Raw genomic sequence first — 133943 nt, 5'->3', positions numbered from 1 at the left:
GAGCAGAGACATTACAATCAGTTCTAACTGTATCTTAATGCTGTGCTGAATAAGCCTGAGTCAGGATGTAAACCACTTTCTCTTTTTTTCTTCAGATGAAGCCATTAATTTTGTCAGCAAGTCCAAAACGACTCCAGAAATGTCAGTCAGTCCTTCTGAAGACCTGGAGCTGGTGTGTGAGGTGTCAGCTGCAAGCGGAGCTGTCGTATGGAAGACAGATCAAACAGAGGTGAAGCAGGACCAGAGGACAACCATCATCTCCCAGGGGACGCACCGCAAGCTCATGGTCAAAAATGTGACCCTGAAAGACCAAGGGAGCTACAGCTGTGAAACAAAAGATGACAAAGAAACATTCCAAGTGAAAGTCAGAAGTGAGAAAATGCTTGGAATCCCAGAGATAAAAGAACACTTCATTTGGTGTGTCTTGCATTTGGAGGATCAACTTACAGCCTCTCTGGTGCAAAACATTTTGGCTATAGGACTTTCTTTGTCATCTAGTGTCATAGCAACACTTTTCTACACGTGCTTTTCCATCCAGGAATGAATTACTGCAACAAACAATAGGCAAGGAGGGTAACTTGTGCAGCTCTTGTAGACAGCTGGTGTCTGCAGGGTTACAGTGCAAGAGCACACCAGGCATGCAAGGAGTGAGAAAAGGGGAGGTGTTTGAAGAGATCTGGTTACAAAATTTTAATGACACAATTAGGTGGAAAATGCCACTAATCAGACTCATAAATGGCCTGGGTTGCAAAGCCCCACAGTGCTCATCCAGTTCCAACCCCCTTCTTCCTATGTGCAGGGTTGCCAAGCAGCAGCCCAGGCTGCCCAGAACCACATCCAGCCTGGCCTTGAATGCCTGCAGGGATGGAGCATCCACAGTCTCCTTGGGCAACCTGTTCTAGAGGGCCATTCCCTTCTGATTTTCTGGAAATGTAGAGAGACATCAGAAGAAAAAAAGAGAAGGGAGGAGGTTCAGCAGTGCATGCAGGTGTTCTAAATCTCATGTCCAAATCTGCTATCAGACTGAGAAATGTTTAGCTTTGTGATATGATGTGATATGATGTGATATGAAATGATATGCTTATCATTTCCCAAGGCAAAATAGAGGGGAAAGTATTTTCCTGTCTTAATGAGGCATCACGATGCTCTCTGTGAAGGGCAAGTATAGTGAAAACGGGGAACTGGAGTTAGCTCTGCAGCAGACTACAGCAAAACGGTGTGACTGTTGTGGTGTCCCTGCAGAGAAAGAAGACCTGTTTACAAACAAGGACAAGGTACAAAAAGAGGTGAAGGTTGTACTGACTCAAAATACCACGCTGAGCTGCGAGGTGGCCCAGGAGAAGACAGAGGTGAAGTGGTACAAGGAGGGGAAACTGATCACCTCGAGCAAGAAGTTCAGGGTGGAGTCAGAGGGCAAACAGCGTCGGCTGGTGGTGAGCCAGGTGGAGAAGAAAGGTGCAGGGGAGTACAGCTGCGAGGCTGCTGGCCAGAAACTCACCTTCAAGATTCATGTAACTGGTAGGAAACACATTTTGGTTGATATTCTTTGATTATTCCATAGTCTGGCTGTGGAAACGTCTGTGTGAATGTGTCCTCTTGATTCTGCCATGAAACTGTTTTTGGGAGGATGAAAAGAAATGCTTACAAACGTGCAGCTAAAATGATTATTTGTTTTTAACAGTGTTTCATCCAGCTCTTCCCCAACGACTACTTTTATAATGAGCTGTCCATAGATGTCCAACTGTGATTTGTACAATGTGCAACACTGCTCTACCAGTTGATATTTCAACAGTAGTAGTTACAGTTCTCTAATGTGGCTGCACTGAGGTTTGGTTGTTGGTGTCCTAAGAACTTTTAGTCAGAGGCATTGCACTTGCCTTTGGCTTGTTGAATCCCACGTTGACGACCATTCGTTCCATGTTCTGTAAATGTAATGACCAGTCATGAATCCATTGATACCTTTCTAATTGTACATTTCTCATTAGTTTGAGGGTTTAGAACAGAGGCAGATCTCTCACTCCAGCTGCAGTAGAGATTGCTCTGGTGTCAGTATATTTTGCACATGATCCGGTAAATTTTAACTTAGACTCCAGATAGCCATGGGCACATCAGCTGCATTCTGAGTGACCATTAGTGAGCTGGCTGATGACGAGGGTTTGTCTTCTGTTTTATTTGTAGCTGCACTCTGCTGGTTTTTGCTCGTAAGTCAGCTTGTTCTCTGTTAACTTTACAGTTCTTGTCTTGTATTCTGAGCTGATCAGGACAGGGAATCTGTTTTCTCCTCTTCTTTCCTATGGCAGTGAACACATTGGAGCTTAATCCTGGTCAAGGTTTGGCATTTGGTCAGCTATGTGGAGGAGCAACTGTACTGGGAGTCTACTGCCTTTCTGCTCACACAGACCTGGTGTCCTTGCAGGGCATAGCTTGCGTTCTGTTCCCTTCTAAAGGTTGCAGTCTTTGCTCTCTCCATCTTGGGGCATTCTGCTCCTTCAGTCTCTGGTGTGCAATATATCTCTGCTCCTGTAGTAGACAGTTTTGCTGCTGCCTGTGGTGTAGACTCTAAACCATCAGCTCTTACTATTCCCACACCACGTGGATGTGATTCTGGGGCCTTTGGATCTGTTCCGTGAGTTGTGTCGCTCATGCTTTTGGCTCAGGAAACTGGCAGTTTCAGCAAAGAGTGGATTACAGACAGGGTAGATTTGGGAGGTATCTGTCAGAGAAAATGAAATATGAACAATGACAGAAAGACTATGGCAACAGCTGGAATCAACCAAGTTAATCCTCAGCAGCCAAAGCCAGCCCACGTCTTATTGCAGAGGTGTAGGGAGAAAACACAGCAATGTAGTGCTTTTACACTTGAATTTTGCTAGCTGAGGGCTATTATTAGCTGTTTGCCTCAGAAACCAAAGGTTTTCTGTTCTCTTTCAGACCGGATGAGCTCATGGCTGCACAGGGTAATGTAATACCTCCTCCTCTGCCATACGTGGAGAGTGCTTGCCTAGCTAACGTTGCTGTATTTCTCATGTGTACCACTGTAACATGACGTGCAAGTCCAGCCCTCACTGCAAAATGATGTGGTGTGAAAGTCAGGAGGGATTATGAGTACTCTTGGAGTGGTTGGCTCTTTCACTACAGAAATCCTCATCTTACTAGCTTCTCCCAAAGTGCAATGGCTTTCTGAGTCTTAATTTCTCCTCTTACCACTGCACTCAGAAAGATTTTCAGGGTTCCTCTACCCCAGGGTTCCACTGGTAGCACAGAACAATCCCATTTTAAGGACATGTTGAATGTTAGGTGCTGAGTGTTGAGCATTACGGGATGCAGATTAGACCTTCTTGCTTAAAAGAAACAAGTGCTGCACACCTTGGAAACCTATAGAAAACTAGAGTAAAAAGGGCTGATTCTGCCATCTCATTATCTCAGTATTTGTGGTGCATGCTGAAATCCTTATTTGAAGTGGGCCAAAGCTCCATTGCATTTGTGAGAAGTTTTGCATCACCTGGTTGGTCTAGGCCATGTTTGTTGTCTTGCTAATAAGCAAGCCTTCTGATCTTCATCAAATCATTGTGGTTGGAAAAGACCACAAAGATCCCCACATCCAGCCTCACCCCATCCCACCATGCACACTGCCCACGTCCCTCAGTGCCACATCTCCATGGTTATTGAACACTCCCAGGGATGGTGACCCCACCACCTCCCTGCAAAGCTGTGCCACCACATCACCATTCCTCTTCAGAAGAAGTTTTTCTTAACATCCAACTTGAACCTTCTCTGAAAATCATCAGTCAAAACAGGGGCTGTTGAAGATGGGCGGAGAGAATGATGCTTCTACAGTCAGTACAAGCAGGGAGATCAAATGTAGAGTGTATCAACTGCATTCTTGCATTGGCTTGCTGCCCTGCTCCCTCGCCTTCAGTGGACTGCAGTGCTGGTGGTAGAGCTGTGGTGTGAATCCTGGGATTGCACGTACTGCAACGGTCAGCAGCACAGGAACTTGAGCTGAACTTACCCTCCTGGGCAGCTGCTGCCACTCAGAATTCAGACAGCATGCAGAGGAGAAAGTCATGAAGGAAGGGAAAGGGATGGCAGCAGAAGGCTTCACAGAGTGACAGCGGGGAGGAAGGAGATAGGGGACAGGTCCTGGAAGGGTTTGCCATGACTGCTGGGGAGCAGGAGCCTTCCCGGTCACCTGAGCTGGGTATGCCTGAATATGCTTGCATGAATGATCTGAATGAGTGGTCTTCCATGTCTCCACTGCAAATAAAAGGCAATGTCAATCCCCCTCACACCTGCTAGTCCTGCATTCATGCTTGGAGCCTCTGTCTTGGTATCAGCATCAGGACCCTGGGATCTTTCCTGGGACCCAAACAAGCATAGGAAGCTTATTCAAAATTGCTCTGCTGTTAGAAGCTGGTAGCACTAGAGAAGTCCATGATGTAAGTGCGTCAGAAATATTCTGCACTTCTACAGCCTTTTGTAGGGAAAACCATGGAATAGAAATAGAAGCCCATTTATTTAGGGTTTATCTGTTCTCCCACGCCTCAAACAGGAACTAGCATGAACGCTCTCAGCAACCAGTTGTTGGTAAAAGGAGAATCAGATAAAACAGTCATTAAAGTAATCAATAAAAGATTCAATGTATCAATCGATCCCACTTAGCAAAGTGATTAACTGAATCACCTTAACTGAAGTGTGTATGCCTAACTAATTACACTTGCTATCTTTCTGATGCTAACTCCATTTGTTGACACAAAGGGTAAGGTGGGCTTTAAACACTTTCTTCTTTATGTGTTAGGTATTAAGAGGAGATGACCTCAGCCAGTTCTCTGAAGAAACAGGGGTTGCTGTGAGTACAAAACCATGCTTTATGCATAAAACTGAGCTACAAAATCTAATGTAGGCCAAATATTCACCATATTAAGGGCTATATCATTACCAAAGGGTAGAGTCAAAAGATGGTTTTCTGCTCTTAAATTTCTATGGTTTCCTGATTTTGAGGTCTTCATAATTGAGCTGTACTTGGCTGATATCCAGTGCAGAGTGGAGCAATATCAAAAAGACAGACAGATGAAGATCTGTCATGGTCTTCATTAGAAGAAATCTGAAAATTAGGAGTCCAAGCTGATAGTAAAGACTATCCAGAGGGATGGGATGACCATAGGGACTGTGCTGAGGATGCATTATAATGTGTGATAAACACTGTGAAGCAGAGTTGCTCCAGGAAATGGTCCAATACAACATAGAAGCAACTTTTAATGTCTTCCAGTCACAAGTTGCTCATATCTAATGTATATTTTACCCAATGTTTTCCAGTTCAATTCCAGAAGCAGAGGATGCCTTTATCACAAGCAGAAGGTGCAGAAGGAGGTGAAGGCTGCACCAACAGAAAATGCCACGCTGAGCTGCGAGGTGACCCAGGAGAAGACGGAGGTGAAGTGGTACAAGGAGGGGAAACTGATCACCTCGAGCAAGAAGTTCAAGGTGGAGTCAGAGGGCAAACAGCGTCGGCTGGTGGTGAGCCAGGTGGAGAAGAAAGATGCAGGGGAGTACAGCTGCGAGGCTGCTGGCCAGAAACTCACCTTCAAGATTCATGTCACAGATGAGAGAAATTGTTTCGACTGTATTGAACCCCCCAACAAAGAAGGAGGGGAAAGTTAAGTGGTTTGACACATTTAACCCCAGCATTCAGCGATGTAGACGGTGCTTAAATTCTGTTTCATTCATGTGCTTTTCTGTTTGCCTTCCGAAGCTATGAACACTTAGGACTTGGGTAGCCTCAGCTTAAGACAGGCTGGAAATAATTTGGGAATTTCCCTGGGGATCTCAAGTAGATGCAATGATAGCAAAATGAGAAGTCAATAATTTCAGGGGAAATTAAAGAATATTAAAGATATCTTCAGGGCACAAGCACACCCCTGCAAATGCTTCTTCCTAAATAGTCTCAGAGACAGCATTTGGTCACAATGCTAGACGGCGGCATTGGTGGTTTCTATTAAATTAAAGAAACCTGCAACTAAAAAGGTTTTCCAGTATTTTCTTTTGTTTTCTTCTCTATAGCAGGTACAAAAGAAATGCTTAAAAATAGAAAGGCTTCAAGCTGGTGCTTTTCATTCCAAAATGGAGGAAGACAGGCGTTCTATTTATGAAGAGAGTCTGATAAGAAAGTGGAAAAAGGCTTTTTACCAGGGTCTGTAGCAACATAAGAAGGGGCAATGGTTTCAAAAGTGAAGAGGGTAGACTCAGTTTGGACATGAGAAAAGTTCTTTATGATGAGGGTGGTGATACACTGGAACAGATTGTCCAGTGCAGGTTGTGGGTGACTCATCATTGGAGTGTCCAAGGCCAGGCTGGATGGGGACCCTGGGCAGCCTCATTTAGTGAATGATGTCCCTGACCACGGCAAGAGGTTGGACTGGATGATATTTAAAGCTTCCTTCTATACCCAAACCGTTCTATGATTCCATAGGGGAAACCATTTTATTACTGCCTCTGAAAACTCAGGAGATATTAGAATTGTTTTCAGAAATAAGTAGGTGAGAAAAATACATTTCCTCACTATGACTTAATCACAAACAGAATTTAACCTTGACCCCTCACCTGGCTTTTGCTGGCAAAGCAACTTACAGCTGTCAGCTTGTTTGGACAATTTAATGCCTGTCCCCTTGTATGAAACAGACTTTTCAATGACTGCGTATGCTGGTGTGCTGCTGGACAGTGGGGAAAGGGGTGTTTTTTAATTTTTGAAGATTTTGGAACATGATACTGGTGGAAATGAAAACAAGTTTAGGGCTATCTAAGCTGTTTTGGTCTGGCAGGGAGGAAGTTCTTCACTGGCAATTGATATAGTTCAGATGTTGGCATTCAGTTCATAGCACTGTCAGGAAATGTGAGTGGGAAAGCTGTCCTCAACGGTACAGTCCAAAGACTAATTTGGGCATTTGGGGAAGGCTGTGTAGAAAAGATTCATGTCTTAAATGTGCCCATTTGCCTTCAATTCCAGAAGCAGAAGATGCTTTTATCAACAAGGAGAAGGTGCAGAAGGTGGTGAAGGCTGCACCAACAGAAAATGCCACGCTGAGCTGCGAGGTGGCCCAGGTGAAGACGGAGGTGAAGTGGTACAAGGAGGGGAAACTGATCACCTCGAGCAAGAAGTTCAAGGCTGAGTCAGAGGGCAAACAGCGTCGGCTGGTGGTGAGCCAGGTGGAGAAGAAAGATGCAGGGGAGTACAGCTGCGAGGCTGCTGGCCAGAAACTCACCTTCAAGATTCGTGTCACAGGTAAGACAGGTGTTGTCTGAAATACAGCAGAGAACAGTAAAGTAAAATCTAGTTTCTATTATACAGTGATCCAGGTGCAGTAGTCTGTGCTGAGGTTTTTCCCCTATACTTGATTGCCTGGGTTTGTAGCAAGTATTTGGATTTAGTATGGCACAAAGACCTGTTTCAGTCTGTCTGTAGAATAATAATTACTGATATATGTACAGTGGAAGCAATATTCAAGATATTATTCAAATCTCTCCTGTGCCTGAGATCCCAAACTGTAATTCTTGTTCACCGAAACATTTGACTAAGATAAGTATGTGCAGTGAGGCTGGAGTGCATGTTCTACGTGCAGCCTTTCGTGGCAGGAGAAGCAGGAACTTCTCCTAGTAGTACACTGCCTTTTTACTATGCCTTTATGTTGGAGGCTGCATCTGGATAGGTGAGTCTGCTACTCACAGTAAGAGACCTGGTAGAGCTGACTATTGCCAGAGCTCAAAGTAAGATAGATATCTGCAAATCACACACAAAGAACAAAGGACTGCGTTGGTGAGCATATTTCCTTTGTGCCTTTGACAGTCACAGTTGTGGCAATGGTAGAGGCCATGAGGAGTCTGTTCAGGAAGCCAGGAGTACTGTTCTGGGTCATGAAAAGGCAGCCAGTGGTTTGACTATCACATGTTTATGTGTTTTGATGTTTCACAGTGGGTCTTAAGCAAAAGGAACTCAGGTTTTGGTTGCCTGCAGGTCAGATGTTCTTTTGGGTTCAATATGTTTGCATAGTGACTTGCAACCATGGGACTGGTGTTCAAGGACCCTCTTGGTTCCTTCAGTTCCTAGGTTCTTTCTTGCCTAGATTTGACACTTTGTTTCAACAGAAGAGCTGATATTCTCTATGAAGGCTATTAGTTTGGGCACAAGTGGTAACCTAAATCTGTTCCAACCTGTACATACAAACCTGCAAGATGGTCTCATTTCAGTCCTTCTGTTTTTCTTTTCTTCCCTCAGAGCCAAAACCTGTGTTTATAAACCAGGAGCAGGTGCAGAAAGAGGTGAGTGCTGCCCTGGCAGCAAGTGCCTCCCTCAGCTGTGAAGTAGCACAGGATCCAACTGGAGTAAAATGGTTCAAGGATGGAAGACTGCTTGCTTCCTCCAGAAAGTTCAGAATGGAATCTGTGGGCAAAACACGGCGTCTGGTTGTGGAGCAGCTGGAGAAGAAAGATGCTGGAGAATACATCTGCGAGGCTGCTGGCCAGAAGATGACCTTCGAGCTGGAAACAACTGGTGAGCATTCAGAAATTCTCAGCCAGGATTTTGTAGCCTTGTTGTGAACTGGGTTTTAGGGTGAAATCTCAGTTTTCTTTGCACCTGACAGTGTGAGAATTTGCTCTGGCCCTTTGTGTACCTCCCCGGTGCTCAGCTGTTCCTTTCCTTACTTGAGGATAACGTCATTTATTCAAGGTGATGTCCAAACGGGCTTGTTAACAGTCCTCTGCAGTGCTTTAAGCTGTCATATGTCAGCCAGAATTTATGCATGTTCTATAGCCATTCCTACATGTTGAAAACACTGCACTGTGCTTAAGCTTCAGCATATGTTCCAGTAAGTACAGTTCCATTAATTCTAGGGAATTGGGTGAATTAAGCATAGATCTGAAGGCTGCCTTTGCCCAGTGCAGAGATGGAAGGACTAATGTAGATTTGACTTGATATTTTCCCTTCTAGGATGGGAAGGAGCTCTGTCAAAGTAAAAAAGTGGGCATTACTTCCCAGGGAAATAAGAGAAGTCTCATTATTCACAGGCGGTGAACTCTCATTTTCTCTCTCAGTCTGCAACCAGGCTGGGTTGCTGTTTCAGTACTGGCTGTTTTATGCAGGAACTCTGCTCCTGAGGTTAATCCAAGTTGTATCCAGGCCCTTCAGAAGGAAAGGGAAATAGCAGCACAGAAATATGGTCTGATTCTGACATAAATAAGTGCAGACCTAGAGAGTTAAAAGGGATTGTGTGATGTTCAAGGGACTTTGAAGCAAAGATGTCCCCTAGGTAAGATTTGTGGCTGACATTCCCCATACATTGTGGGCACACAAGCTAAGGAGAGACTAGTGATGAGCATGCAGAGAAGCCAATGGTTCAGACAGGTTTGTAGTGACACGACATTGTAGAGTTCTGTCTAGTTCTCCTTGGCATAGTTTGGAAAATAAAGATGAGGAGATTGGTGGTAACCAATATGGCTTCATCAAGGTCAAGCCATGTCTGACAAACTTGGTGGCCTTTCATGATGGAGTAACAGCATCAGTGGATAATGGGAGAGCAACTGACATCATCTACATGGACCTGTGCAGAGCATTTGATCCCATCCTGCATGACATCCTGGTCACCAAACTGGAGAAAAATGGTTTTGATGGATGGACCAGTTGCAGGATAGGGAACTGTCTGGATGGTCACACTCAGAGAGCTGCAGTCAATAGCTCAGTGTCCAGATGGAGGGTGGTGTTGGGACCAGTGTTATTTAACATTTTTGTAGGCAACATGGAGAGTGGAATCAAATGAACCCTCAGCAAGTTTGCAGATGACACCAAGCTGAGCGGTGCTGTTGATGTGCTAGAGGGAAGAGATGCTACCCAGAGGGACCTGGACAGGCTGGAGAGGTGGGCCCTTGGCAGCCTCATGAACTTGAGTGTGGCCAAGTACAAGGCCCTGCACCTGGGTCAGGGCAATCCCAAGCACAGGCACAGGCTTAGAGGAGAATGATTTGAGAGAAGCCTTGACCCTGAGGAGAAGAGTTGGTGTGGAGGGAGGTGTCCCTGCCTATAGCAGGGGAACTGGAACTAAATGACCTTAAAGATTCAGTCAGTTCTATTGTTTTTCTACCCTTAATTTTGCTTGAAAGGTTTTAGAATAAATGAGATTCTGGTTTCCATGAAAACTGTTTGCAGGGAGCTCCATTGTAGCTAGTAAGTCTATCTTTAAGTTCAAGGGCAATAATGCATTGACTGTGTTCAAAAGGGAAATGACTCAGGAATGGATGATGGTTTAGAATAAAACATAATCCTACTTATTTTCTATGCAAATATGTGTAAGGAAAAGATGCTGCACTCAGTTCTGGAAATACCCTGACAAATATATCTCTAGTATTTCACAGCTGGAGATATCAAGATTGTTAAACCACTGGAAGATGTGGAAGTGAATGAATATGGGAGTGCATCTTTTGTCTGTGAGATTTCACACGATGAGGTTCAGACCCAGTGGTACAAAGATGACAACAAGCTGAAGGCTGATGACAACATTAGAATGCAGCAAGATATAGGGTGTAAAGAGGGGGATCTTTCTCCTGAGTGGGGGGTGGGTTGGAGATCAAGCATATAAGACATCTGAAATGAAGAGGGTTCAGAAGCGAGTTCCCCTTTTGTTTTGGGACTGAGGTTTAGGTGGAACAAGTGACATGGTGGGATGCTTAGTGTGGGAAGTGTGATGCTATCCCACCATCCCACACTGCTGGGAGCAGGTAGGAAATGAGTGCAGTTATTTCCAACGTGGGGGTGAACAGGGCAGTCAGTTCACCTCTCCAAAGAGGTTTTGTCTGACAGTGAGTGTGATCCTTCTGTATCAGGTACTTTGAAGGTGACGACAGCCACATTTGGTCAGTCCTTGTAGAAGCCATGTTTAGATTCCACTTTCGTGGGGATGTGGATGTGGGGGAATGGGTGGTTTCATTGACATGAGAGAACAGGCAGTGATGCTGTGAAACCAGATGGATGATGCTCAGCCTGGCCATGTGCCTCAGAGCTCTTTGCTCAAGGAAGCCAAGTGTAGTTGTGGGTTTGCTCTCAAGAGCACAGTTTGGTAGGGATGAGCTGGCGGTTGGACTAGATGACCTTAGTGGTCTTTTCCAGCCTTAGTGACTCTGTGGTTCTCTGCTTCAGGAAAGAGCTACTCGCTGACTTACACACGTGTCCAAGTCAAGGATGCAGCAGAAATAAAATCTGTAGCAGAAAAGGCAGAATCTCGTGAATCTTGTGCCCATCTTACAGTTAAAGGTAATTATGCTTCTGATGACGATTTTGATTAAATTATCTTATGTTATAAATGAGCTAACATCCTTTGCTTTAATGTCAAGGAAGTTAAACACCACCAGGACCTTTCACAGAAATAAAAACTCCTACCTACCTACCTTTCTGCCCACAAAATATCCAGCTTCTCTTTTGGAATTTACTTTTGCAAAGTAAGACTGATTATTTTCTTAGGAGGTTGATTTTCTACGTTTAGACTTCAGATTTGTGTTTGAACGTTGAGGGATAAAAAACATAGCTTGACCTTTTCTTCATTTTCTCTTGCTGTTTGAAAAGAACACAGGCTTTTGTTTTTTTTTTTTAATATATACAATGTTAGGGTATATATATGATGTTAAGTGTGATAAAGAAAAGGGAGGCATTTGAGTTAGCACACTACTCAAGAGTTCAGTCCCCAGCTTTGCCACTGTTAAAATTATAAGGGCAAGAACTTCCTGGAAAATGAATTTCTCCTAAGTAGAGTCATTACATTTGAGCTACAGAGACCTTTACTAGGTGAAAACTTGTTGTTCAGAGCTAAGTTGCTGTATTTAACCAAAGTAATTATCAATGTCCGTGTTTCAATGAACCTCTTTTCCATTTTGTAATGCGAGGAGTTTGATATTGGGATGGGAAGGTCATGGTTTGATTTGGATGTTGGACTGGGAATCAGAAGATCTGGGCTCTTTTCAGATTGTCAGTCTTATTGTCTGACTTCTTAACAACATTCTTTTCTTTCTATTATTTTTTAATGATGTTTCAAGGCATTCTGAGCTGATAGGTGTAGTGTTCATGTGCAGTAATGCTGACGTGAGTAAGTGGGGTGATAATGTAAGGGTTTTTTACATTCCTTCTAAATCTCTGCTTTCTCTAGTTCCATACTTCTTAAAGAGCAATCCATTAATCTAGTAAAGGAGCTGTGTGATGAGGATGTGACTGAGCCTGAAAAAGCCAAATTTGAATGCGAGATATCCATTCCTTCTGTGAAACCTCCCAAGTGGTATTCCTACGTGGGGAAGTCTTACAGGCTGGCAGATACTTGATTATGCAGCATGAAGGCACCATCCACCAGCTGACCATACCGAAAACCACCACTGATATGACAAGCACCATTCAGTTCTCAATTGGCAAATCCAAATCCACAGCCAATCTGCTTGTCAGAGGTAACATATCCAGGCTTTGAAAACACTGCACTGTGCAAAGATCTGTTTGAATAGCTGTGATGTGCTTACTATTCAGATCTACAGAGCTGAGGTTTTGTCCTTGGCTATACCAAAGAAGTCAAATCAGGTGAAATTAATTGTATTTCTGAACTAGACAAGGTTAAGTTTGGTAGCACCTAAATTTGATGCAGTTTGTCATTGATTTCATCTGAAAGAAACTTGCAGGCTTTTTATCTGCTGTTGTCCCCAGCATAAGAGTCTCCATTCACACCCTAAAGTACTTGTTATATTTTCAACTCACTCTTATTTGAATAAAAGCCTCAACAATTGGGAGCAATTTAATAAGCACAGAACAAGAGCTGGACCTTGCATTTGGTAGATAATATACAGTATTACTTTATAGAAATGTAGTCAATGGCATTCCCTTTAGACAATCGTTTGTTTTATCTTTAGAGTCGTTCAAAGAACCATTGTGAACTTGACATTAATTGGAATGGAATACACGCAAGAGACTTTCCTCTTCTTCCAATTGTCCTCATCCTTTCTTCTCTTCCACCCCTGCTTTGCAGATTACCATATACAAATCACCAGGAAGTTGGAGGACAAGACAGCTTTGGAACGTCATTCTGTCATCCTGTCCTGTGACTTCAGGCCTTCTCCAAAGGTTGTGAAATGGTTCAAAGGCCACACACTCATCAAGCCCTCTGAGAAGTACAAGATCAAGAGGGATAAGCATTCAGCAGAGCTCAAGATTCTGAAGCTGAAGCCCGATGATGCTGGTGTGTACAAGTGCAAGGCAGGAACTGCAGAGACTGAGGCCACGCTGACAGCTGAAGGTATGAGCAGGGAGGGTGGCCTCTTCCATGTCCTATTTCACCTCAGATTTCTCTTCTTGAGGTTGATTTCTGCCGTTCTCTCCTGCTAACTTTATAAATGTATAATCTTCACTGAGAAGATTACACAAAGATCATCTAGTCCAACCATTCTACCACATCCCAGTATGATTTATAGTAACAGTGGTAACAGTTCACCTTGTTTCCCCACAGCCCGCAATGTAGAAGTAACGAAGCACCTGCAGGATGTGGAAATTGAAGAAGAGAGCTCTGCTGTCTTCTCCTGCGAGCTGTCCCATGATGACGAGGATGTGGAATGGTTTCTGAATGGCAACCTCCTTTACACCAACAATTACAATGACATCAAGAACGTTGGCAACTGCTGCACACTGACAGTGAAGCAGGTTAAGCCTGAGGATGCTGGCACAGTGACAGTGAAGTCAGACAAGGTGTCAGAAAGCGCACCTGAAGGTGAGAGGTGGGTCTGATCACAGCCCTCCTGGATGTAAGAGATGCTAAGGAGCGACAGTTCATTCCATTGTGCCGCAATCCTGCTTCTAAAGCTCACCTCTCTGGGGTGACAAGTCATCAGGGGCTTTCTTCCAGTGGAAGGTTCCATTGCAGCAGATATCAACGAAGGAGGATGGTTTTGGTGTCCTGCCAAAGCATTCCATTGCTTTTTATCATCATTTTATTTAGCACAAGGAGAGTTACAGGAGCAATTTCTTTTACTGCTTCAGTAACATGCAGTGTCAATGCTGTTGTCTCCAAGGATTTATGACTGCAGGGAGAGATCATTCAGTGTGTGTTTTGCCTCTGGGATGACTAATGACCAGGCTGTGAGCAACCTGATCTAGCTGTGAATGTCCCTTTTTATTGCAGGGGAGCTGGGCTAGATGGCCTTTAAGGGTCTCTTCCAATTCTAAGGGTACTGTGATTCTAATCTGCTCTCCCCAGCAATTAAGCTCTTTTACTCTATGCGCTCAGAGTTTGAAGGATTTCCTCTTTCTCCTTTCTTTTGCATTTGGTGGAAGTTTTTTCCCCAGTATAAACATCTGATGTGTGAAATAGAAGATAGATAAAAGGAGTCAATAAAACAGGAAAATCAAAAGTGTTCAGCAGCTTATCCTCTTAATCCTGAGGCCTGCTGTATGAGCTCTGCTCCATGTGAGGGCAATGCCAGCTCTCCAGCTTTAGAAGAGCTGCATCCCAATTACTTCATATGATATCAGTCCCACCCAAGGCAATGCAGGCTGTCCCTCCTGTTCCCTGTATTCTCCTACTGATTAGTTCAGAATTCCATAAAGTGCATTCAGTCAACACACATGAAACCGCTTTATGTTCTATATTGGTGTCGTCAGTGCTGGTAAAGATTTATTTATCCCTCTTTAAAAATCTGAAAGCAACTGGAAATGTCTCAACTTCTGTATCACATTGTTCTGTTTTGCCCTTTTAATTGCAGAGAAGCCTGCTGTCTTCGTGAAGTCCTTGGATGATGTTTTTGGTGAGGAGCGGGGTGTGATTAAATTGGAATGCGAAGTCTCTAAAGAGAAGGTCAAACCAGTGTGGAAGAAGGACGGTGTTGTGCTCACTTCTGGCAACAAGTATGAGCTGGTACAGTCTGGGAAGACCCTATATCCCCTTATCCATGACTTCGAGAAGTCAGATGCAGGTTTCTATACCTGTGATATTGGCAGTGATGTTGCCAAATCAAAGGTCGGCATTCAGGGTAAGTACTGTGGAAAGTAAAGGAGTGCTGAAAGCACATTCAGTGTGGTCACTATGTCTTACACCTATTCCCCCACGAGCCTTAATAGTTTCTACAATAGAAGTGTATTACTGCAATTTATCACAGTGATGTCTGGAAAATTCCCATTGCTTTTGATGTAAATGTATCTCGTTTTGCCATGAAAATCACCAAACACATCAAGAATGTCCTGGAAATATTTCCTTTCTAAACATCCCTAAAATGGAGAAATGGTTTGTACACCAGTAGGGGTAGGATGGTAAGAAATTAGCTAATAGAAACATTTAATTTCTTGTCTTAGGCAAAACCCTTTTTCTCACGCAGCATCCTAGAGTTGTCCTCTCTGTTAGGTTGTTCCCTCTGTAGCTCATTGAATCTTCATTCTGCTCCATGGACTGAGCTGCTCTAATTGTAGTTCTTCCAGAGCAAAGACAAGAGATTCACGTCTCTTTTTTTTTATAGCTTTCTGGTAATTCTGAGTGGAGAATGTCTTAGAGAATACATCAGTAAGGAATGCAGCCATGTTCTGCAAATCCTGAGTTAAAACACCAGTACTGCTACTCATGTCAGTCACAAATGCCTTTTCTCCATATAAACCTCATACTAACCTATCTCTTACCTTCCAGAGCTGAATAGTGGCATTACCAAACGGCTGAAAAACACTGAAATCCAGGAGGGAGAAGATTGTACTTTTGAATGCATTCCGTCCCATGAAAGCATTGATGAGTTCAACTGGACACTGAATGGAAGCAGAGTGGAAAGTGGTGGGCGATTTAAAGCTTCTAACGTGAGTCGGAAATATACTCTCATTATCAAAAGTGTGACTCCTACTGACGCTGGGGAAGTCGTTTTTTACTGCCCGTGCTCTAACCTCCAAAGCCTCTCTGTCTGTGAAAGGTAATGAGATGGGAGAGATTCTGGGGCCTGATTCCTTCAACTGTCTTCTGATAAGATTGTCGTGAGAGCTAACTCATAATATGGTTAAAGTGAATAGCAACCTTCTACTTGAACCTCGAAGCACTGAGAATTTCTCTTAAAAATAAGGAAAAGGAGGAAACATTTTACACAAATGTGAGAACTACCCAAAGCACTGGGGTAGTGTTGGAAATGGGGATCTCACTACAGCTTGTTCCATTAACAGTAAATCAGGAATGATCTGTTGAGGGAACTGTGGGAGCAAATATCCTCTAAGTATAAGCTGAAGGGATGGCCTTCACACCATCTAGCTGTACAACAAATTCCTATCTAGAACATGTGCATCTGAGAGCATCATCCAAGGCTCCCAGTGTGATGAGTGGAGAGAAGAAAGAGGCAGTTTTCAGACATGGTTCATCATCCTCAATTGGGTAGATTTAAGAGAGAATAAATGCTGCCTGGAATTCTATTGTCTGTACTTTGCAGATTACTGCTGGCTGTAGGATGGCGTCTGTTGCAAGTGCCTCTCTAACTTATCTCCAGCATGTAGATGCATGTATTTTGAGAAAGGCATCCTACCCTAAGTGTATGTTACTCAAAAAGCAATGTTTTCTTCCAGGAAAACCTACTGAGGTAACAAAACAGCTGGAGGATAAGACAGCAGCAGCAGGGCAGGACATCAGCCTGAGCTGTGAGCTGTCAAAACCGGATTTGAACATCAGGTGGTACAAGGATGGCAAAGCAATCAGAAAAAGCCAGAAGTACGACTTGCAGCAGGAGGGAACTGGGGCCATTCTGATCATCCATGACTCTACCGCCAAGGCCAGCGGGGAGTACCCCTGTGAGACAGAGGACTCCATAACAAAAGCCAGGGTCACTGTGCAAGGTGAGTTGAAAAGCACACTGGGGATGGCATGTAGAGAAGTCGAGGTAAATATCTGCAGCCTGTGGGTGATGTTTTTCTCTTCTGTTTCCTTGAGCAGGATCAATTCTTAGTTTTCAGAAAATATGATGGATTAAAATCTTTTCCTTAAAATAATCTGGAAACCGAATGATTCTCCAGTGTGATGTGGATCTGGGCAGCCTGGTCTGGTGGTTGGTGGCCCCTTGACAGGGGGTTTAAAACTAGATACTCTTTGAGGTCCTTTCCTACTCAGGCCACTCTATGATTCTGTGATCATTCTATGGTTCTATGATCTTGGTTGTTAGTGAGCCAAGAAAAGATGGCAATCTGAATTAGTCTATATTGAATATGTGTAATCAAAACTATATGCAGTTTATCAGATGAGATCCTACCAGCGCATGTATAATGGTATTGAACTTTCCAAGCCAACCAGCCAAATAAACAACAACAGACCCCAAAAGCCCAACAACCAGAAAGCAAGAAATGTTCATATCCCAGTGTTTTTGTTAAGTTCAGTGCTCAAGCAAGCAGGAGGGAAGAGCTCCTTCCCCTCTACTCCACACTGGTGAGGCCGTATCTGAAGTAGTCTGCTTATGTCTTCTACTCCCCAGTACAAGAGAGACACAGAGCTGCTGCAGAGTCCACTGCAGGGCCACCAAGAAGATACAGAAGTTAGAGCAACTCTGCTATCAGGAGAGGCTGAGGGAGATAGGGGTGTCCAGCTGGAGAAGGGGAGGAAAGTTCAGATTTTGGAAACCACCACATCAGCTTTAACGGAGTGAACCAGTTCCAAAAGCTGTGTTCCAAAAGCACTGCTAAATAGCCCCTGTGACTCCTCGAGCTTACTACAATAAAAGAACAACACATGGGGTTGTTTAAACGTTGAGGCCAATGCATCCCATTCCTATGGGAGGTAGTGATATGTGGAGGAACTCAGTACAACAGGGTACCTTTGGAAAAGCATGTATAAAACATTAATTGCATCAATCAACAAAATGTATAAGTGAATAACTGTTCAAATCCATTTAGTGCATTTCTTACTTCTATCACGTTTTTAATTCTCATTATAATACCAATAGAAAAGAAGAAAAGCACTTTTTCAGCAGTCAGTTTACTACAAAAAGAAAATACTTCATTTAAAGCTTTTGCAGCTCCATCTTATCTGTTTCTTTCTCAAGGATTTGATCATGAATTATACATTCCAGCACAACATGAAATATTTAACTGATGCTCTTCAATTCCTTTTCAGCTTCCCAAACAAAGAAATGAGTTTGAGCACAGGAAAATTTGGGTATACAGCTGTGAATCCACTAACGTCCACAGTAGCTTTCCCCTGTTTAGTGTCCAGATCAATGGGACAGGAGCCTCAAAAGACTTCAGGTTGTCAGCACTGCTCTGTGTGCTGTAATTACAGGAGAAATGTGGATGGATTTTGCAAGTATGAATTTAGGCTTGATGCTCTGAAAATACTCCTGTAGATTTCTAAAGGCTAGGAGGGAAATATATGAGGAAAAAGGAGTGTAATGACTATTACTAATGCAGTGAAGCTATTCTCTTGTTCCAGAATTTCTTCATGCTGTCAGGAAGGTCACAGCACTGTAGTGGGACACCAAGCAGTCAGGGAGGCTACACTCTCAATGTCCTGGACTCCTTGCCCATACTGTGCTTCTACAATGCTAGTTAATCCCTAGTGCTGTGCTGAAGAGGTCTGACGTGAAGCAGAGATAATTCAGGTCAGGAGTTGTAAGTGATTGCATTCAATTTAATTTTAATAAGTGCGCATAAGATTATAACTGGATAGAAATAGAAGGTTGATACTATGTAGCTATATACAATATCATTAGCTCTGGCTGTCCAAAGTGTGGAACAGTTATTGATCAGCTGGTATTGCCTTTGAGGAAAAGGACAGAGATCTCTCCTAGATTTCATTTAAGGGCTGACCACTAAGGCAGCATCTCTTTCTGGAGATCGCTCCTTTGTGGCAAGACTCAACCTTTTCCATCTTGTCTGAAGGCCTCAGAGTTGATGAGTTTTTCCCATAGATAACATCTGATTATTTATTTACAACTGTTCTTGTGTTATTCCAACTGTACATTACTGTTCTTGTATTATTCTAACCATACATAACTATTCTTGCCTTATTCCAACTGTACATCTGACTGCACAGGGTTCAGTGTAAGTAATGCCCAGAAACCTGAACTTGAGGTACACTTGGGAATTCTCACTGAAATCCCAGCTGATTATTTTTTCCTCTGCAAGATTTCTTGGTATGTTCTTCTTCTTTTCATTCAGAGCCAGGAAGACTGAAGGAGCAAGCTCTTACCTTAGCTTTTGTTGACTTCCACATTTCTCCTCAGGTGGACCAGATTACAGTTAATGAAGAAAGTGACATTAAAACTTCCTCATAGCTTTCTCTGAACTAAATCCAAAGTGTATCTTGTGCAACAGTTGGCTTTACTTGACCTCTTTCTTCCTAACTATAGATATATTAAGAATGTGTCTGTTTGCATCTGCTTTCCAGCACATTTGTTTGTCTGGCTGTCAATACATTGCAGTTTAGATGGCTTGGAAGACATAAATTACATATTTTGCCAGAAATAACAAGAAAGAAAATAGAGTAGATGTTGGATTTCTAGAGTACTAGCAATAACATTTCAGGCAACATCTATCTGACACCTGAAAAATGGGGATGTACTAATAATTTGTGAAAGGCCATTAATCTGCTGTGCTTGCAGGCAGTGGATTTTTGTGGGTGCAGTGCAGCACATCCTCTATGTACCATCTGTTCCTCAGAACAGGTTCACTATAAAGTGAGATGAAGTTGTTCTGGCATGGTGTTTCAAATACAGATGCTCTCAGAGGCAGCTGGGTAGAGGAGGAGGTTCCTATCAGCAATTAATTGGTTACATTAATCTTAGAAGGTATTCTGTCTTTTATGTGTGGAAGGGGGGTGGGGGATCATGGACTACAGTCTATGAATATACTACTGAAGCAGTGCGTTTCTATATGAACTCGGAGGACATCAAGTCAGGCCTTGTTTTGAGTTATACTTGGATGAGGTGATTGGGATAGTGCCTGATGTTATGAGTGTGTCATTCTCTGCAAATCTGTGGGTTCATTTCCAGGGGAAAGCTGAAAATCAAATGTAGCACCTCCTGATTGTGTACAGTGTAATGCTGACTTGTGCTGCATCTGTGTTTTCAGTAAGATAAATGCAATAGTTTTGCTGTTTGCTAGCTAGCATTTTAAAGATAATTCTGGATTTGGATACACCTTTTTTCAGATGTTCCATACAGAAATGCGCTAACAAATTTATTGAGCCATATCCAGTATAATTTGTTCAAATCTACTGACATGAGCGTAGCCATTCTCTTTCACTATTTTACTTACCTTCTACAGCAATTCTTCTTCTGTTAAAGAAAACGTATTCTTGTTGTTCTGGCTGTCTGTATGTATGGCAATTGCACTTCCTTCTGTTTTGGTTTGTTTGTTTGTTTTGCCCGAATGTCGCACATCTGAGAGCCTAATTGCAACAGTAAATCCTCTAACTAATGTGTTGTTTTTGTAATAACTCGTAGGCTTTCTGGTTGTAAATCTTTCCATTCCAAGGCAGTAATATTCCACAATACTCTTGGAAGTCTGTGAAACAGAGACTACCAAAACAGGTTTTAGTTTCTTGGCATAACTAAAGCGATGAGATACTTTTCTAGGTTTCCTCTAGCCTTCTAAATTGATTTCTTCTGCAGGTAAAGGGTGGGGGCAGTAGAGAGTTGGTTTAAATTAAACTGGATGTGATTTCAGTGATTTGACAGTTACCTTTTGAATAACAGAATTACAGCTGGATGGCAAAATGCCTCTTGGTGGCATCGCAGCTGTGATTATCCAGCTAACATAGCTGTCTATCCGAGGGAGTTCACAACAATTTGCCCTTGAGCCGAGCCGGGGCCGCCCGGGCAATGCGCAGCAGTGCCAGCAGATGGCACTCGTGGAGCGCAGCAGCTCCGGAGCTTCTTGCAAAGGAGAAGAAAATTCCGTCGCTCTGTGCCGGGCTCAGGGCTGGGCTCGGTTCACCGCTGGGAGAGAGCCGGGGTTCCCAGACGGTGCCAATGGCGTTAGGCCGTGTATTTTAATATAGATCGTCTGGTTCTGGGCAGATCGTCTGCCTGGGCAATGCCTTATCAGGCCTTTCTGAGAGTTCATAACATAGTGTGAGCAACTGAACAGGCTGGTAGCCCTTCCAACCAGTGGTTTTATGGTTCTCTTTACTACCTTAAGGAAATAAGGAGAGAACTGTTAGACTTTCATAGGCTACAACTACAAATGCTTGGCTTTGTGTACTCTCTGCTTTGATCTCATTTTCTTAAAATTTGCTTAATTAATACAAGATTTGTAGAATTTAAGTTATGAAATATAATAGTATATGAAGTTTAAGAATATGATTTACCTACAATTTATTTTTTATTATGAGAATTTCTGTTCTTTTCTTCCTAGAATAAACTTCAGGAAAAAAAACATTTATATTAAATGTAGATTCATTACTAAGTAGAATGTTTACAAGCATTTAAGGTTCATGGAGGATACTGATGTGATGATCCACAATTTAAAACCTATGCACACAATGACACAGAAGCCAGTTATTCCTATAGATACGAAAATAAGGCATGTTCTCTGTATAATTCAGGCTCTGCTAAAATATGCACAGTGTTCCTGAGAATTTTCTATAAGTAATGCCTATGAGAGACAATTGATAATCCTCCAGAAACAGGCTTTAGCTGAAAATTACAGGACCATTAGGAGTGTAGAATCCTGTGTTGAAAGTAGACACATCGGTCTTGCTCTTTGTAGATTAGCATAGTGCCTTTTAAGTCAACCATTAATACCTTATTAAAATATTTACTACTGTTTTGCACACATACTTGAGAGCATTTGTGTCTTTCCAATAACCAGCATTGTTTCTTTATGGATTTCTGTGCACAACAGCATAGGTCTGTTTTAATCCTGTTTTATGGATACAGGAGTTCAAGCTCAGATAAATGGGGAAAACCACTTGGCAGAAATGGGGACTGTGGGTGGCCCTTCTGAACACCAGCTCAGTACCAGGTGCAGTGTAAGTGACCAAAGGCCAGTGAGCTTTAATCCAACAGTGCTATCATCAACCAAGCCACCTCTTTGCTGTGGGAGAACAACCATAAGGATGCAGTGTGACAGACACTCCCAAGCCTTTTGCAGGGGCTCTGGGAGTTAAAAGGGTCCTTTGAGCCCAGGAGATACTGTGCTATTCCCACTGTGCCCTTTCATAGACTTATAGAATCACAAGGTTGGAAAGGACCTACAAAATGATCTTTCCAGTGGGAAAAGCTGTCAAGTTGAAGGTTTAACTGGAGAGCTCTGTCTGTCTTGTAGTTACTGTCTCCAAGGAATGTTTCTTACACATCTCCAAGACAGCAAGGTGCTGGGGCAGCAAGGCAAGCAGGGAAGAGAATGATGAGCAACACTGTGGTAGTAGAAAGGTCTGAGTATACGGTGTGGGAGAACAGCTTGTCCACTCCAGCATGGTGAAATGCAATGTCCAGTTGTTCCCTGTCTGTGAATACAGAGTTGTAGTTGACTACATAAAGTCATTTAATTTCATGTCCCCGTCCCAGGAATGTAGCTGTTCTGTCTGTACAAAATGTCCTTAGGTATCAAGATGTATTTGTGTCCCCCAGCTTCTGTTTATGTTCAGAGCTCATTCCCTTTTGGTAATTTGATGTTGTCAACTGTGCTTTTATTTGTGAATAGCATGATTTTTGAGAACACCAAAGGTATTAAAGAACAAAGTTCATGTGGTTATTATATTATGCTCATTTTTAGGCTATGGCTATGTTGCAGAAAAAGTCACCCCCTTCCATAGACTTCAAAGCTGAGCACATGTTCTACAGTGAAGATGCAGGTGCCCAAGTAAAAACCATCTTGGAGGGATGGAAGGCTACCCTCAGGTGGGAGCCTGATGGCAGTGTGGATGTCTGCTGCCCAGGTCCTGACCTGCTTGTGCCAGTTGTTGCCCAGGGCAGAGCTGAGGGCACGTGCAGTGCTGGTTGCCTGGGAAATACCACTGTTACTGGCAAATTTGCTGTAAGGTCACTCTTTCAAAGTACCCTTTTTTTCTTCCAAACATAAGCTCATGGATTATCAAGATATTTTGTTTAAGTATTCCTCTCTCTTTCTGTTTCTCCCTCAAAAAAACAAACAACAACAACAACAAAAAAACAGCCTTCCTAGAACCAAATTCAAAACAATCAAATGGAATTGTTGAGTAGAAGTATCTCTTCCTGATGCATTTTGATGATGTATTTGTAAGGGTTCAGATTTGTTAGCAACTTTCAGTGGTATCTTAAAACTCATTTCCTTCAAAATCATTGCTTCTCAGTTAGACATGGTCATTTGTGTTGGTTGATATTTTAATTATTTTTATTTTTTTGTTTGTTTGTTTAATCTTTCTCACAGATGCATGAGGCTAATACTAAATCTTGTAGAACAGAATATAGTAACAGCCATGGTATAGAGCAATGCAGATGGAGTCCTGTCTCATGTTGCTGAAAATTAATCATTTATGGCTACTACTACTTGAGACTTGCATGAGATTGCTGTGAGACAGGCCAAGAACATTGGTTCAGCAGCTTCTCTTGGCCTGTTAACCAGTGATAAGCATGACAGGCACACCAGAGGCAGCAGGTTTGGTTGCAGCCTGGAGCAGCTGGTGATCCGGCTGGTAGGAGCCCAGCTGTGCCAGGCAGGGGCTGGGTGGCATGGCCTGGGGCTGACTCCTCCTGACCTGTGCTGGGGTGGGAACAGGGACGGGAATAGTTCAAGGGAGAATTTTAATCTGCATAAAATAGGGACTATTTTAAGAATAAGAACCTGTGTTCATAATTTCATTCCCATGAGTGCCTCTTTGCTCATAAATATCTCCTATTTGCATGGAATTGTTTATTGTAATAGCTCTGGTGTTTAGAAGGTACAAATAACATTTCCACTGGGAATAAAGAAGTGTCTTCTCTGACATCTCTAATATCTGCCTTGTCTACTTTTGAACTAAGGAGAAGTATTTTGAGAGTAATTTTTAAATAGTTTTCAACAGCTAATGGGAATTCAGGCTTTGATGTATGAGGGATCATCTCAGTGGTCCATTTGCAATATCAGCTTAGAAAAGATGATTCCCAGCACAGCACCCACCTCTGCTGTGGTGCAGCCCAGTCCCTTCCTCACACTTCTGGGGGCTGTGGCCTCTCCACTGGACCACTGGACTGTACGTGCTCTGTGCCCCCAGTGAGGGATAACTGTACTGAAAGGGGGAGGACAGAAGCTCTGAGCCTTTGCTCAGCTGAATGGAGACTGCAGCAGCCTGTGCAGAAAGAAGGCAGTGTGCAGGAGTTGTATTTGTGTGCTGTGAGGTGGACCAGAAGTGTTGCTGGGCACTGTTCAGGGTTGATTTGCATCATGATACCAGCTATTTGGCAGTTAGCTTCAATGAACCATTTCTCTGCTGTTGTCTGTTGGTTTAAACTGCAATACTGAATGAAGAAATTGTCTAGTAAATTTATTTATTAGGCCTTTCAAAGCCTAATAACAAAATATGTCAGGCATTAATTTACCTGGAAAGATAATCAGAGACCTTTCATCTGGAGCAGGCAGTCTGGACAGTGTCTGTAAAGTTAATGGGTTATGAAACGAGAAGCTAAGAGGCTGCACAGCTTCAGTCTCTCTAAGGTCCTCTTTGCTGTGAGCAGCACAAGTATGCTGTGTGCCTCTAGAAACACTGCCCAGCCTTCCCCCCTCCTCCACCCCCCACAGCCAATGACAACTTCGGTGGCAGCAGAACTTTTGCTGGCCTGTACAAAGCGGGGGAATTTCCTGACGTGCCTTTTAATCCACATGGCTCTGACATTTCTTGTCCAGTTTCTGAGCTGTGGGTCCCAGCTGGAGGAACACAGTGCAGTGTGAAGAAGAATTCAGGAGCTGGAGAGATGGGGGCATGGGGTGGCTACTAGGAGGTCAGGGTTCTTACTTCAGACGGGTGGGTGCAGTGTCCATGCAGCCCCAAGCACATAGTGCCCGTTGCACTGCATAGCCATGGGGTTCACTGACAGAGCACCAAGGAGCATAGCTGCTGAGATGCATGAAGGCATGCAGTCTCCTCACAGCAAGGTTAAGTGGCACTATGCTTTAACTTCTTAACTTTGCAGTCAGATTAGTGGCTCAGAGGCCCTTAGTGTTTGCTAGACAGAAGCAGAGATTTTTCAGGGCTGCTGTGTACCACACTGTATCCCTTAATGAGCAAAAGCTGCCTGAATCGTTTTGTATATGGGTCCTATCAGTTTAAATGCCACAAGAGTATCTCTGATGTCAGGATCATTGGAACCAGGACTTCTCCCTACAGCAACCCCAACTGCTCCAGCAGTGATATGCACTGTGTAGCCCCTGTTCTCCTGCCACCCCTATGTGTGGTGTCAGCCCCATCCCTGATAGCACCTCATGAGCCCAGATTGGCCATCACCTCCTGCCTCATCTGGGGCCTGTCCTCAGGGGAAGTGCTCTCACCCAGTGCCTTGCTAGGGATGCTCAGTGGTGCCATGACAATGGCTCTGGGCTTCAGTGCCAGCCTATTTAAGGAATGTATTATCTACTTTGGTAATTGGAAGTGTAATGTATTCACTCCCTGCACAGCACAGCTGATGGCTTCATTTGTCACATTCCTTTCTGTGGTTTACGCGGCTGTCACAGTGCAAATAAACCGATTACATTTCTTCAACATTGCTTTCACAAGGCTAGGCTGTGTGATGTGTAAATCAGTAAACAGAGGATGTCTGACTGCTCTCTTATCTTCTGTGGAGCCTCTTTTGATTAGTCTGGATACAGGAGCTAAAACAGGTGTGGAGGCTGTGAGTTGGGTGTGCTTTCTCTTGGAGGAAAAATAGCTGTGTAATGCTGTGGGTGTGCAGCATATGGGAAGAAGTGAAATATGTTGTGTTAAATGAGCCCTACTTCAGCTAGAGGAGATAGCCCAGTTCCAGCTGCTTCTTATGCCAAATCTAAAGGACACAAACATGACATTTTAAAATATGGAATATCTTAAAGAAACAGGAGCAAGATAATATAAAGTGAGGTAAAATAACATATAGATCAGGAACAACAATCCACAGGCCAGATGCAGCCCATGGAACATAGTATAACTATGGAGTTAGAGAAAAATTTCTGCTTTGTTCTGTGTGCTTATACCTCAGGAATGAGAGAAACACTCTGCCCAAGCGTTTGTTAGAAGCAGTGTATGACTGTGATGGAGCCTTCCATTAAGAGTGTTTCTGAAAATGTATTACCATCAGACCATTCTCTGTATTAAATCAATATTTAAACATTCTTTCTCCCTTCTCCAGAGAGTTTTCTCTATTTAAAAAACAAACAAACAAACAAAAACAAACAAACAAAAAAAAACCAAAAAACACCAATGGGAAATTAGTTGATAGTGATCTTATTTTATATGTTCATTTTTCTGTATCTGCAGCACATCAGAGAGCATGTAATGGGCAGCTTTGCTTTCCATTAGCAGTCTGATGAACCGTGCTTGCCAGATGTGTTAGGTCTGGCCTGCAGGTGAGTCCTGCACCCAGTGGGACCAAGCAGTGAGTAGTGCGTGGGCCAGGAGCTGTGCTTCTGTATGAAGTGTCTGCTCAGCCTTTCGCTTTGGAGTTACACTTTCTTTGTGGACGTTATTTCACCTTCACTGAAAGGTACACTGAAAGTAGTGATAGCTCTGCAGATATCATTGGAGTTAAAGCTTGAGACAGCTCTGCTGAGTTCAGTAAAAGCTGATCTATAATATTGAGAGGGGTATGTCACTTTCCTGCACTGCTCACAGTGCTTTTCTTTGATTACTGCTAAGATTCCTGGCTCCATTGTCCATTAGCTGACATGTTTGTTTCCTCCCATTTGTACTCTCACTTTGCTGAAGTCTGATCACTTTCTGCAAGCAGATGAACTTCTGAATACAGAGGTCTGATGAGATTTGAGCAGAATGATCTCAGAAACTGTTGCAATCAGAAATGTAAAAATTCTTTCTGCTCAATAAAATCTCATGGATATTGCCTAAAATCCTATAAAACCTGTGAGATTAAAAATGGGACTTCTCTGGCCTCTTCCCCTCTCTTGTAACCAGACTGGTCTGGGTGTGCCAGATCTGACTGCTGGTTCTCATGAGGATCTCAGATACCCCAACTCAGTCTCTTTTCACAGAATCACGGAATGACCCGGGTTGGAAGGGACCTCAAGGTTCATGAAGCTCCAACCCCCCTGCCTGGCAGGGCCACCAAACTTCCACATTTACTAGATCAGGTTGCCCAGGACCCCGTCCAAGCTGGCCTTGAACACCTCCAGGGACGGGGCATCAACAACCTCCCTGGGCAGCCTGTTCCAGGACCTCACCACTCTCCTAGTAAAGAACTTCCCCCTAACATCCAACCTGAATCTTCCCTCTTTTTCAACTTAAAACCTTTTTCCCTTGTCCTGCTATTAGGGGTCCTTTCAAAGAGTTTACTCCCCTCCTGGTTACAGGTTCCCTTCAGGTATTGAAAGGCTGCAATGAGGTCACCCCGCAGCCTTCTCTTCTCCAGGCTGAACAAACCCAACTCCCTCAGCCTGTCCTCATAGGGGAGGTGCTCCAGCCCCCTGATCATCTTCGTGGCCCTCCTCTGGACCCTTTCCAAAATCTCCATGTCTTTCTTGTACTGAGGGCTCCACACCTGGACACAGTACTCCAGATGGGGCCTCACATGAGCGGAGTAGAGAGAGATAATCACCTCCCTATCCCTGCTGACCACCCTTCTCCTGATGGAGCCCAGGATCCCATTTGCTTTCCAAGCTGCCAGAGCGCACTGCTGGCTCATGTTGAGTCTCTTGTCCATCAGGACCCCCAGGTCCTTCTCTGCCGAGCTGCTCTCAAGGACCACTCCTCCCAGCCTGTACAGGTGCCTGGGGTTCTTCTGGCCCTAGTGCAAAACGTTGCACTTTGCTGTGTTGAACCTCATTAGGTTCACCTGGGCCCACCTTTCAAGTCTGTCAAGGTCCCTCCAAATGGCATCCCTTCCTTCCTCCATGTCAACCGTACCACTCAGCTTGGTGTCTTTTGTGCTAATCCTGTACAGTCCATCTTTTTCTACTTGACTACCTGCCTCTGCATCCTGCCTGCATAGAGCATTGCTCTTGAGCACACAGTTCACGCTATAGAAGAGAGCTAGGTTCAGCTTGTGGGATTTGATGAATGCAGTCTGGAGAGATGCTGCAGTGCTTTCACGTGGCTCCTTGTGACTCTCCTTCTCTTCTCCAGCTGCCAAGGAAGCAATGAGTGGAGAGAGGAGTCCTAGAGTGCCTTCGCCCCCTGCTGGGTGCGAATTCCAGAAGGTGGGGATTGTTCCTCTTCCTTGTGCTCTTTGGTTACTTGTACCTCAGCATTCAGAACTTGAAGTGCCCCTCCCAGCAGATGAGGGGCGGTGCTACTCTGGCTGTGGGACTGTCTGCAGGGTTAGCAGCCTCCAGTGAAGTGCTGGGGTGTGTGAAGTTCTCTCAGTGAAAAAAATCAGCCTTCTGCACTTTTGTGCTGAATATTAACCACGTTTCTGATCATCATAGTTCTGAATTCTACATCTTGTCTCAAAATAAGAAAGCAACAAGTTATTGTTTAAACCGAAGTAAGTAAATAAAATAGAAGCTCTTGCTATGGAAAGAACACTTTTGTTCATTCTCCATAATGCATCTTTTCCTGCTAAGATTAAAAGGGTTTTATGTATCTTCTTCACTTTTCCTTGTGAATTGCCTTTCTCAGGGTCACAAGCTATTTACATATGTATATATATGGGAGGAGGGAAGCACCACTTGTTCTCCAGACATTCACTCTCTTCTCTCATTCCAGGAAATCTCAGCCATGCTTTGCATTTTAGGAACAACACCAGATTTCCAGGAATATTGCAGTGAGTAAAGAGTTTCTTACCACCATAGACTTTGAGGGCACTGGGTTGCCTATGGTCCTGCTCAGCCAGTATCCCATGCACTGGGTTGTTTTCTGTGACTTGGTTCTCCTTTTTGGAATCATAGAATCCTTAGAGTTGGAAAGGATTTCTGAAGGCCATCTAGTTCAACCCCCCCTGCAGTGAATGAGGAAATCCACAGCTAGATCAGGTTTCCCAGGGCTGTCTCCAGGGATGGGACATTTCCTATCCAGATCCTCTCATTTCCAGCCCCGAGGATTACTGCTCTGAGGCTGCACATCCCACTCATCTACCCATGTGGTATTTCTTCTGGCACATCACTTCGGGTTTTCCCTGAACCTGTGTCCTAAGTATGGTTCTCCTACCCCATGGACTCTGGGCATTGCTCTGTGTGCTCACATCCCAAGTGCTGTGTCTGCACATGCCCCAGAGCCCCCGCTGCTCCTGGGCTCCCCTCCAGTGACAGGACAGTGGGGACTTGACTTTGCCATGGATGTGACTGCATCTCACAGGAAGAAGTCCATTCATGCTCCTGTCATGTACAGTGCTAAATAAATTTGGGAGTTGCTCAATAGCTCAACAGAATGACAGCCTTTTTCCTTAAAGATAGATATTGCCTTTAATCAGGTGCTCACTTGCTTTGCTTGAGTAAGCCAAACTCATTCCAAGAACAAAAGGGCTGCCATTGCAATAGCCTGGCTTTTCAATTTCAAACTATCTGCAGATTACAGAATAAATGAAATATTCAGTATACACAAATACTATACAGAATGATATGATACAGACCATTTCATGTTCTTTCATCCTTTTCTAGCTTACTGGCTTTTATGTAATGGGTAGACCTACATCAAAAGCCACGCTCAAGTAAGAACAAACAAATACTTAAAGCACACATTACACATGGCATTCCTAAGCCTTCTGTAAATGATACAGAGTTATTCTTTGAAGAATAGAGAGGCAGTCTAATAAACTTCTCTATGAGACCAGACCATGACACGGTGACAGAGCGGCATTTTTGAGTGCTTGGCATATGTAAGATACCAGCTGCCCTTGGGGGAGAATGTGTATTTGATAACAGAAATAAGGGCAGTCTTTGCTGCTAGGACCCTAGGACACAGTGCAATGTGCATCTTCCAACTCTTTTTAACCGTATCTGTCACTCCTTCAGTAAGGAGATGTGAGCTCCATCTCAGGCAGCACCGCACTGCCAACTTGTCAAGCAATCTCTCATGGTCCTCTTTTAGTATCCCTTACACCTGGGACATGTATTCAGTCTCTGAGGGACTACTTCATTGACTGTCTGTCTCTGCCTGAACATCTTTTCTGCCTGTCAGGGTGCTGGCAGTCTGGGGTATTTCCTGCTGTGACCATGAGATCCTGCTCATCTCCAGGTGGGGGCATATCACTGCAGTCTGACTGCGATCCACTTGCTCTGTGGGTCAGGAGCCAGACATGTATTTAGAGCAGTGTTTGGGAAGGACAGAAGCTCTGGTCAGAAGTGCTATGGGGGACAATACCAGGCCGACTCTCTGAGTATGGGATATACCCTGCAGCTGGAAAACTGACATTCATCCAGAAGGAAAACATCTGAGCAGTTTGCCCAGCCTGTGACACTGGAGGAATGTACACTGCTCAGTGCCTTTGGGACTCAAATGTGATCCATACTGAGTCTGACCAGTGGCTCATCGTGTTGACGCAGAAGCTCTTCTGTTCATATCTTCTGGCTCATTAAGTCCAGACAGTCACTGACTGCAGCCGTAACCCTTCTCTACTTTCATTCCTGTGGGAATCTCTTAGTCAAACATAAAATTTCAGCATTATACAACCAAACTTCATTGTTAGTAAGGCCTGTACAGTAATGCTTATGTTTTCTTAAAATATATGTATGAGTTCTCCCTTATATACACTCATTCCAGTCATTTATAGTTACTATTAATGATTCAGCATTTTTCTGTGGTTTCAGGCTTTCCATGCCACCCATGCTATTTGCCAAACTAAAGTCACTGCTACTTTTTGCACCAGAGACTATGCTACATATCCTGTGGCCAGCCCGCACTGCCATTTAGACCACCTGTTCTCAGTCTGTTCTAGAAGTTTCCCACAATGTCACAATTGCCAATATGAGAAGGATCTCTCTTACAGCACAGCAAAAACTTCAGAGTTTTTATTACAATATTTCAAATGTGAAACAAATCTCTCCAAGTGGGAAGTGACCTCATCCCCTGATGTGAGTCCCCTCTCCCTTGGCACATGGTGGTTCCCTGGGGCATGTCCTTGCCACCAAAGTTCAGCCGATCTTTCTGTATCTCCAGAGACTGTCCCAAAACTACTCATTGCACATTAGTATCAGCTCTCCTTCCAGCATCAAAGTGCAGATGAATCAGCCGGGCTCTTCCTAGGAACTCCCATCTCTCTTCTCACTTCTTAACCAAGTTGAATTTTAGTTCTGATCATGCTTCAGTGTCCACAAAAACGTGATGAAATATCGTTAAGCTGTCTGAAATTGAGTTTTATTTTGCTTTCAGAGGGTACTTTGGAAAATTTTTCTTTATCTTTGTCAGCCTTTGTAAGTAGTTGAATGACAGCTTTACCTGTCTCCTGTGATGCTTTGCAATGTGACATGCTCCCTGTGAAGTGCTTTTCTCAGAACTATTATCCTGTATGGTACAAATCACACACTTTATGCCCAGCACCTCCTCCTACTCATGCCATTTTCTCTTAATGCTAGCAGGTCAGACTGTGTCCTGGATGTTATACCTTGTCTGTTGTGTTCCTTCCACCCAAGATATCTGTTCTCATCTCTGATTCCAGGACCTCAGGTCCATTCTCCCTTGTTCCTGATCATCTGTCCAAAGCACAGCCATTTCTGTGTTTCTTACAGCCTGCATCCCCTCTTTAAATGTTGGGCAACAATATCCATCATCCATTCAGCTGATGTCCTCAGGAAATAATCATACATCTGTGGCCACTTCACATCATTTACCTTCTAACTTTCTAGATATCATTGCTAAATTCTCACTAATTCATTTCTTCTACCTTTGTGTAAAAGTGAACATACATATTACGGCATCTCCCTGCTCTTTCCCTTCCTTTCCCCACCATTAATTTCATTTCCCTCAAGCCCAGAGGGAAATGCTGGAAGGATGCACCTTCCTGTGAATGTGCCCATGACTCTCCTAAAGCTTGCCTTGTACCAGTCTCAAGTCCTTCATTTCTTTCCTTTTCTCATTGCATCCTTACATTACTCCCTTAAGAGGGTCCTGGTCACCCAAGTCTCCACATTATGTCTTCACATTTCATCAGTCTTCTTTGATCTGTGCTAGCTGGCATCTAGCATTGTCAGTCCTTTCTGGTTTACTTCTTGTAGTCAGTCCTCCTCTTTTTTGGCTATGACATCTAATGGGTCACCCAGTCTGCTCTGATTTATGGTATCTCTCTCCATAAGAGGTTGTGGAAGTGGCACATAACTCCATAAGTAATCCCATTCATCAGAGCAGAGTCAGAATAATCACCTATTTATCTCCTATTCAATAGACTTGCTACAGCACTCATTATGAATTCATTTAAACTGATGCACAGTGTCCCATTATGCACTAATGGTGATGAGAAACATGACAAAACAAATGCCATTTTAAAATTGGGAAATGAATCTGTTCAGCAAGATGTATAACTATGGCTACTCATGAATTCTTACTCTTGCAGTCTTCTGCAGCACACACCTTGTTGTCTCCTCATACCTGAGCTGTACCCTGCTATGATGCTTCTGGCAGAATCAAATCCCCCCCTGCCATGGCTACCAACACATGTTGCGGCTGCATGACTCCTGCATTCCTACAGCCCACCCCTCAGCACAGCCCCTGTGCAGAGCTCCCACTGTTGCAGTGCCTCTCTCATGACTCTGTAGCACCAGCACAGCCTGAGTCCTTGGTGCTGGGGCTGGGAATTGCCCAATGACTGTGGCCATGCTGAGCGCCCTGACTGTGCTGCACTGCACCATGCAGTCCTGGTATGGCTCTGAATGTTCTTCAGGTCTCTCCCCTGTTCTTATCTTCAGGAGGATGGACTTTGTAGGGCTGTTAAATCTTCCTCTGGCACACCTTTGAAGCCATTACTTCTCATCCTATCACTAGTTAGCTGCTTCTGCTGAATAGTTTTCCTAAGGCAGTGGTTCGGCTCTGTAATGTAGTGCTGCAACCTTCTGTAGAAACAGCCCAAAGGATCCCAGCCATGTGTATGACTGCCCAAGAAGCTGATGTCTGGAGCGGTAGGATGAGTCCAGGAGCTTGTGGAAATCCTTGCCTTGCCATGGAGCCATATGTTTGAAGACTTTGATCACAGCTTTGCGGGGAAAAAAAAGCACACTGGGAGATGATGGCGAAAAGATTTCTTCAGAAAAAGAAGCATGTGTAGAACAACCCCTCCTCTCGTTATGTTGCTGATGCTCTGGGTGCCCCTGTTCATGCCGAATTGTTCTGGAGGTCAGCCCTGGATAGGAGTGTGTCAGAGGCCAGCCGACCCAGCACTGCTCAGGGGGTTCAAGCCTCTGCCAACCTGGTACAGATAGTGGGGCTGCTAGAATGTGTGATCCCCCTTTCCCCACCCTTCTCTTCCCCCCCCCCCCAGCCATGTCTAGGCTGTAGGAACAGCAGTGGAGTTGTTGTTGTACCTGTAATGATAGTTCTGACCCTGGATGTCCCACCGCTCACTGGCTGCAGCATCTCCTCTTCAAACTTCTGACTTCTAAGGGCTTTGGTTCATGTGGAAACTTCTCTCAGAGGTCTTGATGAGGAGCAAGTTGGATGCAGTCCCAGAATAGCACCACTAACAAAAGCTCTCACAAACAGCCAACCAAAATGCATCCTGAAGTGAGATCACAGAAATGATGCAAAGCAATCAGATGAGAGACATGGCCATAAAGAGCTGTTAGATTTTTAGAACAGAGCTTCCCTTTGCCTCAGAATAGCAAGAGGATTGCTTTACATGTGCATGTGGCCTTGTAAAATTCCAGTATCTGGGAGTTGTGTGTGTTTAAAACTGCACGAGCAATGCAAGGCGCAGTGCCAGCTTTCAGCTGCATTAAATCAACAGGTGGGTGTGCAGTGCAGGGCCTCCCCAATTGGAACCACCTCCTTAGAGCCTGTCCTGAGCTGCTGTGTCTCCACCTGGAGCCCAGGGCAGGATCCTGTGCTCAGCCCTGCTCAGGAGGACTGTCCCCTTTGTTCATAGTACTTTGTCACAAAGCCCAGTGACCCATCCAAGCCCTCGTCCTCCAGCCCAGCACACTGTCTGTGTGATACAGACGTGCTCCTCGTGGCCATTCACAGAGGTTTGCTCCAAGTCCTCAGCTCCAAATGCAAATAAACAATTATAAGTAATCAATATGTCTGATATCATGGAATTCTTGGCTGGCAACAGCTATCCTGTGTTGTATAATTGAAAGAAATGCAATGGAGTGTTATTTAATAGGTAATCAATCAGTGCTGTACTTGTACACCTGAGCTAATCAATTACTGCAGGAATGCCAGTGCTGGCCACCTGCTGGGAAACCACCTGTGTACATCAGGGCACCAAAATGCTCCCCTGCTTGTTGTGGGTTCATTAACAAAATTTCATGAAGAAATCTTATGTTCATAGATGCCAGTCATCTAATAAATGTTGTAGAGTTGTTTCTCAATCTAAGCTTTTTAATTTTTATTATTCCATAGAAAGTCTGAAAATGTAATAAAAACAGTTTAATAATTCTAAACAAACAAATGAACAAACAAACAAACAAACAAAAAATCTAAAATGGTAATTCAATGTTCCTGACTTGCTTTAAAAAGATCCCAGATTTAAGAAGTAATTAAAAAGTGCAGGAGAAAAAAATACATCCTAGAAAGCCCATCTGTGCTTTGCAAAGTGGCCTCGTTGGTTCTGGGCTGTGTCCTTCAGCCCTGTGCTTTGGGTGCTGGGTGCCTGCCCAGAAGGTGTTCTACAGTCCACTACCTGCATCTCATCATGTGCATCCCACCTGAGCACTGGGATTCTACAGCCCTCTGTATTGCTATTTTATTTATAAAATGTTACCAATAAAGCCAGAAGCTTCAAACAGATTAGATTCATTCATCCAGCCTTCACACAACGTTGAATTACTCACACAAACCAGGCTGTCTGAGGCAACGACAACAATGTTTTCACAAATTGTTTAATTAGACAACTTCTGGGCAATTTCTTCCAATGGTTTCACTTCCCCTGCCCACAGATATTCTGGTGCTCACCACATCTGTCATAACAACCCTTCCTGGATGCTGGAGTTTTGGGGCCAAGCCCAAATTTTTTATTTATTTTTATTTTTATTTTTTGCTTTGAAGGACAAAAAGAAGCATAAACAGCAAAGAACCTTCTTTATTTTTTCCTTTTTTTTCCCCCCTTTTTCTTTTTCTTTTCCTTTTCTTTTTTTTCTTTTCCTTTTTTTTTCTTTTTCTTTTTTCCTTTTTTCTTTTTCTTTTTCTTTTCTTTTTCTTTTTCTTTTTCTTTTTCTTTTTCTTTTTCTTTTTCTTTTTCTTTTTCTTTTTCTTTTTCTTTTTCTTTTTCCTTTTCTTTTTCTTTTTATTTTCCTTTTTTTTTCTTTTCCTTTTTTTTTCTTTTCCTTTTTTTCCTTTTCTTTTTCTTTTCTTCTTCTTTTTTTTAAGGAACAAATTATCATCATTTTGTTTGCTTAGCTGAGAACTCAACCAAGGTCTGGCGGGCAGCTCTGAGGGCACTGCAGGGGACTCCAGGCTCAGCTTCATCACCCCAGGCTCAACCAGAAATCCAAGGTCCCTCCTGCAGCCACAGCCATGAGTCACTGATGTCTTATGCAAGAAAATTCCTCTTCCCATTTTAAACTATGGATGAGAATTTCATCAGAGGGAAGCAGCTTTGGAACAGACGTTCTCACAAACTCATTCTTTGGCTCTATCTGTTTCCAATGAGGCTTTACAATCTGCCCTTCCAATAGTATTCCCATCTTGTTTGGTGGCTTTTATCCAAGTTGGTTAATAATTTCCTTCGAGCCTGAACAATTTTAGCTCCTCCAAATCCCTTGTTGTTCCTTATTAAGACACTAGCTACTACTGGAGAAAGATGACTGATTGCAATAGCTGTAGGCAGAACTCATGCTGATTAACAAATCACTTGAAAATAATATGCTTTTTAGCCATTAGAGTTATTAATAGTATGTTTGCTCCCTTTCTTGGGGCATTTAATGCTCAAGGAATTAGCCAATCTGGAGAGTAAATCTTTTAGTTCATAGTGGACACCAAACTCAATCTGTCTAGCTGGAATGGGACTATACACTCATTTTCTTTTCAAGACTCCACAGAATTTGACATTTTAGTAGAAACTTAATAGCTTGCAGTAATTTTTTTTACTACCTGTAGCAAGATTAGCTGCTAAGATAAGGAGCTGATGGAGCTGGTGAGTGACAGGGCACATTCACCTCATTTAAAATATGCATAGGGGAAGGGAAACACTTTGGTACAGAAGTGCTGCTGCTGCTTCCCAGGCATCCAACGACCCTCAAAAGACACTGCCGTCACACTGAACCTTGCCTATGGGAGCCTAGTCAGAGAGACAGCAGGTGTTTCTAAATGAAATCTCCATGCTGCCTGATTTTAATGGGTCCTTTACTTTGTAAAACCAAGAATTATTAATTAATATTTATACTTTGTTTACGAGTTAATGGGTAACTGGCTTGGGTAAGATCCCTGGATGATCTATCAGTTCACACTGGGAGTAACTGTCATGCAGAACAAGCAATGCTATTAATCAACACAAAGCAGAAGATCACTATCCTCCATATATCACAGAAGATATATGGAGGATATTCTTTCTTGCTCTCTTTTTCAGTTTTTTGTCTCCCTCTTTGTTCTCTCCCTCTGTGCACTGTATCATAGAGTGATGGGTAAGACTGTATTTCAGCCTCTCTTGAGGAATGGTTTTGTGGTAAGGAGCCCAACAGCCTCTGGTGTCAATGCTGCTCAACAACCAAAGTTAGTTAATGTGTAGGAAGAAAACAAGTACCTCTGGCATAGGTGTGGTCTCGCAGTGCAGAGCAATGTTCACAATAAAATGGCTGTCTGGGATAGAATGGGACTGTTCCCATATGATGAAACAAATATAGGTCTAACCTGGCATAAAAGTCTACAGCAATTAAACAAGTGGCTGTTCATTTTGGTCTTTTAAAGAATTTCATCGTATCCTGACGCTGTAAGCCTTACCAGGAAACTCAGTATGTGAAAACGGAGGAGTAATGCTTGATTTGATTTGATTTGACTTGATTTGATTTTTTTTTTATACTGATTACTGTGAATATCACTATGCATTTGAAATACCTATATTTGAATTGCATTAATCTGCAGAGTGTTTCTGAATCTTTTTAAAAATCTAGCAGTAAAATAATGTCTCCTTGGCATTTAATAATGGCAGATATAACAATAAATATTCACTTAGGATGACTGTTTTTTGCACTGTTCTGTCCATCAAAATATGAACAGAAAATGTGTCCCATTAGTGCAGAAAATGTCTGGAAAAGATACTCCCTGATTAAGGCAGATGTGTCTGCTGATGGTTTGATTTGGAACATGGATTGCTACAAATGAGTCACATTCCTGGGAAGGGGATTTAACGCTCAACAGGTTCAGGCTCCAGGCTTTCCTCTGGCTCAGTCTCACTGCTCTCTTTCTGCTTCACACTTCTTTCGTACACAACAATTCAGTTGTCCCTTATTAAGAGTGCTCCCTCTGTCAGTTCTTCCTCAAGTGCATAACCTTGCTACGCCCAATTATATTAAAGAGTGACTGAAATGGCTTTGCTTTCCATCACAAAAACAGCTGCTACATCAGTTGTAAAATCCTGTCATTTATCTTTTCCCACTTCTATCATCTTATTCAATGCATGAGACAGACACAAATGCTCTGTATTATAGATATTAATAAACCTCCAAATTCTGTGCTATTTCCATGCTGGTTAAACATGGAGTAATCCTTAAATGGAAAAATGAAGCAAGATAAATGCAACCAAAACTCAGAAAGCCAAGGTATACAGCTTTTGTCTATGTACAAGCAAATCTTCATCCAAATGGCTTAAAGGAAATAATGGTGATATGCACATTCCATGCAATCATCATAAAAAAGAAACTGTACAACAGAGCATTTGTCAGAAATCACTGTGAGTAAATGACGACTTTCAGGAAAATCAGAAACATTCTTTGCTATAGTCACTGTCTAAAACTGAGGAATAGAATGAGATGAAATGAAGCAAACCAAGAGATCTCCAATGGAAGTTTTAAAACATTACAGCTAAAAGCAGAAGCTGAAATAATAAAATGAAACTGGTCAAACCCTAGAATTAGAGATTATGTGATAGAAACACATTTTGTTAGATTGTGGGTGACATGCAAGCCTGATTTCTTTTAGTTCTATTATAAGAAACATCACTGGATTCAAAATATCTTGGTGTGGTTTTCAATCATACTTCCATTTTACAGATAGATTTTCAGTTCAATACTCATGGTGTCCTTTGAGAAACGAGCAACTACATAGCTGATGTATACATATTTAGTATGCACATGGCAATCAATTCTGGAGGGGCTGGAATTACATGATCTTGAAAGGTCCCTCCAGACAACTGTTCTGTGATTCTATGATATATTCTAAGTATACAAATACACAATAATTAAATGTTTATATAACATGTGTAATATATACGTATATTTAAGAACAGCAAATCACACACAAAAAAAATGTTAGACAAATTTTGGAAGAATGCAATTCCAGTCCTCTGCTCAGATGTGGCCAGCCTGGAGGTTTGCTTCCACTGCAGACCTGGGCCAGTCCAGCTCCGACTCTGACTGGGGATGGAGAACCCACAGCTTCCTTGGTCTCCAGCAGAGTGCCTGGCCATCCTCTCGCCAATAGCGTCATCTTGTGCCTGCTCAAAATGTACCTCACTTCAGCTGTGCCCTCTGTCTCTTCTATGTCTTTCCATGTCCATCTGCCAAGGGCCTGGCATCCCAGAGGGCAACTGGATAGAGGAATAAAATACCCATTCTACACCTCTCACCCAGCTGCCAATACTCATTCACGCAGCATTGCTTCACTCCACCCATTGCCCATCATGCCTTGGTCTCTAAGTGCTACAAATTAGGAGGTTTTTGAAAATGCACAAGGGCATAGATGTTGAAAATATGTACCATCGCTTGGCTAGCAGAGCTCCAGTTAAGCCTTTTGTGTGTTTCTGTAATACACAGATTTTGTAAGGTAAAGGACGATTTGCACTTTCCCTAATAGCTTACTGGTAGTTTGTGTTCATGGCTAACACACACCACAAAGATCTCTCCAGCTGCTTGTCATATCTTTGCAGGCATTGTTTAAAGGATGAACTGTACTGAATAAGTTTCATTCTGCATACATTATTCATCAAAAAAATATTACTTCCATGAACTGCGATTAGTACAGTTGCTGTCCATAGACTTCAGTGTATTTTGCCATGAATTTTTCTATAGCTTTTCAAAGAATACACAGTTCCAGGGTTCTTTTTCTCTGTGCCTTTTTTAAACTTCCTTCAACAATCACTTGTAGCTGGTGATATGTTTCCATTGAAAACCATATTGTGATACAAAGCAGTGTGACAGCTGCAATTTTACACAACATGAAATATCAGCTGAGGAAATTACAAAGAGCATTTCCCTGAAACCACGATTTCAAGAACAAATCAATTACCTCAGTGAAGCTGCTGCTCAGAAATTAAACAACCCTGATTATCCTCAAGTAAAGTTCAGATCTGAGGAACTCACGCTGAGGCCCACTTGGAGTTAGCAGAAAATCGTTATTCTAGGGTAATTGCAAGGAAGGAAGGTTGCGATCCCACACATGTTGATAAGGAAAACCATTATTTATTACAGCTGTTTGTCTTGCTCCAATTCATAGGAAGGAGAGGAGGTTCTTTGATATATGTATACCTGACATGAGATTAAGAAACAAAGAGTTCAAATGGTGGTCCAACCAGCTTATTACAAATCTTAATCAGGGAGATGGGGAAGGGGAGGACTGGCAACTATTATGAATTAGGGTGATGGGGAAGGGAAAGTGGGCAATAGGAAATATAGGAAAGAAGCAAAAATTGCATAAAGCAGGGATAGTCACCACCAAGACCTAGCAGTGTTCTGTTGCATGCCATTGCAATGCCCCAAGGCAAAAGTGCAGGGAAGAGCAGCAGCAGAGTGGCCGGCCTTAGGCAGCAAGCAGGTAGAGACAGAGCAGGCCCAAGAGGAAGGGGCAAGTTTCAGGTAGCAGGCCCAGGAGAGTCTATCAGCATGCAGGAATCATGTTGTGAAGCACCTGATGTCATGTTTATTGGTCCCTTTTTTATCCTTCTTCTGCCAATGTGGTATTCCTGGGTACTTGGGTAAGAGCCATGTGCAGAACCCCCGAGATGGCATCTCCCTTGAGAAAAGACTGCTTCCCAGCCACTAAGCTGTGGCTTATCTCTTTCTCTATCGTTGCCCTTGGATTGCAAATCTTCAGACAAAATATTTCATCAACTCTGACTGTGATTTGCCTGGACTTGTCCATATGTGTCCCTAGGTTGGATATTAGGAAACATTTCTTTACAGAAAGGTTGTTAAATACTGGAATAGGCTCCCCAGGGAGGTGGTTGAATCGCCATCCCTGGATGTGTTTAAGAGCCATTTGGATGTGGTGCTCAGGGATATGATTTAGCAAAGGGTTGTTAGTGTTAGGGTGCTATTGTTAGGCTGCTGTTGGACTTGATCTTCAAGATCTTTTCCAACCTGGGTAATTCTATGATTCTATGATTTAGACAAAGGATTTCTCAACCCTTGACCAGGACTTGTCCATCTGTGTCCTCAGCAAACTTTGAGACAATGGTGTGAAAGAATAATCTCTTACACTGTTTTATAGAGGTCCTCAGATGAAACAATAACAGAAATGTATTAGTAGTCTTTGTGTTTAGTTATCCCTCAAGGCAGCCCTATGACTCCCTCATAGCAGCTCCTCATGTCAGAATGCAGCTCCATGGCAGCCTAAAGCTCCCCATGGCATCCCTACAGCTCCTCATGGCACCCTGCAGCTCCTCACAGAGAGTGGAGGGGTAGCACTGAGCTCTGCTCTCTGACAGCCACAGGGTCTGAGGGAACACATGGAGCTGTGTCAGGGGAGGGCAGGTGGGGGTGAGGGAAAGGCTGTGCCCCAGAGGGTGGTGGGCATGGCACAGCTTCCAGGGCAGCAGGCACAGCCCCGAGCTGCCGGAGCTCAGGGAGTGTTGGGACACCACTCTGACACCAGGTCTGGGTGGTGCTGTGTGATCCCTGTGGGTCCCTTCCAACTTGGAACCTTCTATGTCCTATGGTGACCCCACCACGCAGCTCCCCACGGTCCTGGCACAGTGGCTCTCTGTAGCACCTGCCCCTCAAAAAAGCTTTTCCAAATCTCTGATATTTTCATGGAAAGAAACCCACGCAGTTCTCAAGCACCTCTGTAACACGTTCCTCCTTATGCTGTTCTATCAGCCAGCTGCAGAAATCCCAGCTGCTGCGGATGCCTGTGCCAAACGATGACCATGCCAGTGATTGTAATCTGGAGTTTGGGCTGTGTTCTAGTCTTGCTTATTTTGCACTGAATACATGAAGGTATAGTCTGCTTCTGTCTTAATTAACATCAGAAAATTTACACTGTTCCCTTTTCACAAAAGGAGAAAGAGAATCACTTTTACCTAAGGTAAATTAGCATGACTTCAGTGAAGCTAATTAAGTTATCCCTAAATTATGTGCAGAAATCAAGGGAAGCGCTTTGTTCTCCCTAGAAGGCTGTCTGTAAAAACACACTGCTTTTTCTCTTTTCTTAGGCTTTCTGCAAAATTACTCCTGGGGAGCCCAAATGGCTCCAACTGCCAGGAGACAACCAGCACTGACAGCTCCTGCAGCACTGAAGGCAGCCATGCAGCCATGCAGAAATGCAGCCATGCAGAAATGCAGCACTGCTCCTTGGCCACTTTGTGTGAAGTGCTCAGGCACTGCCCCCGTCAAACACAGCTCTGTCTATGAGCTCAGCAGCCAGTGATGAAACTCTGGGAAGAGAAGCTGCCTAAGATCCCTTTTATATTCTTGGCAATCATATTTTGAATGTATGAATTTTCACTCAGTCAAAAGCACCGATACACGCTGCAGGTGTGTATCACAAACAGGTTGCTGTTTGTCTCCCAAACAGAAGGTTGTGTTGAGTTATGGAAGTAAAAAATACGTATATGGTACTGTATCCGGTTCTTGAGTACTGTATCCAGTTCTGGGCTGCCAGTACAAAACAGACAGGGATCATCTGGAAAGAGTCCAGCTGAGGGCCACAAACATGATAAAGGGCCTGGAACATCTCTCCTATGAGGAAATGGGTGACCTGGGTCTGTGCAGCCTTGAGAAAAGAAGACTCAGAGGGGATCTGATTAATGTTTATAAGCATTTAAGTGTGGGAGATAAAGGCACATGGCCACCATCTTTTCATTTGTCTGTGTGGACAGGACAAGGGGAAATGGCCACAAACTGGAGCATAGGAAGTTCCACACCAATATACAAAGGAACTTCTTCACAGTGAGGGTGATGGAGCACTGGAACAGGCTGCCCAGGGGAGTTGTGGAGTCTCATTCTCTGGAGATATTCAAGACCCATCTGGATGCCAACCTGTGCAGCCTGCTGTAGAGTGCCTGCTTTGCAGGGGAGCTGGATTCGATGAGCTCTGCAGGTCCCTTCCAACCCCTACAATTCTGTCATTCTGTGACATCTGAAAATGGGGAAGGGGCTTACAAAAATGAAATAACGATTGCATCTTAGGGATGTAGTTGCTGGCTGATACAGCTAGAACACTTGTCATGATAATTCTACACACAATTCTACAAGTTAATTTTGCTCGTTGCTGTTCAGCATAAGTCTGGGAAGCTACCCATTTAAAAAAGATTCTGTGCCAAATGAAATAACCCTCCTTGGAATTGCAGCTGCTCTTTGAGAGTGTGACGTGAGTGGCATGGTGAGGGCTGCAGCAGGGCCGGAGCTGCTCTTGCAGGACCTGGGGCTGCCCCTGGGGGGTGTTGGAACCCTGGGTCTATTCACCTTAATTACTCCATCCTAACCACAATACAGTAAGACACAAACCAATGGCAGACACTGTTCCATACCTTGTTTGTTCTGGGTACGTATAATGACAGGACAATACAAAGGGAAAGTCAGTTAAAAAATGAGGGAACAGAGTAAGAAGAAGTGGCACAAGAAACACTGCAATGGGGAGAAATCTTTACAATAAGCAGTTTAAAAGGACATGAAAATAAAAAAAAAAATGTCCCCATCAGCAGAGTATAAATCACAAGTCAACCACTTTAACTCCAGGAACTGCTTAAATTGAAGTATATGTTTGAAAAGAGTTGTGAATCCTTGAAAAAAATGAGTTTACTGAGAGTACGTGCATTAAATAGTTGGCAAGAGACTGCTTAATGTGTTACACTTATAACCATAATTGCACATAATTCTGTAATTAATTTCATTGCGCGTGTGACACTATACATGCCAAACATAAGTGCTTGTGTGCAGATGCACACTGCTTATAACGTGGTCATTAATTCCCCCACTGTTGACAATCAGCTCATGGAAATAAACTGCCAAATCCCAGTAGGACTCCAATGTGTCAGATGTGTTCCTTTCTTACTGCAGATCATATCCTGTGCTGAGTGCTGTGCTTCTGAGCAAGCAGAAAACAAAATTCTCATGAATTGAATGGTGTCACTTACTTCACAGCTAATTACACGTGGTTTTGTTCTGCTCTGGGTTAAGTGATCTGTTTGCAAAATTTATAATACGAAGAAAAAAAGAAAGAAGAACATGGCTATTCCATAGAAGTCTGTAGTCCTGTGAACAGGATCCTGGCTCATCTAAGCCAGGGCTTGGTGACTTGTATTTACAAATGAGGGTGGTACCGCCTGTTGGTTTAGGACCCTTCACCAGTCTCTGGGTGTCTGTTGTTTCCTGCATTTGGCGGAGCCTTGCAGCCGGAGCTCCAGGCTGGTGCCTTCCAGTGCCAAGCAGTGCAACTACAATGGGGGGCAAGTGGGAAGCCAGTCATCATGGTAACACTGGAGCACTTCTGACATCCTCCTCTCCAGATCCTCCTCTCAGGCATGTTAAACTTGACTCTGTGCTTATCTCAGGTCACTGTGCTTAGCGAAGGCCTTTACCAAAACAGTGTTGGAAATGTCAGTGAAGCAGCTCCTCAAACTGTTTGTATCCTGTTCCCCTTCTGCAATCTGGTCAGCCTCCACATGTGAGGCTTTGCTGCTGCTGCTCAGAGAATCACCAATGTGGGTTCCTCTGTGGGCAAACCAGTCAAAGCCCCTTGCATTATGCATCTATCCAGTGCACCCTCAATAATTTTGCACATGACAGCAAGTTGTTAGGAAGTGCTGATCTGCCTTAGGGTAAACAGGCCCCACAGAGAGACCAGGACAGGCTGATCAATAGGCTGGGGCCAATGGGATGAGGTTCAACAAGAGCAAGTGCTGGGGTCACCACCCCTGAGTGAAAAATCTTACATGCTTGGAAGAGGCAGAACACAGCAAAGACCCATTCCATCTTTATTCTTGCAATCTGAGCTGTATTTTTCCTTATTGAAGAATCCACCTTTGCTGGATTAGGACTTTTCCTGAAGTCATTCTCTGAACTGCATAAAGGATGAGCCAATGTCTAAATCCATACTGCTAGCGCAGGAAAAGCAGCAGTGCTAAATAAACACGGGAATATATTTCCACAGGTTGGAAATTCTGGGCAAAATCAGTGGATAGAAAACTAAAAAAGGTGAGACTAAAAAGGAAGGGAAATAAAAACATTCCATCCAAAAATGACATTTCACTGTCACCATTACTAGAGATATATTCTTGGGTGCTCTGCTTTATATATGAATCTTACTTTGATGTTAAAAGAATATCATAAAGGCAAGTATGAGACTCGGCTACCAACTAAGAGATTTCTTTGGCATTCGCCCACCAGGATCCGGCTCTGTCTGCATTCAGAGGCTGCAAGGCAGAGAACATGCAATGGTCCAGCCAGGGAAATCCCCCCGAGCACAGTGCCTCATGGACAGCCTCCCGTTCCACTCCTGCACGCTCCAGGCCCTGCAGGCACCCCCCAGAGTAAATGAATGAGCTCAGGAAGCCAGTGTGATGGTGGCAAGGCTGGGTGGTTGGTTACAAGTGCAGGCAGAAACTGGCAGCACTGCCCACTGACTCTGTCAGTGTCTCTTTGCTAAGTCCTTTGTTGTCAGTTTCTCTCATCCGCTTGTGGATGGACTCCTGTTCTGGGATTAAGAGGTATGAAGCCAAGTGGCATGTTGCATTTCATTCTTAAGGAGCATTTGTTGGGGTGAAAGCAGCAGAAGCAGAGATCCAGGCACCCTCTGTGCAGCCAGAACTGAGCTCCAAACCTGTAGGGCCATCCCCAACCTTGGGACTCTGGAAGCACTCAGCTGGCCACTGTCTTCTCCCCTCCCCATCCACATTAATGACTCCAGCAAGAAGCTGCTCCTCCCTGATCTCGCTAAACATCAAGTCATGACTCGGGGAACAAAAGAACCACAAGGAACACTTCAAAACTTCGAACAAAAGATGAAAGCTCCAACAAGGTCAACCCAACCAGGTGTTGCTGTTTACCATGATGGCCTCATAATCCTCAAGATGAAAGGGGCCCTTTGCCACCCTTCAGGCAGTGAGACAGGGAGAGCAGCCGACATGATAAAAATGCTGTGATACATCCCTTTCATCAGCACTCCAAACAGTAAGTATGCAAAAATTATGGTTTGCATACAGCAATTTCTCTTTGCTTACACCATGCATTTCACTTAACTACAACCTATCCCACCGGGCAAACACATACAGAAATCCAGGAGCGCATTCACTGACTCCCATTTAAAGCTTGATTCAAACCAAAGAATGATCATTTAAAAGAGAGATGAAGGTTTCCAGCAAATGAAACTCACCATAGCAAATAAGGGGCCAAATACTGTCGTGAACACAACACAAAATCATGGGTGCTCTGATCTATTATTTTGGTGTTTCCTTGCTTGAAACCCTATAGGCAATCAGCACTGCATGGCAATGCTCCTATAACACAAAGCCTCTTCCTTTCATCTTTGCGGTGCCACCAGCGATGGAATTAGATGATCATTGTGGTACTGTTCAGCCCCAGCCATCCTATGAGTCTATGATGATGATTCTGTGATTCTCTAACTGCTCCTCAGTGATGCTGCAGCAATGCAGCATCCCAAAGATCAGCATGGAAAGGAGCAGTGAGAGCACAGCAAAAAACCTCCAGGTAACAGCAGGGACAGGAAATGCTGAATGGGACTCTCTCTTCTAAATGGTCCGAGACAATAGCTGTTAGGAGGCTTAGCACCAGGTCAGGTTTGATAGCAGGAACTGCAGCTCACTATCATATGAAATTTCTCCTCGTTCTGGTTGCAAATTGCTGAAAGGCAATTCATCTTATCTACCACCTGCTTTCAGCTATACCTTGGCAAGTCCCTGTCCATGTGGGATTGCTCTGTCCTTGCTACCTGCAGGCAGAACCCAGAGATATGTTCCATCTGCACAGGTAATAATCAGGTGGCAGGAGATGTGCAAGCCTCATCCACCTTTAGCACAAGGATTTACAAATCCTTCAGGAGCCCATGGACACAGAAGGGCAGAAAGTGCCATTTTTAACAGCAAACCTGTGCCAACCTCCCACTGATCACAGAGTTCTGTAGTATGTTGGGGTGCTAAGTTGTCTTTGCGAGGATTTATGAGTGCATACAGTAGTTCTGAGTAGATGGAGTGTTCTAGAATAGCTGAGTTAGGCCTGTAGGTTAAGAGTTAGTGGGCTGCGGGTTTAGGTAGGTGTGTGTATAGGTTCTCTCGCGTGCATCGGGTTTTGCGTAGCGGGTGTACGTGTCTGCGCGGGATTTAGGATGGCATATAAGGTGTGTGACAGAGCAATATATTGAGAGTAGACATGATGGCATCCATGTTTGTGTCTCTCTCCCCGGGACAGTTGAAGTCCTGGGATAAGTCAGGTTAATTGGCGAATACGTCAGTAGTACCTCTCAGATTACTTTCAAGAAGCTGAATTTTTTACCTAATCCTCTCTCTAAAGTGGATTTTTCATCTCTCTTATTTACTGATAAACTTCCAGGGCTAAGCATCTACAGCACAAAACAGACCTGTGTAGTTCATCACCACGCTATATTTTTGGTCCAACATGATGAAAAAATGGAGCAGACATTTAGAAAGATGACAAGAAGATCCAGAGCAGAGCAGTTATAGTCATTGATGATTATATCAAAATATTGTTGAAGGAATATTAAAACCCCTGCTTCAGGGTATAAAATAATATATACATTTTTGTCAAACAGGTGGACAGAGTAATATATGTTTGTCCACTGTGCTGCATTTATATACCCTTCTGAAAGGTCTATCATTTTTATATATGTAAAGGTATATTATTTCTATATAATACTGCTATCGATGGACATGAGATCTGGTCCTAATGAACTATACAGGCCTTTATGCACCATTTGTATTCGTAAAGCATCTACCAGGATACGACCCCAAACAGGACACCCAGGGCAACACCAGCAGTATTTGGTTAAGAGCACATGAAAAGAAGCATATTGCAACAATAATCAGACAGCGATTTATGTCACCCATCATACAATCATGAAATGGCCGGGGTTGCAAAGGTCCACAGTGCTCATCCAGTCCCAACCCCCTGCTGTGTGCAGGGTCACCAACCAGAAGCCCAGGCTGCCCAGAGCCACATCCAGCCTGGCCTTGAATGCCTGCAGGGATGGGGCATCCACAGCCTCCTTGGGCAACCCGTTCCAGTGCGTCACCAGCCTCTGAGTGAAAAACTTCCTCCTAAGATCCAACCTAAACTTTCCCTGTCTGAATTTAAAGCCATTCCCCCTTGTCCTATCACTGCCCACCCTCACAATGTCATGGTTTTGTACATTTTTCTATTGGTATTCCACATCATAACATCATATAGAGCACAGAGAACAACTACATGTCCCAGAGGGTCTCACAGTCAGAGAGGGAAACACATCACGGAAGTGATGCTGTCTCTCTCTCAAACTGCCTGGTAGCGAGTCTGGGTGTGCTTCCAAGCCGTGGCACCTTCAGTTTCAAAGTAGGCTTCTCGGTCTTCGGAAAACCTCTCTCTCTCTTTCCCTTTTATTTTACTTGGCTTATTAGCCTCAATTTCCATTAGATTGTAATTAGTAAAATAATAAGTTTTCCTCCTTAGATCGTTGCCACTTCTCTGTTTGTTTCCTTGAGTCCAGCTCCCATCTCCCTACCCCTTTCTTATTTTCCCTTCCTATGCGCTGGGAGCCAGGGGGAACAGGAGCCTACTGCCCCTCCCCGTCACAGACATAGATTGATCTAGATAACACCGTGACACAGCAATTCCTCCTCTGTATACGCTCCCTTCAAGTACTGCAAGGCCACAACGAGATCTCCCCAGAGCCTTCTCTAAGCTAAACAAGCCCAGTTCCCTCAACCATTTCTCACAGGAGAGCTGCTCCAGCACCCCGACCATCTTAGTGGCCTCTATATTCTTTCAATATACGTACACACGACGGCGAGATTGAGACACAACAGGATATATAGTTTATAAGAGTTTATTAAAAGTTGTTGTTGTTTAGGGAAATGGGGAAGGGAAGTCGGGTGATAGAAAAGAGATAGGAAATAAAAGCAAAGAGTCTTTGTAGAAAGCAAGAGAGAATTAGTCACCACTGGGTTTCCAGCATGACTCGTAGTTCAGATGTTGATCTTCAGTAGAGATGGTCGTCAGAGGGAGCAGGGAAGCATCTGTTTGCATCTTGCCTTCACAAGATACAATGGTTCCATCCCCAGATCTCCCATACCAAGATGGAGTCATTTGGTCACAGGCCGGATCTTCCACTGGTAAGCTCTCTCCAACGTGACACTGACTGCCACAAGGAAACAGCCACCTCTGGCCTCCTAAATAGGTCTCAGAGTCTTATTGCTCACAGGATGTGAGCTTGCAGCCAAAACAAGAGAAGGGTTCGGACAAAGGTCTCTCTCAGCGTCCGAACAGCAGCAGTCTGATGTAGCGATCTCTCAGCTCCCTGAACTCACGCAGCGCTATGGAGTGGGCGTCCGGGTCCTCCTCCAGGTGCTGGAAGAGGTTGAGCGGCTTGGCGGATCGGAAGGACTGCGGCAGGACAATCGTGCTGTGCACCGACTTGCTGCCAAGGAAGAAGTGGTTCAGGCATTTCTCATCCAGGCAGAAGCGCAGGTACCGCAGGAGATTCTCCATCCGATTCAGGAAATACTTCCTGCGCCACTTCTTCAAAGGGATGATGGCCAAAGTGTGGAGGACAAGAGTCTTGATGACATAGGTGGAAAAGCCCATGCCCACTAAGATGCTGGCAAGCAACGTCAGGCAGTGCAGGTGGGAGCTGTCCTGTCCGGTACTCCTGGCCGTGTGCTGGAAGAACTTCTTTTCTGCCACAGCACAGCTCTGTGGCCATGTTGTGCTGGGCGTAAAGCCGGCGTCTGTGTTCTGGCTGGTCAGGTAGATGTCCGAGTATTCTTGCTGCACCCCGAACAGCAGCTCGACGAGGACTTTTTCCCCGCTGTAGGCTTCTGTCAGCTGGAGCTTGCAGGAGCGTCTGGAAGGCAGCACCTTCAGGTTGTAGGCGTGCGCGTGGTGGGTGGTCTTCCAGATTGCTGCCACCTGTGCGGTGAACCAGGTGACAGTTCTCTCCACATCCAGGTAGGAGTCAGTGCAGAGAGTCTGTAGCAGGCTGGGGTCCTGATTTTGGCTCAGCTCTTCCTCATGGTGGTGGAGGAAGCACAGCACATTCCCCAGCTGCTTCTCCCTTTGGCACATGCACTGAAGCTCCACGCGGACGCGGGAGTTCCTTGCCAGCCCGTGCCCTTCATCTCCCAGCTCCAGGAGGAAGGTGTGCCCGGGGGGAGGCTCTATGGGCACGAGCAGGCAGTACACATTGTCCCACTCCCGGGGACTCCAGCCTTCAAAGGCACTGCCCACCCCAATGGCGGGCTGCAGCACCGGGAAGAAGCTGTTGGACCAGATGAATCTGAAGGTCTGCACGAGCTGGTCCATCAGCTCCTCCACTATAGGGCACCTGGTGGCCCTTCCTTCCACCTTTTCCAGGGCACGCCTTGTGAGAAATTTTGTCAGTGCTGAATCTTTGAAGTCTTCTTCCTCGTCATCCTCCTCTTCTTCCTGTTCCTCCTTTTCCACCAATTCCACCTGCTCCTGCTGTTCTACCTGCTCCTGCTGTCCGCCCTGTTCCACCTGCTCCTCCTGCACCTGCTGTTCCTCCTGTTCCACCTGTTCCTCCTGCACCCGTTCCTGTTCCTCCTGCACCTGCTGTTCCTCCTGTTCCACCTGTTCCTCTTCCTCCTGCACCTGCTGTTCCACCTGTTCCTCCTGATGTTCCTCCTGTTCAACCTCTTCCACCTCTTCCTCTTCCTCTTGCTCCGCCCCCGATGCCTCCTCCTCGCCACTGGAGCTGTCATTTTCACTGCTGCTTTCATCATGCTGGCTCATTTGTATGGACTGCACCATGTTCCAAAGGAGCAACAGAATCAGCCCCACATTGAACCAGATCTTCCAGTAATCCAGCAGAGCAAAGAGCAGAGATGACATGTCCACCCAGCTCTGCTGCTCATTCCTCTGCTCAATCTCGTGCTGCGGAGGTATCATGTGCTTTTGCAGATCAACCTCGCGCCGCTGCACGTTCTCGAGCATGAGCACATCAGTATTGACACTGACACTTAGCGCCCTCACCAACAATGCGAGAACAAACACCAAAGCCATGATCTGCAAGAGATGGGAGAGAGGGGCTCAGTGGGGCTGGGAGGGAGCGGGGCCAGGAGCCGCATGGCCCTGTGCTCAGGTAGGAGCAGTGGGTACGAGGGAGCTGGGTGGCAGCAGGGACCGAGGCCAGTGCTGGCAGGGACAGTTCCAAGCACTGCCCGTGGTGCTCCCATAGGGGCCGGTGTTTGCACCACATCCCTCGTCCAGCCCGACCTTCCCCTGCTGCTGCACTCACCATTGGCCCAGGTCAAAAATGCAGCAGCGCTGCCTGCCTGTGGCCCTAAACCCATCCCCTGCGTTGTGATGCAATGCATTCCTGCTGATGTCACAAATGGGCTGCCCGACTCCACCCTTCTCAGCTGCCCAGGGTGGGCACATGGCCACTGAGCCACGGCACTGCCTCAATTTGGAGGCATATCTCTGGACAGAGCTCCTGGGGACGCTCTTTACTAAGCAGGTGGGAGCTGCCCGGGCCTTTCTTTAAAATAAAATGGGGTGGTATTTCCCATGGATGCTGTGCTCCTCATGTGCCACCCCACAGGTTATGTTCCAAACACACTGTCCCTGGAAAATCATTTGGACAGAAAAGGAAAATCAAAACTACTGCTCCTGAGGAAACATAAGAATTTGCAGCATATGCAGAAACTCATTTTAGTGCTGAAATGCCACAGAGGGAACAAAGCTGAAGATCAGTGCCGGTCATGTCAAAGTCTCAGCACCTGACATCACACAGCCCTTTGCTGATTGCTCCCTCAGCCACCAGTGGTCTGAACGTCCTCTGAGCAAAAGGCCAGATGGCTCGATCCAAGCAGCTCAAAGGGGCTCTAACAATGATGATTAGGATGCCCACATGTGCAGCAGCCTCTTCAGCTGCATGGGCTCTGGCTCCTTTGGGTGAGCTTATGCTGTAGAGAAAACAGCAGGAGCAACTGCTGTCTACCCCATGTTGCAAAATCACATGTGCACGAGGCAGGAATATTTCTCAAAGGCCAACAGAGAAAGGCTTGGCTGGGAACCTGTGGGTGTTGAACCAAGGCAGCCCTGCAGGCACAGAGTGGTCTGGTAGGTAAGGAGACAGCCCTGTAGGACAGGAGCGTGATGGCAGCTGTCAGACCAGCTGTGCTTCACCTGCATACCTTGCTGCCTGCAGCACAAGGCTCCCAGCCATGGCTGTATTGACTTCTGGGAGGTAAGGCCAGAGTCACCTCCTGAAGCCAGGGGAGATCCCAGATCAACAGGGTTGGAAGTCATTTGAACCTCACGAGATCCCCTAGACCAAATCCCCTGCTACAGCAGGTTCCCTAGTGTAGGTTTCTCCACAGAAGATAATCGCTCTTCTTCTCTGTTTCCGGTAACAAGGATATCAATAAATATTATTAACCAACAGAAGCTGTGTAACCCAGTGAAACAGGACCTATTCTTTCCTGAATCCGAATTCAGCATTCAGATTTCTGTACTTCACCAGTCTCTGGGTGTCTGTTGTTTCCTGCATTTGGCGGAGCCTTGCAGCCGGAGCTCCAGGCTGGTGCCTTCCAGTGCCAAGCAGTGCAACTACAATGGGGGGCAAGTGGGAAGCCAGTCATCATGGTAACACTGGAGCACTTCTGACATCCTCCTCTCCAGATCCTCCTCTCAGGCATGTTAAACTTGACTCTGTGCTTATCTCAGGTCACTGTGCTTAGCGAAGGCCTTTACCAAAACAGTGTTGGAAATGTCAGTGAAGCAGCTCCTCAAACTGTTTGTATCCTGTTCCCCTTCTGCAATCTGGTCAGCCTCCACATGTGAGGCTTTGCTGCTGCTGCTCAGAGAATCACCAATGTGGGTTCCTCTGTGGGCAAACCAGTCAAAGCCCCTTGCATTATGCATCTATCCAGTGCACCCTCAATAATTTTGCACATGACAGCAAGTTGTTAGGAAGTGCTGATCTGCCTTAGGGTAAACAGGCCCCACAGAGAGACCAGGACAGGCTGATCAATAGGCTGGGGCCAATGGGATGAGGTTCAACAAGAGCAAGTGCTGGGGTCACCACCCCTGAGTGAAAAATCTTACATGCTTGGAAGAGGCAGAACACAGCAAAGACCCATTCCATCTTTATTCTTGCAATCTGAGCTGTATTTTTCCTTATTGAAGAATCCACCTTTGCTGGATTAGGACTTTTCCTGAAGTCATTCTCTGAACTGCATAAAGGATGAGCCAATGTCTAAATCCATACTGCTAGCGCAGGAAAAGCAGCAGTGCTAAATAAACACGGGAATATATTTCCACAGGTTGGAAATTCTGGGCAAAATCAGTGGATAGAAAACTAAAAAAGGTGAGACTAAAAAGGAAGGGAAATAAAAACATTCCATCCAAAAATGACATTTCACTGTCACCATTACTAGAGATATATTCTTGGGTGCTCTGCTTTATATATGAATCTTACTTTGATGTTAAAAGAATATCATAAAGGCAAGTATGAGACTCGGCTACCAACTAAGAGATTTCTTTGGCATTCGCCCACCAGGATCCGGCTCTGTCTGCATTCAGAGGCTGCAAGGCAGAGAACATGCAATGGTCCAGCCAGGGAAATCCCCCCGAGCACAGTGCCTCATGGACAGCCTCCCGTTCCACTCCTGCACGCTCCAGGCCCTGCAGGCACCCCCCAGAGTAAATGAATGAGCTCAGGAAGCCAGTGTGATGGTGGCAAGGCTGGGTGGTTGGTTACAAGTGCAGGCAGAAACTGGCAGCACTGCCCACTGACTCTGTCAGTGTCTCTTTGCTAAGTCCTTTGTTGTCAGTTTCTCTCATCCGCTTGTGGATGGACTCCTGTTCTGGGATTAAGAGGTATGAAGCCAAGTGGCATGTTGCATTTCATTCTTAAGGAGCATTTGTTGGGGTGAAAGCAGCAGAAGCAGAGATCCAGGCACCCTCTGTGCAGCCAGAACTGAGCTCCAAACCTGTAGGGCCATCCCCAACCTTGGGACTCTGGAAGCACTCAGCTGGCCACTGTCTTCTCCCCTCCCCATCCACATTAATGACTCCAGCAAGAAGCTGCTCCTCCCTGATCTCGCTAAACATCAAGTCATGACTCGGGGAACAAAAGAACCACAAGGAACACTTCAAAACTTCGAACAAAAGATGAAAGCTCCAACAAGGTCAACCCAACCAGGTGTTGCTGTTTACCATGATGGCCTCATAATCCTCCAGATGAAAGGGGCCCTTTGCCACCCTTCAGGCAGTGAGACAGGGAGAGCAGCCGACATGATAAAAATGCTGTGATACATCCCTTTCATCAGCACTCCAAACAGTAAGTACGCAAAAATTATGGTTTGCATACAGCAATTTCTCTTTGCTTACACCATGCATTTCACTTAACTACAACCTATCCCACCGGGCAAACACATACAGAAATCCAGGAGCGCATTCACTGACTCCCATTTAAAGCTTGATTCAAACCAAAGAATGATCATTTAAAAGAGAGATGAAGGTTTCCAGCAAATGAAACTCACCATAGCAAATAAGGGGCCAAATACTGTCGTGAACACAACACAAAATCATGGGTGCTCTGATCTATTATTTTGGTGTTTCCTTGCTTGAAACCCTATAGGCAATCAGCACTGCATGGCAATGCTCCTATAACACAAAGCCTCTTCCTTTCATCTTTGCGGTGCCACCAGCGATGGAATTAGATGATCATTGTGGTACTGTTCAGCCCCAGCCATCCTATGAGTCTATGATGATGATTCTGTGATTCTCTAACTGCTCCTCAGTGATGCTGCAGCAATGCAGCATCCCAAAGATCAGCATGGAAAGGAGCAGTGAGAGCACAGCAAAAAACCTCCAGGTAACAGCAGGGACAGGAAATGCTGAATGGGACTCTCTCTTCTAAATGGTCCGAGACAATAGCTGTTAGAAGGCTTAGCACCAGGTCAGGTTTGATAGCAGGAACTGCAGCTCACTATCATATGAAATTTCTCCTCGTTCTGGTTGCAAATTGCTGAAAGGCAATTCATCTTATCTACCACCTGCTTTCAGCTATACCTTGGCAAGTCCCTGTCCATGTGGGATTGCTCTGTCCTTGCTACCTGCAGGCAGAACCCAGAGATATGTTCCATCTGCACAGGTAATAATCAGGTGGCAGGAGATGTGCAAGCCTCATCCACCTTTAGCACAAGGATTTACAAATCCTTCAGGAGCCCATGGACACAGAAGGGCAGAAAGTGCCATTTTTAACAGCAAACCTGTGCCAACCTCCCACTGATCACAGAGTTCTGTAGTATGTTGGGGTGCTAAGTTGTCTTTGCGAGGATTTATGAGTGCATACAGTAGTTCTGAGTAGATGGAGTGTTCTAGAATAGCTGAGTTAGGCCTGTAGGTTAAGAGTTAGTGAGCTGCGGGTTTAGGTAGGTGTGTGTATAGGTTCTCTCGCGTGCATCGGGTTTTGCGTAGCGGGTGTACGTGTCTGCGCGGGATTTAGGATGGCATATAAGGTGTGTGACAGAGCAATATATTGAGAGTAGACATGATGGCATCCATGTTTGTGTCTCTCTCCCCGGGACAGTTGAAGTCCTGGGATAAGTCAGGTTAATTGGCGAATACGTCAGTAGTACCTCTCAGATTACTTTCAAGAAGCTGAATTTTTTACCTAATCCTCTCTCTAAAGTGGATTTTTCATCTCTCTTATTTACTGATAAACTTCCAGGGCTAAGCATCTACAGCACAAAACAGACCTGTGTAGTTCATCACCACGCTATATTTTTGGTCCAACATGATGAAAAAATGGAGCAGACATTTAGAAAGATGACAAGAAGATCCAGAGCAGAGCAGTTATAGTCATTGATGATTATATCAAAATATTGTTGAAGGAATATTAAAACCCCTGCTTCAGGGTATAAAATAATATATACATTTTTGTCAAACAGGTGGACAGAGTAATATATGTTTGTCCACTGTGCTGCATTTATATACCCTTCTGAAAGGTCTATCATTTTTATATATGTAAAGGTATATTATTTCTATATAATACTGCTATCGATGGACATGAGATCTGGTCCTAATGAACTATACAGGCCTTTATGCACCATTTGTATTCGTAAAGCATCTACCAGGATACGACCCCAAACAGGACACCCAGGGCAACACCAGCAGTATTTGGTTAAGAGCACATGAAAAGAAGCATATTGCAACAATAATCAGACAGCGATTTATGTCACCCATCATACAATCATGAAATGGCCGGGGTTGCAAAGGTCCACAGTGCTCATCCAGTCCCAACCCCCTGCTGTGTGCAGGGTCACCAACCAGAAGCCCAGGCTGCCCAGAGCCACATCCAGCCTGGCCTTGAATGCCTGCAGGGATGGGGCATCCACAGCCTCCTTGGGCAACCCGTTCCAGTGCGTCACCAGCCTCTGAGTGAAAAACTTCCTCCTAAGATCCAACCTAAACTTTCCCTGTCTGAATTTAAAGCCATTCCCCCTTGTCCTATCACTGCCCACCCTCACAATGTCATGGTTTTGTACATTTTTCTATTGGTATTCCACATCATAACATCATATAGAGCACAGAGAACAACTACATGTCCCAGAGGGTCTCACAGTCAGAGAGGGAAACACATCACGGAAGTGATGCTGTCTCTCTCTCAAACTGCCTGGTAGCGAGTCTGGGTGTGCTTCCAAGCCGTGGCACCTTCAGTTTCAAAGTAGGCTTCTCGGTCTTCGGAAAACCTCTCTCTCTCTTTCCCTTTTATTTTACTTGGCTTATTAGCCTCAATTTCCATTAGATTGTAATTAGTAAAATAATAAGTTTTCCTCCTTAGATCGTTGCCACTTCTCTGTTTGTTTCCTTGAGTCCAGCTCCCATCTCCCTACCCCTTTCTTATTTTCCCTTCCTATGCGCTGGGAGCCAGGGGGAACAGGAGCCTACTGCCCCTCCCCGTCACAGACATAGATTGATCTAGATAACACCGTGACACAGCAATTCCTCCTCTGTATACGCTCCCTTCAAGTACTGCAAGGCCACAACGAGATCTCCCCAGAGCCTTCTCTAAGCTAAACAAGCCCAGTTCCCTCAACCATTTCTCACAGGAGAGCTGCTCCAGCACCCCGACCATCTTAGTGGCCTCTATATTCTTTCAATATACGTACACACGACGGCGAGATTGAGACACAACAGGATATATAGTTTATAAGAGTTTATTAAAAGTTGTTGTTGTTTAGGGAAATGGGGAAGGGAAGTCGGGTGATAGAAAAGAGATAGGAAATAAAAGCAAAGAGTCTTTGTAGAAAGCAAGAGAGAATTAGTCACCACTGGGTTTCCAGCATGACTCGTAGTTCAGATGTTGATCTTCAGTAGAGATGGTCGTCAGAGGGAGCAGGGAAGCATCTGTTTGCATCTTGCCTTCACAAGATACAATGGTTCCATCCCCAGATCTCCCATACCAAGATGGAGTCATTTGGTCACAGGCCGGATCTTCCACTGGTAAGCTCTCTCCAACGTGACACTGACTGCCACAAGGAAACAGCCACCTCTGGCCTCCTAAATAGGTCTCAGAGTCTTATTGCTCACAGGATGTGAGCTTGCAGCCAAAACAAGAGAAGGGTTCGGACAAAGGTCTCTCTCAGCGTCCGAACAGCAGCAGTCTGATGTAGCGATCTCTCAGCTCCCTGAACTCACGCAGCGCTATGGAGTGGGCGTCCGGGTCCTCCTCCAGGTGCTGGAAGAGGTTGAGCGGCTTGGCGGATCGGAAGGACTGCGGCAGGACAATCGTGCTGTGCACCGACTTGCTGCCAAGGAAGAAGTGGTTCAGGCATTTCTCATCCAGGCAGAAGCGCAGGTACCGCAGGAGATTCTCCATCCGATTCAGGAAATACTTCCTGCGCCACTTCTTCAAAGGGATGATGGCCAAAGTGTGGAGGACAAGAGTCTTGATGACATAGGTGGAAAAGCCCATGCCCACTAAGATGCTGGCAAGCAACGTCAGGCAGTGCAGGTGGGAGCTGTCCTGTCCGGTACTCCTGGCCGTGTGCTGGAAGAACTTCTTTTCTGCCACAGCACAGCTCTGTGGCCATGTTGTGCTGGGCGTAAAGCCGGCGTCTGTGTTCTGGCTGGTCAGGTAGATGTCCGAGTATTCTTGCTGCACCCCGAACAGCAGCTCGACGAGGACTTTTTCCCCGCTGTAGGCTTCTGTCAGCTGGAGCTTGCAGGAGCGTCTGGAAGGCAGCACCTTCAGGTTGTAGGCGTGCGCGTGGTGGGTGGTCTTCCAGATTGCTGCCACCTGTGCGGTGAACCAGGTGACAGTTCTCTCCACATCCAGGTAGGAGTCAGTGCAGAGAGTCTGTAGCAGGCTGGGGTCCTGATTTTGGCTCAGCTCTTCCTCATGGTGGTGGAGGAAGCACAGCACATTCCCCAGCTGCTTCTCCCTTTGGCACATGCACTGAAGCTCCACGCGGACGCGGGAGTTCCTTGCCAGCCCGTGCCCTTCATCTCCCAGCTCCAGGAGGAAGGTGTGCCCGGGGGGAGGCTCTATGGGCACGAGCAGGCAGTACACATTGTCCCACTCCCGGGGACTCCAGCCTTCAAAGGCACTGCCCACCCCAATGGCGGGCTGCAGCACCGGGAAGAAGCTGTTGGACCAGATGAATCTGAAGGTCTGCACGAGCTGGTCCATCAGCTCCTCCACTATAGGGCACCTGGTGGCCCTTCCTTCCACCTTTTCCAGGGCACGCCTTGTGAGAAATTTTGTCAGTGCTGAATCTTTGAAGTCTTCTTCCTCGTCATCCTCCTCTTCTTCCTGTTCCTCCTTTTCCACCAATTCCACCTGCTCCTGCTGTTCTACCTGCTCCTGCTGTCCGCCCTGTTCCACCTGCTCCTCCTGCACCTGCTGTTCCTCCTGTTCCACCTGTTCCTCCTGCACCCGTTCCTGTTCCTCCTGCACCTGCTGTTCCTCCTGTTCCACCTGTTCCTCTTCCTCCTGCACCTGCTGTTCCACCTGTTCCTCCTGATGTTCCTCCTGTTCAACCTCTTCCACCTCTTCCTCTTCCTCTTGCTCCGCCCCCGATGCCTCCTCCTCGCCACTGGAGCTGTCATTTTCACTGCTGCTTTCATCATGCTGGCTCATTTGTATGGACTGCACCATGTTCCAAAGGAGCAACAGAATCAGCCCCACATTGAACCAGATCTTCCAGTAATCCAGCAGAGCAAAGAGCAGAGATGACATGTCCACCCAGCTCTGCTGCTCATTCCTCTGCTCAATCTCGTGCTGCGGAGGTATCATGTGCTTTTGCAGATCAACCTCGCGCCGCTGCACGTTCTCGAGCATGAGCACATCAGTATTGACACTGACACTTAGCGCCCGCACCAACAATGCGAGAACAAACACCAAAGCCATGATCTGCAAGAGATGGGAGAGAGGGGCTCAGTGGGGCTGGGAGGGAGCGGGGCCAGGAGCCGCATGGCCCTGTGCTCAGGTAGGAGCAGTGGGTACGAGGGAGCTGGGTGGCAGCAGGGACCGAGGCCAGTGCTGGCAGGGACAGTTCCAAGCACTGCCCGTGGTGCTCCCATAGGGGCCGGTGTTTGCACCACATCCCTCGTCCAGCCCGACCTTCCCCTGCTGCTGCACTCACCATTGGCCCAGGTCAAAAATGCAGCAGCGCTGCCTGCCTGTGGCCCTAAACCCATCCCCTGCGTTGTGATGCAATGCATTCCTGCTGATGTCACAAATGGGCTGCCCGACTCCACCCTTCTCAGCTGCCCAGGGTGGGCACATGGCCACTGAGCCACGGCACTGCCTCAATTTGGAGGCATATCTCTGGACAGAGCTCCTGGGGACGCTCTTTACTAAGCAGGTGGGAGCTGCCCGGGCCTTTCTTTAAAATAAAATGGGGTGGTATTTCCCATGGATGCTGTGCTCCTCATGTGCCACCCCACAGGTTATGTTCCAAACACACTGTCCCTGGAAAATCATTTGGACAGAAAAGGAAAATCAAAACTACTGCTCCTGAGGAAACATAAGAATTTGCAGCATATGCAGAAACTCATTTTAGTGCTGAAATGCCACAGAGGGAACAAAGCTGAAGATCAGTGCCGGTCATGTCAAAGTCTCAGCACCTGACATCACACAGCCCTTTGCTGATTGCTCCCTCAGCCACCAGTGGTCTGAACGTCCTCTGAGCAAAAGGCCAGATGGCTCGATCCAAGCAGCTCAAAGGGGCTCTAACAATGATGATTAGGATGCCCACATGTGCAGCAGCCTCTTCAGCTGCATGGGCTCTGGCTCCTTTGGGTGAGCTTATGCTGTAGAGAAAACAGCAGGAGCAACTGCTGTCTACCCCATGTTGCAAAATCACATGTGCACGAGGCAGGAATATTTCTCAAAGGCCAACAGAGAAAGGCTTGGCTGGGAACCTGTGGGTGTTGAACCAAGGCAGCCCTGCAGGCACAGAGTGGTCTGGTAGGTAAGGAGACAGCCCTGTAGGACAGGAGCGTGATGGCAGCTGTCAGACCAGCTGTGCTTCACCTGCATACCTTGCTGCCTGCAGCACAAGGCTCCCAGCCATGGCTGTATTGACTTCTGGGAGGTAAGGCCAGAGTCACCTCCTGAAGCCAGGGGAGATCCCAGATCAACAGGGTTGGAAGTCATTTGAACCTCACGAGATCCCCTAGACCAAATCCCCTGCTACAGCAGGTTCCCTAGTGTAGGTTTCTCCACAGAAGATAATCGCTCTTCTTCTCTGTTTCCGGTAACAAGGATATCAATAAATATTATTAACCAACAGAAGCTGTGTAACCCAGTGAAACAGGACCTATTCTTTCCTGAATCCGAATTCAGCATTCAGATTTCTGTACTTCACCAGTCTCTGGGTGTCTGTTGTTTCCTGCATTTGGCGGAGCCTTGCAGCCGGAGCTCCAGGCTGGTGCCTTCCAGTGCCAAGCAGTGCAACTACAATGGGGGGCAAGTGGGAAGCCAGTCATCATGGTAACACTGGAGCACTTCTGACATCCTCCTCTCCAGATCCTCCTCTCAGGCATGTTAAACTTGACTCTGTGCTTATCTCAGGTCACTGTGCTTAGCGAAGGCCTTTACCAAAACAGTGTTGGAAATGTCAGTGAAGCAGCTCCTCAAACTGTTTGTATCCTGTTCCCCTTCTGCAATCTGGTCAGCCTCCACATGTGAGGCTTTGCTGCTGCTGCTCAGAGAATCACCAATGTGGGTTCCTCTGTGGGCAAACCAGTCAAAGCCCCTTGCATTATGCATCTATCCAGTGCACCCTCAATAATTTTGCACATGACAGCAAGTTGTTAGGAAGTGCTGATCTGCCTTAGGGTAAACAGGCCCCACAGAGAGACCAGGACAGGCTGATCAATAGGCTGGGGCCAATGGGATGAGGTTCAACAAGAGCAAGTGCTGGGGTCACCACCCCTGAGTGAAAAATCTTACATGCTTGGAAGAGGCAGAACACAGCAAAGACCCATTCCATCTTTATTCTTGCAATCTGAGCTGTATTTTTCCTTATTGAAGAATCCACCTTTGCTGGATTAGGACTTTTCCTGAAGTCATTCTCTGAACTGCATAAAGGATGAGCCAATGTCTAAATCCATACTGCTAGCGCAGGAAAAGCAGCAGTGCTAAATAAACACGGGAATATATTTCCACAGGTTGGAAATTCTGGGCAAAATCAGTGGATAGAAAACTAAAAAAGGTGAGACTAAAAAGGAAGGGAAATAAAAACATTCCATCCAAAAATGACATTTCACTGTCACCATTACTAGAGATATATTCTTGGGTGCTCTGCTTTATATATGAATCTTACTTTGATGTTAAAAGAATATCATAAAGGCAAGTATGAGACTCGGCTACCAACTAAGAGATTTCTTTGGCATTCGCCCACCAGGATCCGGCTCTGTCTGCATTCAGAGGCTGCAAGGCAGAGAACATGCAATGGTCCAGCCAGGGAAATCCCCCCGAGCACAGTGCCTCATGGACAGCCTCCCGTTCCACTCCTGCACGCTCCAGGCCCTGCAGGCACCCCCCAGAGTAAATGAATGAGCTCAGGAAGCCAGTGTGATGGTGGCAAGGCTGGGTGGTTGGTTACAAGTGCAGGCAGAAACTGGCAGCACTGCCCACTGACTCTGTCAGTGTCTCTTTGCTAAGTCCTTTGTTGTCAGTTTCTCTCATCCGCTTGTGGATGGACTCCTGTTCTGGGATTAAGAGGTATGAAGCCAAGCGGCATGTTGCATTTCATTCTTAAGGAGCATTTGTTGGGGTGAAAGCAGCAGAAGCAGAGATCCAGGCACCCTCTGTGCAGCCAGAACTGAGCTCCAAACCTGTAGGGCCATCCCCAACCTTGGGACTCTGGAAGCACTCAGCTGGCCACTGTCTTCTCCCCTCCCCATCCACATTAATGACTCCAGCAAGAAGCTGCTCCTCCCTGATCTCGCTAAACATCAAGTCATGACTCGGGGAACAAAAGAACCACAAGGAACACTTCAAAACTTCGAACAAAAGATGAAAGCTCCAACAAGGTCAACCCAACCAGGTGTTGCTGTTTACCATGATGGCCTCATAATCCTCCAGATGAAAGGGGCCCTTTGCCACCCTTCAGGCAGTGAGACAGGGAGAGCAGCCGACATGATAAAAATGCTGTGATACATCCCTTTCATCAGCACTCCAAACAGTAAGTACGCAAAAATTATGGTTTGCATACAGCAATTTCTCTTTGCTTACACCATGCATTTCACTTAACTACAACCTATCCCACCGGGCAAACACATACAGAAATCCAGGAGCGCATTCACTGACTCCCATTTAAAGCTTGATTCAAACCAAAGAATGATCATTTAAAAGAGAGATGAAGGTTTCCAGCAAATGAAACTCACCATAGCAAATAAGGGGCCAAATACTGTCGTGAACACAACACAAAATCATGGGTGCTCTGATCTATTATTTTGGTGTTTCCTTGCTTGAAACCCTATAGGCAATCAGCACTGCATGGCAATGCTCCTATAACACAAAGCCTCTTCCTTTCATCTTTGCGGTGCCACCAGCGATGGAATTAGATGATCATTGTGGTACTGTTCAGCCCCAGCCATCCTATGAGTCTATGATGATGATTCTGTGATTCTCTAACTGCTCCTCAGTGATGCTGCAGCAATGCAGCATCCCAAAGATCAGCATGGAAAGGAGCAGTGAGAGCACAGCAAAAAACCTCCAGGTAACAGCAGGGACAGGAAATGCTGAATGGGACTCTCTCTTCTAAATGGTCCGAGACAATAGCTGTTAGAAGGCTTAGCACCAGGTCAGGTTTGATAGCAGGAACTGCAGCTCACTATCATATGAAATTTCTCCTCGTTCTGGTTGCAAATTGCTGGAAGGCAATTCATCTTATCTACCACCTGCTTTCAGCTATACCTTGGCAAGTCCCTGTCCATGTGGGATTGCTCTGTCCTTGCTACCTGCAGGCAGAACCCAGAGATATGTTCCATCTGCACAGGTAATAATCAGGTGGCAGGAGATGTGCAAGCCTCATCCACCTTTAGCACAAGGATTTACAAATCCTTCAGGAGCCCATGGACACAGAAGGGCAGAAAGTGCCATTTTTAACAGCAAACCTGTGCCAACCTCCCACTGATCACAGAGTTCTGTAGTATGTTGGGGTGCTAAGTTGTCTTTGCGAGGATTTATGAGTGCATACAGTAGTTCTGAGTAGATGGAGTGTTCTAGAATAGCTGAGTTAGGCCTGTAGGTTAAGAGTTAGTGGGCTGCGGGTTTAGGTAGGTGTGTGTATAGGTTCTCTTGCGTGCATTGGGTTTTGCGTAGCGGGTGTACGTGTCTGCGCAGGATTTAGGATGGCATATAAGGTGTGTGACAGAGCAATATATTGAGAGAAGACATGATGGCATCCATGTTTGTGTCTCTCTCCCCGGGACAGTTGAAGTCCTGGGATAAGTCAGGTTAATTGGCGAATACGTCAGTAGTACCTCTCAGATTACTTTCAAGAAGCTGAATTTTTTACCTAATCCTCTCTCTAAAGTGGATTTTTCATCTCTCTTATTTACTGATAAACTTCCAGGGCTAAGCATCTACAGCACAAAACAGACCTGTGTAGTTCATCACCACGCTATATTTTTGGTCCAACATGATGAAAAAATGGAGCAGACATTTAGAAAGATGACAAGAAGATCCAGAGCAGAGCAGTTATAGTCACTGATGATTATATCAAAATATTGTTGAAGGAATATTAAAACCCCTGCTTCAGGGTATAAAATAATATATACATTTTTGTCAAACAGGTGGACAGAGTAATATATGTTTGTCCACTGTGCTGCATTTATATACCCTTCTGAAAGGTCTATCATTTTTATATATGTAAAGGTATATTATTTCTATATAATACTGCTATCGATGGACATGAGATCTGGTCCTAATGAACTATACAGGCCTTTATGCACCATTTGTATTCGTAAAGCATCTACCAGGATACGACCCCAAACAGGACACCCAGGGCAACACCAGCAGTATTTGGTTAAGAGCACATGAAAAGAAGCATATTGCAACAATAATCAGACAGCGATTTATGTCACCCATCATACAATCATGAAATGGCCGGGGTTGCAAAGGTCCACAGTGCTCATCCAGTCCCAACCCCCTGCTGTGTGCAGGGTCACCAACCAGAAGCCCAGGCTGCCCAGAGCCACATCCAGCCTGGCCTTGAATGCCTGCAGGGATGGGGCATCCACAGCCTCCTTGGGCAACCCGTTCCAGTGTGTCACCAGCCTCTGAGTGAAAAACTTCCTCCTAAGATCCAACCTAAACTTTCCCTGTCTGAATTTAAAGCCATTCCCCCTTGTCCTATCACTGCCCACCCTCACAATGTCATGGTTTTGTACATTTTTCTATTGGTATTCCACATCATAACATCATATAGAGCACAGAGAACAACTACATGTCCCAGAGGGTCTCACAGTCAGAGAGGGAAACACATCACAGAAGTGATGCTGTCTCTCTCTCAAACTGCCTGGTAGCGAGTCTGGGTGTGCTTCCAAGCCGTGGCACCTTCAGTTTCAAAGTAGGCTTCTCGGTCTTCGGAAAACCTCTCTCTCTCTTTCCCTTTTATTTTACTTGGCTTATTAGCCTCAATTTCCATTAGATTGTAATTAGTAAAATAGTAAGTTTTCCTCCTTAGATCGTTGCCACTTCTCTATTTGTTTCCTTGAGTCCAGCTCCCATCTCCCTACCCCTTTCTTATTTTCCCTTCCTATACGCTGGGAGCCAGGGGGAACAGGAGCCTACTGCCCCTCCCCGTCACAGACATAGATTGATCTAGATAACACCGTGACACAGCAATTCCTCCTCTGTATACGCTCCCTTGAAGTACTGCAAGGCCACAACGAGCTCTCCCCAGAGCCTTCTCTAAGCTAAACAAGCCCAGTTCCCTCAACCATTTCTCACAGGAGAGCTGCTCCAGCACCCTGACCATCTTAGTGGCCTCTATATTCTTTCAATATACGTACACACGACGGCGAGATTGAGACACAACAGGATATATAGTTTATAAGAGTTTATTAAAAGTTGTTGTTGTTTAGGGAAATGGGGAAGGGAAGTCGGGTGATAGAAAAGAGATAGGAAATAAAAGCAAAGAGTCTTTGTAGAAAGCAAGAGAGAATTAGTCACCACTGGGTTTCCAGCATGACTCGTAGTTCAGATGTTGATCTTCAGTAGAGATGGTCGTCAGAGGGAGCAGGGAAGCATCTGTTTGCATCTTGCCTTCACAAGATACAATGGTTCCATCCCCAGATCTCCCATACCAAGATGGAGTCATTTGGTCACAGGCCGGATCTTCCACTGGTAAGCTCTCTCCAACGTGACACTGACTGCCACAAGGAAACAGCCACCTCTGGCCTCCTAAATAGGTCTCAGAGTCTTATTGCTCACAGGATGTGAGCTTGCAGCCAAAACAAGAGAAGGGTTCGGACAAAGGTCTCTCTCAGCGTCCGAACAGCAGCAGTCTGATGTAGCGATCTTTCAGCTCCCTGAACTCACGCAGCGCTATGGAGTGGGCGTCCGGGTCCTCCTCCAGGTGCTGGAAGAGGTTGAGCGGCTTGGCGGATCGGAAGGACTGCGGCAGGACAATCGTGCTGTGCACCGACTTGCTGCCAAGGAAGAAGTGGTTCAGGCATTTCTCATCCAGGCAGAAGCGCAGGTACCGCAGGAGATTCTCCATCCGATTCAGGAAATACTTCCTGCGCCACTTCTTCAAAGGGATGATGGCCAAAGTGTGGAGGACAAGAGTCTTGATGACATAGGTGGAAAAGCCCATGCCCACTAAGATGCTGGCAAGCAACGTCAGGCAGTGCAGGTGGGAGCTGTCCTGTCCGGTACTCCTGGCCGTGTGCTGGAAGAACTTCTTTTCTGCCACAGCACAGCTCTGTGGCCATGTTGTGCTGGGCGTAAAGCCGGCGTCTGTGTTCTGGCTGGTCAGGTAGATGTCCGAGTATTCTTGCTGCACCCCGAACAGCAGCTCGACGAGGACTTTTTCCCCGCTGTAGGCTTCTGTCAGCTGGAGCTTGCAGGAGCGTCTGGAAGGCAGCACCTTCAGGTTGTAGGCGTGCGCGTGGTGGGTGGTCTTCCAGATTGCTGCCACCTGTGCGGTGAACCAGGTGACAGTTCTCTCCACATCCAGGTAGGAGTCAGTGCAGAGAGTCTGTAGCAGGCTGGGGTCCTGATTTTGGCTCAGCTCTTCCTCATGGTGGTGGAGGAAGCACAGCACATTCCCCAGCTGCTTCTCCCTTTGGCACATGCACTGAAGCTCCACGCGGACGCGGGAGTTCCTTGCCAGCCCGTGCCCTTCATCTCCCAGCTCCAGGAGGAAGGTGTGCCCGGGGGGAGGCTCTATGGGCACGAGCAGGCAGTACACATTGTCCCACTCCCGGGGACTCCAGCCTTCAAAGGCACTGCCCACCCCAATGGCGGGCTGCAGCACCGGGAAGAAGCTGTTGGACCAGATGAATCTGAAGGTCTGCACGAGCTGGTCCATCAGCTCCTCCACTATAGGGCACCTGGTGGCCCTTCCTTCCACCTTTTCCAGGGCACGCCTTGTGAGAAATTTTGTCAGTGCTGAATCTTTGAAGTCTTCTTCCTCGTCATCCTCCTCTTCTTCCTGTTCCTCCTTTTCCACCAATTCCACCTGCTCCTGCTGTTCTACCTGCTCCTGCTGTCCGCCCTGTTCCACCTGCTCCTCCTGCACCTGCTGTTCCTCCTGTTCCACCTGTTCCTCCTGCACCCGTTCCTGTTCCTCCTGCACCTGCTGTTCCTCCTGTTCCACCTGTTCCTCTTCCTCCTGCACCTGCTGTTCCACCTGTTCCTCCTGATGTTCCTCCTGTTCAACCTCTTCCACCTCTTCCTCTTCCTCTTGCTCCGCCCCCGATGCCTCCTCCTCGCCACTGGAGCTGTCATTTTCACTGCTGCTTTCATCATGCTGGCTCATTTGTATGGACTGCACCATGTTCCAAAGGAGCAACAGAATCAGCCCCACATTGAACCAGATCTTCCAGTAATCCAGCAGAGCAAAGAGCAGAGATGACATGTCCACCCAGCTCTGCTGCTCATTCCTCTGCTCAATCTCGTGCTGCGGAGGTATCATGTGCTTTTGCAGATCAACCTCGCGCCGCTGCACGTTCTCGAGCATGAGCACATCAGTATTGACACTGACACTTAGCGCCCGCACCAACAATGCGAGAACAAACACCAAAGCCATGATCTGCAAGAGATGGGAGAGAGGGGCTCAGTGGGGCTGGGAGGGAGCGGGGCCAGGAGCCGCATGGCCCTGTGCTCAGGTAGGAGCAGTGGGTACGAGGGAGCTGGGTGGCAGCAGGGACTGAGGCCAGTGCTGGCAGGGACAGTTCCAAGCACTGCCCGTGGTGCTCCCACAGGGGCCGGTGTTTGCACCACATCCCTCGTCCAGCCCGACCTTCCCCTGCTGCTGCACTCACCATTGGCCCAGGTCAAAAATGCAGCAGCGCTGCCTGCCTGTGGCCCTAAACCCATCCCCTGCGTTGTGATGCAATGCATTCCTGCTGATGTCACAAATGGGCTGCCCGACTCCACCCTTCTCAGCTGCCCAGGGTGGGCACATGGCCACTGAGCCACGGCACTGCCTCAATTTGGAGGCATATCTCTGGACAGAGCTCCTGGGGACGCTCTTTACTAAGCAGGTGGGAGCTGCCCGGGCCTTTCTTTAAAATAAAATGGGGTGGTATTTCCCATGGATGCTGTGCTCCTCATGTGCCACCCCACAGGTTATGTTCCAAACACACTGTCCCTGGAAAATCATTTGGACAGAAAAGGAAAATCAAAACTACTGCTCCTGAGGAAACATAAGAATTTGCAGCATATGCAGAAACTCATTTTAGTGCTGAAATGCCACAGAGGGAACAAAGCTGAAGATCAGTGCCGGTCATGTCAAAGTCTCAGCACCTGACATCACACAGCCCTTTGCTGATTGCTCCCTCAGCCACCAGTGGTCTGAACGTCCTCTGAGCAAAAGGCCAGATGGCTCGATCCAAGCAGCTCAAAGGGGCTCTAACAATGATGATTAGGATGCCCACATGTGCAGCAGCCTCTTCAGCTGCATGGGCTCTGGCTCCTTTGGGTGAGCTTATGCTTTAGAGAAAACAGCAGGAGCAACTGCTGTCTACCCCATGTTGCAAAATCACATGTGCACGAGGCAGGAATATTTCTCAAAGGCCAACAGAGAAAGGCTTGGCTGGGAGCCTGTGGGTGTTGAACCAAGGCAGCCCTGCAGGCACAGAGTGGTCTGGTAGGTAAGGAGACAGCCCTGTAGGACAGGAGCGTGATGGCAGCTGTCAGACCAGCTGTGCTTCACCTGCATACCTTGCTGCCTGCAGCACAAGGCTCCCAGCCATGGCTGTATTGACTTCTGGGAGGTAAGGCCAGAGTCACCTCCTGAAGCCAGGGGAGATCCCAGATCAACAGGGTTGGAAGTCATTTGAACCTCACGAGATCCCCTAGACCAAATCCCCTGCTACAGCAGGTTCCCTAGTGTAGGTTTCTCCACAGAAGATAATCGCTCTTCTTCTCTGTTTCCGGTAACAAGGATATCAATAAATATTATTAACCAACAGAAGCTGTGTAACCCAGTGAAACAGGACCTATTCTTTCCTGAATCTGAATTCAGCATTCAGATTTCTGTACTTCACCAGTCTCTGGGTGTCTGTTGTTTCCTGCATTTGGCGGAGCCTTGCAGCCGGAGCTCCAGGCTGGTGCCTTCCAGTGCCAAGCAGTGCAACTACAATGGGGGGCAAGTGGGAAGCCAGTCATCATGGTAACACTGGAGCACTTCTGACATCCTCCTCTCCAGATCCTCCTCTCAGGCATGTTAAACTTGACTCTGTGCTTATCTCAGGTCACTGTGCTTAGCGAAGGCCTTTACCAAAACAGTGTTGGAAATGTCAGTGAAGCAGCTCCTCAAACTGTTTGTATCCTGTTCCCCTTCTGCAATCTGGTCAGCCTCCACATGTGAGGCTTTGCTGCTGCTGCTCAGAGAATCACCAATGTGGGTTCCTCTGTAGGCAAACCAGTCAAAGCCCCTTGCATTATGCATCTATCCAGTGCACCCTCAATAATTTTGCACATGACAATAAACTTCCAATCTCTACTTTTTGCATTTCAGGTAAACAACTAAACTGAATACTCATTAACAACCAAGAAATAAATCCGGACAAGCACTTGAACTGCACACTCACAGGTGAGCACTCACCACAGTGTGAATGCAGACTGTGTGCACAACTGAGACAAATGTAGTTTGCAGCCCTGGAAGGAGGATGCTCTCCACTGGTTCCCATCATTTATTGCTCAATTTCCCTCAAGTGAGACAACGGAGAGAAAATCAGCTCTGTATGCAGAAACCAGGAGCTGTCTATTAATGTGCTTGATTTTCACTAACCTGAAAATCATGCTTATCTTGTTCAAGTTTTTATGCAGGTCTTACTTCATATTTTTGAAATAAATCTTTCTATGAAGTCACAAAAAACCTGTGATTTTTTGTCAGAAGTACTTTTCTAAACAAAACAGTGATGACGTATTTCCAGTTCTTCTCCAGTCAGTTCACACATGGCCTAGTGCATCCCCTCCAGTGGTGCACTCCCCATGTGAGACAGAAATGCGATGAGAAATGTCATTAAGTGTCATTGTGTTGTTATAAACTGTGAGGTCTGGAGGCTGCCACGTGGAAGCACCTCTGATTGGGAGTGAGACACTGAAGGAAGCTCTCATTTTGAAGGGCTTTTATCCAGTTACAGTGGGCTCATAGTTTCTCTGATGATGAAAATATAATTGAGGAAGGTGCTCCTGTCAGCAAGACTGATGCTAAAGTGCTCCCAAGCTTGGAAAGTGTTTTATTGTTTTTCTGTTGTTATTGTAGCTTTAAAAGACAAGAACGGGAGAGATGGCCAGCAATTCTTTTTGTTGAGTTTGAACTTGTTCTTGGTTGTGGCTGAGGCTCCTTCTTAACAGTTCGGGTTTAGTTCTAACAATGAAACTTTTAAATAATAGACATTTTTCAAACCATTCACAGTGCAGGCTGAGTTCAACTCCCTGGGAAGCCATCTGTGCAAAATCATGTGTGAAGGAATACTAAAAGTAAGTTTGCTTTTTCAGGCAGAATGTACTGCATAAAGCAGTCTTTAAAGCAGCCCATGCCTATGAGATCACACAAGTCATCTCAGCCTCATGCAGAAAGCACACAGTGAGGGCACGGGGCAGTCTGACCTCTACGCCTTTGGAAATTGAAAGGATTCACTGAACTTCTCCTCCAGAGAAAAGAGAGCTGTTGTTCCTTTTAAAGACCTATTTTATTTCTGAACCACAACACATCAGACCACGACCCAGCATCTGCCTTAAGATATCAAAAATAGTTTTCTTTTCAATGCTGTGTGAAATTTCAGGTTTTCCTTTTCTCATTCTAAGTGTGTAAATGCAGCACTGGCTGCTGACTGCCCGTGCTATGCTAACTTGTTTCAGAGATAATAGAGGTTTCTTCCATGAACACTGAATCTTATTTGCTGACTATTTCCAGTGGAGCACTCAGGAATATTTCTTTTAGTTTTCTTAAAAAGATAATCAAGAATATACAGATGTGCTCACAGTCTAAGTTGAGTTTGTCTCTATACTGACATCTTAATGCCCTTTTTTCCTGAAATCATGTTTCTTTTGACACCTGTCTGAGAACTGATCAGGGATGAGGGGAAGTCAGAGTTGCACCATGGTGATGCCACAGTTTTCCCTCACATTAACGCTGCACGGGAGAGTTGGTGGAGACAACTGCGGGGTGCTGAGCTGGGAGGAGGAGGAGGGGGAAACGGCACCTGCTGAGCCTTCTGTGCGCCGGCTGTGCTGTGCTGGGGCTGCATGGACTGCAGGCACTGGCTGCTGCCTGCCTGCACGGGCTGCTGGGGGAGCATGGAGCTGAGCCCAGGCAGTGCCCCATCAGAGCAGCCAGCCCATCCCTGTGGGATCGGATGAACCTTTACTGCTTTGCAGTCTCTATGGGCTGAAAACAATCCTGATATAAATAATTTATATGAGAATGTTGTGGAGACAGATTTTCAGTTGTTTTCATTCATTCTCAAAACATGAAATGGTAAATGAGATAGATTTGCTCATCTACACAACACTGCTCTCCTTCACTCTCAAGCCCAGACCAGAGAGGCAGGATGACCTTCTAAGAATCACTGTGGCCCCCCAGGACCAGCAGAGGGAATCCCTCCCAGTGCTGCCTTCTTTTATCACAACCAGAGCAATGTAATCACCGAGGTCTGCTCCTCAATCTGCATGTGGTGCTCATCTCAGTCAAAGAATGTCTGTGGAAGGTTGGCTTTGATTTTTTGTGTGGATTGCATCAATGACAGGTTGGACTCCAGACTCAGTGGGATCATTTTTCATTGCGCTCCTTCCTCTGCAAATCTTCCAAAAATGTTGGTTTCTGCTGAGCTAGAGGAAGGAAGGAGTTCAGGCCTCCTTTACTTTGAACTAATTCTGAATTATTCTTCCATGAAAGTGGGTGATGAAATAAAACCTTCAGTATATGCAAAAACAAAACAAACAAAGCAACAAATGCTTCACAGTCTTTGCATCCTCTAGTTGTATATAGCTGCATCTTGAGAAAGATGAAAGGAACCCAGTGCCTGAATACCACAGTAAACACAGCAAACATTCCCTTCAGTTTGAAAATAAATTCCAAACTCATGGGAGCGGAGCATTTTTCTCAGCACGTTCCTAATTTATCGAGAGCACTAAAATCAATAAAACTATTTCTCTTCAACTTGGAAGCAGACCCAGAGCTCATGAGCATTTGTCTAATTTTAAATAAAAAAGCAAGATCACTTTTCACGTGCTTAGTTTACCCAGAAAATACTGTGTTAGCTCGATTCAATACATCTTTAGGACACTGAAGCAGTCTTCATGTGTCTGTTTTCTAGTGGAGAAGAATGGAAATTCTTTGATCAAGAAAAAAGACCAAAGTTGCAAAAACTGACCAATAAAACCATTCCAACGTAAATCACATCATTGGATGCACTGGTAACATACATGTAAAAATCTGGGAAAGCACCATGTGAGGATCACTTTTAGGTAACATTTGTGTAATTCATAGGATGAGTTTTGCATGTATCAGCATTCTATAAGTATTCAGTTAATTCAGGTATTTATGAGGCTTCCTACTGAAGCACGGAATTTTAAGTTAATATTGCAGGGTATTTTGAGACAGGATATTCAGAACTGAAAATCTCAAATATTTGTATCTGGGAATGGGTCCTGAAAGTCCTATATAGATTGAAACAAAAACAAATTGAAGACTGGTACATGTTTCTTTCATAAAGACACATAGTGAAATCATAGAAATAGGACTCCTCTATTCCAGACAAGACTGATTCTGTAATGGCAGAAGTTATTCAAGCCAGAGAAATATCAAGAAGAAGAATGCTAGCAGCATTTAACCAGCAGTATATAACCAGAAATCCGAGAGCAAGGAATATGGAAGTAAAGATGTGCAATATAAAGGTCTCCATCAGACTAACTCATTTAAAAATCTCACATTATTATACTTGATCTACATTCATAGAAATAGAAGGTGTCTTAGGACACATTGTTCCTGTAAGTTTTTTGTGTATCATCTTTGCATCATTCTGAGAAGTCTGTTCCCAGGCCTGCCTGCTTATTTGCTTTGCTCGTTCTTCACTCTGGAATAGATGTAACCCTAATTGAAGTCTTGGGTCACCCTCTCCTAAACCTGAAGCAAATGAAGAATAGAAATATTTATTTTCTTTCAAGCTGTTGGTTCTTATACAGCATTTTGAACTCAGCGTCACAAAGAAACACAAGTATTTCATCAGGCAGTTGTTTTTTAGAACTGCCCTTGGCCTACACTGTCTGCGGTCAAGTGAGCTTCACATTCATCATTCACAGCACACAGTCATTGGTTTTCCTGGTACTTTGCAAGTGCATGGGGAGACACTGTTCCTGATCTGAGTTTGCAGCCTAATGAAAGACAAAATAACAGAGACACTTGTGGCATTCAGAGTACAGGATTGAATTATGGGAGAATAACACACATCACATTCAAAAGTGTTTTCCTGGCAATGTCTGTTCAGAGGAGAATGTGAAAATTTGCTTTCACTGAATCTGAGAAGAAGAGGAAATACCATAATATATTTTCTGCAGATGAAAATGATTTTACAGTGGTTTGCAGATTTTGTGTAATTAATCTGGAAATGGGTTTAGAGTTACAGTATGTCCAGTCTGGCAAATTATGGGGCTCAGCCCTCACATGAGCCAGAATTCTTGCCTCCCCAGTGTTATAGGCTCTGTTTAGGGTTCCCACTTTGTTGTGAGAAGACCTACTGAAATTTTTGTCTCTGATCTCATTCATAAGAAGCTTCTGACAGTGGGGTAGAACTGCCTGCACAGGCTAACCATGGTGTTGCCTAATTTGGCAAGGCTACAGGCAACAGATGAGTTCAAAAGAATTCAGGCAGGCAAACTCTTTGATCGCAAACCTTTCCCTCACAACAAGGGAACCCCTCATGCCAATGGGAGACCTGCTGTGCCTATCAGAGACATTTCACTGCCTTCATCTTCACATGGAGTCAATAGAAGCCAAAACTGGAGCACAGGACTTCACCACCTCTTGTAAAAGTCTCATTTTGTTATGACCCTCAGTAAATTTCTCATCTACTTTCCTCCCTTCCATCTACTCGGCCACATCTGTATGTACCCTCTATGATCTTGGTTTGCTTTCACTGCTCCTCTGCCATTCCCCCTTTGCTCCTCACATTTGTCTGGTTCATTATTTTGCATCAAAATTACATGCATTAATCCCTCTTATTCTAAATATAATCCTATAACTGATCCTATTTGCCTTTCCTATCATAATTCATACTTCCACCAGCTGGAAAATTACTTTACAAGCAATACAGACTGACTTTCATCTGTTTTATACCAATGACCAAACACTTGAAAACTTTGTCCCAGCTGTTCCCAGTTAGTTTGATTCCCCAAAAACACAGCACAGTGGAGAGCGATGGATTCCTCTCACAAAAGCCCACTGAGTAATCAGCTCATCAGCATAAGGAATGAATGGGCAATTGATTCCCTGCCAGCCCATCTCTTCCATGTATTTCTCAACTAATAATCAAGCTTGGCACTGTTTATGCCATCAGCTATTTACATCTCCCTATTTCCGTACTCACCTCTGCACTCTGTCATTGCCTGAATGTGTTTAGATCCAGCTACTGCCTTGAATTTTCATCTTACAACTGTCTACCTGAGCAAGTTAATTCCCATTTGCCCTATGGTCTCTGCTCAACTTTCACACTTCGATTTTTTATAATGCCTACACTAACCAAGTCCTAAATGTACTGTTAGTAACTCCATTAGCCACAGAAACTGCTCATATGAAAATCTCTGAAAAACTCCCCTTGGAATCCACACTTAATCTCCTATCCATCTTCTGTTATATCGACTGTGAATCTAAAAGCCAAATAAGTAAATTAACTTCTGTTTTTCAAAAATAAAAAACAAAGCAACAACAAAGAATTAACATAGGATCCACTGTCTGAAATATGGCTGGTGCTTTCTATTTCTGATTTCAGCTAGATCTGTTATTCCAAAATGAATCTGATGAAACTGACAGTTATGAGGGAAAAGTTGGGCTCATATGTCTGTTTCCCAAGTCAGAAGGAAAATAATTCTGCTTTAGAAGAAGAATTAACAGGTGCCTCCCATCATTTGCTTATTGAAGCACTTACTAAATCTCAGCAGTATTTGACAGTATAAATGGTTACTCCAGTGTGCTAACAGGAGACCAGGGGCTATTTCCTTTGTCCCTTCCAGTTTCAACATCCATCTGCTCCTCGTGCCTACAAGATCCCCTGGCACTGGGCAAAGCCCATCGCAGTTAAACTGTGCCAGGTGCTTTGGGCAGGACCTGAGGAAACTGGGAATTCCTGTGTTTTGGAAGAAGTACAAGAGAATGACCAGCAAGGTTTTTTGGTGGACTTGACAATAACTGGGCCTGACAGCAAGGGATTCCATCTGTACAAGCTTCAGTCCGTGACAGCCTGGTAGGTCACATTAGATTCACAGAACAAGAAATTCAACACATACATGTCTGACATTTTCAGTAGGATGAAGGGCTAACATCTTTTTTATAACTAAAGATACAAACTGTTTCTGAAACTGTCTACTGCTACTGCTTGTGGACAGTCACTGCAATTTTCACTTTAAAACAGTTGTTGTGAGTAACTTCCTTGCTGAGCCAGATGGCACAATACTTGCATCATTTCATTCAACAATGCGGTGATTTATTCATTCATTTTTTAAGCTATCAAGCCCAGGAAAAAAATACCTCAGTGCTTTAGCTCCTGTGTTTTTGTTTCACTGCTCTATATGCAAACCTATGGAGCAATATGATGTGAGTTGCTCTCAGGCCACTGATTCCTTCCAGCTCCATATGTGTTGTGCCAAGAATGTTAAAACTGCTGAAAGGTGTATGTTATGGTAGTAAGGGGCACTGGATAAATGTTTCTCTTCTCACACTCATTAATTAGGCTAATATTGTATCTAAAGAAATCATATGTAGTATTTAAAGAAACAACAAAAGAAAACTATAAAACTGATTTTGGCATGAAAGGATGCACATCCTGAGACCATTCTTAACAAAGTGCAGTTTGTAGCACACTGCAGGACTGAAGATGCAGCAGACCCTCATAGGCAAAGCTATGTGTAATGGTCACTGCTGGAAGGGCAGCAGGAGAAAAGGAAGATGAAGACATTACTGGACAAGAACAGGCTGTTACTTGGTGAGACACAAGGAAGTTGCATTGAGTGGAAGTGGTAGTGGGTGTGTGTGTCAGTACAAAATCATACAGCCCATCTTGTGCCAGACACCAGCGCTGCTAAGTGCAGCATCTGAGTGCTTTCTACTTCAGTGTTTATAAAACCAAATAATGTGATCTGCCAAGGAATAGCAGAGAACTTACAGCCACAGGCCTTCTGTGGAAGGCTGGAAATTTGCTTTTGACCATCTGCTTCTGGGCTTTAGGGAGGTGCAGACAAGGTAATCAAAGGACAGAAAGACAAAGCTTGGCTTTGGGCACATACCCAAACTTTCACAATATTCCTGGGTAAATTAAAGGGAAAATACACTCCTAAGGTAAGGGCTTGTGAACTGTTCTGCACCCAAAATTACTTTCTCAGAGAGGAGTCCAACCCTGCAAACATAGTGCAGAATTAAAATGCTTAAACAACCATTACAGCAGAGATGTGAATATGCTCCTGTAATTATATAGCTGTTTGTTCATTAAAGGAGAAATTTAATGCAATTAAAATATTTACAATCCTGCACACTAAAATCCAAAACAAAATTAGTTTGTACCAGAGATGCAGGCTGTGTTGCCTCCCCTCCAAACTGGCCTTTAGATACCAGAGCTTACAATGGAGAACTTTCCCCCTTCAGATGATGTAACCCAGAGTTAAGAACTGAGCTGGTGACTGAAGGGTCCCTAATAATCTTTAAGATATCAGATTCATGCCAGGAATGCCATGTAAAGTTCTTGGGATCAGAAACCAAAGGAGAAAGGACCCTGGGACAGCCACACAGAAGGGTCACTGGAGCTGCACTGCTTGCTGTGTCTGTGTTCTTTCAGACTGGCACATGGCTATGTGGGATGGGAAGACATGCTGCTCAAACTCTTGCCCTTTTGCGCGCTCCCTGAGGGCTGGATCTCTGAGATTAAACATTTTCACTTCTCTCTTCAAATGAAAACGTAACAGAACAGCCCAAAGGCCATCCCTACCAAGAGTGCAAAGTGCAGACACAGAGGCACAGAACCACAGCAGACAGATGTGAATGCAAGCTGCGAGCAGCACATTTCAGATCCAGCTGCAAGGAGAATAGAGAAGCACTGCAAGAGCATGCTCCTCTCCCATACAGAAAGCTCACTGCTATATTGGACCTGAATTTACATGCCATTTCACTGCACCTCAGCCTTCTCCTTGCCTGTTGTTACCAGCTTGCCTGTGTCACTCACTACTTGGGAGGGGGGGGGGGGGTGGAAGGGGGAGAGGGAGGAGGCGGGGGGGGGGGGTGGTACACCCTTGTGGACTTTCCTTTTCTTATTGAGGTACCTGTAGAAGACTTTCTTGTTCTTCTCATCAAGTTTAGTTCAAGCTGGGCCTTGGCTTTTCTGACTACATCCCTACACAAGCATCCTCATACTCCTCATACAGGACCTGTCCCCATTTTTACTGCCTGTGCATTTTCTTCTTGTTCTCCAGTTTGACAAGCAGGTCCCAGTACAGCTATGCTGGTCTCTTACCTTCCTTTCCTGACTTGCTATACTTGGGGATGGAGAGGTCTTGTGCTCTGAGGAAAGCATCTGTAAAGCTTTCTCTCATTCTTCAGCCATCAGAAATCATCCAGTGAGTGCAAGTAATGAGGATGACATGGTGCATGTAGAAAATGTAATTGGCAGAGCTGAGGGGACAGAGAAATGTGAATGAACCTTCAGTACTTTCCAGCAAGAGTGGCTTGGTGTAAGATCTGCTCTTAGCCAAAGAATGCAGGGCAAGCTGAGGAAAAGCTGGAACGACAGCTTGGACAGTTATAGTATTTAACTTTATTCTAACACTCATTACTAATGGAAAACTTAAATGAATAGCACACTGAAGGCTGCACTTGACTTAGATGAAGTGGATGTAACTAAAGCATCTCAGCTACATCATTCAGACTGAATGTATGATAACAGGAAATCAATTAATCTCCACCAATATTTGTTCTTTTTAGTGTGAAACTGCTTTAATGAACTCATTGTGAGTGGTCAGTCACCACTCACTCTGGAAGAGCCTCACACATTTGATAAAGCACCGTACTTTTAAAATTCATGTTGGAAAAGTGACAAATGTTGAAGATGAATTGCTTGGCATATGTGATCAGCTAATGAAATATCTTCCTCATCCCTATTATTTAATTCATTTTCTGCTGTTTTTCCCAATTAGGCAGTAGTCTTCTGCCTTTGGCTCTGAGTCCAGAAGCAAGCCTGCCATTATCACTTGTCAACATTTAATTTGTATGCAAAAAACTGCTTTAGTGGAGGTGGCAGTCACCTAATTTTTACCTGGTACTTTCTGTAGTCATTAAAGTGTTTGAAATTAATAAAAGCCACCAGCAGCCCAGGGTAGGTCCTTCACTGCAAACAACATGGGATGAGGGAGCCCACTGCTTGATGGAGCAGCTACAAAGGTGTGTAAGGGAGTCCCTGTCAGCTGCATGAGGCACACCTACACTGCTCCAGGCAGAAGTCAGTGTATAGAAGGGAGAACTGAAATGCATGGAGTCTCTAATAAGATAATAATTAAAAAGAAAAAAACAACCAAGCAACCAAACAAAAGAAAGAAAACCACTGAAAAACTGAAAAACACCACAATCTTGGGCCCACGTCACTGTCTGAAGCTTCATACCAGCTGGAACATTTGCAGCCAGATAGGCAAAGGGAAGCTCCGTGATTGCACTTGTTTTCTTTGGTGTCAATTTTCTCATTTCCTCACACTGCTGAATTTTGTGACTGCACACAGGCAGGTTTTGGTACATAAGGTGAAGGTAAGTGTAGCTTCTGCTTGTTGCAACACAGCCCACGATAGAACAGATGTGAAAGAGATTAGAAGGGGGAAGGGTGGGTGAGCTTGTGCTCCTGCCTTGCAAACAGAAGGTGCCAGCAAAGCCCCACTGCTCTGCTGGGCAGCAGGGCTGCCAGATGTACCCACACCAGTGGTTGTCTGGCTGACACACCCCAGGGTTGGTAGGAGGGTCATCGGTAATGTAGAGAGCAGAGAAGAGGGGATTACTTTGGAGCAGATGTTTACACCTTTCCTCTTCTCATTGCTTTCATTTGCATCACCTGCAGGAGCTGCCTCATCCCCACTGGAGCCAGTTTCACCACTGGGGATGATTATAGGGCTCTTATCAAGTACATGCAAACCACTTCTCCAAAGCAGGCATAGAGAGTGCTGATGACACCCTGATGAGAGACAAGGAGTATGGGTCACGACTATTGTCTGTGGGCAGCTCTGGCTGCACCTTCCTGAAGAAGGAGCAGAGGTTACCCACAAGTACTAACTGGAGGCCAGAGCTACAACAGATAAAACCTGGAATGCCTCACCTGGTAATCAGGTGGCTTTTCTAAGCAGGAGGTCAGGTGTTGCATGATTATGGTGATGGATGTAAGAGTGCTGCACAGCACCCCAGCTCAGGGAGCAGCAGCATGGCAGAAGCTCATTTACGTCCTCTCAGTCATAAAGCTTTGTTGTTGTTGTTATTGTTGTTGTTGGTGGTGGTTTATTTCCCCCTCAGAAAAAATGTAGTAATCCAAGCTTGCCTTGACAAAGTCCTTCAGCCTTATCTTCCACACGTTATCACTGTTTGGAGGTCTGTGCTGGGAGAACAATGTCCTGAACTACTTAGCAGCAGGGAGGCACCCACTGGCTCTCACCTGGCCTGCCCCAGAGGAGGGCTTGTTTCCCGGTGTTTCTCATTTAGAGCCAAGGGAAGAGATCTGAGTCCCTCAGGCAAGAGATGGCTATAAGAGATGGGAGGCGCTGCAGCAAGACAGGACAAAGTGCACTAAGCTTCCCAACAGAGAACTTAGTGGTGGCAGAAGTCACCAGTGTAGGAGTACTTTGAGGAAAAGTCAGTGCCCTGTTTTCCAGCAGTGGTTGTTCTGAGGACATCCCCACGTGTTTTTTCCTCTCTTCATGCAAGTGACAGGAAAGGAAATAGGTAGTCAAACACCTTATGAAGATAGCCTAAGATTGGGAGAAAAAGATGATTAATATATATATACATATATATAATAAATGTTAATTAAAATATTAATAAGGAAAGACTTCAGTCATTCATGTATAAATGAAAAGATAGTACTGTGGGCATGACATGGGAGCAAAGCAGAGCTCTGACCCCCAGCATGTACCTCACACTCATCCTTCTCTGAGCACACAGCAGCAATCTTTGCAATTTGTGTGGCCATAATTATATTCTCAGTATCTCTCCTTAAGCTGTCTTTGACAAGTCATTTATATTTTGCCTGCTTCCATGAGCTTTTATAGAAAAAAATGTTGGCAGGCAGCTCTCTGCTATCCTGCCTGTCTCTTGTCTGTCTGATGACTGATTTTCAGTGGGAGTCAGTTTTGATACTTGAAAGGATCCAGACTGTTATTACTGCACCTGTGAGTGGTGCGATGGAGGTGTCTGACAAACGCAGACGGGTATTTGAGTGAAGGGTTCAAAGGCTGAGGGAAGTTCTGGATCATGTGTAAACCACTGTCCAGTGCCTTGTGTCTCTGCATCAGACAGATAATGGAGCAAAGGCAGCACCAGAGGAGCACAATCAAGTGAAGGGAAAACAGAACAAACTGAATATTTCAAACAAGCCAGCAGAAATAGTAAATTCTCTGAGGACTGAAAAATACAACACACGATGGGACAAAAAGAACTGATCCTGATGTATGTATCTAGGCAAAAACCTCTCCAACGGGGAAAGAGTGTGCCCCTGATCTGCACTAGTATCAAGACTTTGGGCAGACAAAATTGGGTGGATACTACAGAAAAGGGAAAAAAATCACACCTGGTCCAATAAACAGTCTGAAGCCAATGTGAGGGTTGTTGGCAGCTTGATGTGTGCTCAGCCTGGGCTTAAGATGAAGTTTGTAGGTGGGTAAACAGAACCACCTTCAGCTGAGGACCAGGCACTGGTGAGAGTTTAGAGATGAGCTCTGCCAGGACAAACACCATGCATGGAGCCGGGCAGTGTCAGCTGGTTACAGGGCATGCCCACGTTGCACTGCTCAGGGCCCAGTTCCAGCTCAGAGCATCGTGAGCAACATGTGCAGATCTTGCACAGGACAGCTGTTTTTTCTGGAAAACACACAAAGGTTACGCAGTTTGCACCCTCAGCTGTGGCCCCCCCGTATCTCATTGCTTATGTCAAGCACACAGCTGGGCTGATACAGCACTCACATTATTGCTCACAAACTGCTGAGGGGAAGGCACGTCAGATGTGAGGCAGTGCTGTGCCCTCAGCAGCCAACAGCTGTGAGCCATGACGGAACTCACCTCTTGTAGCCAGGTGGGCAAACACATTTCAGGGAGCCGGGGGAAGGAGAACAGCCATGTCTTGAGGCACTGAATGCACAGGGAAATGCCACTCATATGTGCAAGGAGTCATCATCACAGTGAGGCACTGTGCTTCCTCACCACAAAACCAGTCCTGAAGCCTGACTCTGCTGTGACAGTGGTGGTGCATGGTGTGATCCTGGCATTGAGTGGGCAGAGCAGTGAGTGGGGATGGCACTGTGCAGGAGCGACCCAAGGAGCTGTGCCCTACAGCAGAGCTGTGCAGGCAGTGCTCTGCAGGTTGGGGAGAGGTCTGCCTTGGCCTTTTTGTCATCAGTCCCAAGCAGGTACTTCCTTTGCTGGGCTTGTTACAGCAGGTGCATTATTTCTGGGGGTAACTACTCATTGTCATGTTCTAGTACATCTTGTCAATTGACTTAATTGATTTATCAACTAACTTAGTTGATTCAGGTGAGGGTTGGCCTCTTCTCCCACATAACTAGCAATAGGACAAGAGGGGCTGGCCTCAAGTTGCACCAGGGCAGGTTCAGGTTGGATGTCAGGAAAAAAATATTCTCTGAATGAGTGGCACTGGAATTGACTGCCACGGTGATGGAGTTACCTTGCCTGGAGGCAACATGTAGTGCATCACTAAGGGACATAGTTCAGTGGGGAAATATTGGTGGTGGATGGATGTTTGGGCTGGATGATCTTGGAGGTCTTTTCCAGCCTTGGTGGTTCCATGATTCTATGATTTTAACTTTTTAATTTTTTTTTTCTCACAGTTGGATTTGTTTACCAGTTTTATCAGTGCAAGCTGTTTCCAGGGTGCTCATGGATCACACATGCAGCCATCCCACCCAATCCTCCCAAACTGTCCCAAATCCACCCTGCTCCAGAACCATAAAGCAGAACAGGATTCCCTTAAACTGTTCCATGTTTTGATCTGCAGAAGTCTTTCGGGCTGCTCATAACATCTTTCCACTGTTCTTCAAACAAAGAGAAGAAAATTTTCCTAAGATCAGGAAGTCCATAAGAGTTAAACAGCCTTGCAGAAGAGACACATCATCCCATCCTAACACAGAGACAAATGCTGTCAGAGCCTTCATTAGCACTCTGCTTTGTTTTTCACTAATCAAGTCAGTGTGAATGATGCTGCTCATGATTGTGCTTGATTGTATTAGTGTTACAGATTGAACAGTCCATTTTTTAATCTGCAGAAAGCAGCAGCATTATTGCTGAACTATATTTAGAGATTTTATAGATAGCATGCTCTGTTCTCTTACTGCTTCCTTGTAATAGGATATTACATGTAGAGCCCCAGGGAAAAGGAAATGTGCCCTACACAGGTGACTGCGAGGTAATTTTGCATGATGAGCATGTACATTTCTGAGTCATCAGTCATTTCACATCTTCCTGTCTGACCAAAGACCATGATGGTTCCATACAAAAACACTGTCACCTCGGATGTTGGTACAGATCCTGCACAGTGGTGGGGGTTGAGGCAGAGCCTGGCAGATGCTAAAGCCCAGAACCCTCTTCTGGAGATTGGTAAAGCCAGGTCAATAACGCAAAGGAGAAGGGAAATTTTATGATTTCTGGTGTAACTTCTAATAGTTTTATTAAACTGCGGGCAGTTTCAATGTCAGAAGGACGGAAGATTCTATATGCTCTCAACTCCTACATCCCCCACAAAGGTGATGAGAAGATTCTCTTAGTCCCACCTTTGTCAGGTGTCAGCAAGAAATAAGGTCAGTAACTGTGAAGAGAATAACCCTACTCTCATTTTAAAACTACTGTTATTTCTAATGGTACTTTCAGTTTGGTATTTTTGGATTCCTAAAATAAAATTAGGTAAGGTTGATAAGGAATGCACTCATAGGCTGCACAATCGCTGATAGAGGAAAAGATAATGCTCACCTCCATCACACTCTGACTTCAGTGCTGCTAAATAAAACCCAGAGGTGACACTATAGTTTTAAACCTCATAGACAAAATCACATTTTGTAAATCACATCCGCCTTGCCTGCACTTATACTATATCAAAATTAATGGAGACATTTTCTGCTCCAGCAGTAAAAAGTAATTTATACGTCAGGCCTGAAGTTATAATTGCAGGCAAAAAATACGTGAGCACAGGAAGCAGATTTCTATGTAGCTTTAATCACTAGCCACGGTCCTTCGAGGCCACAGAGGCTTGAAGGTGATGGTGCAGCACCATTGCAGCCATAGCAGGATTTATGGGCAGCTCCACATGGTTTCCGAGAGTGGGGAGCAGAGCCCTGGCAGCCCCTTGGGGCACAACTGGAGCATCGGGGCCCCCACCCCATTCTGGCCCAGAGCTCTGGCCAGGGCTGCAGTGTCCCATGGGGAGGGCCTGGAGTGGAGGCACTTCTTTGTGGGAGGGATGGCTCTGACATCTCTCCTCCACTGATGGCCCTTTGGGGGGCTGCCAGGACAAGAACCCCACTGACATGGCTCTGTGGGACCCCCTGCACTGACCACCAAGCACCTGCACCACATCTGTATCACATCCTGCCCTAACACCAACAGTGTGTAGAGGTACAGGTGCCATGGGATGCAGAGCCATACCTAATGCAGCCATGAAGAGAGGGAAATGGAGCGTTTGCCTCACTTTTACAAGGCTCCAGCTGATCCCTTTACACTGAGTAAATTGGTATGTTTGATTCCTCCACAGGAAGGAGCAGATAAGGAGACAAACAAAATCAAAACAAATATGCACAGCCAGAGCAGTAGATTTGTTTGCTTTAAAGAATGGAGACCATGGTTAAGATTCTAGACTATGAAGCTACAGGATGCTTGCAGTGACATTAGTTGAATGGTTCATACATTTGCTCCAGTGAGAGGTGGGTACTGACATGTGTGACTCCGGAAGGATGAAGGAAGATCTGGATCCTGCAGCTCAGCAGTGGAGTGGGGGGGGACAGACCCTCCTCAGCAGAACCTGCACACCCACCCACTGCCACTCTGCTCTGCTCAGGCTGTGGCACTTCTCAGCCAAAAAGGGCCATGCAACCATTCTCTAAACATCTTTGTACTCATTTACTAATCCATTTCTGTCAAATATTCTTGCCTGATGTCAAAAGCACAGTTTCTATTACTCTGCTCCTCACATTCACTTTACCTTAATGCTGTCTGTAAATACAGAAATTGCATAATGAATGGTATTTATGAAAACCAATTGCACTCTGTGCGGGTGACTCTGTGACTTCTTCACCTCTGAACGCAGAGGTCTGCAGTTACACAACAGTGGAAGGGAGTAAGTGCTGCCAGCACACAGATGGGGCTGCGAGGTGGTGGGGAGGGTGTGACAGACACTAACGGGCTGTGGGAGCTGAATGCACAAAGCCAGTGCCGAAACAACACACAGCTGATGGGATGGGAAAGCACAGTCAGAGACCCACTTCTCAGTGACAGGCAGTTTGTTGCATTGCTACAGCAATTGAAAAGCCATTATTAGAGGATGATGCTTACAGACTTGTGTAACATTCAAGTATTAATGATGCCACACAGAGAAAAGTCATCCAATTTTGCCTCTTTTTCAGGAAAAATGAATTTAGTTGCAAACCGCATTCTGGGCCTAAGACTTTATTCATGCATTCTCTAATTATCTCAAAGTTTGTGAAATCAAGCTTTCTCCATTCACACGCTCCTATTTCCTATTACCCACATTTCTTTCTGTCTTTGTCATGCTACAAAAGCCTCAGTCCATCTTTATGAAGTCTCTGAAATAGAAAAAAAAAATGAAAACACCAATGGAGAGTGACTGCACTGGAGTTGGGGATCAGCACTGAACCAGAGGGTCATTTGAGGGGTGGGAAATGGGAGCCAGGACCAGGCCAGGGGCTGAGGTCCCATTGCCTGAAGGCAGTTAATCACAGGGAAATCATCGTATTCTCAGCCCAGGCTCAGTCTTTCAGTGAGAAAGATGTGAGATAAAAATAAATTAAAAACAAAACAAAAAACTAACCAACCAAATAAAAAAACCCACCATAATGGCAGGTTTGGGTTCCTAGTAACTGCTTAGTGGTACCTGCCAAGAGCAACACGCATCTCCTTCATTAAGCTGATCACCTCTGGACTGCACCACAGAACGCTCACAGAGAAGCAGTGGGAGGTGGCAGGAAGGGCAGCCCCCAGCACTGCCCAGACCCAACCCCCTACAAGGTCTAGGAGAAGGAACAAGGCAGCTCAGGGAAGGCAGAGGTCTACCCCCAGTCCCCCCGCTTGTGCCACAGGACCCCAACTCAATCTTCACCCCCTCCCCCCGTTGCCTCTGCAGAAAAGTTCCACAGGAGTCCTTGGGTTGCCCCACCAGGTGTTTCAGTGCTCAGATGAGTTTTGCAAGGCTGGGGGCTGCTGTCCTGGAGTGACATCGGGACATGCTCAGCCAACAGGCCTCTATGCGCTGTGCTGCTGCACAGCGTCCTTTCCATTTTAAATGCAATAAACATCTTGCTCTCCCAGTGAAGCAAGGGGAAGTACAAAGGAAACAGTAAATGTGCACTACTCGTGACACATAAATCACTGAACAATCCTGCAATTATTGTTCTTTCAGATAAGTCATAAATAATATAGCAGAAGGAACGAGGCCTAATGAGAGAAAAGGAATCCGCACTGAGATTGTTTATCAGCCCTGCCCAGAAGAGGAGCAATCTGTATTTCTAACAGTGAATTTCCAGGCAAGCAGCAGAGACTGCTTCAAGAAGTGCTGCTGCTGGTCTGCTTTGTTCATGTGCTGCAAGATGCAGTGCAGAATGTTTCTCAATTGTTTTCCTTCCCTCTTCCCATACCTTATCTTTTGCATAGACACCTCTTCCTTGTGCTGAAGAACTCCATTACATTTGGTTATGTCCTTTGTGAAGTTCACCATCACATTTTCCAGCTTGGCAGGATCATGGCTGCACAGAGCAGGGCAGAGGCCAAACCAGACAGCGCTGCCTCAAACTCTGAGTATTCAATTTGCCTCTTGCTGTCTCCAAGACCTGATTCAGTATCAAATATTTGCAGTGATGACATTTCATTTGCTTCTTGCAGAAATACCAGATACCTAGTTATGCACTGTGTACAGTTCACTATAAACCTCTGCCTTTTGTTTCAGCAGTATAAACTTCATCAGTGATTTTATACCTGATTATTTAAAGCCGACACCAAAGGCATGAAAGAAGGACCTCACACAACTAAGTATCAAGAGAGAAAGTGATGAAGTCCACTAGCAATGGAAGTTTTTCAGCATAGGCTGAATCATCTGCAGGCTTTGTGTTCCCACTATGTACTGAGTTTTCCAGGTTATCTATTGAAGGAGAAACAAGAATGAAGTGTCCTTGCAAAATAAAATTTGGGAAGGATATGGGGTCCCCTCAAAACAAGACATAGAAAAAGCTGAAAAGAAGAATTTCAGCCCCAAGGATCTGGTTAAGCAATCTTATCTTGTAAATATATGGCAGGAGATGCTAGCTTAGCACCTGCAAGTAAATCTTGTTTGCAAAAGCGAGACTTTACAGGATACAAACATGGTTCTAGTTGGGCAAAGCAACAAACTGGTGAATCAAGGAGAACGTGAACCCTGAGTAGCTCAGCCAATGGAGAAAGGGGAAGGGCTCATTAGTGTCGGGGCTCAGGGGACTGTGCTCCCCAGAATCTTGAGGCCCCACAGGGATACAAATACAGAAAGATGAAGGCTCTCTTCAGTCTCTTTCTGGGATTAAAAGACAACTGAGCAAAATGTTTGGAGCTGAAATTTTCCCAACATCTATGAACAATATATACTAAATATATTACGTAGAAACAAAAGACAACAAATGCTCTCTCCACACATCCCACAGCACTGTTACTTTGCAGAGAACATTTGGTGAGAACTTTATAAAAAACTTAAGGAAATCCAAATATGCTGCAGGAATTAGGCATCTCTGGGAACATTTTTTATTATTATTATTTTTTTAATCAGTAAAGGTAAGAGACAGCAGTGCTGCTTCCTGCAGCTCCCAACACACCTCACCCACAGCAAAACACTGACTGTGCTACAGGGCACAGCCTAGGGGAAGGAGTGATGCTAGGACACTGCTAGGACACCACTGGGAGCAAGCAGCACCGTTTGCTACGAACAGACCGCAGGGAAGAACCCAGACCCAAAGCACAGGACAATGAAGAGTGGAGAGCAGAAAGTACACAGATCCCGAAGCACCAGCTAAGCAGAGAGGAGAGTAACAATTAAGGTAACATTATAATATAACATAATTAAGTAACAGCAACAATTAAGGGTTTTATAGCTGCAACTTGCAGGAGCAGGTGTTGTCCATGGGGTCAGGGGATGGCATTAGATTGGGTGGGATCCCAAGTAGCAAGGGTTTCCCTGGGCAGCAGCAGCACAGGGTGGGGGAAGCACCACGTGGAAATGGGCAACATTTCTGTGGGGAACTGCATCACAACGATCAGAACTGTGTAAAGTCCATTAAGTGTTACACTTAAAAACTGAGTTTAATTACCACCTTTCAAAATGAAGAACACTCCCCATGTGAGTACCAACTTTAGAGGAGAAAATCATGGTTTGTGTTACAACAGAAACACAATAGAAAGTGCAGTAATAACAGCACTGTAGGCTGTAACAGAGATATGCTCAAACAGAGCAGCTATGTACACAGAAAAAAAAAAAAAAAGATAAGAATCTGCCTACTCTTTCAAAGCCTCAACTACACAGCGATCTCCAACAAGAAATACTCACCTCCACTGCCAGCCCGTTAATGAGGTCTGGGAAGGGGAGGATCCTAGTTCCACCTCTTTCAGTCAGAGCTCCCCTGGGTTGGCTCTGCCTTCCCACCATGTGCTCCATCATTGCTTCAGGCCACTACAGCATTTCCACTACAGCAACAAGTATTATTGAAGTAATACAACTTGTGTATGAGATAATGTTATTTGTTTGCTGTAGTCTTATGGTTCCCAGCAATGTTTTTGCACATGTAGCTGCAGTGGGCATCCTGCCTTTTCCCATGAGTAGTGGGAATGAGCAGGTGAGCGCCTGCTGCAGCCATGAGATCTGGATTATCATGAATCTGATTCCTAAGATTTCAATAATGCTCGGTAATGCCATGGTTTTGGTTATATATGAGGTGTGCCCATGTAAGTACAGCGCACAGCTGGGCTCCAGTAACTTGTGTGACCCTAAGAGCCCTGGAAAGAGCAGCCTTGCCCCAGGGATGGCTCAGGCTACATACACTTACTGCACTTAGTACTCAGGAAACATCATATCTAAATCCCACAAAACTCAGGGGTGAAAACATCATGCCATCTTTGTGTCTTTCTGTTTCAGCAATGATGAACAGTTTCTCAGTTCAGTTAGTGCCTTAATTCTGACAGGACACAGAACTATAATGCTCTTTTGCTCTTTTACTAATGGAGGACAGCTCACTAGCAATTTCTGTCTGATTAGCTGTCTACCTTTACTGCTTTCATGACAGCTGTAAGAAAGTGCTCTTAAATGACAATCAACAGATGATGATTCCCACCTGACAATGCAGCATAATGAAAGGAAATAATTCTTTTCAGTTTTACTCAGGGCAGTTACACTGTAAAACAGACACCCATGCTATCTTTGGGCCAGACCCTTCTGTCCTAAAAAAGGCAGAAATGGAGAGATGGTGACACTCGGTGAAGCTAGTGTAACTTCTGTGAGGTCAGGGAGAGAGGAAATGGGTTATGGTCCAGGGGATTGGGTGATGATGGGAAGGGGCATCAGCACACAGGGGTTCGTCCAGGTGGACGGCAGTGGCAGAACCAGCTTGAGATAGCCATCATCAGGACATTATGTTGTATAAAAAATAGACGCACAGAATCATTAAGGTTGGAAAAGACCTTTAAGGTCATCAAGTCAACTGTCAACCCATCACACCATGCCCACTACACCACATTCCTATGATAAATACTAAGAAGAGAAGAGAAGAGAAAAAGAGAAGAGAAGAGAAGAGAAGAGAAGAGAAGAGAAGAGAAGAGAAGAGAAGAGAAGAGAAGAGAAGAGAAGAGGAAGAGAAAGTTGGAGGAAGGGATTCCTCAGTGAGTTTCCACTTCTAGTAAAAGAAAGCTTAAATCAATCAATATTTTTGTTCTGTGTTCTGTTCCTTCCATTTTCTTTTCATCCCTTTTCCATTATGGAAAGATGGAAATGAACTGGGAGAAGCAGGCAATGGTGACCTGAAATTGCAGATGAGAAGGGGATTAGAACTGAAACATTTTCCAAAAAAAGAGAAAATTCTTCCCAAACTCTTGATTCTTATTTAAGCAAAATTTGAGGGGAAAAAAAAAAAATATGTTTATGCTTCATTTTGCTGAATTATTTATTTATCCTGCAGGAAAAAAAATAGTGTGTCTTTCTGAGTGGCCGTGGTGGCTTAGGACTTTCAAGGCAATCATGAGACAAATGGGGCCTCCAGACTGCTCAGTGCTGCCAAGCAGAGTTCATGGCATGTGGAGCAGTGATAAATAGTAACTGCTATACAGTGCAGACTGAATAAATGCATACAAATTGGGAAAATAAATAAAGCACAAAGGGGACACCCGAATGGGAAAAACACACAACTTGGAGGCTCATAAAGTGGATTGTGAGCCTTGGGAAAATATGGAGGACAAGTTTTCAGTAATAGTTTATGCGATGTCTGTAATACATCAGATCTTCTTTGATGCATTATTAACTGTACCCACAACCGAAAGCTTGAATTAACACCTGTGCAGCAGTAAGTGTTGGTTCCTGGGCCATGATGCTCCCTGAGCTTCACCCACAGCCACTCTGCCATTCTGTGTGCAATGTGCTGCTGTTTTCATTTGGCACACCCTATGTTAGAGCACAGCAAAGCTCTGCTTATGGAGCTGTTCTGAAAATCACAGGAACATTTTGTATTTTTGGCCTTTTTACTTTTCATTCTGGCTTGCAATTAAAAAGTGTGAAACACGTAATTAGCCAGAGCAATCCCTTACATGTTTAAGGCTTAGATGCATTATCAGCAGCTCAGCTCAGGGTGAAAGGAACTTCTTCCTGGATGCATTGTTTTGCAATTCTAAAGCAAGAGAACACAAATGCTTCTGTCTTACAAAGGATTTTTATTATTATTATATTTTTTAATCAAATTGACACTTGCAGAAGAGTCAGCTTTGTGAGGCAGTTGTAGAAACCACTGACTGGGATTCCCCACTGGCTGTGCCCTTCCTCAGGACAGAAGCACCGCTGCCCATGTGAAGCACAGCACTGGGGCTGTGGTGCTATGAGGACAGAGGCGCTGAATGTTCACAGCAGAGGCAGGATCCTGTGCTTTGCTGCCTAATGCACTGGAAGAACACTGGCAATGTTTCAGAAACAAAAGCTCTTCAGATCTGAAACTTCACCAACCGTATCAGTGGTTCTATTAAGAAATAAAATCTCTCAACACATCCTTTATCATCTTTAGTGTTTAGATGAGGGCTGCCATTGCTTTACTTCTGCAACATGGAAAACTAATCACATTTTATGTGTTGCGAGATGTAGCAGATGATGCAATTGGTTCTAATCAAAAGCCCACTAACATCTATCCACTGTGAGCTGAGTCTGAATCGTAGAATAACAAAGTCACAGAAAGGCCTGGGTTTGAAAGGACCATAATGATCATCTAGTTTCAATCCCCCCACCACATGCAGAGCCGCCAGCCTCTAAACCAGGCTGCCCAGAGCCACATCCAGGGATGGGGCATCCACGACCTCCATGGGCAACCTGTTCCAGTGCATCACCACCCTCTGGGTGAAAAACTTTCTCCTAATCTCTAATCTAAACCTCCCCTGTCTTAGTTTAAAAACATTCCCTCTTGTCCTATCCCTATTCATCCTCATAAACAGGCATTCCCCCTCCTAAGTGCTCCCTTCTAGTACTGGAAGACTGCAATGAGGTCTCCCTGGAGACTTCTCTAATCTAAACAAGCCCAGTTCCCCCAGCCTTTCCTCATAGAAGAGATGCTCCAGCCCTCTGACCATCTTAGTGGCCTCCTCTGGACCTGCTCCAAGAGCTCCATGTCCTTCCTGTATTGAGGGCCCCAGGCCTGGACTCAGCACTCCAGATGGGGCCTCACAAGTGCCAAGCAGAGGGGGGACAATCACCTCCCTCTCCCTGCTGGCCACCCCTTTTATAATGCATCCCAAAATACAGCTGGCCTTCTGGGCTGCAAGTGCACACTGATGGCTCATATCCAGTTTCTCATCCACCTCCTGGTGGGACCCCCAGGTCCCTCTCCGCAGGGCTGCTCTCAAGGAGATCTTACCTCAGTTTGTATGAATACCTGGGGCTGCCCTGACCCAAGTGCAGCACCCTGCACTTGGCCTTATTGAACCTCATTAATTTTACACAGGCCCACTTCTCCAGCCTCTCCAGGTCCTTCTGGATGGCTTCCTTTCCTTTCAATGTATCAATGGCACCACTCAGCTTGGTATCATCTGCAAACTTGCTGAGGTTGCACTTGATGCCACCATCTGTCATTGAGGTGTTGAAGAGCACCAGTCCCAGGACTGACCCCTGAGGGATGCCACTTGTGACTGGCTTTTTCAACCTTGAAGATTTTTCAAACTGTATCTGAGAAAACAACCAGAAAATGACTTCAGGTGTTCTCACCACCTCCCAGAATGTGGGTGCCACACTCAGCAAGCAGTGCCAGCTCTGTCTGGGAATTGGGTGCTGGGGACTGTGGAAAGGGGCACATTCCCCTCATATGAGTCAGATGGAGAGCAGGGAGGATAGGAAACTCCTGAGGCTGCTTGTTTTCTGCAGCATCTCCCCACATCCCTCCCCTACAGAAGGACATCCTATCCTCCTGGCCGTACTCAGGTACCAGAGACTCACACAGCTTCCCCTTTGCCCCCACTCTCACAGCTGCAGCTGGAGCTGCTGTTTCCTGGCCTTTACCTGCTTGGCCCTTGGGCTGGGCAGAGGGACCAACGCTGTCCAAACAACCTGGTTGCTGATGGCAGGCTGGTGTGCAGCCTGTGCTCAGAGAGCAGACATGATCCTTCCAGGAGGAATCCAAGCACTTGAGAGCTATTGCACAAGCCTAAAATTCATTATTAACAATGTAGAATTGCTAATTGTAGAATTGTGATGTAGAATTTGGTAATTGCTTACTATACAAACACTTGAGCAATTTAAAGAACACATCTAATTACTGGCTTTCAACATAATGCAGGCTTGTAATAACACCAGAGCTGCGGAAGAGCACGGCTCAGCATCCCAGCGGACTCTGCAGGTGAAGTCAAGATGAAGTGGATCCGTGCTGAACTAAGAATCCTTCCTCACCCTCCTCTTTCTCAGCCCACTCACGCACAGTCTGTGCTGCACAGCAGGATGGGGCAGCCGCATGTCTCCCAGCAGGGCACCTGTACATGTTTTGTGTGAAATCCATGTTTGGTATGGAACTATATCAGAAATGAGACCAGGTGCTTTGTGTGGGTGCTCTTTTGTGTGTTTTGGTGCCCATCATGTTTGAAGATAAAACCAGGAATGGCAAAACTCTCCTCTGCTTTTCTGCTGGAAATATACACAGGCTTACCAAATTGCAATGGTAAATTTATTTTAAAAAATGATTCTAAAATCGGATAGAGCTAATAAAATCTCTAGGAATGTGTTTAAAGATACTTCTTTCTTCTCTTCTTGTTGTTGTTTGTTTTTGAGAAAGCAAACAGCTGTGTGGATCAGTCCCTGGGCGATATGTGGCTCTGCAGCGGGGAGCAGGAAAGGCTTTGCCTGCAGTGAGTGGGGCCCACATGCACAGAGCCTTGGGGATGGGCTCTGAACCAACTACACAGGACACACATTTTTGGGTGTGCTGACTGAGAACATCTTGTCCATGAGTATCTGCACTTCTCCAGGAGGTGAAAAGCTTTTCTGGCAGCACACCCTTTTGCTATCCAGCCTGAAATCTGAGAGCGGAGTCATAAGAGAATGGACTAAATGGAGACAGTAGTACTTATTTCTTTACTGTACATAAACAGCCCCACTTTGATTTAAAAAAAATACCTTCCTACTAACATGTAGCTGTGTGCAGCGCATTTAGGCTCCTCCACAAAAGGGAAAATTTGAGTGATGGTGCCTCAAATGGATGAATGTTTTAAAGAGGCCATAAGAAATGAGAAAACTTGCAAGAACTGGGGAAAAAAGCTTATTGACCATAGGGAAATGCGTCCAGGATTCAATGAAAATCACAGAGGAAACAAAGGTTTCTAAAAGAAAAGTAAGAAGAGGTTTTGATGGAGCGTGTGAAGTACTATGAGAGAAGTGGAACAGCAAAGCAGGAGTGGAAGAGGGCTAGGGAACATGTTTCAGGTCAGCACCAAAGGGCTGGTGCTGCTACAGCAGAAAAAAGTGAATTTCTGATGTCCACTTTTAACAATAAAAATAATAAAGTCACCTGGGTTTTAGCAAGAGGGTGGGCTGAGGGAGCTTCACACGTCCCTTTCCACCCCTGTGGTTCTGATTTTGTGACATACGTATTCCCCATAGACTGCCCCATGGCACCATGAGTAGAAAATAGTTCCAAATGGGCTTTAAAATGTGCTTGCTGCCTGACTACGTGGGAGTGAATCCTCCATTGGAAACACTGCCACAGCTAAACTCAGTAATTCAAGAGTGTTCGGAAATTGCATAGTATCATCTTTATTAGATTTATCTCACAGCTCTTCCTTCCTCCTCTGTAGGGTCCTTTATTCAGAATTTGCTCAAATATTTTTCTTCAGAAGATTTAATATCTCAAAGTGCAAATATCCAAACCTTGTATCATTTTGTAATTTCATACTCCATGGTTCTTTCATATGCATATCACTCATTTGCTATCCCTTTGAAGAATGCAGCTTGAGTAATGGAAGTGAAAGAAAACCCACTCAGTGTTGATTTTAATTGAACAAGCTTGGAAGCTATGGGGATCCATGCCAGATTCCAGCTCCCTCTCTTTTGAAGAATTATTACAAGACTTCTTTTGCCCATGTGCCTCTGCATTATTTTTTTTTTCCCCATTGGCAAATTCCTGACAATATTAGTTACCCCAGCATCTTTCCATTTCTACTTGTTTGGGATGTTTCTGCCTAAGTCATTCTATCTAACTCCTTTTCCTGCCCAGTGGAATATTCCTTCTCTGGTCAGAAAATCATCAGACAGAATTAGACCCTGCCAGTACCTGTGAGTAAAATTTTGGAGTAACAATTGATTTGCTTTGATGCAACTTTGTCACTGAAGTGTGGTTATGCCAGTGATGAAATTCTGTAATGAAATTCTGCTTTAAGCTGTGACCACAAAGACTGTAAACTGAGTGATTATTATTTATTTTTTTTAAACTTGTGTGCATAAATGGTTCTTCATCCTCCCACTCATCAGCTAATTGAGAGCCTTCAGCTGATTGGGTGGGTATAATAGATAGGACATGCAGAAGGAAGATGGAGCAAGCGGCTCAAATTACTCTTCTCCACTTAAGTCTTGGCCTAAGGTAAATACTTGAATCAGCAGCTGGGAGACAAGCAAACCATTTTCAGTTCATGCTGTAAACCAGCCCTTCACCTGGCTGCTTCAGAAGCAGCAAGAATGCTCAGGCAATTCATGCAGGCTGGTGATGCTGACTTTGCTACTTCCTATAGAGATGTCATCTCCACAAGTAAAATATAAGTCACATAAGGAATAATGTGAATAAGAAAGCATTAAAAAAATAAAAACAACCAAGCAAACAGCAACATGAAAAGAGTGCAAGTGTTAAGGGAGCTCATTAATAACTGCCAAGGGCACACCTAAGTACTGCCAGAAGAAGGGAAAAGGAGAAGGGCAATGGAGCACATCCTTAACCCAGATGCTTGGTTTTATTTCATGAGCACAGGGGTGGCTGCAGTGTGTGGGACAGAGGCACTTCACTACAGCTGGGTGCAGCCCGTCCCATCCCATCCTCACCCAGCAGCTCTGCCTGCCTGAATGCAGTGGGAGTGCACTGACCCTATGGTGAGCAGGCTGGAAAGATGGACAGTGCTGACGGAGGCACTTGGAGTGGTGCTCTGTGTTCCTCCCCATCCTCCCCGTCCCCCATGCAGCCTGGTGCTGGGGCCACGCTGCTGTCCAACAGGCCTTGTGCTGGTACTGATCTGCTGGGTGGCATTTGTTAGATAAAAAGTGCTGAGAGATATAAACCACCATTTTGAAAGTCAGGTGCCAATTGGTAGAAATCATTTTATCGCAGACGAGATTTAGAAATCAACCCAAAAGGTGACAGTGCTTTGTTTTACTTCTTTCTCAGAAAGCAAGGCTGTTAGAGAACAAACAGTATAATACTGTAATCATGAATGTAAATCTAGGCTGAAAAGATTTGTAAAAGATTAAAAAACAAAACAAAACAACAACAAAAAAGCCCAAAACAACCCACAATCAAACAAACCAACAAACCCATAAACTAAGAATCCCAAGGTGCACATCAGCAACCAAGCATCTATTTCACCTGGCTTAGTTTCAGCCAGGGAACCAAGCTGACCTGATGACCAGCCTGCTTCACCATCACCCAGCAGTGAAGCACATCCAGGGGCAATAAATGAGTCCGTGCTGCTGCTCGCGAACACGTGCACTGTGGGCTTCAATGCAACGCCAGTCCACTTTACATAGCGTTAGAGCTATTAAAGTAAGGAAGAGGCTTATCCAGCAATCCCTTCCGTGGGCCAGGCTCCCACGGAGCCATGGCCGGTGATGGATCGGGTGAGCCCGGCCCGGGAGGCTCTCACCGCGTGGAACCGGGAGGAGCAGCCTGCGCGGTTCTTGTGCAATGCAACAGCTCCCCCATCTTACAGACCGCAGAACTGAAACTAAAATAATTTAAACCGTGGGAAACCAACAGCGATGAACCTGACGTACCGCGCTGCTGCCTCCGGACAGAGCGTCCCCTGTGCCCGATAACCGCAGTGCTCCCATTGCCCGGCCCTCAGGGGAGGACACACTGCATGCAGCGCTGCCCCGACATTTCCGTCACTGAGGCATTGAGCTTCTTGTAAAAATGAGTAAAAACCGCAGTTCCCAAACGCTTCTTGATTAGCCACAACAGACTACCATAAAAAGAAGCATTTACTCCCTCTTGCTTCAATGTTCCAACAGGGATGCTAAACCTTGCAGCCACCCATCCATTGCTGTTCTACCTCCCTGCACTGCTGTTGGTCTCCTTTAGGGTGTGTACATAGCACACTGCATTAGCACTCAGAGGTGGTTTTGGTTTGTTTTTAAGCATTTTGCTCAATCCAGACTGTCTCCCTAATCTGTCACTTCCCCAGGTTTGCACACAACACCTTAGGAAAGTATTTCTCCTTCCTTTCCCCAAGAAAAACGCCTGTGTTCCCAGCTGCTGGGCAGCACTTCTAACTGATGGCATCTTCCCCAGCTGCAAGGCCAGCAAGGGGTTATGGTGTGAAGCAGGTGGGGACAAGCAGCCACTGTGCCTAGGGCTGAGTGGGGCACATGGCTCTGGGGTGCAGGAAGCACTTGGGCAGCATGACAGGTACAGCACGTAGCTGCAGCCTTCCATCTTTATTTCAGCCAAAAGAGACCAAAGTGATGTCCGTGAGCCAGTAATGTGCCCTCACAGCCCAGAAAGACAACTGTATCACAGAATCACAGAGCTGTAGGGGTTGGAAGGGACCTCTAGAGATCATTGAGTCCAACTGTACCCTGGGCTGCACAAAAAACAGGGTGGTCAGAGACTGAGGGAGGTGATCCCACCCCTCTGCTCTGCTCTGTGAGACCTCACCTGGAGCACTGCTCCATATGTGGAGTCCTCAGTTCAGGGGAGACACAGACCTGATGGTGTGTTCATCCAGAGGAAAATGGTTAAATGATTTCAAACTGAAAGATGGGATATTTAAATTGGACATAAGGAAGTTTTTACAATAAGGGTGGTGTTGGCACTGCACAATTTGCCCAAAGAGGTGGTGGTGTCCCATCCCTGCAGGCCCTTAAGGTCAGGAAATGGGTTCTGAGCTCCTGACGGAGCTGTGGGCGTCTCTGTGCATTGTAGGGGAGGTGGATGGGATGACTTTCAATGGTTCCTTTCAACTCAAGCCACTCAGTGATTCTATCAAATAATTCTTGAATGATACCTATGAAGGGAGAATATAGGCTAACAAGTGGTCTTCTGCCAGAAAGAAGGCATTTATCCTGTTCCTGAAGGCTGCAGTAAGACAAAGCTCCCTCAAGGGCTCGTGGGGAAGGGTGGAAGTGCAGGTACAGTGGCTGAGCTGTGGCACAGCGGGTGCTCCCCATGGCCACCTGCCTCTCAGCGCTCCCAGACCCTCTGGAAAAGAGCATTTTTCCCTGGGGATGTTACCAAAGCAGCAGGGCCATTTCAGGCCCATGCCCAGCATGAATTTTGAGCTGGCAGTAGCCCCTGCACAGCCCTGAGAGCAGAGGGTGCAGGATGTTCCTGAACCTGCCTGTGAGGAGGCAGCTGCTGGGAGGTGCTGTCACAGTACCTGTTCAGAGTGATTCTGACCCAGTCCTGGTGTTTGTGTTGGATGGCAGCAAAGCAGAGCAGCCTCCACTATGAGCCTGACTTGGAACAAGCTTCTCCTGTCACCAAGAAAGTCATACCCAAACATTTGCTTCCTTTCCTCGCACCAGAACACAGCTGGCACCGCTGCTGTGCCCGCCCTGCTGCTCCTGGGCCAGAACGGAGTGCCAAGGCAGCAAATGCTGGGAATGAGAGGCCTGAGGAGGCTGCTCCATGTGGCAGAGGTCAGCCAAGACTGCAGATGCATTACCACAGAGCGCCTTCCTGTCTGTCTGCTCCCTCCAGGGAGCACACTGCTAATGCTGAGCAGGGCCAAGCATGGGACTGAGGAACACCAAACACACTCCCTCCAGTTCTAAAAGACAGCAGTGATAGAACTGAAAATTAGGGATGCACAAGAAAACCCCGGCAAAGCCAACTTTCTGACGTGGCTTTTCTCTTAGGGGAGCAGAGGAATCAGTCGCTCCCTTCCTTCATCACTTGGGTCTCTCTGCCCTTGTAACAGCCTGATCCTGATCCATGGAGCAGAGGGCTTGAAAATGGATAGAGGAGAGCTGCCCTCAGTGCCAATCCTCAGTTCCCAGCCCCAGGCAGCAGTTGCTGATAGGGCAGAGGTGGCCACTGCTCTGGGAAGGGCAGTTTTGATGGTCCACAGGCACAAGCTGTGGTGCTGATCTCAAAACAATGCTCCTTTTCCCCCTTAGAGGTTGCAAGAACTGTGTCCTCAGGCTGCACAGAGATGGGTCTGGGAGCAAAGCCGCATTCCCTTTCCTTGCTCACACTGACCCCAGGCGCTGGATCCCAGGGCAGGAAGGTTTCCAGGAGGAAGGTGTGAGGTGCAGCACTGCAGCTTTCTTCTTCTGGGGCTGTGCTCCCCCCACGTGCGCACCCAGCACAACGCCCAGCACAAGGTATCCAGAAGCGTTGCATCCACCCCGGCACAACGATGGGCTGTACCCACATGCTCCACAGTAACCCTGGCCCCGCGCTCCTCCAGCTGCAGGCAGCATGAGAGTGGGGACAGCCCCAGCCAAGCGGCACCACTGCTGTCCCCACGGGAGGGTGGCCGAGGGGCCAGGGTTCATGGCCAGTGGTGGGGGCCTCTTTCCAGGCGCAGGGTTGCTGCATGTTGGCAAGGTACGGCGGCTCCTCTCCGGGCAGGCAGTGTTTGTCGCGGTGCTCTGCTCGCCGTGCTGTAACATCGCTGTCATTTTCTGAGAAAACCGGACCAAGGTTTCAAAATGTCAGAGCTGCACACTGCTAGGAGTCCTGGAGACAGGTAACAACCTCTAAAACCCTGACGCCTACAGAATTTATTGACCCCGGAGACAACGTAACCTCTCATTTCCGCGCCGGGCTCATCTCCTCCACCCAGCCGCGTGTCGGGGCCGGGGCCGGGCCGGCAGGAGACGGTTCCGCTCCGCGCAGCTCCGCGCTCGGCTTCCAACGCCGCCTCGAATCCGTGCGTGGCTCCTCCTGGCGCCGCAGCCGTTTCTGCCGGTTCCCTCAGCGGAAAAGCCGCTCGAAAGCCGAAAACGCTCCTGAGCGGTGGCAGCAGCATTCCTCTCCGCTCCTCTCCTTTCCTCTCCTCTCCTCTCCTCTCCTCTCCTCTCCTCTCCTCTCCTCTCCTCTCCTCTCCTCTCCTCTCCTCTCCTCTCCTCTCCTCTCCTCTCCTCTCCTCTCCTCTCCTCTCCTCTCCTCTCCTCTCCTCTCCTTTCCTCTCCTCTCCGCTCCTCACGCACCCGCCTCCCCACGGGGCCCGGGGTCCCGCGTCCCTCCCGCATCCCGACCCGAGCGTTGGTCAGACTCGTGGCTCCGTGCTCCCTGTCGGCGCTGCCCCGCCCGGTGCGCGGCTGCCCGGCCCGCGACACGTCTGCGCGCGGTCGGGCGGCTGCGGCTCAGCCGTGCGTGCGGGGCGGGGAGCGCCCGCATCCCGTGCCCGCCCCGGCGCGGCGGCGCAGCGCGGGGGAGGCGGCGGCCGCCTCCGAGCTGCATCGCGCGGCGCCGCTGGCGGGGGCCGGGGCCGGGCGGCAGCGCTCGGTGCGGAGGATGGGCGCAGCGAAGGGCCGGGCCGAGCACCCCGCCCTGCCCCACCGCACCGCGCGGCGCCGCGGCTGCTCCGCCTGAGCGCGGAGCCGCATGGCCCTGCCGCCCGCCGCGCCGTAGGTGCCCCCGGGGAGGCTCCGCGCCCCCCCCCCCTTCCAAGCTCCGTCGTTCCGCAGCGAAGCGCGGACACGCAGCGCTCGGCGAGGATTCACCCGGCTCGGCTCCACCGCGAGGTCGGCGGGCGCGGAGCGGAGCGGCGCGGGCTGCCCGCGGCGGGGCGATGCGAGCGGGCTCGGAGGGCTGCGCCGCTGCGTGCCCCGCGCCCGCGCCGTCCCCCCGCCTCCCGCCCGCCCGGCGCGGTGTGTGCGTGTGTGCATGTGCGCTGCCGCTGCCCGCGCCGGAGCCGGAGCCGGAGCCGGAGCCGGAGCCGAGCCGCCGCGCTCCATGGGGCCGTCCGTGCGGGCTGCCCTTCCCTCCGCGGCCGCCGGCAGCCGCCACCGCGGAGCCGGTCTAGGATGCGGCTGCTGAGCCATGGCACAGGGCAGAGAGGCGGCCAGCCTGCCTGCTGCGAGAGTCTGAAGCCCCGCCGGAGCCCGGCCGCGGCCGCCGCTGCAGGGGAAGCGCTCCGGACGCCGTCTTTCCCCGAGAGGCACCAGGTAATCGCGGAGCTGGCGGCCGTCGCCCGGCTCCCGCCGCATTGCAGCCGCCGTTACTTATTCATGGGGGAAGGGGCGCGGGAGGGCGCCAGCGGCGGGGTCCCGCCCGGCTCCGTGCAGGGCTCGCCCCGCATCGCACCGGGACGGGACGGGACGGGACGGGGTGTCCGCCGGCGCCTGGGACTCCCCCCCCGGGGGGGCGGTGGCCGCGGGGCCGCGCGGGGCGAGGGTGGGGTGGGCGCCACGAGCCGGGCCGGGCCGGGCCGCGCTCCCATCGCTGCCCGCGGGACGGCGCCGGCGGCCGCCCGCGGCTGGGGGTGCTGCAGGGCCGCGGATACCGCGGCGGCCGCCGCCCCCTCCGCTCCTTGGCGCGGTGCTGCCGCCGCCTGGGGAGCGCCGGCACCGCCGGGCCGGGCCGGGGCTGCGCGGTGCCGCCCGAGCCCTGCGCTGCCGGGGTCGCGGCCGTGCCCGCGGTCCTGCCGGGCGCTCGCTCGGGGGCACGGCTCGGCTCCTCCGGCTGCGGGGGGTTCCTGAGCTCCTCCGCAGGGAACGCACCGGGTGTGCGGAGATGCGGCTCCCGGCTCCCTCCTGCCGCCTGCCCTCACCGCGGGAGGCTCCCGTCAGCCGCGCCGTCCCGCTGCCCTCGCCCGGCACACGCCTCTCATTGCACCTCTGTCCTGGGAGGCTGTCGCTTGTCCCCGGGATCCCAGGATTTGTGTTAAGTGCCGTCCCTTCCCCTCCCCTCCTTTTTGTGTGTAGTGAGCGCTCCTCGTCTGCGGGAAAGCAAATGTAGGACACAATCAACCTTTTTTTTTTTTTTTTTTTTCTGATGGAAGGTTCCCGTTAGGGGAGACAGCACGGCAGTTGTTGAGGAGCCAGCCGAAACCTTGCAGCCATGTTGATGTCAGGAACAAACAAACCTCCCTGCAGGGATCGGCTGCAGCTGAGGAGGGGGCCACGGAGGGCGGCTACACGGAGGGGCAGTTCAGTGCTGCCACACCTGGGGAGCACGGGCAGAGGTGGGCGAGGAGCTGTCACAGCCCTTCGTGGTGTTGCTGCTTGCCAGGCGCTGGCTTGGCATCAGCATGGCATCTGCAGATCACGGCCACTGCCCTCTGTCATTTTCTTCTGTGATACAGGGCAGCAGTATTTCCTCTCCTGTGCTGTTGTCTTCTCTCTCTAGCCTGGTCTGTCATGTCTCCAGGGCAGGCAATTTTCATTGCATTGAGCAACTGGAACAGGAGGGTGTGTTGGCCTTAGCTGCTGGTGTGAACATCATCTGACCAGCCCCCAAACCAAGGAGGGGAAAGCTGGGAGCCTTTAGCTGGGGCTGTCCCTGCACGGTCTCTGACTGTCTCCTACAGAGCTTGACAGCCCAGGATACCTATGCCTTTCTCGTCATGTTGCTGGTTACTGATCTTTCCCATTCACGTTTACATGTCCCCAGAGTAAGGTGGTGTCTTCTCATTCCTTCTGAGAATCCTGGTCTGAATGCTGCATGTCCAGCCCTTTTCAAGTGAAGGTCGACAGACAACAAAGTAGTGGGATGGATGGATCCTCCCTGGGTTGTTGGAGCCTTTTGGTGATAACTGTGTGTCAAAGGGTTTCTACTTCCTTGGGAGGGCTGGGCTGGTTCTGGCAGCACCCATCCTAGCTGCAGCCATCGGCAGGAGCACAGTGCCCAGGGCTGTTGGGGCAGTGTGTGCCTCGTGGTGTGGTGGGGCCTCTGCCTGGTTCCATTAGCTTGGAGTCATCCCCTGGAGCCGTGGGCTGTGTGTGGGTCTCCCCTTGGTGTCAGCCCACTGCTGTGTTTTACTGCTGGAATCTGTCCTGGTGGGGTGGAGCCGCTGTGCTCCAAAACGTGGAGCAGCGATTCCTCTCTGTTGGTCTGAGAGTCAGGTTCAATTCTGCAGGAAGAACCATACCAGAAACTGAATGCTCTCAGTGCCCAAACACCTTTCTGATCTACATTTCTAAATATAAGCTGTTCTCAAGGGATTATGCATTTGTTTAAATGCATAATAAATGCATTTTAATGCATTAAGGCTGTATCAAAATGCACACCCAAGCTTGCCAGCTAGGCCTCCAGTCACAAAGCTTACTAAGAAGCTTCCCATGGTATATTAGCTTGCATTTCTTCTTTCAGAAAAAGCAGTTACCAGTTTTCTCATGGCAATGCAGTCAGTGGAAATAAATCCTGGCTATTTGAAGAGTCTCGCATGAGTTAGAAGCTGAGCTGGTCTACCAGTTTTGTGGCTTACTAAAACCTACACAAGTCCAGGAATGGACTCCTTGCACTCATCAATCTCATCTTTGGTTTATGCTCAAGGAGGTGCAGTGTTATTCAGATGGTTTCTTGGGTGCTGTCTTTGAATTTGTTGTACAAATCTTTTGCCTGAAGAGATTTGTATTTGGCTGCATCATTATGAACATTGGTAGATGTTGACCATGAGGTAGAGGAAGAAGGTAAGGTGTTGTCCAACCTAAGAATGGGACTGATGAGGTATGTGGGGCAAAACAGGTGGGAACCCAAAAACAAATGTGTCAGAACAGCACAGAAAGAGGGAAACGGAGCTTCCCCAGGCCAATCTGTAACTGAGCTCCCCACGCAGCTGCCTTGGTGTACATTTTTTTCCAAAAATTTCAGAAGATGGGGATGGTGTTCCCGCTGGTGTGGTCTGGGCAAGCAAAGGTGCCTGCAAGCAGTGGGGAGATGGAGCGTCCGAAGGTACCTGGAGAGCTTGTCGGTCTGTTGGGGCGCATGGGGATATGTTAAATGCTGAAAGGCTAATGGCTTTCCATTGTTGATCAATATTTCCTATGCTTTCAGATGTGGGAACGGGTTTAGTTTATTAGAACAATCTTTGAATATTCTCTAAGCAAGCAACCCATCCAGAAAATCATGCTAATAGCTTTGTTATTAACAGGCCTGGCAGAATTTGAGCCAAGTAGAAAAGGCTTGTCTAAGTGCTGTTGCAGTGTTTGGGGCCAGGCAAATTCCATGCATTAGGAAAGATTTGTACTCCTTTGACCAGACATCACCGACTGTTGTCTATTTATATGCATCTAAATATATCCTCTGCAGACTCTTAGATAGTAATAAAATTACTTTTCGATATTATGCTATTAAAATGTGCTTGCTGACACTACTTGATGAGTTTTATGCTAAGAGATGTGTGTGTATGTTTAAAATAAAAATTGTTCTTCAAGTTGTTACCTGAAATGCTTTGGAAGTGAAAGCGTGTTATGGTGCAGATGGAGAGCAAAAAGAAATACGGTTGAATTGAAGCAGTACTGGAGACATACTCAAGCCTCTAAGGCCAAATCCAAACAACTACAGGCTTTTGTTGCTTAAAAGTGAGCCATTCCCTCCATAAATATATATAAAATAATTGTTTACTTTGTGATACAATGGGAAGATTTGCTTCTGATTAGTCAGATATACCTTCTGACTACATGGTTCCTGCATGCTGAATACTGTGAAGTTTGAGACATCATTTTGGAAACAAATCCTGGAAGAAGCACCTTCTTGTCTGTTGTAGGTGTGCATGAGGCCCAGGCAGCCAGCCAATGTTCTTCAGTGGTGCTCCTGCTGGGGCCACCCCTCATCCACAACAGCGCTAATGTGGGTACCCACCTGTGCTTGGCAGCAGGGGAGCTGACAGAGAGGAGCATGAGGTTCTCCTGACCAGGTTAACTGATCTGTCAGCTCCTGAGCTCTGGGTGAGTGGGAGCTGTGCTGAATGCTGCCCCAAAGGGACACACCAGGAAGTAATTGCAGCTGGAGGGGCTGATCTCACTGCATGCTGTGGTGCAATAGTAATTGCTGTCCAGGTAGTGTTTTGGAACTGGCAGTACAGATCCAGGGGTAAAAGATGATACTCTAGTTCCAAGCTTTCATAAATGTTCCCAGTTAACCCTGCTGCAAAAGTGGTTGCGTTGGTGATTCTGTGTCTGACTGGCCTTCAGACTATGATGGAATGGTAATAATAGTAATTTTCTGTGGCATCTCTTGCTTATGGTTCTTGAAGTAAGAAAACCTGTAGAGGAATTGAGAGCAATTGGTATCTGTAGGATGTTGAGACGGGCCACAGAGAAGTTAAATGTATGGTTCTCAGAAAAGGTCTCAAGTCTGGTATTTGGTCCCCTGATGCTCAGGGACAGGTACTGTGCCATCTTCAGCTCCTTGAATCATAGGATGGTATGGGTTGGAAAAGCTCTTAGTCATCATCTAGTTCTAATGCTTACATCTTTCTCTAGATGAGGTTACCCAAAGCCCCATCCAGCCTGGCCTTGAACAACTCCAGGGATGGGGCATCCATAGCTTCTCTGGAAACCCTGTGCAGTGCCCTTACTACAATCATAGGTGGACAATCTGAGATCCAGACTGTTAGTCAGAGGAGTCCATTGCCCTGCCATGAACTGGGGTCATGGATTTCAGTGACAGCTGTCCTAGCTGCCAAATAGTCCTGTCATTTAGAAGGGTGTAGTGAAGTCTGTGATGCCTAAAGGGAGTAAGACCTAGGGGAAGGTCTGTGTCTGAGTGCACATTGACGTAGTGCCTGGTGCAGAGGAGGGTGGCAGCGCTGGCCACAGGGCTCCATTCCCCCGTGCCTGCCTTGCTGGCTGCCTGCTGCCTGTGGCTTGGGGCTGGAGCTGTTCTGCTGGCCTAAGCCAGTGTAGCAGTTCTCATGTTCTTGTGGGTTAAATCACTCTACAGATAATGTTTGTCCTGAGCAGGCTGAATAATGCAAAAGGTGATTTGTCAAATGGCTAATTCAGTGGCTAATGGGAAACCTCAGTAAAGGCCTCTTTAATTGCATAGCATGGGACTGGCAAACTGAGTGCTTGTATCTGGTTCCCAGTGCTGCAAAACCATGTCTCATGCTTTATTTTTGAGGTTGCTCTTCCTGCTGAGTTTCTCAACAAGAACTCCTATAAGATCATTTCCATGAGAACACACGATTAGCTGACTTGAAAGTTGAATGCCTGTTTTTTCCCTTGAAGTTTTTTGTTGTTGTTGTTCAAGTTTCTCTGTCAATGTCATGTTGGATTGTTGTTTTTGTTTTGGTTTGGTTTGGTTTATTACAGAGATGAATAAAGCTGTTTTCATTGCCAAAGCATTGTTACGTTGCCAGGTATCTGGTATTCCAGTTTATAATTCCTCATTGTCACGGAGTTCTCTCTAGAGCTCACTCCGGGACAGTGGGCACAACCCGGGGCAGCAGGAACAAAAGCCCCCCCCCCTTTTCTCTAGCGGCAATGCAGCGCGGCCCGGCCACGTGCGTTTAGGGAGACGGGGAAGGGAAGGGAGATTGCGATTAGGTCTAACAAAAAGTAAGGGAGAAAAAAAAGGTGATCTGAGAACGAATGGCAGTTTAATAACCCAATAATGCTAAACAGCAACAAGAGAGTTTCAACAAAGAGAGTACCAAGTCCCAGATCTCACCTATGGAGCTGTGGAAGGCAGGAAGCTCTGACCACGTTGTCTCCTCGCAGGGAGCCGGTCCAGCAACGCCGTCCCCTTCCTCACTTCCCTTCCGGTGCCCCACCCCACATGCTCATTAAGGCAGTTCACAGAAAAAAAAACTTGTCCCCTTTACTCCCATTATGAAGCATGGTGTTCTGATGTGGAATACCAACACCAACCAAATTGCAAAACCATAACATTCCACCCCTTATTACACATCATCACATCATGCCTAACTTTTATCAACATATAAACAGAACAGTAGTTAACATGCATTACATATGTACATACAGATATATATATATATATATACACACATGGAATCACAGGCTGCACTCCCCCAGCATCAGATTTCCCTGTGGCACACACTGAACATCCCCATCCTTCTGCATCACCCACCAGGTGCACCCAGGTCCCTGTGCAAAGACAGTTCCACGGAGGGGCCTCCCCTTTTCCAGAGGCTGGAAGGACCCAAACTGCTTTTCCCAGCATATTCTTTACATGCACCACAGGAACCTTGTCTCCCTCCACGGTACGCAGGGAGTTGGACTGTGTAGGGCTGTCTCAGTTGGCTGATCCTTGGGTGTTTACCAGCCAGGTGGCTTCTACTAGATGTTTCTCCCAGTTCTTAAATGTTCCACCACCCATCGCTTTCAGCGTGGTTTTCAGCAAACCGTTGTGGCGCTCGATCTTACCAGCGGCTGGTGCGTGATAGGGGATGTGATAGATCCACTCGATGCCATGTTCTTTGGCCCAAGTGCTCACCAGTGAATTTTTGAAATGAGTCCCATTGTCTGATTCGATCCTCTCTGGGGTGCCATGTCGCCACAGGATTTGTGTCTCTAGGCCTAATATGGTGTTTCTGGCAGTGGCATGGGGTACCGCATATGTCTCAAGCCACCCGGTGGTTACCTCCACCATGGTGAGTACATAATGCTTACCATTACGAGTCTTTGGCAGGGTGATATAATCAATCTGCCATGCCTCCCCATATTTATACTTTTCCCATCGCCCTTCCCCCCAGAGAGGTCTCATCCTCTTGGCCTGTTTGATCATGGCACAGGTGTCACAATCATGGATGATCTGCGCAATAGCATCCATAGTTATGTCCACCCCTCGGTCTCTAGCCCACTTATGTGTTCCATCTCTGCCTTGATGGCCTGAGGTCTCATGGGCCCACCGAGCTAGGAATAACTCTCCCTTATTCTGCCAATCCAGGTCTATCTCAGCCACCTCAATTCTGGCAGCTCGATCTACCTGGTGGTTATTTTGTTGCTCCTCTGTTGCTCGACTCTTGGGCACGTGGGCATCTACGTGACGCACCTTTAGGACCATGTTCTTTATTCGGGCAGCAATGTTCTTCCATAGTTCAGCGGCCCAAATAGGTTTACCTTTCCGCTGCCAGTTGTTTTGTTCCCATTGCTGCAACCACCCCCATAAGGCATTGGCCACCATCCATGAGTCAGTATAGAGGTAAAGCACTGGCCATTTCTCCCACTCAGCAATGTCTAGGGCCAGCTGGACAGCCTTTACCTCCGCAAATTGACTCGATTCTCCTCTTCCTTCCATGGCCTCTGCAACTTGTCGTGTGGGGCTCCACACTGCAGCCTTCCATCTGCGATGTTTCCCAACAATGCGGCACGATCCATCAGTGAACAGGGCGAACTTCTTTTCATTTTCCAGAAGTTCATTGTATGGGGGAGCCTCTTTGGCACGTGACACCTCTTCTGCTGGTGGTGCTTCAAACTTTTTACCTTCGGGCCAGTCCATGATCACTTCTAGGATCCCTGGACGGCTGAGGTTCCCCATCCGGGCCCGCTGTGTGATTAGTGCAACCCACTTACTCCATGTGGCATCTGTGGCATGGTGAGTGGAGGGAACCTGCCCTTTAAACATCCAATTCAGCACTGGAAGTCGAGGTGCCAGGAGAAGCTGCGTTTCGGTGCCAATTACCTCAGAGGCAGCCCGGACCCCTTCATATGCGGCTAAGATCTCCTTCTCAGTTGGAGTGTAGCCCTCTTCCGACCCCCTATATGCTCTACTCCAGAATCCTAGGGGTCGGCCTCGGGTCTCATCTGAGGTTCTCTGCCACAAGCTCCAAGTGGGACCTTTCTCCCCAGCAGCCGTGTAAAGGATGTTCTTCACATCCTGTCCCATCCGTACTGGCCCCAGGGCCACAGCACGGGCTATCTCTTGCTTGATTTGCTCAAAGGCCTGCTGCTGTTCAGGGCCCCACGCGAAGCTATTCTTCTTTCGGGTCACCTGATAGAGGGGGCTCACAATGAGGCTATAATTTGGGATGTGCATCCTCCAGAAGCCTACCACACCCAGGAAGGACTGTGTCTCTTTTTTGTCAGTGGGCGCAGACATTGCAGTAATTTTGTTGATCACGTCTATTGGGATGTGGCGACGCCCATCTTGCCATTTCACCCCAAGAAACTGGATTTCTTGGGCAGGGCCCTTCACTTTGTCTCGCTTAATAGCGAAACCAGCAGACAGGAGGATCTGGATTATCCGTTCTCCTTTTTTAAAAACCTCCGTCGCTGTATCACCCCACACAACGATATCATCTATATACTGCAGGTGCTCTGGAGCACCGCCCTGTTCCAATGTGGCTTGGATCAGCCCATGGCAGATGGTCGGGCTGTGTTTCCACCCCTGGGGCAAACGATTCTAAGTGTACTGAACACCCCTCCAAGTAAAAGCAAACTGTGGCCTACACTCTGTGGCCAAAGGGACAGAGAAGAATGCATTGGCAATATCAATGGTGGCATACCATTTTGCCTCTTTTGATTCCAGTTCATACTGGAGTTCCAACATGTCTGGCACTGCAGCACTCAATGGGGGTGTGACCTCATTAAGGCCACGATAGTCTACTGTCAGCCTCCATTCTCCACTGGCTTTGCGCACTGGCCATATGGGGCTATTGAAGGGTGAATGGGTCTTACTAATTACTCCCTGACTTTCTAGTTGTTGAATGAGCTTATGGATAGGGAGCAAGGAATCCCTATTAGTACGGTACTGTTGTCTGTGTACTGTTCTCGTGGCAATTGGTACCCGTTGTTCTTCCACCCGTAGTAACCCCACAGCAGACGGGTCCCCTGATAGGCCAGGCAAATCAGACAGCTGCTTAATATTGTCTGTTTCTATAGCAGCTATTCCAAAAGCCCATCTGTATCCTTTGGGGTCCTTGAAATGTCCCCTTCTTAGGTAATCTATTCCAAGTATGCAAGGAGCCCCCTGGCCAGTCACTATGCGATGTTTCTGCCAGTCTCTACCAGTGAGGCTTATCTCGGCCTCCAATACAGACAGTTCCTGCGAACCCCCAGTCACCCCATGTATATGTATCCGTTCTGTCCCTTCGAAACCTGAGGGTATCAGAGTGCACTGTGCACCAGTATCCACCAGTGCTTTATATTTTTGTGGTTCTGATGTGCCAGGCCACCGAATCCACACAGTCCAATACACTCTATTATCCCTTTCCCCCCCCTGGCTGAGGGCAGGGCCCCTCTATTGGTTGTCTGAGGCGGTAGAGGCAACCTCAGTAGTGGCTGACCTCTTTTGTAATTTTCTTACCCGTGCTCGCAGTACAAAATTGGGTTCGTCATGCCACTTCTTCATATCCTCTCCATGGTCACGCAGGTAGTTCCACATGGCACCACGTGACATAGGCTCACTGCGGTCCTTCACTCGGACAGGTGTGCATTTGCGTCTGACAGCTGAGACTGCCACAGGTTCACTGTGGTTCCTTGCCGCAGACCAGCTCTTCTGCATGTTGTCCTGTCTTTTCTCCATTCGGTCCATTCTATCCACCATTTTACAGATGGCTGCGATGGTGGTACGGTGTGGCAGTAGTGAGTATTCGATATTTTGCAGTGAAAGGATGAGCTCAAAAATTTCAGGTCTCCTATCCAGCTCATCATACCTGTTAGAGTTCGTTAATAGTACACTGGAATACTTCACTGGTGCTGACCGTATGAGTTTCTTGCATATTTCCGGAGTACCGCTCACCTTTTCTGGGTCATGGTAATCCTCTGGGTCCCCAGGGACAAACGTGGGATCGAACAGCATTTCTGCCACAGCCATTTCTCTCAGGTACTGGATACCTTCCTCAGCTGTACTCCATTTTTCCAGTACAGGCTCCAAATCACTTTTGAGAAGACAGGTTGCCTTTACAGCTGATAGAATCCTCTCCCAGAGATTGGCGACTCCATCGAGACATCTGCTGATCCCTCTATCAATAGATGAGTCTCGAGCAATGTTTCCTAATTGACGAGCCTCATCGCAGCTTAGAGACATGCAGGAGGCCCCATTGTCCCAACACCGGAGCAGCCAAGTGACAAGGCGTTCACCTGGGAGTCGGGCAAACTCCTTTCTCACACTTTGGATTTCAGTAATTTTCAGAGGTTTACGAGTAGAGGAAGCAGTGACTTTTCCCTCATCATCACTATCTTCTCCGCGTCTGTTAGTCTTCTGGGTTGCCTTTCTCAGTGGTTTTGGGGAGGGTCCCTCACATGGATCTTCCTCTACTTCCTCCATCCGTTCCAGACGTGAGGGCACACGCTCCCATCTCTGGCCTTCATCGTCACTATCTTCTCCATGTCTGTTAGTCTTCTGAGTTGCCTTCCTTGGTGGTTTTGGGGAGGGTCCCTCGCCCGGATCTTCCTCTACTTCCTCCATCCGTTCCAGACGTGAGGACACACGTCCCAACTCTGGCCTTCCACTGGGGCGACTGACACTGATGCTGGTGCTTCCTGTGGTCGGCTGGGATTAACTTGTTGCCTTCCCCTTAGTATTTGGATCTCATTCTCGAGACTCTCTATCTTTTTCATAAGCCATTCGTTCTGAGATCCCCCTGATCTCCCACACTCACTCAGGGGTTCTATTAATTTCCCAAGGTCCCTCTGGTGTTCAGGGGTGAGATTACCTGATACTGGGGGTCCCGATGCTTCTGGCCCTTTTCCTGAGTCTCTCTGCACTATTCTTTGCAAGTCTCTCTGCAATTTATAGTAAACTACTACAATTAGGGAGACTAACAACACAGTATTCCAATTGACACCCCAGTCATACTTAAGGAATTCAGAGCATTCGTGAGCCAGTTCAAGCACGGTGCCTGTGATGTTCGTTAGTCTGGAAGGGAGCCAGGCAGATATCTCTATCCCTGCCAGCCATCGGCTTAATAAATCTACCCCTACCCCCAACATCAGGAAGTCCTTAAGCCAGGACCACAGGAACCTAGGGACTATCAGTCCTACATACAGGGCTGCTGAAAAAGACCACCTAATTACTGCCCAAAACATTGCCCTGAGCTGTGCCCGCATTCTCCACCAAAAATGTCACGGAGTTCTCTCTAGAGCTCACTCCGGGACAGTGGGCACAACCCGGGGCAGCAGGAACAAAAGCCCTCCCCCTTTTCTCTAGCGGCAATGCGGGGCGGCCCGGCGCGGCCTGGCCACGTGCGTTTAGGGAGACGGGGAAGGGAAGGGAGATTGCGATTAGGTCTAACCAAAAATGAGGGAGGAAAAAGGTGATCTGAGAACGAATGGCAGTTTAATAACCTAATAATGCTAAACAAACAACAAGAGAGTCTCAACAAAGAGAATACCAAGTCCCAAATCTCACCGATGGAGCTGTGGAAGGCAGGAAGCTCTGACCACGTTGTCTCCTCGCAGGGAGCCGGTCCAGCAACGCCGTCCCCTTCCTCACTTCCCTTCCGGTGCCCCACCCCACATGCTCATTAAGGCAGTCCACAGGAAAAAAACTTGTCCCCTTTACTCCCATTATTAGCATGGTGTTCTGATGTGGAATACCAACACCAACCAAATTGCAAAACCATAACAAGTGCCTTTGCAGTGCTGCCCATCCCAAGCACAGCCCGAGTGCCCCAGCAGCAGCACCACCATGCAGGAGCAGGTCAGCATCAGTGAGGTGAAGCTGAGCATCTTAGATGGGGACTTAGAGTCAGGCTGCCAGTCCCAGGCACCAGGCAGCAGCACCAGCTCTGAGCCACTCTCATCTTGACAAGAGGGGTCCCATCTTCACCCCTGACCTCTCAAGCCCTCCTGTCTTTTATTGAATAAAGTCACTCATGCTCAATTATCGCCTTGACTGCATTCTGAGTATTCATTCACAGTGATTGCGATGAATGCAACAAACAGCAAGGCAGCTCAGCTTGCAACACTCTGGCTGTGGGGTTCGTGCAGGCAGAGCTCTGGGTTCCCATTTTGCCTGGCTTTGGGATGTCTGCAGCAAGATCTCTACCATTTTGTATGGGAGCAAATAATCTCTAGCATCCAGGTTGCTGCTCATGATAATCCCAGTCTTCCTGGCTGTCGCTTTGTGATACCTTTCAAAGCCTTTTGATACTCTTTGATGCCTTGGCTGCTCCCTAACACCTCTGTCCTCCTGCCATGTTGACTCATGTCTCCCACTTTGAAGCTGGCTTTGCAGATCATCTCCAGCCCTGTCATCATCACGCTGCAGCAGGAGGTGCTCACCTGGCCCAGTGTCTGGCAGTGCTGCTTGTTCTGCAGATGAGCAGCTGCCTCCTCATCTCTTCAGCTACAGTAGTTTTTCTCAGGGCAGTTAGATGCAGTCATGCTCCTCTGGATTTGGTGTGTTAAATCCATGGTGCATGGCAGCAGTCAGTGCAATACAAAGGTGTTCTGTGTGCCACAGCATTTCTCCAGGGGCTGCCAAAGGTAGAAGCACAACACAGCACCATCCTTCTGACAGTAATGTCTGTGAGTGTTAGACATGTGAGCACTGCATCATCCCCAGCGTGTCAGTGCTTTTCCACACCAACCTGACTCTCACACTCTGCACTGAATGTAACTCTGCTCTTGTGGAGACAAATGCTTTCTGTCACATCCTCCATCCCTGCAACCATTTGCCGGTAGGCAGCTCTTGCAGAAGAATCAAGCAGCAGAACCTTGTGCTCACCCTACAGCATGCAAATGCTATGAAAGCAGAAATAACCTGGCATGCTCTGGGTCTGCAAGGCTGCACAGATGGGAGAGGTAGATTGTGTTTTTGCAGTGGAAGTTTCCAGTATTTTCAGTACATAGTGTAGGCCCTAACTGAATGTATAACCCTCTTGTAAAACAGCTGTATAAGTAGTTTTTCCACCAAGAAAGTTGCTGAACAGAGTTAAGTTCAGACTGGGGGCATTCTGACATGGGGAGAATTGAGACAAGCACAAGATAAATACACAGGGTGGGTAGAGCCCAGCACAGGACAGAATGAATGTACTGACTTTTGGAAACATTGCCCTTCTCTGTCCGCAGAAAAGTACAAGGCAGACCTAAAAACAAGAGGTTGGTAATTGACCTTATATGGAAATGAATCCTAGCAACAGTCTGGAGGAGTCTGTGAGCCTGAGATGCTCAACCAATGAGAGCCATGAGAGCATCACCTGCATTGGGTTTAGGGCACAGAACAGAATTGATTTCACTGACTGGTGTGCAGTTTCTCCCTTGCCAACAGGGGATGTGCGCGCAGTATTGCAATAATGAATAAGTACTGCTGCTATCGCTGCCATCTTTGCCTAACTAGAAATCTTTGACTTTGAGAGTTTCTCACACAAGGGGAGGGGGTAAGAAAGTAAAGAGGCACAGAAAACTAAGGGAAACTGCTCTTCTTTATCTTATCTATAAAAATTGATACGATGCTGTCGTGCATTTTTTAATTTATTTTTAATTTTTTGCTAATGTCAGTTAGATTGTTTTAAAATATCCACACACCAAAATCTGACTACCAAGCGAATGTAATGAAAATGAAATGAAGGTGAGTTAGCGGAAAGCACAAGGCCATATTATATCAGGCTCTAGCAAATTTACAGGCAGTCACTGCACGAAGAGGTAGATCTGAGTTGAACATTATATGATTCCCACAAAGATTAAGGAAATCTGAAGCTTTCAATATATTTTTTTTATTCTTTTCTCATTTCATTTTTTAAACACCTGACCCAGACCCCAACCCTCACAGGAGCTGTAAAGATAACAGCATTAACCAGCAATGTAACTCTAATCCTAACCCTTACCCTGATTCTAAAATCGTCTCTAACTCCAAATGTAACAACAAAAATGATGCTAGAAGTTTGTAGCAAAAGGAACCTTAACCCTAATCATAATCCAAAAAACAATCATTAAGGTAACAATAATCTTTACCTTAAAAGTAATATTAATCAGAGCCCAGATGATGCCTGCATCCAATCAGAAGCATGCTTTGTATTATTTAAGAGTTGTATTTTTTCCAATGAACTCTCTCTATTATCACTTTTATAAAGTAACAGAGTCTGTTCTTTTTCTCCTGACACTATGCCTTACTCCTGACATCCCCTGGAAATGACCCAGATAGGGCACCATTAAAGTAATGCTAATAGTAATGTCAATCCTAAGGGTATCTCTAGCCTCAGTGTTAATGGGACGCTAACAACAATCCCAACAGCCTTAAACATTCTGGTGGTGTGACAGAGGTGCTGCCTTGCACATGCTGGGCAGTCCCATTGCCTGTTAAATGCAGGCGGCAGCATAGAAACATGATGCCCGTGGTCAGAATGCCCTGTGGCAGATCCTGGCACTGGAGAACTGACCGGAGAACCATGAGAGAACTGACAACAAATCACTCGACATCAGAACCGACCCAGTGGTTATTTACAAGCCTTGGGAGACCCAGACAGGATCTCAGAGTGGTGAATGTAGGTACAGAAGTTGTTACTACTCTGTTTTCTTCTAAAAGCTGCTCAGCTGCTTTGCGTTTCAGACCATCCCTGGCTTCACTGTGTGCATCTGTCCAATTGATACCAGGTGTTTCTTCATCTCGGAAGTTGAGGGGGGCGGGGGAGAGTGGAAACAGAAATCAATTCAATTACTCATTTATTTATTGACAGACATTCACGTTTGCTACGTTTGGAGAAGTTTTTATTTGTTTGCTGTGGTTTGTTTTTTTCTTTTTTTCTTTTTTTTTTTCCCCCTTCCCTCCTCTTCCATCTTTGTGTTCTTCCCCTATAATCAAAAGAGAACGGATCCCCAGGGTCTGTCCCGCAGACGTCCTTTCCGTGGTCTCTGCTGCCACCTGCTGGCCAATACACGGAACTGCCACTGTTGGGCGTTTGGTGCCGGAGGAAGCACAACGCAGATCTGAGTTCTGACCGGTCTACGCAGCAAATCCGCCAATCTTTATTGCGATAAGCCCTCCACATGGCATTGCGCATGCACTCGAACACGCAACAGGCATAGATTTCTCCAAACTCCGTGAGGAGCAGGCAAGCAGAACAACTGAGCGCACCACTGCTTGTGATTGGGCCACCCCCATCATAGAGATGTGTGTTAGATCTTTTACCCACCCCTGGACTGGCCTTGTTGTTTAATGATAACCTCTGAAATCTGAGTTACTGGTTCTACCACCTGTAGTGTAGAATAGGTAGCCAATAAATGCTTTTCAACTGTGATGTATCTTTATTCTGCTCCATGCCAAACCTGTGACCAAAACCTCATAGGGGTTCACAAAGAACTCTGGCTCTGCCAGAGCCCCCATCCAGACCCTTCTTGAGTTACATTCACATCTAGTTTGGCTGAAAAGGTTGGACTATAAATACTCAGTGCTTGGGCCTGTTTAACAGATATTTTTTCCTGATTATGCTGTTCATCGATCTTTTTAAACTGAACTCCTGCTCTAATCTGGTCTTTAAACATTTGTTGTCTCAAGACCCTAATGGGTCCAGACTGGATTACCTTAGGGGCTGGACGCCTAAGTCATGGCAGCAGATGGTTCTCTGACCTTTCCACCACCATTCAGAGACTGCATCTGGCTGCAGGCACTCTTGTCTCCCCATCAATTGGGCAGCCTGTTGTATTACAGCACCTGAGGGCCACTGGGGGGTTCAGTATGGATAACATAGACCCATACTGATGTAAAGGTGATGGCTGTAGGATGAGATCCCTCGTTCCTGATGAAAAATTTATTGACTGGGCTCTCAAAATCATCTTCATAGATTGCCTCTTTCATGCCTAATTCTCTAATATAATTTTGTTAGTCCTCCATAGAGGACCACAGGCTGATATTTAATGGTATGTCATTCTTATTTGGCCATGTTATATGACACACAGCCATAAATCATTCACTGATCAAATGGCTATCCTCATTATGTTGGACAGAACATACAGTCTTTGCCTGAGGGCAGGGTGAGTAGTAATGGATGTCAGTTTTGAAATTTCCAGTCCGTTCACCACAGCGCTTTCTGCCTCCATGTCCCATAACCAGAGCAGCTATGCTGGCATGCTCTCTTGGTTTCTGTCTAAACCACTGTACTATATCCATCAGTTCAGCTGCTGTATTATGGGCAGCAGGGTTTGGGGGGTTGGACACTGGTCAGGGCACTCCCACCAGCCTATCCTGCATTTTTTTTTTTTCATTTTAGGGTTACAATCAGTCAGATCTCAAATAGATCTAGTCCAAATGGAACCTCAAAATCTGACCTTTTAGTGCCTTCATTTACAGAGTCCATTTTATACAGATTCCCTTGTACAGGTTCCCCATGGTCTTCCAGAAAGATGTTCCTGATCTTCCATAGGAGAATGATTGAATTAGGTTTTTTCCCCATCAAAACTGCCACCTGTCTTTCCAGTTTTTCAACACTGTCATTCAATAGCTGATTTGCATCAGCCTGAGCCTCTTCAGTTATGTTCAGACAGTTCAAGGCCATTAAAAGTGGCCATGCCACCATGAACGCAGCTAACTGTCATTCTCAAGTTGTACGTATGTCTTTGCTAAGACCATGGAAATACTCAGTCAGGTGGGCCAGGGACTCATGGACCCTCCCTCCGTCCCACACAGGGCCCCATTTTTCAGTGACAGAAGCAGTGCTGCATTTTGAGGATCCTAGGAATCCCAGGACATGCCCTGACAAAAGGTCATTCAAAGGGGTCGTCTTTCCTCATCCAAACCACCCCATGATATTCACAGAATCACAGAATTGTAGGGGTTGGAAGGGACCTCCAGAGACCATTGAGTCCAACCCCCCTGCCAAAGCAGGTTCCCTACACCACGTCGCACAGCTCGGCATCCAGGCAGGTCTTGAATATCTCCAGAGAAGGAGATTCCACAACCACCCTGGGCAGCCTGTTCCAGTGCTCTGTCACTCTCACCATAAAGAAGTTATTGCACACATTAGTGCAGAATTTCCTATGGTCCAGTTTCTGTCTGTTTCCCCTTGTCACTCCTCCACACACTGCTGACAAGAGTCTGGCCTCACCTCTTTGCCCCCCACACCTCAAATATTTATAGACCTGGATCAGGTCCCCTCTCAGCCTTCTTTTCTCAAGGCTAAACAGACCCAGTTCCTTCAGTCTCTCCTCATTGGGGAGATGCTCCAGGCCCTTCACCATCTTTGTGGCCCTCCGCTGGACTCTTTCCAAGAGATCCCTGTCTTTTTTTACTGGGGAGCCCAGAACTGGACACAATATTCCAGATGAGGCCTCACCAGGGCAGAGTAGAGGGGGAGGATCACCTCCTTCGACCTGCTGGACACGCTCTTTTTAATGCACCCCAGGATGCCATTGGCTTTTTTGGCTACAAGGGCACACTGCTGGCTCATGGTTAATCTGTCGTCCACCAGGACGCCCAGGTCCCTCTCAGCAGAGCTCCTCTCCAGCAGCTCTTCCCCCAGCCTGTACTGGTGCATGCAATTATTTCTACCCAGGTGCAAGAGTCTACACTTGCTTTTGTTAAACCTCATCCGATTTCTTACTGCCCAGCTCTCCAGCCTGTCCAGGTCTCGCTGAATGGCAGCACAGCCTTCAGGTGTGTCAGCCAATCCTCCCAACTTCGTGTCATCAGCAAACTTGCTGAGGGTGGTCACCATCCCCTCATCAAGGTCGTTGATGAAGATGTTGAAGAAGACCGGACCCAGCACAGACCCCTGGGGGACGCCGCTCGTTACGGCCCTCAGCCAGACACTGCACCGCCAACGACAACCCTCTGCACTCTGCCAGTCAGCCAATTCTCGACCCACTTCACTGTCCACTCACCTATCCCATACTTCCTCAGCTTTGGTATAAGTATGTCATGGGAGACTGTATCAGTTATAGAGGTTATAGAGTTCAATTCCTGTAGTCAATTTGGCGGCCCAGGTGGGACCAGCTCTGTTCGCTGCAGGACCAGCTGAGAGGGAGACACTTTTGGCGCACCCTGAGATTTCTCTGAAGGACTCCCTTCCTCACCTGATCACTGCAGGGACAGACAAGGACCACCCATAGGTGGACCAGGTATGTGTATGGTAAGTGGAGCCCATATGTCTTGAGGAGACATCCTACACAGTTTACAGCCATACGTGCTGCTTCCAGGGAGGTGAGCTCATGGCTTTGGTTGCCAGCTGGGGTAGGAAGACTCCTTGGGTGAGTTCCTATGAAAGGGAACTGTATGTCATATGAATGGAAACAAGAACAAATACTCTCTCCCAGGTAGTTGACAATAGGAGGGGCCTAGGTTGGTCTCTCCTACAGGTATGGGATATAGTGGATAGCCTGTCAAATGGTAGCCTGGGTTCTCCAAGTTGTAATCACGGGGCTTATAGGTTGTATGTTCAATATTATCATCTGCTTTAAGTGTTTGGTACCGTGTGTCAAGCCGACTCTGGGAAAAACATTAACGTTTGCAACTGGTCGACCAGAGTATGAGTGTTATTAAGATTCCAGCTAGAAAACGTTGTCAGCATTGTGTAGTATGAATTAACCATGGTTTTTGATCTAAATGTCAGAGTGAGTGTGGTGTGAGTGAGACACAGAACAGCTGCAGGGTGAGTGCCGAGTCCCGATCCATGTTTCCTTCCTCCTGTGAGGGAAATGGCCAGACACGGACAAAGTGAAAGACTGTGTTGTCTGTCCACTCATATGTACTTTCTGCTTGTATGTAAGAAGACAGGAGTTTGTACTCTGTAGATTAGTAAGATTGTCCTGAGGAGAGGTGTACATTCCACCCGACCAATGAATGTCAACCCATTTATGTAATACTATGTACTTCTTGTGAGGAAGTGTGTGAGGGAGGTGGTTCAATCAGTGCTGGTTCTGTGGCACAGTGTTTATAACTGAAGAATACAGACTGTATTAAGGGAGTTTATGTGAACTGAAGAACTGTACTGTTTGACAAACTGTTTTGATGGTATAAGAAAGTGTAATTGTTAATGATGTTTGCCTTTTGGTACCATGGCAATCACCTAACAGACTATAACTAGTGATTGAAGGGAAAATGAAGGAAAAAGGGTTGATGGATAGGATGGCAGAAAGTCCTTAAATACACTGTCGGTCAGGTTGCACCTTCAGGAAATAAAAATGCAGAGAGGCTTTTATTGTAAAAGTGAGGCTGTAGGGATAATATAACAGAAACTATCAGTGCCTTGATTTGTTTCCTTTGTACTTGCTGTGCTGGAGTCATTTCTGAAAAAAAAAAAATGATGTCTTTTATTTTTATAGCATTCCCTTCCCTTGTAGCCTGGTGTAAAAGGTGCAGCCAACACCAAGGTCATCCCTTCCCCTTCTTGACCAGCAGGAGACAGGGTAGACTGTAACAAGATTAGTGTCTCAGCTGCTCTGTCATTTTGTAGTGTTGCAGGTCACCCCATCGGAGCTGGGGAATTTGTATTGCGGCAGAGTAGGAGTGTGTTTGGTAGAGCAGGCGTTGAAGGCCGTTCTTGAAACGCAGTCCTGTAAATCCTGGCCTCTGGCAGCCCAAGCTGTTTAGTTATGTTTTATGAATCAGGTCATATCGTGTCTGTCACAGCTTCCAGATGCCGAACTCCTTCTGTGACAGCTTTGTCAAGTGTTTTGAAAGGGCAAAAAAAAAAAAAACAGCTCGAGGGTCACCGTGGAGGGTAATGCAACGTGCAGGAATTGTTTTTCACAAAGAGCGACTGGCCAGGGGCAAAAGAAGAGTGAGAAATATGAAGAAAGAGGGGGCCTCGGTGGCTGTGGTGCCCTCACTATCCATCATCTCCCGTGTTTAGCACTAACAGACTGTGAATGAGCAATCCACGTAGTGACGTGGAGTCTCTGTACTAACATAGGTGGCGGGCCTGCAAGCAATGCAGAATGTGGATAGACTTGAAACAGCATCCCTGCTCTTAAGTGGTGACTTGCTGCTTAATTTCCTTTACATCTTCCCCTTGCAATCAGAACGCTCTCTGGGCCCACCTTCAAGCTTGTCAAGTGTCTTTCCCACCAGTTGGGATATTACTTGCAATGCAGATACTGTGACCTTATTTGTTAGCTTGTCAAGATATAACTTGAAATTGGGCTCAGCTAAGATACAATAATTGCTGTTTGCACAGGGGGTGATGCTGGCGAGATGCTCCCCATGAGGCCATCTGCTAACCTGTCTCAAATGTAATTTAATAGAAGTCAAATAAAATAAATCAAATTAAAGCATGCAGCTAATGCATGCAAGCTCTGAAATGAATTTGGATTACAAGCAGGCAGTGAGACTAAATAGTTGGTTTCTTCATCCATGAAGAAGGCATGCTGGATAAGACAGTAAACAGAAATAATTGAAGGAGACTCTCAGATTTTGAGGTTGATGGGATATTAGATGACAGGGAGAGATTACTGATATAAGAAGGTTTTTGTTACTAGTATATTCTTGTAGTTAGAAATCGTGAGTTAGAAGTCTTTACAAACAATGTGTTGATGTGCGAAGCTTTGTTAGATGTAGCAGGAAGATAAATCATCTTTGCAGTGCTTGCTGTTAGCTTGTCACGACTGTGATTTACAGGGATTTTCTTTTATTTAAATAAGTGTTTCCTTTAAAAGCATTCCGATAGTTTACAGAGCGGAAGATGAAGTGGCAGCGAATGCTCTGAAATAGAACTGTTTCATTGCAAGTGCTTCATTTCAAGTAAGGATTTGTTCAGACTGTGAAGAATGGCTGAGCTGCAGTGGAAGGATTCCTTGGCAACATAAATTGGAAGAGTTCTGCTAGGAAAATGTTGGGTTGAATATACAAGGAGGCACCAGAATTGGAGAAACATATCAGGCAGTATCAGCTTCACAAACATATAGTGTAAGTCTGCATTGTTTGTAGTACGCATCAGAAATTCAAACTGATCAGCAGCCATCATTCATGCTGTTAAATTATTTGACAAAAAAGAACCTTCTGGAGATTGTATTCAAAACAGAATATCACTTATGAAGATAGGAATTAAAGAACAAACTGATCTCTTGTGTGAAAACTCCCACTTTAATGATACATAGCGTGTTATTAAGGAAAAGCAATTGGGTGCTGGACATTGTGTTCACTTCTGTTAGTTTTCCTTCTGGAGCTGATAAGACTGTTTCACAACCTGACTCCTTTATTCAGGTATACCTTTATTCCATGCTTTGTAGCAACTTCTGGGGCAAAAAATTATATATATATATATATATATTTCATTTGTCCAACCTTCCTACTAGTAGACCTAAGAGGAGACAGTTTTCCTCTGCCCAGTAGTCTTCCTGGCTTGATGTTCCACTCCCAATAGTGATTGATGTAGAAAGGTGTGATTCATCAGAAATCTCTTCACTGAATGGAAGATCTTCCTGATCTCATGGTGGCTGCACAGTGTCTTGGCATACACACACTGGTTGAAATTTCCTCATGCTATCTACTTTATTGCAATGGCGAATCTTGCTTTATCTATCTTTCTGCCAAGTATGCTGAGATTCTGATTATGCCATAGGATCTCAGTTGCCTGATCATCTTGATGATATGTAAGTATTGCTTAGTTCTGAGCTTGCCTGTGAGCTCCAAGGTTCATCCGTGTTCTCTTGGAAAACTGATGTTCTGTCCATGATCTAAACAGCTACTGAGGAGCCTTTGATTTGAGGGTTTGAACACAAGCTGTTAAAACACTGCAGTGTTTCCAAGTCGCTCTTTAGCCAGGGGAATACAGATTAGGAGCAGCCACTAACATTGAATTGACAGTTCTCCTAAACACTTTTTTTTTTTACGTGCGTGATCAAGTTCCATTAATCATGTTTTAGACACAAACACTGGCTCATTCCACTTAATTCTTTATCAAGACAACACTGTATATCTAGAAGTAAGCTTGTCCAGGCTGAAGGATACATCAGTCCTCACCATTGGAGGGTGGGCAGCAGGACTCCCTGAAAGACCTTCTACGTTATTCCCCTACTTTCAATTTCTTACTCAATTCTCTGAGTTCATCTGAGCTCTTGCTGTCAAGATAAGATTAATTGTTATGAACTGGGAGACAGTTCTTGCTTATTAGTCTCTTTATATGGGAAGAGAGAATTGCTTTTGGGATATTCTACAATATGGGGTAGGTAGACTTGGACAGCAGTGATTCCCCAGTTGAGGTCCTTTATTGAGAAGCTCTTGGTGAAATGAAGTGTTAGAAGGTGTATTTTCTAGACTTTGTTTTCTTTCCTTTTTCTCTTTTCCTATGAGTTTTTTAGGTGTAACAAGACACACAAGTTCATACTCTCCCAGCTTGCTAACTGAGGAGAAATGCAGGATAATATTTTAAGAAACATTCCCTGTCAGAATATTTCTAGAGCGGTGGAGTGATAAATATCAAATCAACTGAAGACCAAGAATTTAATTTTTCCCATCTGAGCCAATCTACGATGCTTTTTATCTTGACAAAAAATTGATATTTTATCCCTTTGATAATGGGAGGCTCTGATTTCACTTCCTTTTAATATATCTCATTTCTTATGAGCCATTCCCTGAGGAAGACCTCAAGTCAGAGGCAGAGATGGATCTGTACCTCTTAAAGACACAACCCATGTTTAAGAATGAGCACTGCTTTATGCTGCTGGTGGGATTAGGTGGGTTTAAATTCTTCTCTTTACTACAGAATGTGTCTCACGTAGAGCAGAAGAGCTCGAGGGACTACACAACACAGCTTGTTTCCCTGTTAAATTTGGCTGGTAGTCCCAATGGTGAAAGAAATAGTGACAGGTGCTCTGTTTTCCACGCCCATCGTAGGGCCAACAGGTATCATTTCATGTCCCACGCTGATCTTAGCTTCATGGAGTAAAGAAACACTGGGCAAAACATTGAATCATTTGCACACCGTTCCTCACCTGCCCAGATTCCCACAAGGTGCTTTTCCAGAAAAAAATAAGGGCTTCAGGGGTAGATCCATAGGAATGAGTAAGAAAACAAATGCCTGTCGGGTTATCTCTGTCTCCAGCCTCTGTGAGGCTGTTATGTACAGAATGGCTTCTAGTGCTCAGGGCAATGTATATTTAATGTTAACTTCTACTTCTCCACGGGGGAAACTCTTCCATATAATTCACTGATATTCAACTTCTGCAAAGTTTCGTCCTGTTAACCCTGGCTTCGCCATAGTTGAGTGTTCTAAGCAACTACTTTTGGTACTGTGCCTGTTCTCTGAGTGATGGCAATGAAGGGCAGGGGAATGCTGCACTGGGGTGAAGGCTGTCTCTCATAAGGAGAAGAAATGGGTTGAGGTGTAAGTCAGCGTGAGAGACGTTTACTCCTGGAGTGTGCCCTGGGTGCATCCTATTGTTTGTGATCGCTACTGCAGACTGTCCATCTGCTACCCTTGATTTCTACAGAGAAGCTATTAATGACATCCACAGAGCTGGGGATGTGGCCCATGGGCAGCTTATGGCTCAGAATTCAAAGCTCTGCTGCTCTGCCCTGAAGATGCAAAGTCAGCTTGATCCCTTTAGGGATCTCAGATAGGCAGAGGTTTCTCTAGCTGAGAATGTCACCAGAAAGTGCAGAGGAGTTGTTGTTCTCACAATATAGAAATATGCCCTGCAAATGAGATAGATGGGCTATGAGTGAGCAGTGTATGTGTAGGATAAAATGCAAAATAAAGGGTGAAAATATTGCTGTTTTGAGGCTGAAACCTTATTAAAGTCCTGTCTGTCCGATTTGGGCAAATTCTTTCTAAAGTATCATGTGTCACAAAAATCCCATTAAACTGTCACATAAATTATCAGTTTCCTTTTCCCATCAGCGTGGATTACCCAGGGAGATATTTTTATGACAATGGAAACTTTCTCAGTCTGCTTCTCCTGCCTGATTTCATTTCAGATGAAATCCTTCTCTCAGAAAATAGCCAGTGGATTTCATAGCTCTGTGGATTTCTTTGCTTTGCCTTTGCAGCACTTATCCTGCAGGTCTCTGCTGCTCTCGTGTCCTGCCTATACTTCATTTTACGTATGGGACAGTTTAGGGCAATGGTTCCACTGCTTTGCTCATCCTGAATGAGCATATTGTTGCAGTCTGTTTTATGGATCTCCAGTGTCTTCTGCATCTGCTGACTGCATCTTCTACTGTTTCTACAAGGCAATCTATGTTTTTCTCACATAGACTGAAAAACATATGGACTGATGATTAGTAGTAGAAAATACATGCTAGTAGGAAATACTTGGATACCTGAAATTACCTGGTGCTGCAGGAAAAAAAATAATCTCAAGCCAATCTCAGGATCCAAGAGTTGGTTTCAGTGGTATAGAGGGCATTCTTGGACCTAATTTCTAAACCTGTAGCTAGGATGACCTATGTGATAATAGACTTAGGACTGATTCTACTCTGAGCTCTGTGGTGGAGTATCTTCATACAGAACTTTTATAGACAAAGACTAGCGGGAGGGTAGTGTAAATATGGAGGCACACATGAATGCAGTCAAGTTACTGTAGATAGGTTTAGCAGATAGACAATAACACTGTTGTTTCTTCTCTGTTCATCTTTCCTTTTCTAGCTTAAAATCCATTTTCCCTAATTTTCTTAATACATTGTTAACACCAAACATGTTATCGTTCCTTAATGGCTTTTTCACCAGTTTAAATTTTTAAACTTTGGTGGCCAGCAGTAGACACCATACTTAAGCAAGTTGTTTTTGTTCATTGGGTTGAACAAGGTGGGGAAAAAAAGACCAATAGAACAGCATTACTTGTGTTAGCTGAGACATTGATGTTAGTGTGTCCCAGAAGGAGAAATGTCATTTTTGGGAATTTATTTACATCATCAGCTCATCCAGTATAATCCCCAGTTGTTTTTGGCAGTAATCCTTGCTAGCCAGCTGTCCTCCGTCTTAATTTGATTCCGATGGAATTTGTCTCAATACTCTGTCTCTGGATATTGCCGCCAGGCTAGACTGAGAATGTGTGGCATACAATCGTGGATGGGAACGTTCTTACCCTACAGTAAATGCAAGGTTAGTTTGTGATGAGTACCTGTGAAGCTAACATTAGCAGCAATATAATAGGTATGCAGTTTAAATTTTGAAACTCAGTTGTATATGCATAGCTCAGAGGACTGGCAGAGTGAGATAAAGAATGCCAATGAATGTTGAGTTGCATATCTGGTTCAAAATGCAGTGGTTGTAATATCATGCTATACTAATGCAGATGCAACTGCTTAGATGGAGATGTTAGTTAAAAACTTAAACAGTATTCAAAGCATTGAGGACTTTAAGCACTGTGGTTTCTCAGCAATGAGGTTCCTAAGCATTGAGGTTTCTAACCAATGAGGATTCTAAGCTAAGCATTGAGGATTCTACGCATTGTGGTTTCTAAGCATTGAGGATTCTAAGTTAAGCATTGAGTATGCTGAGCATTGAGTATGCTAAGCATTGAGGATTCTAAGTATTGAGGTTTCTAAGTGTTGAGTATTCTAAGCTAAACATTGAGGAATCTAAGTACTGAGTATTCTAATCATTAAGGATTCTAAACATTGAGGATTCTAAGCTAAGCATAGAGAATGCTAAGCGTTGAGGTTTCTAAGCATTGAGGATTTGAAGCTAAGCATTGAGGATGCTAAGCATTGAGGATGCAAAGCACTGAAGATTCTAAGCTAAGCACTGAGGATTCTAAGTATTCTGTATTCTAATCATTAAGGTTTCTAACCATTGAGGATTTTAACCACATAGGTTTCTAAGCAATGAGGTTCCTAAGCATTGAGAATTCTAAGCAAAGCATTGAAGATTTTAAGCATTGAGGTTTCTAAGCAATGAGGATTCTAAGCATTGAGGTTTCTAAGAATTAAGGTTTCTAAGCAAGGAGGATGCTAAGCATTAATGTTTGTAAGCATTGAGGATGCAAATCATTGAGGATGCAAAGCATTGCGGTTTCTAAGCAGGGAAGTTTCTAAGCATTGAGGTTTTTTAGCTAAGAAAACAGGATGCTAAGCATTGAGCTTTCTAAGCATTAAGGATTCTAAGCATTGAGGATTCTAAGCTAAGCATTGAGGATGTTAAGCATTGAGGTTTCTAAACTTTGAGTATGCTAAGCATTGAGGATTCTAAGCACTGAGTAAGCAAGGAGATTTCTAAGCATGGAGGAATCTGAGCATTGTGGATTCTGAGCTAAGCAATGACGATTCTAGGCATTGAGGTTTCTAAGCATTGAGGAATCTAAGCATTCAGGTTTCTAAGCATTGAGGTTTCTAAGCTTTAAGGACTTTATGCATTGAGATTTCTAAACATTAAGGACGCTAAGCATTGAGGATTCTATTCATCAAAGGTTTCTAAGCATTGATGTTTCTAAGCATTGAGGATGCTAAGCATTGAGGATTCTAAGCATTGAGGATGATAAGCAATAAGGACTCTATGCATTGAGGATTCTAAGCGTTCAGGTTTCTAAGCATTGAGGTTTCTAAAAATAAAGGACTATAAGCATTGAGGTTTCTATGCTTTAAGGGCTCTACGCCTTGAGGATTCTACGCCCTGAGGATTCTACGCCCTGAGGATTCTACGCCTTGGGGATTCTATGCCTTGGGGATTCTACGCCTTGAGGATTCTACGCCCTGAGGATTCTACGCCTTGGGGATTCTACGCCTTGGAGATTCTACGCCTTGGGGATTCTACGCCTTGAGGATTCTACGCCTTGGGGATTCTACGCCTTGGGGATTCTACGCCCTGAGGATTCTACGCCCTGAGGATTCTACGCCTTGAGGATTCTACGCTAAGCATTGAGGACTCTAAGCATTGACGTTTCCAATCATTAAGGATACTAAGCATTGAGGTATCTAAGCCATGAGGATTCTAAGCATTGATGATTCTAATCTAAGCATTGAGGATGCTAAGTTTTGAGGTTTCTAAGTTTTAAGGACTCTGTGCATTGAGGTTGCTAAGCACCGAGGATTCTAAGCATTGAGTATTCTAAGCTAAGCATTGAGGATGCTAAGCATTGAGGATGCTAAGGATTGAGTTGTTTAAGCATTGAGGATTGTAAGCAAAGCATTGAGGATTCAAAGCTTTAAGGTTTCTAAGCATTGAGGATTCTACCCAAAGCATTGAGGATGCTAAACATTGAGGATGCTAAGGATTAAGGATTCTAAGCATTGATGTTTCTAAGCATTGAGGATTCTAATCTAAGCATTGTGGATGCTAAGCATTGAGGATGCTAAGCATTGCGGATTCTAAGCATTGAGGATGCTAAGTATTGAGGCTGCTGAGCTTTGAGAATGGAAAGCAATGAAGATTCTAAGCATTGAGGGTTCTAAGCATTGATGATTCTATGCTATGCATTGAGCATGCTATGCCATGAGGTTTCTAAGCATTGAGGTTTCTAAGCTGAGCATTGAGGATTCTAAGCATTGAGGTTTCTATGCATTAACGACTCTATGCATTGAGCTTTCTAAGCAGTGAGGTTTCTAAGCATTGAGGATTCTAAACATTGACGTTTCTATGCTTTAAGTTTTCTATGCATTGAGGTTGCTAAGCATTAAGGACTCTATGCATTGTGGTTTCTAAGCTTTGTGGTTTCTATGCAATAAGGTTTCTCATCGTTGAGGATTCTAAGCAATGAGGTTTCTAAGCATTGAGGTTTCTAAGCTTTGAGGTTTGTAAGCATTGAGGATGGTACACATTGAGGATTCTAAGCTAAGCACTGAGGACTCTATGCATTGAAGTTTCTAAGCATTGAGTTTTCTAAGCATTGAGGATTCTAAGCATTGAGGGTTCTAAGCATTGAGGGTTCTAAGCATTGAGGACTCTATGCATTGACGTTTCTAAGCATTGAGCTTTCTAAGCATTAAGGACTCTTTTCATTGAGGATTCTAAGCATTGGGGATTCTATGCATTGAGGATACTAAGCATTCAAGATGCTAAGCATTGAGGATTCTAAGGTAAACATTGAGGGTTCTAAGCATTGACGATTCTAAGCACTGAGGATACTAGGTTAAGCATTGTGGGTTCTATGAATTGAGGTTTCTAAGCATAAATGTTTCAAGCATTAAGGACTCTGTGCATTGAGGTTTCTAATCATTAAGGATGCTAAGCATTGAGGATGCTAAGCATTACGGATTCTAAGACATAATGATTCTATGCATTGAGGATTGCAAGGTTTGAGAATGCTAAGCACTGAGGATTCTAAGCATTGAGGTTTCTAAGCATTAAGGACTCTAATCTTTGGGGATTCTAAGCATTGAGGATTTTAGGCATTGAGGATTCTGAGCATAGCATTGTGGATTCCAAGTATTGAGGATTCTAAGCATTAACGACTCAATGCATTGAGGTTTCAAAGCATTGAGGGTGCTGAGCAATGAGGATGCTAAGCAATGAGGATTCTAAGCTTTGAGGTTTCTAAGCCTTAAGAAGTCTAAGTACTGAGCTTTCTAAGCATTGAGGATTCTAAGCATTAAGGACGCTATGCAGTGAGGTTTCTTAGCATTAAGGATGCTAAGGATTGAGGTTTCAAAGCAAGAAAGTTTCTCAGCGTTGAGGATTCTAAGGAATGCGGATTCTACGCATTGAGAATTCTATGCATTGAGGTTTATAAGCTAAGCATTGAGGATGCTGTGCATTGAGGATTCTAAGCATTGAGGATTCTAAGCTATGCACTGAGGTTTCTAAGCATTAGGGATGCTAAGCATTGAGGTTTCAAAGCAATAAGTTTTCTCAGCGTTGAGGATTCTACGCATTGAGGATTCTATGGAATGAGGTTTCAAAGAAAAGAATGGAGGATGCTAAGCAATGAGGTTTCTAATCATTGAGTATTCTAAGCTAAGCATTGAGCATACTAAGGATTGAGGATGCTAAGCATTACGGTTTCTAAGCATTGAGGATTCTAAGCTATGCAGTGACGATGCTAAGTATTGAGGTTTCTAAGCTTTAAGGGCTCTAATCATTGGGGGGATTCTAAGCATTGAGGATTCTAGGCATTGAAGGTTCTAAGTTGAGCATTGAGGATGCTAAGCGTTGAGGATTCTAAGCATTGAGGATTCGAAGATTAAGGATTCTAAGCATTGAGGATTCTATGCATTGAGGATTCTAAGGTATGAATTGAGGATGCTATGCATTGAGGTTTCTAAGCATTAAGGACTGTACGCATTGAGGTTTGTAAGCATTAGGGATGCTAAGCATTGAGGTTTCCAAGCAATAAAATTTCTCAGCGTAGAGGATTCTAAGGTATGAGGATTCTACGCATTGAGATTTCTAAGCAATGCATGGAGGATGCTAAGCACTGAGGATTCTAAGCATTGAGGATTCTAAGCTAAGCATAGAGCATACTAAGGATTGAGGATGCTAAGTATTGAGGTTTCTAAGCATTGGGTATTCTACGCATTGAGGATGCTAAGCACTGAGGATTCTAAGCATTGAGGTTTCTAAGCAGTGAGGATTCTAAGCTAAGCACTGAGGATGCTAAGTATTGAGGTTTCTAAGCATTAAGGACTCTGTGCATTGAGGTTTCTAAGCATTGAGGATCCTGAGCTTTGAGGATTCTAAGCTAAGCATTGAGGATGCTAAGCATTGAGGACGCTAAGCATTGAGGATGCTAAGCATTGAGTATTCTAAGCATTGAGGATTGTAAGCTATGCATTGAGGATTCTAAACATTGAGGATGATAAGCATTGAGGATTCTAAGCATTCAGGTTTCTAAGCTATGCATTGAGGATTCTAAGCATTGAGGATTCTAAGCATTCAGGTTTCGAAGCAGTGAGGATTCTAAGCTAAGCACTGAGGATGCTAAGTATTGAGGTTTCTAAGCATGAAGGACTCTGTGCATTGAGGATTCTAAGCATTGAGGATTCTAAGCATTGAGGATTCTAAGCATTGAGGATTCTAAGCTAGGCATTGAGGATGCTAAGCATTGAGGATTCTAAGCATTGAGGATTCTAAGCATTGAAGATTCTAAGCATTGAGGATTCTAAGCCAAGCATAGAGTTTTTTAATCTTTGAGGTTTCTAAACATTAAGGCCTCTATGCATTGAGGTTTGTAAGCATTAGGGATGCTAAGCATTGAGGTTTCAGAGCAATAAAATTTCTAAGCAATGAGGATTCTGCGCATTGAGGTTTCTAAGCAATGCATGGAGGATGCTAAGCATTGAGGTTCCTAAGCAGTGAGGATTCTGAGCTTTGAGTATTCTAAGCTAAGCAATGAGGATGCTAAGCATTGAGGATGCGAAGCAATGAGGATTCTAAGCATTGAGGATTCTAAGCTATGTAATGAGGATGCTAAGCATTGAGGATGCTAAGCATTGAGGATGCTAAGCAATGAGGATGCTAAGCATTGAGGATTCTAAGCATTGAGGATTCTAAGCACTGAGGATTCTAAGCATTGAGGATTCTAAGCTATGCATGGAGGATTCTAAGCATTGAGGATTCTAAGCTAAGCAATGATGATGCTAAGTATTGAGGTTTCTAAGCATTAAGGACTCTGTGCATTGAGGTTTCTAAGCATTGAGGATTCTAAGCATTGAGGATTCTAAGCATTGAGGATTCTAAGCATTGAGGATTCTAAGCCAAGCATTGAGTTTTCTAATCTTTGAGGTTTCTAAGCATTAAGGCCTCTATGCATTGAGGTTTGCAAGCATTTGGGATGCTAAGCAATGAGGTTTCAAACAATAAAATTTCTCAGCATTGACGTTTGTAACCATTGAGGATTCTAAGCATTGAGGATTCTAAGCTAAGCATAGAGCATACTAAGGATTGAGGATGCTAAGCATTGAGGTTTCTAAGTATTGGGGATTCTACGCATTGAGGATGCTAAGCACTGAGGATTATAAGCATTGAGGTTTTTAAGCAGTGAGGATTCTAAGCTAAGCACTGAGGATGCTAAGTATTGAGGTTTCTAAGCATTAAGGACTGTGTGCATTGAGGTTTCTAAGCATTGAGGATTCTAGGCATTGAGGATTCTAGGCATTGAGGATTCTAAGCATTGAGGATTCTAAGCCAGACATTGAGGATTCTAAGCATTGAGGATTCTAAGCATTGAGGATTATAAGCACTGAGGTTTTTAAGCAGTGAGGATTCTAAGCTAAGCACTGAGGATGCTAAGTATTGAGGTTTCTAAGCATTAAGGACTCTGTGCATTGAGGTTTCTAAGCATTGAGGTTTCTAAGCATTGAGGATTCTAGGCATTGAGGATTCTAAGCATTGAGGATTCTAAGCTAGACATTGAGGATTCTAAGCATTGAGGATTCTAAGCATTGAGGATTCTAAGCATTGAGGATGCTAAGCATTGAGGATGCTAAGCATTGAGGATGCTAAGCATTGAGGATTCTAAGCATAGAGGATTCTAAGCCAAGCATTGAGTTTTCTAATCTTTGAGGTTTCTAAACATTAAGGCCTCTATGCACTCAGGTTTGTAAGCATTAGGGATGCTAAGCATTGAGGATTCAAAGCAATAAAATTTCTAAGCAATGAGGATTCTACGCATTGAGGTTTCTAAGCAATGCATGGAGGATGCTAAGCATTGAGGTTCCTAAGCTGTGAGGATTCTGAGCTTTGAGGATTCGAAGCTAAGCAATGAGGATGCTAAGCAATGAGGATGCTAAGCATTGAGGATTTTAAGCTATGTAATGGGGATGCTAAGCATTGAGGATTCTAAGCATTGAGGATTCTAATCTAAGCATAGAGCATACTAAGGATTGAGGATGCTAAGCATTGAGGTTTCTAAGCATTGGGGATTCTAATCATTGAGGATGCTAAGCACTGAGGATTATAAGCTTTCTGATTTGTAAGCAGTGAGGATTCTATGGTAAGCACTGAGGATGCTAAGTATTGAGGTTTCTAAGCATTAAGGATTCTGTGCATTGAGGTTTCTAAGCATTGAGGATCCTGAGCTTTGAGGATTCTAAGATATGCATTGAGGATGCTAAGCATTGAGGCTGTTAAGCATTGAGGATGCTAAGCATTGAGTTTTGTAAGCTAAGCATTGAGGATGCTAAGCATTGAGGATTCTAAGCATTGAGGATTCTAAGCATTGAGGATTCTAAGCATTGAGGATTCTAATCTAGGCATTGAGGATTCTAAGCATTGAGGATTCTAAGCATTGAGGTTTCTAAGCAAAGCTTTAAGGATTCTAAGCATTGAGGATTCTAAGCATTGAGGATGCTAAGCATTGAGGATGCTAAGCATTGAGGATTCTAAGCATTGAGGATTCTAAGCATTGTGGATGCTAAGCATTGAGGATTCTAAGTATTGAGGATTCTAATCTAGGCATTGAGGATTCTAAGCATTGAGGATTCTAAGCATTGAGGTTTCTAAGCAAAGCATTGAGGATTCTAAACATTGAGGATGCTAAGCATTGAGGATGCTTAGCATTGAGGCTGCTAAGCATTGAGGATTCTAAGCATTGAGGATTCTAGGCATTGAGGATGCTAAGCATTGAGGATGGTAAGCATTGAGGATTCTAAGCCAAGCAATGAGTTTTCTAATCTTTGTTGTTTCTAAACATTAAGGCCTCTATGCAATGAGGTTTGTAAGCATTAGGGTTGCTAAGCATTGAGGTTTCAGAGCAATAAAATTTCTAAGCAATGAGGATTCTGCGCATTGAGGTTTCTAAGCAATGCATGGAGGATGCTAAGCATTGAGGTTCCTATGCAGTGAGGATTCTGAGCTTTGAGGATTCTAAGCTAAGCAATGAGGATGCTAAGCAATGAGGATGCTAAGCAATGAGGATGCTAAGCATTGAGGATGGTAAGCATTGAGGATTCTAAGCATTGAGGTTTCTAAGCTAAGCATTGAGGATGCGAAGCATTGAGGATTCTAACTATTGAGGATTCTAAGCTATGCATGGAGGATTCTAAGCATTGAGGATTCTAAGCATTGAGGATTCTAAGCCAAGCATTGAGTTTTCTAATCTTTGAGGTTTCTAAGCATTAAGGCCTCTATGCATTGAGGTTTGCAAGCATTTGGGTTGCTAAGCAATGAGGTTTCAAACAATAAAATTTCTCAGCATTGAGGTTTGTAAGCATTGAGGATTCTAAGCATTGAGGATTCTAAGCTAAGCATAGAGCATACTAAGGATTGAGGATGCTAAGCATTGAGGTTTCTAAGGATTGGCGATTCTACGCATTGAGGATGCTAAGCACTGAGGATTATAAGCATTGAGGTTTCTAAGCAGTTAGGATTCTAAGCTAAGCACTGAGGATGCTAAGTATTGAGGTTTCTAAGCATTAAGGACTCTGTGCATTGAGGTTTCTAAGCATTGAGGATCCTGAGCTTTGAGGATTCTAAGATATGCATTGAGGATGCTAAGCATTGAGGCTGTTAAGCATTGAGGATGCTAAGCATTGAGTTTTGTAAGCTAAGCATTGAGGATGCTAAGCATTGAGGATTCTAAGCATTGAGGATTCTAAGCATTGAGGATTCTAAGCATTGAGGATTCTAATCTAGGCATTGAGGATTCTAAGCATTGAGGATTGTAAGCTAGGCATTGAGGATTCTAAGCATTGAGGATTCTAAGCATTGAGGTTTCTTAGCAAAGCTTTGAGGATTCTAAGCATTGAGGATTCTAAGCATTGAGGATGCTAAGCATTGAGGATGCTAAGCATTGAGGATTCTAAGCATTG

At 45.7% G+C, this 133943-nt stretch overlaps 2 protein-coding genes and 2 long non-coding RNA genes across 6 annotated transcripts; 2 read left to right on the top strand and 2 right to left on the bottom strand.

The window, feature by feature from the left end:
• The first annotated feature begins 14729 nt into the window (after nt 1-14729).
• LOC146758291 (uncharacterized) lies at nt 14730-43582 on the top strand. Of its 3 annotated transcripts, none has more exons than XR_014934964.1 (5): nt 14730-15033; nt 15678-15838; nt 16586-16852; nt 18435-18603; nt 41773-43582. It is a non-coding gene; the product is annotated as an uncharacterized LOC146758291 (long non-coding RNA). The 3 variants fall into 3 exon arrangements; XR_014934965.1 differs by lacking the exon at nt 41773-43582 and adding an exon at nt 22724-23914; XR_014934963.1 differs by lacking the exon at nt 41773-43582 and having other exon boundaries at nt 18435-19708.
• A 2872-nt stretch (nt 43583-46454) lies between these two features.
• On the bottom strand, nt 46455-50638 carry LOC146758290 (inositol 1,4,5-trisphosphate receptor-interacting protein-like 1). The gene is made up of 3 exons (XM_085517304.1): nt 50588-50638; nt 49184-50221; nt 46455-46508 (listed from the first exon to the last, which is right to left on the bottom strand). Exons 1-3 carry the CDS (start codon nt 50636-50638, stop codon nt 46455-46457), a joined length of 1143 nt encoding a protein of 380 aa, XP_085373430.1.
• Nucleotides 50639-57386: 6748 nt separating this feature from the next.
• LOC146758289 (inositol 1,4,5-trisphosphate receptor-interacting protein-like 1) lies at nt 57387-58542 on the bottom strand. Its single transcript, XM_085517264.1, has one exon. It carries the CDS (start codon nt 58452-58454, stop codon nt 57405-57407), a length of 1050 nt encoding a protein of 349 aa, XP_085373390.1. The 5' UTR covers nt 58455-58542; the 3' UTR covers nt 57387-57404.
• Nucleotides 58543-67930: 9388 nt separating this feature from the next.
• On the top strand, nt 67931-70729 carry LOC146758288 (uncharacterized). The gene is made up of 3 exons (XR_014934910.1): nt 67931-67996; nt 69475-69549; nt 70461-70729. It is a non-coding gene; the product is annotated as an uncharacterized LOC146758288 (long non-coding RNA).
• The last annotated feature ends 63214 nt before the right edge of the window (nt 70730-133943 follow it).

The sequence above is a fragment of the Coturnix japonica genome, chromosome 16 (assembly GCF_054131305.1).
Source record: "Coturnix japonica strain WE chromosome 16, WE-NBRP24, whole genome shotgun sequence".
NCBI lineage: Eukaryota > Metazoa > Chordata > Aves > Galliformes > Phasianidae > Coturnix > Coturnix japonica.
Note: the sequence above shows the minus strand (reverse complement) of the source record. Positions and strands in the feature narration are given on the sequence as shown.

What these genes read in the sequence shown, in the direction of transcription:
- LOC146758290 (XM_085517304.1), bottom strand. Translation starts at nt 50,638, where the DNA reads ATGTCATCTCTGCTCTTTGCTCTGCTGGATTACTGGAAGATCTGGTTC. An exon ending in ACTGGAAGATCTGGTTCAAT is followed by an intron (nt 50,222 to 50,587) that starts GTGGGGCTGATT and finishes TTGGTGGAAAAG; the next exon opens with GAGGAACAGGAAGAAGAGGA. An exon ending in AGTCGGTGCACAGCACGATT is followed by an intron (nt 46,509 to 49,183) that starts GTCCTGCCGCAG and finishes TTCTGCCTGCAG; the next exon opens with GTAGCAAGGACAGAGCAATC.
- LOC146758289 (XM_085517264.1), bottom strand. Translation starts at nt 58,454, where the DNA reads ATGGACCAGCTCGTGCAGACCTTCAGATTCATCTGGTCCAACAGCTTC.